At 44.0% G+C, this 144,179-nt stretch overlaps 7 protein-coding genes across 10 annotated transcripts in view; all 7 read left to right on the top strand.

Moving 5' to 3' along the window:
* Positions 1-5,163: 5,163 nt before the first annotated feature.
* On the top strand, positions 5,164-20,058 carry cdipt (CDP-diacylglycerol--inositol 3-phosphatidyltransferase (phosphatidylinositol synthase)). 2 transcript variants are annotated; one of them, XM_055882289.1, is made up of 6 exons: positions 5,164-5,361; positions 7,897-8,031; positions 10,724-10,877; positions 11,520-11,601; positions 17,219-17,300; positions 17,619-20,058. In XM_055882289.1, the coding sequence occupies exons 1-6, from the start codon at positions 5,319-5,321 to the stop codon at positions 17,762-17,764; spliced, it is 642 nt and encodes a 213-aa protein (XP_055738264.1). In that variant the 5' UTR covers positions 5,164-5,318; the 3' UTR covers positions 17,765-20,058. The 2 variants fall into 2 exon arrangements, with proteins under 2 accessions (XP_055738264.1, XP_055738258.1); XM_055882283.1 differs by lacking the exons at positions 17,219-17,300; positions 17,619-20,058 and having other exon boundaries at positions 5,248-5,361; positions 11,520-14,995.
* Positions 20,059-30,144: 10,086 nt separating this feature from the next.
* On the top strand, positions 30,145-44,737 carry LOC129823349 (myc-associated zinc finger protein-like). The gene is made up of 7 exons (XM_055882276.1): positions 30,145-31,250; positions 31,548-31,698; positions 37,790-38,157; positions 38,323-38,591; positions 42,052-42,115; positions 42,751-42,922; positions 43,118-44,737. Exons 1-7 carry the CDS (start codon positions 31,218-31,220, stop codon positions 43,447-43,449), a joined length of 1,389 nt encoding a protein of 462 aa, XP_055738251.1. The 5' UTR covers positions 30,145-31,217; the 3' UTR covers positions 43,450-44,737.
* Positions 44,738-44,807: 70 nt separating this feature from the next.
* Positions 44,808-60,110, top strand: LOC129823341 (serine/threonine-protein kinase NLK2-like). The gene is made up of 11 exons (XM_055882270.1): positions 44,808-46,366; positions 46,552-46,681; positions 47,140-47,195; positions 47,540-47,646; positions 47,921-48,006; positions 49,306-49,515; positions 53,093-53,194; positions 56,567-56,653; positions 56,815-57,013; positions 57,162-57,255; positions 57,373-60,110. Exons 1-11 carry the CDS (start codon positions 46,056-46,058, stop codon positions 57,419-57,421), a joined length of 1,431 nt encoding a protein of 476 aa, XP_055738245.1. The 5' UTR covers positions 44,808-46,055; the 3' UTR covers positions 57,422-60,110.
* A 799-nt stretch (positions 60,111-60,909) lies between these two features.
* On the top strand, positions 60,910-80,569 carry LOC129823330 (ceramide synthase-like). Its single transcript, XM_055882261.1, has 7 exons — positions 60,910-61,578; positions 63,842-64,450; positions 64,627-64,710; positions 68,512-68,737; positions 69,194-69,289; positions 69,656-69,765; positions 76,966-80,569. The coding sequence occupies exons 2-7, from the start codon at positions 64,326-64,328 to the stop codon at positions 77,240-77,242; spliced, it is 918 nt and encodes a 305-aa protein (XP_055738236.1). The 5' UTR covers positions 60,910-61,578; positions 63,842-64,325; the 3' UTR covers positions 77,243-80,569.
* Positions 80,570-85,512: 4,943 nt separating this feature from the next.
* Positions 85,513-104,977, top strand: mvp (major vault protein). 2 transcript variants are annotated; one of them, XM_055941619.1, is made up of 17 exons: positions 85,513-85,876; positions 88,463-88,632; positions 90,576-90,771; positions 91,087-91,210; positions 92,002-92,133; positions 92,274-92,368; positions 92,673-92,909; positions 93,098-93,223; positions 93,449-93,652; positions 100,984-101,219; positions 101,446-101,643; positions 101,773-101,917; positions 102,109-102,320; positions 103,027-103,143; positions 103,508-103,634; positions 103,816-104,004; positions 104,362-104,977. In XM_055941619.1, the coding sequence occupies exons 2-17, from the start codon at positions 88,463-88,465 to the stop codon at positions 104,482-104,484; spliced, it is 2,631 nt and encodes an 876-aa protein (XP_055797594.1). In that variant the 5' UTR covers positions 85,513-85,876; the 3' UTR covers positions 104,485-104,977. The 2 variants fall into 2 exon arrangements, with proteins under 2 accessions (XP_055797594.1, XP_055797585.1); XM_055941610.1 differs by having other exon boundaries at positions 85,514-85,876; positions 93,446-93,652.
* A 1,151-nt stretch (positions 104,978-106,128) lies between these two features.
* Positions 106,129-124,441, top strand: LOC129868315 (trafficking regulator of GLUT4 1). Its single transcript, XM_055942190.1, has 5 exons — positions 106,129-106,449; positions 119,505-119,757; positions 121,710-121,996; positions 122,579-122,711; positions 123,581-124,441. Exons 2-5 carry the CDS (start codon positions 119,589-119,591, stop codon positions 123,595-123,597), a joined length of 606 nt encoding a protein of 201 aa, XP_055798165.1. The 5' UTR covers positions 106,129-106,449; positions 119,505-119,588; the 3' UTR covers positions 123,598-124,441.
* A 9,627-nt stretch (positions 124,442-134,068) lies between these two features.
* Positions 134,069-144,179, top strand: part of LOC129868142 (zinc finger protein 263) — a 12,202-nt gene continuing 2,091 nt past the window's right edge. The window contains exons 1-4 of one of the 2 annotated variants that reach the window (XM_055941835.1): positions 134,069-134,359; positions 134,619-135,522; positions 141,931-142,947; positions 143,276-144,179. The exon at positions 143,276-144,179 is cut by the window's right edge and continues 2,091 nt beyond it. In XM_055941835.1, the coding sequence (XP_055797810.1) occupies positions 134,152-134,359; positions 134,619-135,522; positions 141,931-142,135 (1,317 nt within the window). In that variant the 5' untranslated portion in view covers positions 134,069-134,151 and the 3' untranslated portion in view covers positions 142,136-142,947; positions 143,276-144,179. Of the gene's footprint in view, positions 134,360-134,618; positions 135,523-141,930; positions 142,948-143,275 lie in introns of those variants that run through there. The other variant, XM_055941825.1, reaches the window with a different exon arrangement.

The following is a 144,179-nucleotide window of genomic DNA, read 5'->3' as shown; positions in this document are numbered from 1 at the left end:
GACTGGCCATGACCTGACCGCATCTACCTTCTTGTCTTCCATCCTCACTCGCTGCGTGCTGATTTGGTAGCCTAAGGTGACAGCCTTCTGATGAAATTGGCACTTGCCAGGCTTGACGAACAGGTGCTTAGCCAGGAGGCGTTCCAGGACTGCTCGAACGTAAGTGATGTGATCCTCCAGGGTAGCCTAGCAGACCAGGATGTCACCACCTGGCGTCCGAGCATGTCCCTGAACACCTCGTTAACGAATGCCTGGAACACTGACTGAGCATTGACTAAACCAAAAGGCATCACCAAGTACTCGTAGTGACCAGACATCGTGCTGAACACAGTCTTCCATTCATCCCCCTCTCCGATGCGGATGATATTGTATTTTGGTAGTTTGGTTTGGTAAAGAACCGGAGTTGTTCTTTGGCTGCCAGCACGAACGAGAGAGGATAACGGTACATTGTGGTGATGTCATTGAGTCCTCTGTAATCTGTACATGGATGGAACCCTCCATCCTTCTTGGCCACGAAGAAGAAACCAGCCGAAGCAGGAGAAGTGGACGTGTGGGTGGAACCTTGTTGGAGCGCCTTTTGGATGTAATCATCCATGGCCTGGGTCTTAGCCACCGACAGAGGGTAGATGCATCTGCGCGGAGGAGCAGACCCTGCCAGCAAGTCGATGGCACAGTCCCAGGGGCGATGAGGAGGAAGACAGGTGGCGCGGGTCTTGGAGAATACCTCCCGCAGGCCCTGGTATACCTTCGGGATGTTGAGCTGAAGGGCAACCATAGGACTCTCAACTGACGTGGAACCACAGGGAACGGGGAAGCAGGTCCTCCGGCATTCAGGTAAACAGTCTGTGATTCTCATCCTTGACCATGAGATGGTGGGGTTATGGCGTTGAAGCCAAGGGAGGCCGAGGAACTGGTGCACAGGTGATGAAGAAGGGGATGTTCTCCTGATGAATAGACTCCACGGTGAGGGTGAGTGGTTGGCTGATGTGTGATGGTTCCGGATCCTAATGGCCGACTATCGAGGGCTTGAACCGGGAAAGGAGAGGAGAGCGGATATGAGATGATGTTAAGAAAGGAAGCAAGGGTCTGGTCAAAAAAGTTCCCTGCGGCACCAGAATCCACTAACGCTGTAGACACAGTACATGAGGGACAGTCAACTAGTGTGATAGACACCAAAAAGAGCTTAGCAAAAAGTGAGGAAGATGGAATACTCACTCCTGCCCCAGGAGGAAGAAGATCACGTGACCGTCCCTCTGCTCTTGTGGATCCCGGATTGGGAAGTGCCGGACACCGCTGAAGCTGGTGCCCTCCTTGACCACAATACAGACAGGACCCCAACTGTCTCTGTCGCGGGGAGGCGTGTGATCTCTGGCTCTGATCCAGAGTGTTCACTGAGGGAGGGAGAGAAGCGATGATAGTACCGACGCTCCTGAAATAGGTTATCCAGATGGATGGCCGTCGCAATTAGTGCGTCCAAGGAGAGGTTGTCGCCTCGACAGGCCAGTTCCGTCTGGTCCTCCTCACGCAGACCTCTTCTGAATAGCGTGCGAAGCGCTGGCTCATTCCATCCACTGGATGCTGCTACTGTCCGGAAGGTGAGTGCGTACTCGGCAACCGTCTAGTCTCCCTGCCATAATTGAAGTAAGCACTCACACCCCACTCTGCCCTCTGGGGGATGATCGAAGATGCACTTGAACAGAGCCATGAAACCCTCATATGAATCTAGCTCCTCTCTCCTCTCTTCCAGATAGCCCAGGCCCATTCCAACGCCTGCCTAGTCAGCAGAGAAATAACCGTGGGAACCTTGGACCTCTCGTGGTGGGGGCTCCCATTTAGTGTGTAAAGTAGAGGGAGCAAGTAGGAAGCCACGGAATTTCAATGGGGCACTATCATATATATCTGGGAGGGATAAATGGACATGGCTGACTTGAACGGGTTGCTGAATGGGCTGTTGGGCTGGTGGGTCGACTGGTTGTAGAGTATTATCCGCTAGTTGACGACAACGCCTCCCGGGCATGTTCGAGACGTTGCACACTGTGAAGAGCCTCCTCCATAGCCATCCTCAGTTGTGCCAGCTGGTCATGGTGTTGACGTAGAAGTTATCCCTGCTCGCCGACCGTCTGGGAGATATTCTGTTTCCTGCTGCTTCCATTGTTGGAGTCAGTATTATGTAACGTATACGCTGGGAGTTGGAAAGCAAGTGCAGGTGGTGAGTTTAATAATAAACGGAACATCGAACAATATAACAAACACAAGTAGCGTATAGACATAAAACACAATCAATACTGACTGGGGAAAGAACCTAAGGGAGTGCCAGATATAGGGGAGGTAATAAGTGAAGCAATGGCGTCCAGGTGTGTCTGATGATGACGTGTAGGGCCACGTAATGATTGATCCCAGAACCAGTGGTTAGTAGAGCAGCGACATCGAACACTGGAGGGGAGGAGCAGGAGTAGACGTGACACATGGCTCACATCAACAGCATCATCCCGGATATCCTAGACCAACTCCAATTCGCATACCACCCCAACAGATCCACAGACAACGCCATTTCAATCGCACTCCACACTACCCTTTCCCGCCTGAACAAAATAAACACCTATGTGAGAATGCTGTTCATTGACTACAGCTCAGCGTTCAACACCATAGTGCCCACAAAGCTCATGACTAAGCTAAGGACCCTTCTACTAAACACCTCCCTCTGCAATTGGATCCTGGACTTCCTGACGGGCCAACCCGAGGAAGTAAGGCTATCTGCGACTGGGGCCCCTCAGGGGTGCGTGCTTAGTCCCCTCCTGTACTCCCTGTTCACCCACGACTGCGTGGCCAAACACGACTCTAACACCATCATTAAGTTTGCTGACAACACAACAGTGGTAGGTCTGATTACCGCCTATAGGGACTAGGTCAGAGACCTGGCAGTGTGGTGCCAGGACAACAACCTCTCCCTCAATGTGATCAAGACAAAGGAGCTGATCGTGGACCACAGGAAAAGGCGGGCCGGACAGGCCCCCATTAACATCGACGGGGCTGTAGTGGAGCGGGTCGAGAGTTTCACGTTCCTTGGTGTCCACATCACCAACGAACTATCACGGTCCAAACACACCAAGACAGTCGTGGAGAGGGAACGACAACACCTTTAACCCCTCAGGAGACTGAAAAGATTTGGCATGGGTACCCAAATCCTTAAAAAGTTATACAGATGCACCATCGAGAGCATCCTGACCGGTTGCATCACCACCTGTTATGGCAACTGCTCGGCATCTGACCGTAAGGCGCTACAGAGGGTAGTGCATACGGCCCAGTATACCACTGGGGCCAAGCTTCCTGCCATCCACAACCTATATCCTAAGCGGTGTCAGAGGAAAGCCCAAAAATTTGTCAAAGACTCCAGTCACTCAAGTCATAGACTGTTCTCTCTGCTACCACATGGCAAGTGGTACTGGAGCGCCAAGTCTAGGACCAAAAAGCTCCTTAATAGCTTCTACCTCCAAGCCATAAGACTGCTGAACAATTAATCAAATGGGCACCTAGACTATTTTACACTGACAGCCCCCCGCCTAAGTTGTTTTTACACTGCTCATACTCGCTGTTCATCTATGCATAGTCACTTTACCTCGACTAACCTTTTCCCCCAGACACGGTCCCGACATTTGTTATTTTATTGTTACTTTAAAAAAAAAACTTTTGTTTAACTAAGAATTTGTTCTTAACTGACTTTACCCTTTAATTCAAGGGTGCAGACATCTAGCACTATTGTTTGATTAGAGGTGTTTCTGTAGCACATGAGATGGAGTTTGCAAAATAATTGGCCACTGGATTGGCGCAAATAATCATAATATCACTACTTTGTAGCTAGTTAACATTTAATAGAAAAGTGTTTTTTCTTTCCATCTACCATAAGACTGTTAGGCCTATCATTATCATCGCAATATTTTTCCTGTTCCTTAACTGTTTGAAAGCTGGACGTTTTACTTCATATTATAAGGTATGTCTTACCTTGCTTCAAAGTATCCTATAGCCAAAATCCCACCATAGAAATGTGGAGGCAATTATTTTTTATAAAGACTTATTCATATGCGTTCTCCTGTTCTATTTGTTTTATTTCAACTTTCTTTCATTATCTAGCAGCCAAAGGCATTATCCTAATCATATTAGCAACCCATGATAGTTCTTGCATCTTTAAATCCTCCCTCTGTCTAACGGATATTTCCATCTCTGTCCATGAAACCGCTTGCATTTTAGAACAATGTTTTCCCGCAAATTGCATTTTGGAACATTCACGGGTAGGTCTACTGCCGTGTGTACATTACTGCGCCTAAAATGTGAAGAAATTATAGTTGATCAATTTTTAAGCTAAACATTCCGATCAGTTCCGTCAACCCTATTAATTGATACGCCATATACACCCACTACACTACTTTGATACGTATCAGTGGGGATTAAGAAGTAAGTATACGCAATGCCCACTGAAAAATAGTGGGTATACAGCGTATACCCTCCACTACACTGGGAGTGTGTTTCGGTGACAATAAAACCTATTTTCCCTGACATCCTTTGGCTCTGTTCTTGCCGGACATCTTTGTGGTCCTTCACAAGTCCCTGAGTCAGTACATAGTGTTTAGTAGAGGTCATCCAGATCCGTTCAGTTTTTACAACTAGTACAATAATGATTTCAGTGATTTCACTATTGTACAGGCCACTGACAGATCAAATCATATTCTGGGCCAAGGTTGTAAGGTCACACTTTGTAGAGATTTACAAGAATCTTTTAAGGCCCTGAAATAGCCAATAGTGATAATTGGCTTACTGATTTTGACTGAGAACATGGCCATTGCCAGCTGTTATTTGCAGTGCAAAGTGAGTTTGCAGTCCTTTACCGTATGTACATGGATCATTCATACAGTAACAGCAAGTAGGACACATGCATACGATGTGCATGTGCCCTCATAAGCCCAAAATAGCTTGATTTCTTGTCCCCTGTCCTTGATGATTGAGGCTAAAAAATGTATCAAATGGTACTCTATTCCTTATTTAGTACACTACTTTTGACCAAGCCCTATAGGGCTCTGCTCAAATTTGGTGCACTATATAGGGGAATAGGGTGTAATTTGGGACGACGTTTTACAATTAAAGGGGAGGTGCCTAGCTGTGCGTCTCACCGGAAGTCTGACGTCGCACAGTATTATGTCAAAAATAAAAATCTACATTCGAGGAAGTCAGAAGGGTACTGTAGCTAAAGCTAGAGGAGTGGAATAAGACAAATATTGTCCTTTGTCGAAAATAACCTCTATCGAAAACCCCTGAAGACCACTGCAATGGCCGAGGAAAACATCTTCCTTTTCGTTCCGAATTTGATCGGTGAGTTTCTATTTACATGGATGGTTCCAATCCAATGAAAACTGTCTAAAATGTTTTGCTAGATTGCGTTAGCAAATTAGCAGCTAGCTACAGTAGGTGTAATATATATATAATATATATATATATTACAGTTGATCTGGAAGTATTACGTTTTTTTGGGCGCTAAAATAAGGTCAATTGTATGGCATAATGTTATCTGTCTGTTTGATTTGAGCCGGTTTTGCCATCATGAATCATGGCTATTACAGCGCATTCGGAAACTATTCAAAAAACCCTTGACCTTTTCCACATTTTGTTACGTTACTGTCTTACTCTAAAATTGATTAAATTGTTGTTTTCCCTCATCAATCTACACACACTACCCCATAATGACAAAGCAAAAACAGTTTAGACATTTTGCTAATTTATTAATACTGAAATATCACATTTACATAAGTATTCAGACACTTTACTCAGTGCTTTGTTGAAGCACCTTTTTGGAAGCGATTACAACATCGAATCTTCTTGGGTATGATGCTACAAGCTAGGCACACTTGTATTTCGGGAGTTTCTCCCATTCTTCTCTGCAGATCCTCTCAAGCTTGGTCAGGTTGGATGGGGAGCGTCGCTGCACAGCTATTTTCAGGTCTCTCCAGAGATGCCCATGAACGATTGGGTTCATGTCCGGGCTCTGGCTGGGCCATTCAAAGGACATTCAGAGACTTGTTCCGAAGCCACTCTTGCGTTGTCTTGGCTGTGTGCTTAGGGTTGTTGTTCATTTGGAAGGTGAACCTTTGCCCCATGAGGTCCTGAGCACTCTGGAGCAGGTATTCATCAAGGATCTGCAATTGCTAAATTGTAATTACTTCGCCACTATTGGCCTATTTATTGCCTTACCTCCTTACTTCATTTGCACACACTGTATACATATTTCTCTATTGTGTTATTGACTGTACGTTTGTTTATCCCATGTGTAACTCTGTGTTGTTTTTGTTGCACTGCTTTGCTTTATCTTGGCCAGGTCGCAATTGTAAATGAGAACTTGTTTTTAATTGGCCTACCTGGTTAAATAAAGGTCAAATAAAAAAAATATAAAAATTTCTCTGGACTTTGCTCCATTAATCTTTCCCTCAATCCTGACTAGTCTCTCAGTCTATGTTGCTGAAAAACATCCCCACATTATGATGCTGCCACCACCAGGTTTCCTCCAGATGTGATGCTTGGCGTTCAGGCCAAAGAGTTCAATCTTGGTTTCATCAGACCAGATAATCTTGTTTCTCATGGTCTGAGAGTCCTTTAGGCAAACTCCAAAATTTGGTGGAGTGGTGCAGAGATGGTTGTCTTTCTGGATGGTTCCCCCTTTCCCCACAGAGGTTCTCTGAAGCTCTGTCAGTGACTATCATGTTCTTGGTCACCTCCCTGACCAAGGCCCTTCTCCCCCGTTTGCTCAGTTTGGCCGGGTGGCCAGCTCTAGGAAGAGTCTTGGTGGTTCCAAACTTCTTCCATTTAAGAATGATGGAGATCTTTAATGCTGCGGACATTTTTTTGGTACCCTTCCCCAAATCTGTGCCTCGACACAATACTCTCGGAGCTCTACGGACAATTCCTTCGACCTCATGCCTTTGTTTTCGCTCTGACATGCATTGTGAGCTGTGGGACCTTATATAGACAGGTGTGTGCCTTTCCAAATCATGTCCAGTCAATTTAATTTACCACAGGTGGATTAATCATTTCAAGGATGATCAATGGAAACAGGATGCACCTGAGCTCAATTTCGAGTCTCGTAGCAAAAGGTCTGAATACTTATGTAAATAAGGTATTTCTGTTTTTTATTTGTAATAAATTTGCTAAGATTTCTAAACTTGTTTCCGATTTGTCATTTTGGATTATTGTGTGTAGATTGATGTGGAATTTTAAAGTAAGGCTGTAACGTAACAAAATATGGAAAAATCAAGGGGTCTGAATACTTTCCAAATGCACTGTATATTCACAATACAAGTAGCTATAGAGAGATGGCTAGTAGTGTGAAGGAGCCAGTGCCAGCAACCTGTATCACCATCTAGCTATGTATTGGAAGGAGTGTATTCGGTGCCAATCCTGGGTTGGTTTAAATAATATTTGAATTAATTTCAAGTACTTTATCTGGGCTTGATTGAGCTTGACTGGAAAAATGGAACCAACAGTAGGAAAAGTAGACCCTTCACCCATCTGGCATGCCAGACAAAGGCAAAAAGTATTTTAAAGAGTTCAGATATTCTATTTAAAGGCTATAATTTAAACCTACATATCCGTCCTGTTAGGTTTCTGATGTGTGGCTTCTTAGGCACTGTCTTAGGTTGGGAAAGTTCTCTGTAGAAATTCTTTAAGATTATGTAGCTCACTAGAATGCCTGGAGATTTTCTCTCAGAGAGGGCGAAGGTGTCTGTCTCAGAATGTGTTGTCACATTGGGCTTGCCAAATCCTGTTTTTATCACCACCACCACCTCCCTTCACCCTCCTTACCTCTTTCCTCCTCTCTCGTCCTCCCCTCTCCTCTGATCTTATTCTCTCTGTTAGGCTATGCCCGCATCGTGCTGGCTCTGCTTGCCTTCTACCTGATGCCATGCTGTCCCGTACCAGCTGTGTTCTTCTACCTGCTCAGTGCCCTCCTGGATGCCTTTGATGGGCACGCCGCCCGCGCCCTCAACCAAGGTACCACTATTACAACTATTCATGTCGTTTTTTACCCTGTGGTAAATTCAACCCATGATAGATTTATTCAGACTCTCTGGTCTCAGAGTCGGAGCGATTGAGCGTTGTGCTGAAATCAGAAAGACTTGAACAATGTTCTTTTAAGGCTGCTGTCCACTAAAGATAAATCATGATTAGGTTGGGATGCGCTTCATGTTATCCATATTATTTGTTTGAATAAAAAAAATCGTAATTACAGAAAGTGGAAATGTGTCATCACAGGGAAGATGGATCGTGTGTCGAGCATATTTGTGTCCACAAGCCGCTAATCCCTACCTAGGTCCATATAGAAAAAGTCACCATGACACGAGACAATGCAACACTTTTTTTTTTGCAACAAACTTAGTATTAGGTGGGTACAATGACAGTTCCACGTTGGGTTGTAAAAGCGTCCATATTGTTCTGGATGTCGGCGAAGTACCTCTTTGCCCCCGTCGTTGTTTGTTGAGAAAATTGGCGACAAAACCCTTTTACCTGACAGTACTTCAGATCACGGCTTTGAAAATCAACAGATTTACCAATCTACTTATTCTGCTCTACGTATTGAACCCAGCAGTAAGTACCAATCATAGTCGATTCAACATCCATATGGAGTTTAGATTCCAGGTACTCCCATCAGCTTCTGTGGATCCTGTAGGTAGATGTCTTCTTCGGCCCTGGCTCTGACCGTCTTGTGGCCCTTCTCCAGTCAAGCCTGCTCGATCAGCATCTGGGAGTGGAAGGCAGCTCCATTGACCCGGTGCGTCGTGGAGCGGGAGGACGTCTGGTCGTCTCTTAGCATGGCGTGCCTTAGGCGCGGTCAGGTTAAAGCTGAGCTGACCCTCCACACGCTTGGTGTCCTCAAGGAGGAGTGGCTCGGTCTCCAGATCCATCTGCACGAGCTTCAGATACTCATCCATCCAGTTACGCACCGCCGAGGTCTTCTCCCCGGCAAACACCGGATGCAGCATGTCCCCCATGTCCCAGCGGTACCTCCTTGTTGACTATGAGGATCACCTCTAACACCGTGGAGATGACCAGGGCCACCCCCCCTACGGCCTGGCATACTGGTCAAACCCCCCCCCCCCCCCCCCCCAGAGCAATGCTTAGCCTCTCCACATAGACGGGTCAGCCACGTGCTCCATCATACCGGAGGAGTGGTCCTGGAGGACGGCAGTGGAGCTCAGCCCAGGGTAGTGGGTGCTGTTGATGCCCACGTCCGGTAGATCCTTGTCACTTGGGGCCCTCTTGTGCGGTTTGGACCACATCTCGCCCGGAGTATGACAGTTCCTGCCCCATTCCCACAGCTGTTCCAGTCTAAATCTGCGTCTGGCTTTCAGGCAATCCTGGAGAATAACAGCTCGAATGTGTTTCTCTCTCCTTTGCCGTTTCTCTTCTATTATAAAGTAGCGCCGTGGTCATGAACCGGAGCTCATTAGCTGCACAAATGTCTGATGCTGATGTATCTGTTTTGTGTATTGGCGGAAAAACTTGCTGTTTGCATCTGTAAGGTTTCGTAATACTGCTAATGAATAAGTCCAAAAGGAAAAGCTGCATACTTTATTCACCAACATTTCAACAGCTAAGCTGTCTCAATCAGGGTTTCATGTCAAACACGGCAGGTCACAAGGAGGTTTCCATTGGACACTTGCAGGTGTCTGTAATCACGGCTATGGCAGCAGGTGATAGGCCTGTCGTTGATCCAAATATCAACAATGTATAAAAAAAGAAGAAAAAAAGGTATGAATGGAAATCAACCGATCGGGCGAGTGGTTTAAACGTGCACGAAACAGGAGTACGAATGGGAGACGCGAAGGTATGTCAGAATAGACCGAGCGGAAATGTGAAAGTACACAGTCTGTCTGTGTGTGTCTTTAGTGACCAGTGGGAACCTCCAGTGGTCTGCAGCCGACAGACATAAGGTTGGGCGGTGTCTAGATTTTCATACAGCCATATCGTTTCTGTACCATACCGAGGTTCACGGTATTACCAGAAGTGCACATAAGGGGCAGTATTGAAAACATAAAAAAAATCATCATAATAATAATTACACACAAAACAATTTAGGCAACAGGGACCTTGATTCAGGAGGGGGTTGAATATCTCTGCTGTAACCAAGATGATTGGTCTTGACATTTAGCCACTTAGCTAGAAAGTAAGCAAAACAAATGCATAGCTGGAGCCCTGAGCTGGACATCATTTATTTGACACATCTTAAATTTCTTATAGTTATACTTAACTTATAAGCAGTGGCGTAGCACGCATCCCCCCCCCCCCCCCCCCCCCCTTCATTTTTTTGGTTTACGGTATTGAAAATCAGTGTGTGTTTTTGAAATTCCAGTATACAGTATTAAAGGTATATCACCCAAGCCTAGACAGACATATTGAGTACTGTATCGTGATGACTTTAGGAGTCTATCGATTGGGAGTGAAGAGATTTGTGTTCTCGCTGTCATTGTCACTGCACGGCATCACATTTTCCATACACCGAGTCGTACAGTTTGCAAATGTCTCAGCTATCTGGAGCTTTGCCAGCCAGTGTTTGAAGTTCCTGCACAGCATTCTCTAATTCCTTTTCACATAATTTGCGAAAAAATACATTTGGGTAATCATTTTGTATAAATCAATGTGCTGTACATAAAGAACCTCTCCCTATCTCTCCCCTGTCCTGTAGGCACTAAGTTTGGTGCGATGCTGGACATGTTGACAGACCGCTGTGCCACCATGTGTCTCCTGGTCAACCTAGCTCTGCTTTACCCCTCCTACACCTTCCTCTTCCAGATCAGCATGAGCCTGGACATCGCCAGCCACTGGCTGCACCTGCACAGGTACATAACAAAAGAGCCTCGGAGAACCACGAACTGTACATTATATACGATTTACACAAATAATAATGGATTCGGTGAATGTTTTGTGTCCATTAAGTGTGGGGGGGGGGGGTTGTCGCCGATTTCTTTGAGTTGTATTGGGGCTCCTCGCCCCATCCACAGCCAAGTGTGTGTAGTTTGTTGATCCATCAGATGTATCTAGGTCAATGTGGCTAACATGTTGGTTGCATCTCAATAATCCTCTCCTTCGACTGATTTGAAAGGAATGGACACGTGACAGCAGATTCCCAGTAGTAGACACCCACAATATTGCTTTAGCGTGTGTTTTTTTCCAATTTGGATGAAGGGAAAGGCTGTTTTTAGACTACTGAGATGCACCCAGGGGCATCACATGCATATGTAATGGTGGTGTAATGTCCTTGTACTGAATTAAAGGTTAAACCTCTCTCTCTTTCTTTCTTCCTCTCTCGCTCATCTCTCTCTCGCTCTCATTATGTATCTCTCTCATTCGGGCTCTTTTGCTCTCACGCTCCCTCCCTCTCTCCATCTCGCTCCCCCGCTCTCTCCCTCCCCCGCTCTCTCTGTCTCTCTCGCTCTGTCTCGCTTGCTCTCTCTCTCTGTCGCGCTCTTTCTCTGTCTCAGCTCAATGATGAAGGGATCCACCAGCCACAAGGCCATTGATCTATCTGGAAACCCCATTCTTCGCCTCTACTACACTTCCCGGGTAAGAAATAGTCATACACACACACACACACACACACACACACACACACACACACACACCAACATGGACACACACACACACACACACCAACATGGACACACACACACACCAACATGGACACACACCAACATGGACACACACACACACACACACACCAACATTGACACACACACACACACACACCAACATGGACACACACACACACACACACACACCAACATGGACACACACACACACACACACACACACCAACATGGACACACACACACACACACCAACATGGACACACACACACACACACACAAACATGGACACACACACACACACACACCAACATGGACACACACACACACACACCAACATGGACACACACACACACACACACACCAACATGGACACACACACACACACACACACCAACATGGACACACACACACACACACACACACCAACATGGACACACACACACACACACACACACCAACATGGACACACACACACACACACCAACATGGACACACACACACACACACACACACACCAACATGGACACACACACCAACATGGACACACACACACACACACACACCAACATGGACACACACACACACCAACATGGTCACACACACACACCAACATGGTCACACACACACACCAACATGGTCACACACACACACCAACATGGTCACACACACACACCAACATGGTCACACACACACACCAACATGGTCACACACACACACCAACATGGTCACACACACACACCAACATGGTCACACACACACACACACACCAACATGGTCACACACACACACACACACCAACATGGTCACACACACACACACACACACAAACATGGTCACACACACACACACACACACACACACCAACATGGTCACACACACACACACACACACACACACCAACATGGTCACACACACACACACACACACACACACCAACATGGTCACACACACACACCAACATGGTCACACACACACACACCAACATGGTCACACACACACACACCAACATGGTCACACACACACACCAACATGGTCACACACACACACCAACATGGTCACACACACACACACACACACACCAACATGGTCACACACACACACACACACACACACACACACACACCAACATGGTCACACACACACACACACCAACATGGTCACACACACACACACACCAACATGGTCACACACACACACACACCAACATGGTCACACACACACACACACACCAACATGGTCACACACACACACACACACACCAACATGGTCTCACACACACACACACACACACACACACACACACACACACACACACACACCAACATGGTCACACACACACACACACACACCAACATGGTCACACACACACACACACACACCAACATGGTCACACACACACACACACACACACACACACACACACACACACACACACACACCAACATGGTCACACACACACACACACACACACACACACCAACATGGTCACACACACACACACACACACACACACACACACACCAACATGGTCACACACACACACACACACACACACCAACATGGTCACACACACACACACACACACACACCAACATGGTCACACACACACACACACACACACACACACCAACATGGTCACACACACACACACACACACACACACACACACACACACCAACATGGTCACACACACACACACACACACACACACACCAACATGGTCACACACACACACACACACACCAACATGGTCACACACACCAGCCACAAGGCCATTGATCTATCTGGAAACCCCATTCTTCGCCTCTACTACACTTCCCGGGTAAGAAATAGTCATACACACACACACACACACACACACCAACATGGTCACACACACACACACACACACACACACACCAACATGGTCACACACACACACACACACACCAACATGGACACACACACACACACACACACACACACCAACATGGTCACACACACACACACCAACATGGTCACACACACACACACACACACACACACACACACACACACACCAACATGGACACACACACACACACACACACACACCAACATGGACACACACACACACACACACACACACCAACATGGACACACACACACACACACACACACACCAACATGGACACACACACACACACACACACACACCAACATGGACACACACACACACCAACATGGTCACACACACACACCAACATGGTCACACACACACACCAACATGGTCACACACACACACCAACATGGTCACACACACACACACACACACACCAACATGGTCACACACACACACACACACACACACCAACATGGTCTCACACACACACACACACACACACACACCAACATGGTCACACACACACACACACACACCAACATGGTCACACACACACACACACACACCAACATGGTCACACACACACACACACACACCAACATGGTCACACACACACACACACACCAACATGGTCACACACACACACACACACACACACCAACATGGTCACACACACACACACACACACACACCAACATGGTCACACACACACACACACACACACACCAACATGGTCACACACACACACACACACACACACCAACATGGTCACACACACACACACACACACCAACATGGTCACACACACACACACACACACACCAACATGGTCACACACACACACACACACACACCAACATGGTCACACACACACACACACACACACACCAACATGGTCACACACACACACACACACACACACCAACATGGTCACACACACACACACACACACACCAACATGGTCACACACACACACACACACACCAACATGGTCACACACACACACACACACACACCAACATGGTCACACACACACACACACACACACCAACATGGTCACACACACACACACACACACACCAACATGGTCACACACACACACACACACACACCAACATGGTCACACACACACACACACACACCAACATGGTCACACACACACACACACACACCAACATGGTCACACACACACACACACACACACACACACACACACACACACACACCAACATGGTCACACACACACACACACCAACATGGTCACACACACACACACACACACACACACACCAACATGGTCACACACACACACACACCAACATGGTCACACACACACACACACACACACACACACCAACATGGTCACACACACACACACACACACACCAACATGGTCACACACACACACACACACACACACACACACACACACACACACACACACACACACACACACACACACACACACACCAGCCACAAGGCCATTGATCTATCTGGAAACCCCATTCTTCGCCTCTACTACACTTCCCGGGTAAGAAATAGTCATACACACACACACACACACACACACCAACATGGTCACACACACACACACACACACACACACACACACCAACATGGTCACACACACACACACACACACCAACATGGACACACACACACACACACACACACACACCAACATGGTCACACACACACACACCAACATGGTCACACACACACACACACACACACACACACACACACACACACACACACACACACACACACACACACCAACATGGTCACACACACACACCAACATGGTCACACACACACACCAACATGGTCACACACACACACCAACATGGTCACACACACACACACACACACACCCACCAACATGGTCACACACACACACACACACACACACACACACACACACCAACATGGTCACACACACACACACACCAACATGGTCACACACACACACACACCAACATGGTCACACACACACACACACCAACATGGTCACACACACACACACACCAACATGGTCACACACACACACACACCAACATGGTCACACACACACACACACCAACATGGTCACACACACACACACACCAACATGGTCACACACACACACACACCAACATGGTCACACACACACACACACCAACATGGTCACACACACACACACACCAACATGGTCACACACACACACACACCAACATGGTCACACACACACACACACCAACATGGTCACACACACACACACACCAACATGGTCACACACACACACACACCAACATGGTCACACACACACACACACCAACATGGTCACACACACACACACACACCAACATGGTCACACACACACACACACACCAACATGGTCACACACACACACACACACCAACATGGTCACACACACACACACACACCAACATGGTCACACACACACACACACACCAACATGGTCACACACACACACACACACACACCAACATGGTCACACACACACACACACACACACCAACATGGTCACACACACACACACACACACACCAACATGGTCACACACACACACACACACACACCAACATGGTCACACACACACACACACACACACCAACATGGTCACACACACACACACACACACACCAACATGGTCACACACACACACACACACACACCAACATGGTCACACACACACACACACACACACCAACATGGTCACACACACACACACACACACACCAACATGGTCACACACACACACACACACACACCAACATGGTCACACACACACACACACACACCAACATGGTCACACACACACACACACACACACCAACATGGTCACACACACACACACACACACACCAACATGGTCACACACACACACACACACACACACCAACATGGTCACACACACACACACACACACACACCAACATGGTCACACACACACACACACACACACACCAACATGGTCACACACACACACACACACACACCAACATGGTCACACACACACACACACACACACCAACATGGTCACACACACACACACACACACCAACATGGTCACACACACACACACACACACCAACATGGTCACACACACACACACCAACATGGTCACACACACACACACCAACATGGTCACACACACACACACACACACACACCAACATGGTCACACACACACACACACACACACACACACACACACACACACACACACACACACACACACACCAACATGGTCACACACACACACACCAACATGGTCACACACACACACACACACACACACACACACACATGGTCACACACACACACACCAACATGGTCACACACACACACACCAACATGGTCACACACACACACACCAACATGGTCACACACACACACACCAACATGGTCACACACACCAGCCACAAGGCCATTGATCTATCTGGAAACCCCATTCTTCGCCTCTACTACACTTCCCGGGTAAGAAATAGTCATACACACACACACACACACACACACCAACATGGTCACACACACACACACACACACCAACATGGTCACACACACACACACACACACCAACATGGTCACACACACACACACACCAACATGGTCACACACACACACACACCAACATGGTCACACACACACCAACATGGTCACACACACACACACACACACACACACCAACATGCCAACAGGCTGATCTAACTGCTGTCTTCCATAGCCGGTGCTGTTTGTCATGTGTATGGGGAACGAGCTCTTCTTCTGCCTGCTCTACGTCTCCTACTACATTGAGGAACCCCATGGTGAGTCTCTTCACTCTACTCTCTTTCCCCCCCCCACCTTCTTTTCTTAGTTTCTCCCTCTCCTTTCATATCCCCATTCTCTTTTCTCTCCCTTTGCATATCTTCCAGTCTCCGTTCTCTCCCTCTCTTCAAATCGCTCTCAATCTCCCTCTGTAATATCCCTCCCTTCTTGCCTCTGTCTAAATTCGTTGGCTCATATTCACTCACAGAGGCGTAGTTAATCCTCTGCTAAATAGCTGGTCTGTACACCAGGTCCTACGCATTAGGAAGGGGCAATGTGGGAACAATGGACTTCTTCTCTTCTTTTCTCTTCTCCAGTGTGGCTGCAGTGGCTGCTTGGTGTCTGTGCCGTGGTGTGTGTGCTGAAGTCTGCCATCAGCGTTCTGCACCTGATCACCGCCTCCAGGAACATGGCTGCCATCGACATGTCCGACCGCGAGAGGGAGAGGAGCAAGGCCGAGTGAGAGAAGGAGAGGGGTGGGGGGGGCGCTCTTAATCCCTTGGTCCGTGTGTAGATCTGAGAGGATGGGTGTAACGATTTGGGATCCAATCCACCTTGTCCTCTGATAGGCTAGGTCCGGCTTTTTTCCCTACGTTTTACACCGACCCGATCCTCTCGGATCTACTTGAATGCCTAGGGGCTAGAGGTCGAGTTAGGATAAGGCTAAGAAGAGGGGGGGAGAGAGGGAGGGTGTAGAAGGCTGTAGATGGGTGCTTCTCAATAGTCTAAAGTGGCTTCCTTTCCTCATGTCCTTTCCTTCCATCTGCACTGATCTGAAAACGAGAGATTGGTGAAAATAGTATGGCGGATGCCTACTAGTCAATTCTGCTTACCCATCCAGTTATTTCACATCAGACGAGAGAAAGGATTGGAGATGAGGAGAGGAAGCCACTAGACTATTGAGATGCACCCTGTGTCCCAAAAATCTCAAATAACCCACTTTTCTTAGTCGCCGCTTGAGCACTGATAGGAAAGGGCGTGAAATCATTGGGGGAAAAAACGTTAGTGATATCGAAGGGAAGGAGACAAGAAAATGAAGCAAGGAAATTAGGATATTTGAGAGGATTGGGACACAGACAGAAAGCAGAGAGAGTTGCTGTGTTTCTTGAATAGAGTTGAAGTGTGAGAACAAATATTATTGTGTGACGTAGCAAAGATGGAGGTTAAGCTTAGTCAGGGGACCTTTTTAAAAACCAATCTGATGATTGTTATTTATTTTAGTTAGAAGATTGTAACAACTTAAACCTTCTGTTATTAAGCCTACTTGTATAGTGTTATAAGCCTGACATAATAACTGGTGTCAAAACTTGAAAAAGTCAACAGTAATGCTATATTTTTGTATGCTAGCAAATCATTGCAGGCTTTAATATTGTCTACCCTAACTATCCAACATGAATCACTTTTCACCCGACCTTATTTAGTAGACTTCATAACCAAGGGTTTGAGCGATACGTGTTTATCTTGAAATACTCTTTTAAGTGGTAACGTCCAAGTCACTGTTCCTATTAATATTTAAATTCCTATGGTTGTTTTTATTATTATCTGTCGCCGTCATCAGTAATGATTTGAAATAGTTGCACTAGAGATGTCGTTCACCATCAGTTCACTTGTTATCTTGACAATTGAGTCTTTACAGCTTTACTTTGGTTCCCATTATTTCTTATTTTTTTACTGTGGTAATCAAATCAAATTGTCTTTTTCACGTGGACCAAATACAACCGGTGTACTTACGAGGTAGACGTTGCCCCGGCCACAGATCTGGGATCAGATTACCCAACCACAACTCTTAACCTTGACCATCAGGAGGATAGCATATCTGACCCTGAACCAGTGCAACTTGTACCAACTGGTAATGGTAGGGGTGCAACTTTCACTGGGGACATGTCTCCCCCCCCCCCCCCCCCACCCAAATTATGAAATTTAATTTGCCGCCCCCAGTTTTATCATTGGAATGTGATTCATAAAACGAGGCAATGGTGTGCTTTAGGACCATGCGGACGCCTCCGAGCGGTCGGGTAGGCTGTTTGGAGTGTTTATCCGACTGGATTAAAAAATATATATAATAATTGTCCCCCCCACTTCTAAAACCAAAGTTGCGCCCCTGGGTAGTGGTGACTGTAGAGGTGGTGTTGGACCTTTACGTTGCAGTGAAGATTGGATGGGGAAGACGCACACACTTTCTTAGACGTGTGCGCACACTTTCTTTGCAGACACGTATACATACACACACCCACGCGCTTGCCACACACATACTCACACACTTGCTTACAGACATGCATTCATCTATATTGGGCACATTCCTGAGCTCAAGTGAAGACCACCTGAGTATTATGTTTTGAGTGTTATTATAAATATTATTCTACGAGCTTTTCTATCATCACTATGTGACCGTGTGTACTATATATATACTGTGGCTGATCTGTTTTATTTGTCAACCATTAGAAACTGTGTTTGGAGTGTGGCGACGATGCTATCAGCCAGATGGCGTCAAAGATCTCTAGTTAATTTGAGTTCAACAAGACGTCTGGGAGAATGTGCTGTATACTTTGGATCATTGTGAAGGTGAGAGGGAGGAGCAAAAAAAAACCAAGCCATGTGAGATCTATGATAATATCTTTAACTGCATTGTGGGTGTCAGTGTAAGAAAGGTGTTTTAGGTTTTATTTCCATGCAGTGCCTCCGGCTTGCAGATATTGTGGAGAATGTCTTTGTCAACGGCAATAGATGAAAAGGTAATAAAAGACAACTTTGAACCTACCAGTTTGCTCTCCTATCTTTCGTCGTTATGTGCATGGCTTCTTGTACAGTGTCCTTTTTTCAAAGGACCAATCCCAGTCTCTAGTTGCGCCCCAGAGACCGTTAAGTGCTGGAAAGGCAGAGGAAACGGTGAGGGCGAGCTAAAAGGCAGTGGGGCCGGACTCGAACCCATGCCGACTCTGGCACAAATGCGTGCCAAGGTGAGCGGCTGCGACCGCTGGACCACACGGGGTCCCACCTTGTACAGTGGCCGTTGAGTTTCTAGATAGTGTTGTCAAAGTGGAGGTCCAGAGTCGTTCTAGAAATTCCTTATTTTTTCAGAATCAACCAATAGGAATTTCTAAGCAAAAAACATGCAGACTTTTAGTCTTGAGTTCTGATGCTGCTTTCAAGACAACTCGCGGAATTAGCAACGTCGTCGTTGTCCTCCACGATGAACTCTGGGAGGGGACTGTGTATCTGTCTCCGTGCGTACATGCTTATGTCACACGCGATATCTGACCCCACTGGCCTGATTTTGACGAAACTTTGGCAAAATGAGGCGGCACGCCATTTAGATCCGGCATTTACAAAATTGGCCAGATGGTGGCACTATAACAAGCATTTTAAAAATGCAAACTATGAAAGGTCACACCCTTTTGATCTAAAGTCATGAAATTCGGTACATAGGTCCCTCACAAGGAACTCATTTTCCTCAGGGATCCATAAGGTCCGTCAAGATGTATTTTCCGCCATTTGGGATTTTGTGAAAAACTCAAACGCTACTCTGGCACCAAATGACCAATCTGCACGAAACTTGATGTGTGGCATCTAACTAAGGTCTCTCTGTATTTTCCAGACTATTGACCAATAAACATTCACATGGATGTGGTCTGCCACATAAATATAAGCTTATAAATCAGTCAAGGATACTTGTTTTGTAACAAAGTTTGGTAGACATGCTGCAAACACTGTCCCGAGACTCCACATATGCAAGAACGTTCATATTGTCCACAAGGTGGCGAAATAACAGGCACATGTTTGACTCAGAGTGATGAAATTTGGAAGACATTCTCAGGTATATAAGTCTAGCTAACCCACGCAATATCTCAGATAACACTGCCCCAATTTTGAAAAAACTTGGGTGAATGGATGTCTTGCCATAGAGATCCGCCATTTACTAAATTAAGCATTGGCCCAAGGAGCCTATCGTAATCAACTGTACGTATGTTAGTCACACGGAAGAGGTGCCTCTAATGGTGCCTCTTCCGGTCAAAAACAATACATGACACATTTTTGGAAGTACATAGCGGCAGTATGTGACGATAGTTGCATGCATGGCAGGCATATCTGGTGAGTAACGAACATATTTTGACAGCTGGTGAATAGTAGCTTTGTGGGCAGAGAGAAGTTCTTGTCATATTCATAATCTCCTCTGCTCAGATACTGGTTCAGCCTTTGGCTAGTTAACTACACTGAACAAAAATACAAACGCAACATGTAAAGTGTTGGTTCCATGTTTCATGAGCTCAAGTAAAAAATCTCACATTTTTCAAATGCACAAAAAGCTTATTTCTCTCAAATTTTGTGCACAAATTTGTTTACATCCCTGTTAGTGAGCATTTCTTCTTTGCCAAGATAATCCATCCACCTGACAGGTGTGGCATATCAAGAAGCTTGGGTGTGGCAGGTAGCCTACTGGTTAGAGCATTGGGCCAGTAACCGAAAGAGCTTGCTGGATCGAATTCCCGAGTTGACAAGGTAAAAATCTGTCGTTCTGCCCCTGAACAAGACAGTTAACCCACTGTTCCCCGGTAGGCCGTCATTGTAAATAAGAATTTGTTCTTAACTGACTTGCACTGTTAAATTTTTTAAAAGCTGGTTAAACAGCAGGATCATTACACAGGTGCACCTTGTGCTGGGGACAATAAAAGGCCACTTTAAAATGTGCAGTTTTTCACAAAACATAATGCCACAGATGTCTCAAGTTTTGAGGGAGCATGCAATTGACATGCTGACTGCAGAAATGTCCACCAGAGCTGTTGCCAGATAATTCAATGTTAATTTCTCTGTCAAACAGTGCATTTGAAAAGTATTCAGACCCCTTGATTTTCTCCACATTTTGTTAAATTACAGCCTTATTCTACAATGGATAAAATAAAATAAACATCCTCCTCAATCTACACATAAAAGCCCTTAATGACAGTCAAAACAGGTTTAAAATATATATATATAAAAAACAAATTTACATAACTATTCAGACCCTTTGCTATGAGATCCGAAATTGAACTCAGGTGCATCCTTGAGATGTTTCTACAACTTGATTGAAGTCCACCTGTGGTAAATTCAATTGATTGGATATGATTTGGAAAGGCACATACCTGTCTATATAAGGTCCCACAGTTAAAAGTGCATGTCAGAGCAAAAACCAAGCCATGAGGTCGAATGAATTGTCTGTAGAGCTCCGAGACAGGATTGAATAACTTTTTTGGTACCTCTTGGGAACGGTACCAAAAAAGTTATTCAGCATTTGTATTTATTATGGATCCAGCAACATTTAAGGCAGTTTATAAAATTTTAAAATACATTCACAGATTTCACAACACACTGTGTGCCCTCAGGCCCCTACTCCACCACTACCACATATCTACATTACTAAATCCATGTGTATGTATAGTGCGTATGTTATTGTGTCTGTACCAATGTTTGTGTTGCTTCACAGTCCCCGCTGTTCCATAAGGTGTTTTTTAAATCTGTTTTTAAATCAAATTTTACTGCTTGCGTCAGTTACTTGATGTGGAATAGAGTTCCATGTAGTCATGGCTCTATGTAGTACTGTGTGCCTCCCATAGTCTGTTCTGGACTTGGGGACTGTGAAGAGACCTCTTGTAGAGTATACATGGGTGTCCGAGCTGTCTGCCAGTAGTTTAGACAGACAGCTCGGTGCATTCAACATGTCAATACCTCTCATAAATGAAAGTAGTGATGAAGTCAATCTCTCCACTTTCAGCCAGGAGAGGTTGACATGCAAATTATTAATATAACCTCTCTGTGTACATCCAAGGGCCAACTGTGCTGCCCTGTTCTGAACCAATTGCAATTTTCCTAAGTCCTTTTTGGTGGCACTTGACCACACGACTGAACATTAGTCAAGGTGCGACAAAACTATGGCCTGTAGGACCTGCCTTGTTGATAGTGTTGTTAAGAAGGCAAAGCATTGCTTTATTATAGACAGACTTCTCCCCATCTTAGCTACTACTGCATCAATATGTTTTGACCATGACAGTTTACAATCTAGTGTTACTCCAAGCAGTTTAGTCATCTAAACTTGCTCAATTTCCACATAATTTATTACAAGATTTAGTTGAGGTTTAGGGTTTAGTGAGTGTTTTGTTCCAAATACAATGCTTTTAGTTTTAGTAATATTTAAGACTAACGTATTCCTTGCCACCCACTGTGAAACTAACTGCAGTTCTTTGTTGAGTGTTGCAGTCATTTCAGTCGCTGTAGTATCTGACGTGTATAGTGTTGAGTCAACCGCATACATAGAAACTCTGGCTTTACTCAAAATCAGTGACATGTTGTCAGTAAAAAAAATAAAAAGCTAGGGTCCTAAACAACTTCCCTGGGGAATTCCTTGGTTAGGGAGGTGACCAAGAATCCGATGGTGACTTTTACAGAGCTCCAAAGTTCCTCTGTGGAAATGGGAGAACCTTCCAGAAGGACAACCATCTCTGCAACAATCCACCAATCAGGCCTTTATGGTAGAGTGGCCAGACGGAAGCCACTCAGTAAAATGCACATGACAGCCTGCTTGGAGTTTGACAAAAGGCACCTAAAGAACTCTCAGACCATGAGAAACAAGATTCTCTGGTCTGATGAAACCAAGATCTGGCACCATCCCTACAGTGAAGCATGGTGATGGCAGCATCATGCTGTGGGTATCAGGTTTCAGGTAAGACCCAAGTGCAGACTGTGTTGAAGTAACAATGTTTATTGCAATAACAGGGGCAGACAGACGACAGGTCAAGGCAGGCAGGGGTCGATAATCCAGAATAGTGGGGGCCAAGCTACAGGACGGCAGGCAGGTAGGTCCAGGGTCAGGTCAGGCAGAGGTCGGTAATTCAGAGTAGGGGCAAAGTCACAGGATGGCAGGCAGGCTCAGAGTCAGGACAGGCAAGGGTCAAAACCAGGAGGACTAGAAAAAGAGAGACAGGGGAAAAGCAGGAGCTGAGACAAAACTCTGGTTGACTTGAACAAACAAGATGAACTGGCACAGACAGACAGAAAACACAGGTATAAATACCCAGGGGATAAGTGGGGAAGATGGACAACACCTGGAGGAGGGTAGAGACGAGCACAAGGACAGGTGAAACAGATCAGAGCGTGACAGTGGGGATGGTTTTCAGCGACAGGGACTGGGAGACTAGTCAGGATTGAGGGAAAGATGAACGGAGCAAAGTACAGAGAGATCCTTGATGAAAACCTGCTCCAGAGCGCTCAGGACCTCAGACTGGGCCGAAGGTTCACCTTCCAACAGAACAACAACCCTAAGCACACAACCAAGACAATGCAGGGGTGGCTTCAGGACATGTCTCTGAATGTCCTTGAGTAGCCCAGCCAGAGCCACGACTTCAACCCGATCGAACATCTCTGCAGAGACCTGAAAATAGCTTTGCAGCGATGCTCCCCATTCAACCTGACAGAGTTTGAGATAATCTGCAAAGAAGAATGGTAGAAACTCCCCAAATACAGGTGTGCCAAGCTTGTAGCGTCATACCCAAGAAGAGGCTGTAATTGCTGCCAATTGTGCTTCAACAAAGTACTGAGTAAATGGTCTGAATACTTACGGAAATGTGGTATTTCAGTTTAGTTTTTAATACATTTGCAAACGTTTCTAAAAACCAATCTTTGCTTTGTCATTGTGTTATTGTGTGTAGATTAATGAGGGGAGCATTCAGCTGTAACGTAACAAAATGTGGAAAAAGTCAAGGGGTCTGAATACTTTCCGAATGCACTGTAAGCTGCCTCCAACGTCATTTTAGAGAATTTGGCAGTACATCCAACCGGCCTCACAACAGCAGACCACGTGGAACCACACCAGCCCAGGACCTCCACATCGGGCTTCTTCACCTGTGGGATCGTCTGATGGGTGTGGGGTGCTGAGGAGTATTTCTGTCTTTAATAAAGCCCTTTTGTGGGGAAAAACTCATTCTGATTGGCTGGGTCTGGCTCCCCAACGGGTGGGCCTATGCCCTCCAAGGCCCACCCACGGCTGCACCCCTGCCCAGTCATGTGAAATACATACATTAGAGCCTAATGCATTTACTCCAACACCATCATTAAGTTTGCCGATGACACAGCAGTGGTAGGCATGATCACCGACAATGACGAGACCTGGCCGTGTGGTGCCAGGACAACAACCTCTCCCTCAACGTGATCAAGACAAAGGAGATGATTGTGGCCTACAGGAAAAAGAGGACCCGAGCACGCCCCCATTCTCATTGACGGGGCTGTAGTGGAGCAGGTTGAGCGCTTCAAGTTCCTTGGTGTCCACATCATCAACAAACTCACATGGTCCAAGAACACCAAGACAGTCGCAAAGAGGGCACAACAACGCCTATTCCCCCTAAGGAAACTGAAAAAATGTGGCATGGGCCCTCAGATCCTCAAAAGGTTCTACAGCTGCACCATCGAGAGCATCCTGACTGGTTGCATCACTGCCTGGTATGGCAACTGCTTGGCCTCCGACTGCAAGGCACTACAGAAAGTAATGCGTACCGCCCAGTACATCACTGGGGCCAAGCTTCCTGCCAGCCAGGACCTCTATACCAGGGGGTGTCAGAGGATGTCCCTAAAAATTGTCAGAGACTGCTCTCTCTGCTACTGCACAGCAAGTGGTACCGAAGCGCCAAGTCTAGGTCCAAGAGGCTTCTAAACAGCTTCCACCCCCAAGCCATAAGATTCTTGAGCATCTAATCAAATGGCTAACCAGACTATTTGCACCCCCCCCCCCCCCCCCACCCCTCTTTTACACCACTGCTACTCTCTGTTGTTATCATCTATGCATAGTCACTTTAATAACTCTACCTACATGTACATATTACCTCGACTAACCGGTGCCCTCGCACATTGACTCTGTACCGGTACCCCCCTGTATATAGTCTTGCTATTGTTATTTTACTGCTGCTCTTTAATTACTTGTTACTTTTATTTCTTATTCTTTCTTTTTTAACTGCATTGTTGGTTAGGGGCTCATAAGTAAGCATTTTGTTGTATTCGATGCATGTGACTAATACAATTTGATTTGATTTATTTAAATTGACCTTATATGAACTGGAACTCAGTAAAATCTTTGAAATTATTGCATGTTGCATTTATACTTTTGTTCAGTAGATCTAACATCGGAAACCTTAGCATAGCCAAAGAGTGTTGAATATAAAATAAAATGTCAAGTTTGGTCCCTATTCCGTTTGAAATGTCAAGCAGGCAAAATCTTTCAAAGAAGTTTTACTAAACTAAACGAGCTTCACCGAAATGTTGGTAACCAGTAGTGGAGGCTGCTGATGGGATTACGGCTCATAATAATGGCCGGAATGGAATGGTATCAAACACACCTTTTTGGGGGGGGGGGGGGGGTGTTCATGTGTTTGATATCATTCCATTCCCTCCATTTCATTTCAGCCATTATTATGAGCCGTCCTCCCCTCAGCAGCCTCCACTGGTATCCAGTTTAATGTATTGCTCACTTCAACTAGGCTGGATGTGTCTATTCATAAAATATTATCACAAGTTATACCAATAATTCCAGGAAATGCGTTATAATTGTATAATATAGTTTTATCATTTCATCTTTGGTCTCTGTCTAGACATGGCTTCCTGCTGCAGTCTGCTGTCTGAAGAGCAGTTCCAGTGCTCTATCTATCTGGACGTGTTCACTGAGCCAGTCGCCACTTCATGTGGACACAACTTCTGCAAGACCTGCATCGGAAAGTACTTGAATAGCAATTACGTGTGCCAGTGTCCACTGTGTAAAATTACTTTTGATAGGAGACCAGATCTGTGTCGATACTTTGATTTCTGAGATGGCCGCTCAGTTCAGGAAATCAGTTCAATGGAACGCTACCAGCAGCCCAGGCCAGCACCCTACTAAGTCTAGAGAAGTGGCCTGTGACGTCTGCACTGGGACGAAGCGCAAGGCACTACTTTCCTTCCTGGTGTGTCTAACCTCTTCCTGTGAGACTCACCTGCAGCCTCAGCCCCAGCCATGGAGAGACACAAGCGGATCGACCCCGTGGAGAGCCTGGAAGACAGAATGTGTAAGAAGCATGACAGACTCCTGGAGATGTTCTGTAGGACTGACCAGGCGTATGTGTATCAGTTCTGCACTGAGACACACTACAAGGCTCACCACACCGTCCCTCTAGGAAGAGTATGGAGAAAGGAGGGCTCAGCTGGAAGCACAGGTGCAGAAGATGATTCAGGAGCGACAGCTGAAGGTTGAGGAGTACAAACACTCCGTAGAGCTCAGCAACAGAGACACAGAACTTGACATAGCAGACGGCGTGCAGGTGTTCACTGCTCTCGTGTGCTCCATTGCGAGAAGCCAGGCTAACTACATTTAGAATGTTAACGAGGAGAAGAAAAGTGCAGAGAGGTGGACTGGAGTGTGTATCGGAGAGCTGGAGCAGGAAATCACTGAGCTACAGAGGAGACGCACTGAGCTGGAGCAGCTCTCACACTGGGGACCACCTCCTACAGAACGTGTCATCCCTGCGCCCCCCCACACTCACCCAGGTCCAGGACTTGTCTGAGATCAGTTTTCACAGTGCTCTGTGTGGAAGGGGTGTGAAGAGAGGAGTGAGGAGCTCTTTGTCTCAGCTGGAGGAAAAGGTGAGGGGGGCTTTTTATGAGCTTGAGGAGAAATGTCTTAACTGAATGAGGAAGTTTCCTGATTTGATGATGAAGAAGATGCAGTGTATGTGACTCTGGACCCTGATACAGCAAATCCCAGACTCTTCCTCTTTGAGGACGGCAAAACAAGTGAAAGATTAATTCACAACAAATAAACCTTTACCTTATGAACTACAATATGATCCAGAGGTGGCACCACAGGTTCAAATGTATGTATTTTCTGGGGCCTGGAGTTCTCTTGATCTGGTGACCTGGTCAGGTAAAACTCCTATTCGTTGGCTTTTCTGGAAAATAATTATTTTCAACTTTCATTTAGAACTGAAAATGAACCTGGTTTCAAAGTCCGGAAAGATACCATTTCAACATCCTGGAAAATATGTACTCTGAAAAAAATATATAATCGCAACATGTAAAGTATTGGTCCCATGTTTCATGAGCTGAAATTAAATATACCAGAAATGTTCCATTTGCACAAAAGGCTTATTTCTCTCGAATTTTGTGTGCACATTTTTTTCACATCCCTGTTTGTGCGTGTTTTCCCCTTTGCCAAGATAATCCATCCACCTGACAGGTGTGGCATATCAAGAATCTGGTTAAACAGCATGATCATTACACAGGTGCACCTTGTGCTGGGGACAATAAAAGGCTCTAAAATGTGACGTTTTGTCACACAACATAATACCACAGATGTCTCAAATTTTGAGGGAGTGTGCAATTGGCATGCCGACTGCCACCAGAGCTGTTGCCAGAGAAATGTAATGTTAATTTCTCTACAATAAACCGCCTCCAACGTTGTTTTAGAGAATTTGGCAGTACGTGCAATTTCACTGCACAGAGATACCGTGACGAGATCCTGAGACACATCGCCATCACCTCATGTTTCAGTATGATAATGCACGGCTCCATGTCTCAAGGATCTGTACACAATTCCTGGAATCTGAAGTCGTCCCAGTACTTTCATGGCCTGCATACTCACCAGACATGTTAACAATTGAGCATGTTTGGGATGCTCTGAGTCGACGTGTATGACAGCGTGTTCTAATTCCAGCAACTTCGCACAGCAACCTCCAAGTGACGAAAAGCATTCCACAGGGATGCTGGTCCATGTTGACTCCAATGTTTCCCACAGTTGTGTCAAGTTGGCTGGATGTCCCTTGGATGGTGGACAATTCTTGCATTCTTGATGCACACTGGAAACTGTTGAGTGTGGAAAAACCTAGAAGCGTTGCAGGTTTTGACACAAACCGGTGCACCTGGCACCTACTACCATACCCTGTTCACCATCTAAATGATACACATACACAATCCATGTCTCAAGGCTTAAAAATCCTTCTATAACCTGTCTCCTCCCCTTCCTCTACACTAATTGAACTGGATTTAACAAGTGACATCTATAAGGGATCATAGCTTTCACCTAGATTCACCTGGTCAGTCTATGTCATGGAAAGAACATTGTTCATAATGTTTTGTACACTCAGTGTATTTATCACAGAACAACCAAGAAATGAAGAGTCACATCAAGGCTGTCATTTAGGGCTTTTATGTAGCTCTGCAATGATATTATTTAAAGACAGGACAGGAACACATCAGTCTTCAATGCACAAGTTGTTCTTTCTTGCTCAGTATTTTCAAGGACTGAGAAGAAAGGGGGCTACGAGTAGTACCAGGGTGCTAGCAGTGATGTAAGCACCCAGATGAAATAAAATACATTCAATGAACTAAAAACAGAAGATGGTATCTTCCAGCTACTGTAGCTGCCTCCTAAACATCAATAGGCACTACTAGTAGCGCAACAAATGAAAATATAAACCAAAAGTTCCTGGAGATAATAGCAATCTGATTCCCCCTCCTGTCTGAACTGGGCTTGGGCCACTGACCATTAACCTAGATGTTCTGTTCTGCCTTGTGTACTGTTCCAGTAATTTGAAGTTTGATGGAATAACCATAGTAACTCTCCTACAACAGTCAAATTTGCAGCAGCATTACTTTACAACCAGAGATGCAGATATGAGTAAGAAGTCCAGTATCTCTGGAGCATTAGCCTACCTCACTTCTAGCCTTAACAATCTATCGAAAACAATTTTTTGTTGTCATTTTGATGTATATTCCTATTACTATGAAGCTGTTGCACCTGAAACATGTATATTTACCTTTAAGATGCGTGTGATCTTGTTTTATTGCATTAATACGTTTCTATTGATGTCACCCAGTTGGTTATTCTCAATATTATCTAACTATAAGGATGTTATGATATGTAAGTTTGGAGTTGTGCAATCTTACGCAATTCTATTGCATTACTAGCTATTGATAAAATAGGTATTTATGTCGGCCGAACTCGCGGGGGCAAGAAGACGGACGCACAGGTCTATTGAAAACAGCGCACGCCACGGAGGAGACGGGAACAGAGAGGAGGGTGCATAAGCTACACTAAATACTTTCCCTTTAAACAGGGGACACGGCGGCGGGGGATAGATAGAGAGGGGAGAGGAGAAGAGATTTAAAAAAATAAAAGGAAGAAAGACAGCGAGGGTGGGAGGGAGAGAGAAATAGAAAAAAAAAGAAAGATGTCGTCCTCTCGTTTGAAAAGCCGAGGCGAAGCTTTGGATTGCGGCCGATCGGGAACTCTCTAGTTAGGGACACGATTTTACGCAACACCGAGGCTTTGGAATCCACCACCGCTTTGGCCTCTCGGAGCTATCGAAATAAATGACTCTTCGTCCACGTATTTACAAACAACTGCGGACTTATTATTATTACTTTTTATATATTTTTCGTTATTTGTAATAACCAAATTTTGCATGGATTTGAGAATAGGATTTCTTCTTAGGCTATAATATAAATATACAATGTAAATTGCATTGTAAATGCATCATTAAAAGCATGCATCAACCATTTTGTCGCATTTTAGTTATAATATCATGTTGCATCCTTTCGTTCCACACCATATAACAACATTTTAGTTGAACATTATCATTACTGTGATATAATATTGTCATATGGCTGACAGCCTTTCAAAATTGATCATTCATCTTCAATAATAATTTATGCTATTGAATGCACCGCGATTTAAACTTTCACACAGAGATATTCACCTTTGATATCTGAAACTGCAGAGAGGAATTAGGTAGACTGCAAACATTATAGCAGGTGGAGTGATTCATCAGTTGGCCCCAGCCTATGGTTGGTTGGCCACCAAGTCTCAGGCGGATATATATTTCTAGTTTTGACTCTTGGACTAAAAGTATCTGACATCATCCTGCTTCAAAATGGATTCTTCTTGGAGTAACTTTCTGTTTCAGGTAAGTTTGTGTGTGTGTCTGAGAAAGAAAGATATAAATTGTGTTTATTGTCTCATCAGAGTGCTATGGATGCAGAAGTGAATGCACTTGGGATCCTGGCATCATACACATGCTTATTATGTTTGTGATGTCACATAAGTCTTAAGCTGACAATTTGCCAACTGTGCCCCTTACAGATTTGTTGTAGTATTGATTATGAGAGCTTGTGTGTGTTCTGATTGGGGTCAAAGGTGGCATGATCCCCCAATGATGTGTATTTCAAGCCTCAGCAGCTAATTCCTGCTCTCATTTCCCCAGACTCCGCCCTCACAGACCCAGTCTGAGACAGCCCTCCGATCAGAGCTGCTTCCGGACATGACTGGCTCCGCCCAGAACCCCCCTACAGAGCACATAGCCCCGCCCCCATCCACAGTGGACACAGCCGCCCTGAATGAAGAGCCTTTACCTGGTGAGCATGCAGGTTCTATATCCCAAAAGGCACCCTATTCCTTATATAGTACACTACTTTTGACCAGCAGCCATACGGCTCGGGTCAAAAGTAGCGCACTGTGCATGGAATAGGGTGGCGGTTGCCATTTGAGATACAGCCAGGATCAGGTACAATTTACTCAATTGATCAATTCTACACAGTCTATAATGATAATATTAGGATAATAAAATATGCCATTTATAAGACACTTTTAATCAAAGCGACACACATACATTTTTGTATGCGTGGTCCCAGCTGATATCGAATCCTGGCGTTGCAAGCGTCATGCTCTACTGACTGAGACACGGAGGACCACTATGTTTATTCAATATTATTCTAATTCAATAAACACATATGGAATCCACAATAAACTACTGGATAGGAGGGGAGTGAAGGGGCAGAGAGAGTTTTTCTTGTTGTCAAGAGTCAATGCTGCTGCAGACTCAGCGGAAGCACCTTGATGTCCTCTCTTTACATATCAAAGCTGAAAACACGCACACACAATCTGATATGTCATCAGCCCCACCCTGAACCATGGGATTTCTTACCTCGGGAAATAATGTCCTTTTCACACTCCCTGTGTCTGTTGCATATGTTTGTGACAGACAGAGGGGGGTAGAGAGGGAGGTAGAGAGAGAGAGGGAGAGAGAGAGAAGGACTAAAGAGAGAGGTTGTGAGAGAGATGAAAAGACAAAGAAGAGAGAGAGAGAGAGAGGAGGACTAAAGAGAGAGGTTGTGAGAGAGATGAAAAGACAAAGAAATTTAATAAAAAAATAATGAGTGAATCGTCTACATCTGTGATGGTGAGAGCAGTGCAACAATGCTACATCACAGTTTCTGCCCAGCACGCACTTAATGTTCTGAGAACCATACACTACCGTTTGGGGTCACTTAGAAATGTCCTTGTTTTTTAAATAAAAGTACATTTTTTACCCATTAAAACAACATAAAATTGACCAGAAATACAGTGTAGACATTGTTAATGTTGTAAATGACTATTGTAGCTGGAAACGGCAGATTTGTTAATGGATATCTATATAGGCATACAGAGGCCCATTATCAGCAACCATCACTCCTTTGTTCCAATGGCACGTTGTGTTAGCTAATCCAAGTTCATTATTTTAAAAGGCTAATTGATCATTAGAAAACCCATTTGCAATTATGTTAGCACAGCTGAAAACTGTTGTTCTGATTTAAAGAAGCAATAAAACAGGCTTTCTTTGGACTAGTTGAGTATCTGGAGCATCAGCATTTGTGTGTTTGATTACAGGCTCAAAAATGTCCAGAAACAAAGAACTTTCTTCTGAAACTTGTCAGTCTATTCTTGTTCTGAGAAATTAAGGCTATTCCATGCAATAAATTCCCAAGAAACTGAAGATCTCGTACAACGCTGTGTACTACTCCCTTCACAGAACAACGCAAACTGTCTCTAACCAGAATAGAAAGAGGAGTTGGAGGCCCCGGTGCACAACTGAGCAAGAGGACAAGTACATTAGAGTGTCTAGTTTGAGAAACAGACACCTCACAAGTCCTCAACTGGCAGCGTCATTTAAGTAGTACCCGCAAAACACCAGTCTCAACGTCAACAGTGAAGAGACGACTCCGGGATGCTGGCCTTCTAGGCAGAGTTGCAAAGAAAAAGCCATATCTCAGACTGACCAATACAAATAAAAGATTAAGATGGGCAAAAAAACACAGACACTGGACAGAGGAACTCTGCCTAGAAGGCCAGAATCCCATTCATTATTGGTTTTGGGTGTGTTATATCAAGGCCAGAGTGACAACTAACAGGACGGTTGACCCCCAGGGCCAGGACTGAGCAGTCCAGCACCTAGGGATTGCCTAAATAGGTATCTCCCCTGACGTGGGCATGTTTTCAATACCGACTCCTTTTGTCATACTCTATTCCATATAAGGCATGCAGACCTTATGAAAGTTGCCCAGTATATACCTTTAGTCTTGGATGGCAACAACAACTGCCTGAGTTACACCAGGAATGCACAATCCCTCCATCAGTGCTCAGACTGTCCGCAATAGGCTGAGAGAGGCTGCACTGAGGGCTTGTAGGCCTGTTGTAAGGCAGGTCCTCACCAGACATTACCGGCAACAACGTCGCCTATGGGCACAGACCCACCGTCGCTGGACCAGACAGGACTGGCAGAAAGTGCTCTTCACTGACGAGTCGCGGTTTTGTCTCACCAGGGGTGATGGTCGGATTCGCGTTTATCTTCGAAGGAATGAGCGTTACACAGAGGCCTGTACTCTGGAGCGGGATCGATTTGGAGGTGGAGGGTCCGTCATGGTCTGGGGCGGTGATTCACAGCATCATCAGAATGAGCTTGTTGTCATTGCAGGCAATATCAACGCTGTGTGTTACAGAGAAGACATCCTCCTCCCTCATGTGGTACCTTTCCTGCAGACAATGCCACCAGCCATACTGCTCGTTCTGTGCGTCATTTCCTGCAAGACAGGAATGTCAGTGTTCTGCCATGGCCAGCAAAGAGCCCGGATCTCAATCCCATTGAGCAGATCTGAGACCTGTTTCATCGGAGGGTGAGGGCTAGGGCCATTCCCCCCAGAAATATCCGGGAACTTGCAGGTGCTTTGGTGGAAAAGTGGGGTAACATCTCACAGCAAGAACGGGCAAATCTGGTGCAGTCCATGAGGAGGAGATGCACTGCAGTACTTAATGCAACAGGTGGCCACACCAGATACTGACGGTTACTTTTGATTTTGATCCCCCTTTTTTCATGAACACATTATTATTCAATTTCTGTTAGTCACATGTCTGTGGAACTTGTTCAGTTTATGTGTCAGTTGTTGAATCTTATGTTCATACAAATATTTACACATGTTAAGTTTGCTGAAAATAAACGCAGTTGACAGTGAGAGGATGTTTCTTTTTTTGCTGAGTTTAGTACGTTCTATGGACGGTCTTAAACTGCAGTAATTTATGTCTAAGATTATATGAACATGACTGGGCATTCAATCATATTTGTATCCATGCATGATCATCAATATCTTTTACCAGGTCTTCCTCACATTGTTGTTTTACATGCTTTGTGTCATCGGGAAAAGCCTATTTTAACCCTTGTTACAGTTTGGAAATGAACTTTGGAGGTATGTCAGACTGCCTTAAAATAGTTTCAATCTTTGAAGTATCTGGCTTGTCCATTGTTTGCTGCACAGAGAGAATAAAGTGTATCGGCTAAAATTCACCTCGCTCTGTCACAGACTGGTCTTCCATGGCTGCCTGACCCTGCTGAGACCCATCACCATCTGGTCCTCCTAAAATGAGGCATGACAAAGAATTACCTTGGTGTACATTTATACATTTTATTATCCAAGAATAGGATCAGTGGTTCAATAGTTGAAATGACCATTATTCCCAGATCCCAGACGGTAGCTTTAAGCTTAACATGTTGTGCTGTAGCTACTGTAGGTCTACCCAGCAACTCAAGATGGAAATTCCCTGATATTGTGAATATACTTCAAAATTCACCTGAGCTCCGTAGACTGGTCTATCCTGGCTGTCTGACCCTGCTTTGTGTGTTATGAGGCTCCTGAGTGGCGCCCCCGAGTGGCGCAGCTCTTGCATTTCAGTGCAAGAAGTGTCACTGCAGTCCCTGGTTCAAATCCAGGGTGCGTCACATCCGGCCGTGATTGGGAGTCCCATAGGGCGGCGCACAATTGGCCCAGTGTCGTCAGTGTTTGGCCGGGGTAGGCCGTCATTGTAAATAAGAATATGTTCTTAACTGACTTGCCTAGTTAAATACAAATAAAATTAAACTGTCGCCATCTGATCCTGCTAAGACATGATGATCATAGTGTTGTGTACTGATGGTGCACCATGACAGTGAAGCCTGTAGAGCTGTTTATTACTGTGTCAGTTTTAAAAATAGGGAATTAGTTAGGGAAACTGACAAATCAATAACATTACATTGCTATACTGACTCTAATAAAAAGTCACATTCCACAACAACAAAAAACATCAGAGTTATCAGTCTTCAATCGTTTGGCCGCTGGTTTCATCGTTTGATTCAGGTCTAATGTGAATGAGGCATAAATAATACCTACTTTTGGCCAGCTCTCTCTTTGATGGTACATCAACTGGTGAAAGCTAGCTAAGTTAATTTACTTCTGTTGAAATGGGACAAAAGGGCTACAGAACATTTCCATACAAACAGCTGTTAGCGATATGAGTTGGCATTAATTAATATCTATCTGACAGATAGCTACAGGCTAGAGGTGAACTGACTGTGGTAGCTACTAGCTAACTAATTCATTCACCTCAGTCAAGAGGGTATAAAACATTAGCTAAAGTTACATATCAGTTACACTACTAGCTCAGCACTGGGAACACTCATTTTTTTCTTCTATTAAGTTAAACAGCAGTTACCGTTCCAGCTACATCAGTCAACTAAAGAGTAGCCAGTTTCTGCTTTGCTTGCTTTTACAACTCAGAGAAAGAGCCCAACACATACACACTGAGAGCAGCTGCCTCTGTTCAACTCTCCTGTGCTGGTTCAGCCAGTTTTCAAAAGTGTTGCCTTCACACAGCCTATCCACCCGCTCTCTGGTGTCCGTGTGGTCCTAAATCCAGCTGTCTGAAACCTCCAAACAGCCTACCCGACCGTTCTAAGGCGTCTGCATGGTCCTAAACATACCGACGCCGTTTTTGGTATCACAGTGGAATGATAAAACTAGGGAGGGACAAAAATGCAATTTCTCTCGGTGAAAGTTGTGCCCCTGACTTTAACAGAACGTTTACTAAAAGTTCAAACATAGTTACATTTAATTACAAATTTGGTAATGTTCTCCAACTGGTTTGACTTTGAGAATGTTCTCAAATAGTTCAGAGAAGGTTAAGAAACACATTCTTCTGTGGGAATTTCAGTACTTCAGCATAACGTTTGCTACAGGTTTCCTCATGGTTCTATTTGAAGTCATGTTCTCACATTGTCCCAAGAACGTTAAGAAACAACGTTCTTCTGTGGGAATTTCAGTACTTCAGCATAACGTTTGCTACAGGTTTCCTCATGGTTCTATTTAAAGTAATGTTCTCAAATTGTTCCGAGAATGTTAAGAAAACGTTCCATAAAAAAAACACAAGAAAACTTTAGTAACGTTCAGAGAACGTTCTAAGAATGTTATTTAAAAACATATACGTTCCGTTCTCAGAATAAACAAAACTCTTTCTATCCTCTTATCTTATTGAGTGTGTTGGCCGCACCAACTAATTGGCCACACCTAATCTTAATGAGTGCTTGTTTCCTTTGAAATGGGGTCTGTTTGAAAAGACAAAAATGTGAAAAAAATTGCCGTTCTAGTTCATCCTGGTGGCGCAGTGGACTAATTCTATAGATAGAGAACAGAAGATCATAGGTTTGAACCTCACTGACGTTGTGCCACAATCAAAAATAAATGTGTTTGCATGTTTAATGCCTAAGCAAATTTACTTCCATGTGTCCTATCTATGCTTGGATTTCAAAACAGTTAACCCAAACTAAGTTAGCAGTGTTATTAAAAGTTTTACAGAAACATGTTCTCAGAACGTTATTTAATTACCATCAAATTACCTATAATTTCCCTTCTCAGAACGTTAATAAAATCTTCCAGGAAAACTCTCAGGAAACCATAGTAAAATGTTCTGAGAACCTCCCTGCAATATAAAAATTAACGTTCACAGAACAGGCTAAATGTTCACTTCTGTTCTCAAAACATTTAGAATTTTTTGCGTTTTACCGGTCAGGGGTCAAGAAACGTATGGCTTCATTCCCAGAACCAATGGGAAATCAAAAACGTACATTCCCACAACTTCCAAGGAACCAAATGTGCTAGCTGGGTGGTCATTCACCAGATGCTTTCATCCTAAACAACGTACAGTATACAAATGTAGAGGGACCCAATAAGCTTACTTTTTCAGTATGTGGGGCCCATGTAGGAATCCAACCCACAAACTCTACCCGTAGTTCCCTTTCAGGAGTTACGTTCTCTCACACTTTTGTTTTCCCTCTTTCCCTTTCCCCTCTATCTTTCTCTCTCTCTTTATTTTCCATCTCTCCTTTAGAGAAGGCCGTCTCCAAGCCTGGCCGGCCGACACACATCTGCGCCACATGTAACAAGCAGTTTAAGAACAACTACAACCTCCGGCGCCATCAGTCGGTGCACACTGGCATCAAAATGAAGGACAGAGCAGCCAGAGAGAGGGAGGACGGGAGCAAGGGAGGAGGAGGGGGCCGGCAAACAATCCCTCTCTCCCTCCTCCACCTCTCTCTGCCCTCTCACCCTCCTCCCGCAGAATCCCTCCCCCATCCCTCCCCACATGGAAACCAGGAGGGCCAACCTGTTGCGGTGTCCATCGCCCCAGCGACCGTCACCATGGCTGCGCCCCAGGTGCTCCAAGCTGCAGTTGTGGTTGCCGGGACAATGGTACAGGTTGGTTGGTGCCTGTTTTCTCATAATTATTGAAGAATCATTTGCTGCTCCCTATGCCGTTCTCGCTCTCTCCTCGCCTACTTTATTGTGCAATGTAGCCAGAGTAGCTATACTTAACCAACAGCCAGCAATAGCCAACTGTCACTTTCTTCTCATCCAACGTAGAACCAGAACCAAGGGCCTCAACCCTACCCCAACCCTAGCCCCAACCAGGTGAGGAAGAACCATGCATGTGAGGCCTGTGGGAAGGCCTTCCGAGATGTGTACCACCTGAACCGCCACCGGCTTTCCCACTCGGACGAAAAGCCCTACCACTGCCCTATCTGCCAGCAGCGCTTCAAGAGGAAAGACCGCATGAGCTACCATGTACGCTCACACCAAGGAGGGGTGGAGAAACCTTACGTCTGCCCCCACTGCGCCAAGGGATTCTCACGGTGAGAAGGGGGATGACTGGGGGGGGGGGGGGTTCAATTGTGAAACAAGTATACACACATGCACATACAGTACCAGTCAAAAGTTTGGAAACACCTACTCATTCCAGGATTTTCTTTATTTTTTCTATTTTCTACATTGTAGAATAATAGTGAAGACATCAAAACTATGAAATAACACATATGGAATCATGTAGTCACTAAAAAAGTGTTAAACAATATATTTATATATGAGATTCTTCAAAGTAGCCACCCTCTGCCTTGTTGACAGCTTTGCACACTTGGCATTCTCTCAACCGCTTCATGAGGTAGTCACCTGGAAAGCATTTCAATTAACAGGTGTGCCTCGTTAAAGGTTAATTTGAGCCAATCAGCTGTGTTGTGACAACGTAGGGGTGGTATACAGAAGATAGCCCTATTTGGTAAAAGACCAAGTCCATATTATGGCAGGAAACAACAGTCCATCATTACTTTAAGACAGGTCAATCAATCCGGAAAATTTCAAGAACTTTGAACATTTCTTCAAGTGCAGTCGCAAAAACCATCAAACGCTATGATAAACTGGCACTCATAAGGACCGCCACAGGAAAGGAAGACCCAGAGTTACCTCTGCTGCAGAGAATGAGTTCATTAGAGTTACCAGCGTCAGAAATTGCAGCCCAAATAAATGCTTTACAGAGTTCAAGTAACAGACACATCTCAACATCAACTGTTCAGAGGAGACTGCGTGAATCAGGCTTTCATGGTCGAATTGCTGCAAAGAAAGCACTACTAAAAGACACCAATAAGAAGAAGAGACTTGCTAGCAATGGACATTAGACCAGTGGAAATCTGTAATTTGGTCTGATGAGATTTTTGGTTCCAACCGCCGTGTCTTTGTGAGATGCAGAGTAGGTGAACGGATGATCTCCGCATGTGTGGTTCCCACCGTAAATCAAATCAAATGTATTTATATAGCCCTTCTTACATCAGCTGATATATCAAAGTGCTGTATAGAAACCCAGCCTAAAACCCAAAACAGCAAGCAATGCAGGTGTAGAAGCATGGTGGCTAGGAAAAACTCCCTAGAAAGGCCAAAACCTAGGAAGAAACCTAGAGAGGAACCAGGCTATGAGGGGTGGCCAGTCCTCTTCTGGCTGTGCCGGGTGGAGATTATAACGGAACATGGCCAAGATGTTAAAATGTTCATAAATGACCAGCATGGTCAACTAATAATAATCACAGTAGTTGTCGAGGGTGCAACAAGTCAGCACCTCAGGAGTAAATGTCAGTTGGCTTTTCACAGCCGATCATTGAGAGTATCTCTACCGCTCCTGCTGTCTCTAGAGAGTTGAAAACAGCAGGTCTGGGACAGGTAGCACGTCCGGTGAACAGGTCAGGGTTCCATAGCCGCAGGCAGAACAGTTGAAACTGGAGCAGCAGCATGGCCAGGTGGACTGGGGACAGCAAGGAGTCATCATGCCAGGTAGTCCTGAGGCATGGTCCTAGGGCTCAGGTCCTCCGAGAGAGAAAAAGAGAAAGAGAGAATTAGAGAGAGCATACTTAAATTCACACAGGACACCGGATAAGACAGGAGAAATACTCCAGATATAACAGACTGACCCTAGCCCCCCGACACATAAACTATTGCAGCATAAATACTGGAGGCTGAGACAGGAGGGGTCAGGAGACACTGTGGCCCCATATGATGATACCCCCGGACAGGGCCAAACAGGTAGGATATAACTCCACTCACTTTGCCAAAGCACAGCCCCCACATCACTAGAGGGATATCTTCAACCACCAACTTACCATCCTGAGACAAGGCCGAGTATAGCCCACGAAGATCTCCGCCACGGCACAACCCAAGGGGGGGCGCCAACCCAGACAGGAAGACTACGTCAGTGACTCAACCCACTCAAGTGACGCACCCCTCCTAGGGACGGCATGGAAGAGCACCAGTAAGCCAGTGACTCAGCCCCTGTAATAGGGTTAGAGGCAGAGAATCCCAGTGGAGAGAGGGGAACCGGCCAGGCAGAGACAGCAAGAGCGGTTCGTTGCTCCAGAGCCTTTCCATTCACCTTCACACTCCTCGGCCAGACTACACTCAATCATATGACCTACTGAAGAGATGAGTCTTCAGTAAAGACTTAAAGGTTGAGACCGAGTCTGCGTCTCTCACATGGGTAGGCAGACCATTCCATAAAAATGGAGCTCTATAGGAGAAAGCCCTGCCTCCAGCTGTTTGCTTAGACATTCTAGGGACAATTAGGAGGCCTGCGTCTTGTGACCGTAGCGTACGTGTAGGTATGTACGGCAGGACCAAATCGGAAAGATAGGTAGGAGCAAGCCCATGTATTGCTTTGTAGGTTAGCAGTAAAACCTTGAAATCAGCCCTTGTCTTAACAGGAAGCCAGTGTAGGGAGGCTAGCACTGGAGTAATATGATAAAATTTTGGGGTTCTAGTCAGGATTCTAGCAGCCGTATTTAGCACTAACTGAAGTTTATTTAGTGCCTTATCCGGGTAGCCGGAAAGTAGAGCATTGCAGTAGTCTAACCTAGAAGTAACAAAAGCATGGAATAATTTTTCTGTATCATTTTTGGACAGAAAGTTTCTGATTTTTGCAATATTATGTAGATGGAAAAAAGCTGTCCTTGAAACAGTCTTGATATGTTCGTCAAAAGAGAGACCAGGGTAAAGCATGGAGGAGGAGGTGTGATGGTGTGGGGGTGCTTTGCTGGTGACACTGTCTGTGATTTATTTAGAATTCAAGGCACACTTAACTAGCATGGCTACCACAGCATTCTGCAGCGATACGCCATCCCATCTGGTTTGCGCTTAGTGGGACTATCATTTGTTTTTTAACAGAACCATGACCCAAAACACACCTCCAGGCTGTGTAAGGGCTATTTAACCAAGAAGGAGAGTGATGAAGTGCTGCATCAGATGATCTGGCCTCTACTATCACCTGACCTCAACCCAATTGAGATGGTTTGGGATGAGTTGGACTGCAGAATGAAGGAAAAGCACCCAACAAGTGCTCAGCATATGTGGGAACTCCTTCAAGACTGTTGGAAAAGCCTTCCTGGTGAAGCTGGTTGAGAGAATACTAAGAGTGTGCAAAGCTGTCATTAAGGCAAAGGGTGGCTACTTTGTAGAATCTCATATAAAATATATTTAGATTTTTTGCTTACTACATGATTCCATATGTGTTATTTCATAGTTTTGATGTCTTCACTATTATTCTACTATGTAGAAAATAGTAAAAATAAAGAAAAACCCTTGAATGAGTAGGTGTGTCCAAACTTTTGACTGGTACTGTATATGTACATGCCCACATTTGTGAAATTAGTCTGGAGTTCTAATAGAATTCAGTTCTAACTGACGTCTGTTGTGCAAGGGTAGCTCTATCGACGAGAAATTACCGATAAGACACAGATAAGACACACGTGGGGTTTTAATCCTTTCTCTTGTCTGTTCCAGACCCGACCACCTCAACAGTCACGTCAGACAGGTGCACTCCACTGAGAGACCCTTCAAGTGCCCGGTAATCCTCTTCTTTCTAACTCACTTTAACTCTTTCACTCTGTCTTTTTCTATTCTTTGCATGTATTATTGACCCCCGCAATGAATCTGTCTCGGTCCATTTGTCATAGTTAATAAGTCACTTGCGATATCTCAGATGGGTCTTGCCATAAAGATCAGTCATTTACAAAATTACAATGATTGGCCAGATGGTGGCGCTATAACAAGCGATTAAAACTTTGAAAGGTCATGCCCCTCAACCCGTTTGACCTAAAGTCTTTACATTCGGTACATAGGTCCCGGCTCACAAGGAACACATTTTACTCAGGGACGCATAAGGTCCGTCATGATGGATTTTACGCTATTTTGGATTTTGTGAAAAACACTACTACTCTGGCACTGAATGACCAATCTGCACGAAACTGCATCATTCGTGGGGGACAACATTTTAACTCTTGCCTTGTTCTTTCTCCCTATTTTCAAACTTGTTTCCTGTCGTATGTCCCTTGCTTCTCTGTATACACTGTATGAATTTTTAAGGGGCAATTTAATGACATTGCCTGCCTAGCTTCTAAAATATAATGGCGAAGAAAAATGTCAAAATGTCCAAGATTCAACAATGGTTTGTGTGTGTGTGCGGGCGCGTGTGCTACACAGACCTGCACGTCTGCCTTCGCCACTCGGGACCGTCTCCGTGCCCACCTGATTCGACATGAGGAGAAGGTGCCGTGTCACATCTGTGGCAAGCTCCTCTCTGCCGCCTACATCACCGATCATATGAGGGTCCACAACCAATCACAGCACCACGCCTGCCACCTGTGCAACCGCAGTGAGTGGACTTCCATGTTCTTTTTTACATTTGTGAAAGGAGAGGAGAAAACCTGTGTAACGGAGGTGGTTACACAGGTATCCCTCTCTCATTCCTCATCTCTCATATGTCCTTCTCTTTTGTTCCTCGCCTTTTCTTATTTCTCAATGCTCTCCCTCCCTCTCTCTCCCGCTCTCTTCCTCCCTCTCCCTCCAGGCTTCACCACCCTCACCTATCTGCGCGTCCACGCTCAGAAACACCACGGCCAGGAGTGGAAGGAGAGCGGCGGGACGCGGGGCATGTTCGGCGGGGCCGGTGCCGGCGGGGTGCTGCTGTGTCAACTGTGTGGGGTGCAGTGCAAGACACCCACCCAGCTCCAGGGCCACATGGGCACCCACGCCGTCACCCAGGTCCAGGGCGCCCCCAGCCCCAGCAGTAGCCCCGCGGGGACCGGTACCATGGCTGTAGCCGTGTCTCTGTCAGGCAGCTCAACCGTGGGCCTGCTGGTCACTGACTGCTCCAGCATCTCCACCCAGCCTCTCAGCTAGCAGCCAGGCCCATTGGAGAGAGGGAGGGGGAAGGGGGGGAGGGGATGGAGGTAAAGGGGTGCCGTGGAGACTGCAGTCAGGACAGCTTGAAAGAGGAGTGGATGTGGCTCCGGGGTGAAATTTCTCCTAAGTACAGATGTACTGTAGGATCAGTTTCCCCTCCCCCAATCCTAACCATTAATGGGGAAAATAAAATACTGGCCCCGGATCAGCATATAGGGGCATTCACCCCCCAGGGCCCCATTTGTTTTTTTTACCTTTATTTTACTAGGCAAGTCAGTTATGAACAAATTCTTATTTTACAATGACGGCCTACCCCGGCCAAACCCTAACCCAGGCAACACTGGGCCAATTGTGTGCCGCCCTATGGAACTCCCAATCACAGCTGGTTGTGATACAGCCTAGAATCGAACCAGGGTCAGTAGGACTGAGATGCAGTGTCTTAGACCGCTGCGCCACTTGGGAGCCCTTTGTATTCAATCCTATTTAAGATGTTGCTGTTGTTTACGCAACAGTCACTTTATCAACTGCCATTGGTGGACACGAGAGAGAAGAGGAAAGGAGAGATCGTGGAATCCCCTTTTTAAAAATTAAATTCTACTGAACGAAAGAGAACGTTTTCCGGTTCAATATGCCACTTTTCCATTCACATAGAACCCAAACTCCCATAACGATGTTTGGGATTTTACAAATGCATCACTATTTATTTTCCTTGGAAATATTGATTATACAGTATATGATCACACAGACACAGTATGAGCTGTGGTCCTACATTGGCTTTTTAAGATGAACAGTATCCCAAGAAAGGACTGTTGCCTTTTCAACAGAAACATGTCATCACCATGTAACTTCACCCTTTCACTTATAGACAGATAGCATCAAATGGGTATTTATTTGTCTGTATATTTGGCCACTGAATGCTCGTCTTTCTTTGCTTCCTATGATCTTGTTGTTATTATTCTGGATGCTCTGATTTTTAATTCTCTCAAAGTTGAATTGGTCTGAAAAGTATTTGTACTTTTGTGACACGTTTTTGTGAGATTGCATTCTAGACTGTTCATCTGTTGATTTAGAATCTCCTCTGTTAATGTCACTGTATTAAAGCGGTAGTATGTATAACCTATATGCACTTTATCTGTGAACATGTACAGCATCTGATATCAGAGATGCAGTAGAATAGAAAATTATTATTTCTCTGGAGAAAAATGTAATTCTTATTTAACTTTTTTTTGTTTGTCTCTATATAGATGTAGTTATGATAACCTGAATAGAGATTCTATGAACCGTTGATCTATTGTCCATGGCATTGTTTACACCAGTGGTCTAACCCTCCCCCACCTTTCTCCTGTCCTTTGCTATCCACCCCCCAACTCCTCCTACTCACTATTCCCAACAGCTGATTTCCAAGAAAGAAAGGGATCATTCGGAAGACATGGTTAGCAGATGATATAGAGAAGAGCGATGAAATATATCACACAGTAGCTGGTTTAATCTCTCTTGGCACTTTTCATTTTTATCATTGGGTATGATAGGGCTAGCTTGTTAGCAACTTAGCTAGCTGGCAACCCCGGCTAACGTTATTTAGCTAACGTTAGTGATGTAAAACTGACTTTCGTTGTGTAAAATCAAAAGAGAACTTCCTCGCGCTACGAATTACGCTAGTTGGTTTTTCATTTCGTTTCGTCTACTGAAAGTGTTTTTGGTCAAAGCAAATATATAGGTCACGACAGTCTGCTAGCTAAATACCCGGCTGTCTATATGGGCCATGGAACAGCTGGTTAGCATTCGGGCTAATGCCAGCTAGCTAACGTTCTTCGAATCTGAATTTCATTGACCGACATCTCGAGTTGGAAGAACCGGGCGTTTGCTACCTTTTATTTGGCTACCTCTGCAACTGGTTAGCTATATAATAAGCTAGTGTAATTACTCCGCTAACTATATGCAAACACAGGTGTGTGTACTTTTCGGTTTAGCTAGCTCGTTAGTTAACAACGAGACAAAGGTAGCTATCTGAGCCCGGGCAATAAACTCATGTAGCGCGAGCTGGTAGCCAGGTAATGTAACATAGCATTGTTAGATAAGGGGGGACTTCTTACACATCGTAAAATTAGGCCACAAAACAGAAAGCACAAATGTATTAACAGTGGTAGGCATTGCTTTCCCCAGCCAGACTGATTGATTATGTGATCTCTGGCCAATTAGATTGCGTTTGTGTCGATATAGCTCAGGAATTTCTGGACCCGACAGTGTTTTCGATCACATTGCTGACGTTATATTTTTGGTTTTCTGTCGTGACCTAACGTTACTAAAGCCAATAAGTCACTAAAGCCAATAATGGTGATTCCACGACAATAGTCTAATAGCAAGCTAAATAACACTGCTCCTGTTATTATATAGCTAACAAGATAGCTGCCAACCATATAAGACATGGTTTACATTCTCTGTTGCATGTTCTACAAGCAAGGAACAGAGTCACAATCATGCCTGCATAGAATACTGAAGTCAAGCTCTCGGATCATGTATATGTAATGCATGCAACGCACAAAGCGAGTACATTATTAGTCATAGCTTCAAAACGAACCCTTCTGATAGGGGTTTGAAATAGAATGGCATTCCATGGTACAGGCCTGCAGCAGACAGTATGTGGTAACCTGTTCCCCGGATCTGAGTTGGGGCATAAGTATTTTTGCGTCAACACCTCAACTGGATCCACTTCCACGGGCCTCAGTGCAACACCGAGTCTAACTGGACCCACTGCCCCGGCGGGGACGCCTCGACACCCGACGTCTCTTGGGGGAAGCACCGGTGGCGGGGCCGCTGTACCACAGCCTCATAGTAGTCCTGCCAGTGAAGTGCCAAGCCCTGCTGAGATGGAGCCTGATCGACCTATCGGTTATGGCGCATTTGGTGTGGTCTGGTAAGTTGTGCCATTTCAAATGAGAATGAAGTCTGATTTCCATGTGAGTTTTTGCATGTCTTTTTTCCTTTCCAAAAAGTGTGTGTATCCAACAAGGGAATGAAATAGACATACTGTGTATGGGCATACACGTGCCCTCACAATGGTGACCAGTGCTAACAGACCCCTCCATCTTTCTCCTGCAGGTCAGTGACAGACCCTCGTGACGGGCGTAAGGTAGCCCTGAAGAAGATGCCCAATGTCTTCCAGAACCTAGTCTCCTGTAAGAGGGTCTTCAGAGAGCTGAGGATGCTCTGCTTCTTCAAACACGACAACGTAAGAATGGATAGCAGTACATCTATACACAGGACTGCACAACACACACAGGCTGCGTCCTAAATGGCACCCTATTTCCTATACTCTGGAGTAAGGTGCCATTTTGAGCCATTTTCATACAGTATTGCATCCATAATAGAGGCATAAGACACAGCGATGCGTCTCCCCACTGCTCATTGATATGTTTCCATACAGAGGCTAGCTCTACAAATAGCACTGTGAAGTTAGAGGACGAGAAGTGCCATATCAAATGTCGGCTGTGAACGCTAGATCACTTGCTGAGTGTTGACAAACGGTGGCGATTCAACGTGTACAATCATCAGAAAATGAACACGAAATGACGGCCAACGATAGGAGGGCCACTCACTGCTTTTAACCGTTCGCCTGTCTGTTTTGTCTTTTAGAGCTCTAATCATTAAAACAACGAGAAGGGTGATGATGATGATGTGTGTTTACAGGTGTTGTCAGCGCTGGACATTCTGCAGCCTCCGCAGATCGACTGCTTCGAGGAAATGTATCCTTCACATGCACATTCACGTGCGCACACACACGTGCACACACACACACACACTTGCACACATGACTGTTATGTGTCAGCCATTGTTCACTCGTGCACTTTCTCTGTCTATGTATTATCATGTCCTCCTCCTTTCAAAACAGTCTGAATCTACATAATACATTCTACATCAAGATTAACCTCAACCGAGATGATACCATTAGGGATAGTCTTGTGTTATGAAAGATAGCTACATTTGTAACTTTACTATTGATAGAAAGCTTAATAATCCATCTATGTGCTCCAGCCACACCCTATAGACGTCTGTTGTTTCCTTGACCACGGGCAATGCCTGACTGTAGCTACGTGATCACTGAGCTGATGCAGAGTGACCTCCACAAAGTCATCGTGTCTCCCCAGCCCCTCACCACCGACCACATCAAAGTGTTCCTCTACCAGATCCTCAGAGGTGAGTGGGACAGAGGGAGGAGTAGGGAAAGGCGCAGTGTTGAAAAGGAGTTGGAAGTCAAGGTTAAAGTTTGACTCCTGAGCCCAAAAACAACCCATTTGTGAGTTTACCCCCCTAGCCTTTCTTGGTTTGCAGGTTTAAAGGAGCCAGCTTGTTTTGTGTGATGGAGCCATATTGATGGATTCATGTTGTCATTGACTGCAAACACTGAAGGGGAATTGGCTAGGGGCTATATTTGGACCGTTATGAGTAACAGTGATTCTCCTTCTCTCAGGGCTGAAGTACCTGCATTCTGCTGGCATCCTGCACAGGGACATCAAACCTGGGAACCTGTTAGTCAACAGCAACTGCCTGCTCAAGGTAACTGTGTGTGTGTACACGTTTGTTTAGGCGTGTGTCTGCATGTGTGAATCTGTGTGTGAAAAAGCATGATGCCGGGCACAGAAAAAAATTACTTGGTACAGATCAATGAGTTGAAGAATATAATCTATATACCTTTTGACAAACCTACAAGTGTATTATGCTGTAATTACAGTGGTCAACCTACACTGGGTATACCAAACATTACAAACACCTTCCTAATATTGAGTTGCCCCCCCATACCTTTTGCCCTCAGAACAGACTCAGTTCATCAGGGTATGGACTCTACAAAGTGTTGAATGCATTCCACAACGATGCTGGCCCATGTTGACTCCAATGCTTCCCACAGTTGGCTGGATGTCCTTAGGATGGTCGACCATTCTTGACACACATGGGAAACTGTTCAGTGTGAAAAACCCTTCATCTTAGCAGTTCTTGACACACTGAAACTGTTGCAACTGGCACCTATTACCATACCCTGTTCAAAGGCACTGAAATACACTGCTCAAAAAAATAAAAGGAACACTAAAATAACACATCCTAGATCTGAATGAATGAAATATTCTTATTAAATACTTTTTTCTTTACATAGTTGAATGTGCTGACAAAAAAATCACACACAAATTTATCAACTCATGGAGGTCTGGATTTGGAGTCACACTCAAAATTAAAGTGGAAAACCACACTACAGGCTGATCCAACTTTGATGTAATGTCCTTAAAACAACTCAAAATGAGGCTCAGTAGTGTGTGGCCTCCATGTGCCTGTATGACCTCCCTACAACGCCTGGGCGTGGTCCTGATGAGATGGCGGATGGTCTCCTGAGGCATCTCCTCCCAGACCTGGACTAAAGCATCCGCCAACTCCTGGACAGTCTGTGGTGCAACGTGGCGTTGGTGGATGGAGCGAGACATGATGTCCCAGATGTGCTCAATTGAATTCAGTTCTGGGGAACGGGCGGGCCAGTCCATAGCATCAATGCCTTCCTCTTGCAGGAACAGCTGACAAACTCCAGCCACATGAGGTCTTGCATTGTCTTGCATTAGGAGGAACCCATGGCCAACCGCACCAGCATATGGTCTCACAAGGGGTCTGAGGATCTCATCTCGGTTCTTCTACACTGATTTGAAGTGGATTTAACAAGTCACATCAAAGGTAGTTTTCACCTGGTCAGTCTGTCATGGAAAGAACAGGTGTTCTTAATGTTTTGTATACTCAGTGTATATTATTATCATGTAACTAAATTCCCCCTCTTCCACTCACCTCTCTTTTCTCTCTCCTTCCCTCTCTCTCGCTCAGATCTGTGACTTTGGGCTGGCCCGTGTGGAGGAGCCGGACCAGTCTCGTCACATGACCCAGGAGGTGGTGACTCAGTACTACCGGGCTCCTGAGGTGCTGATGGGCAGCCGCCATTATGGCTCTGCCATAGACGTCTGGTCGGTGGGCTGCATCTTCGCTGAACTACTGGGTCGACGCATCCTGTTCCAGGCCCAGAGCCCCATACAACAGGTAGGGCTGTTGCGGTAACCGTATTACCGACACATCGGCGGTCACGAGTCATGAAGGCAGTCGAATTCCATGTGACCGTTTGGTCACGGGAGTTAGGCTTCTCCAAGCTCTGATGCTGTTGATGGTCATTAGTAGCCTACCAAACTTGCTAACTGCCTGGTACTCAGCACTCTATTGTCCCTCTAATCACTCTGACATCAATGCAAATGTAATTGAAAATCTAATCAAACACTTCATGAGAGCCCATGAGCTCCTGTTGCGCAACATTGATGGCCTCTAATAAAAAGAGGATCCCATCCGCTTTCTATAGGCTAGGCCTACTATATTATTTATTTCTCAACTTTCCTAATATTAAGCCAATTGCTTATCTTTGGCTGCCATGAAAATGAACCATGGGAAAAGTGTCCGCCATTCGCTATTTAAGTGCATAGATGCCATGTATTTCCCCCCCTGCCCCTGTTTCGATACAAACAGTACCAATCAGAAGTTTGCACTCACCTACTCATTCCAGGGTTTTTCTTCTTTTTTTTTTTACTATTTTCTACATTGGAGAATAATAAGACATCAAAACTATGACATAACACGTATGGAATAATGTAGTAACCCAAAAAGTGTTAAACAAATCAAAAATATATTTTAGATTCTTCAAAGTAGCCACCTGGAATCAAACCAGGGTCAGTAAGACTGAGATGCAGTGTCTTCGACCGCTGCGCCACTTGGGAGCCCTTTGTATTCGATCCTATTTAAGATGTTGCTGTTTGCCTTGTTGACAGCTTTGCACACTTGGTATTCTCTCAACCAGCTTCATGGAGAATGCTTCTTATTGGTGTCCTTTCGTAGTGGTTTCTTTGCAGCAATTTGACCATGAAGGCCTGATTCACACAGTTTCCTCTGAACAGTTGTTGAGATGTGGCTGTTACTTGAACTCTGAAGCATTTATTTGCGCTGCAATTTCTGACGCTGGTAACTCCTAATGAACTTATCCTCTGCGGCAGAGGTAACTCTGGGTCTTCCATTTCTGTGGCGGTCCTCAGGAGAGCCAGTTTCATCATAGCGCTTGATAATCATAGCGCTTGGTAGTTTTTACGACTGCACTTGAAGAAACTTTCAAAGTTCTTGACATTTTCTGGATTGACTTATCTTCATGTCTTAAAGTAATGACTACCTCATGAAGCTGGTTGAGAGAATGCCAAGAGTGTGCAAAGCTGTCAAGGCCTAGGGTGGCTACTTTGAAGTATCTCATATATAAAATATATATTTAAACAAATCTCACTTTTTTTGGTTCCTACATGATTCCATGTGTGTTATTTCATAGTTTTGATGTCTTCACTATTATTCTATGATGTAGAAAATAGTAAAAAATAAAGAAACTCTTGAATGAGTAGGTGTCTAAACTTTTGACTGGTACTGTATATTATTTAATATATGTAAAGACAAGATTTAATTAAGAATAGTCTGATGGGTGACAATATTATTATCACTTGTGAATTATATATTATCACTTGTGAATGATGCGACTTTTTCTAATCATAGTCGCACACCTCATGTAGCTTAGCACCTAGGCCTATATGTTTTGATAAGGTTTGTGTCGCAACTAAAGTGGCTAAATAACTTCTTAAAATTAAGCACATTAATTAATTTTACAAGGGGTGTGGAGCCTAACTGGCATACATAAAAGCATTACATGCATAATCGCATTTGCGGTCAGCCACATTGAGTCAAACATGATTATTATTATTTATTTATTTTAAATTTTACCCCCTTTCCCCAATTTGTGGTATCCAATCGCTAGTAATTACTATCTTGTCTCATCGCTACAACTCCCGTACGGGCTCGGGAGAGACGAAGGTCGAAAGCCATGCTTCCTCCGAAGCACAACTCAACCAAGCCGCACTGCTTCTTAACACAGCGTGCCTCCAACCCGGAAGCCAGCCGCACCAATGTGTCGGAGGAAACACCGTGTACCTGGCCCCCTTGGCGCACTGCGCTCGGCCCGCCACAGGAGTCGCTGGAGCGCGATGAGACAAGGATATCCCTACCGGTCAAACCCTCCCTAACCCGGACGACGCTATGCCAATTGTGCGTCGCCCCATGGACCTCCCGGTCGCGGCCGGCTGCGACAGAGCCTGGGCGCGAACCCAGAGACTCTGGTGGCGCAGCTAGCACTGCGATGCAGTGCCCAAGACCACTGCGCCACCCGGGAGGCCCCAAACATGATTATTTGTATGTATTTCTCACACGAATAGAATAGTTTTGTACTATGGGGGTATAGCAGATTTGCATAGGCTAGTGCTTTTGTTGTTCGTTAGGGCTTCTCAACTTATTGGCTGACAAAATAAATGTGGACAGTTCTTCCACTATCTTTAATATGCACTTCGGAATTGGATAAGGACGTGCGCAGTTGCGTCCCCGATGTGTCGGTCTTCACTTGTAGCCTGTGAGAAAGTCCCGATCACGTGATGGAGAGCAATGTGAGTGATGCAATGTGAGGTGCATCGGTGCAAGTAGCACTCAGGGAGAAGGGCACAACGCAGCACTCCGGGCCAAGGGCACAACTTCCACTGGCCACTAAAGGCATGGATTCTTTTAGGGTGTATTACGGCCAAACAAAGGGGATGCCGCTGTGGAATTTTAGGCATTATTAAGTGCTTGTCAAGTTGTGAATGAGAGACTGATGAAGTGTGTATAGCCCGTGGAAAAAACTATGGAGCTCATTCCTTTTTTCTAGCAACTTTTTTCAAATCATCATTATTTGCATCATGCAGCCTTGCAATGTATTAAAAATCTAAATATTTAGCCCAACGTTTTTAGAACAACTAAAGTTACATTTAATAACTCTAAATTAAACATAGGAGTATATTGCTTTGTTAACCGCTCAACACAGAGTAGTTTTAATGTGTGGGTACTCCCTCAAATCGTTTGGAGAAAATATCCTTTCTATTTCATTCAGCTTTGTTCAATTGTATTCATAATATAAAATAATGCCACGGAATTCTAAGCAAATTTTGTCTGCTAAATGAACTAGTGTAGCCTACAGCCATTTGGCATAGCCAGATCAGGACCTAACATAAGGGCAACTCGAGTATGCTATTCTGTTCTTCTGAAATAGACAACGTATCATGCTTCTTTAGACCTGTCTAAAATAAATAATTGATTTCTTGTGAAGGTGTAGGCTATATTACATGGATTTCTAAACCTTTTAAAATGTAGATGCTCCAAAGATCTGCATCAGTGGCTTGTGTGGAAGCCAGGAGATGCGAAATGTGTTTGTTAATTAATGGTCAATTACCGTGAGACCGACAGTTCTTTGCTTGACAGTCACCGGCTGACTACATTTTGTGACCGCCACAGCCCTAGTAGAGGGGTGGGGGGCACAGAACCCGGAAGGAGGGAAAGCCATCTAAAGGTGTAATCTGTCTGGGCAATTTTTAAAAACTTTTATCTAACAATTAATAATCAAGTAATGTATCGAATTTTTGGCACTTGTGGATGGTCGGTTTTTATTTATTTAGGTTTGTTGTCAAATTAAATCTTCTCTCTCTCCCCTCACTCACTATTCTCTCCCTCTATACCTCAGTTGGATCTGATCACTGATCTGCTGGGTACCCCTCCTCTCTCTGCCATGGCATCTGCCTGTGAGGGGGCAAGAGCTCACATCCTGAGAGGACCTCACAAACCGGTACTACCCCCTCACTACTCACTAACTGATCTGACCTTTATTTTGTATTACTATGAGACAGATGTGGTCAAATATTGCCCTACTTGCACTTTACAAATGAAAACACCTTACTTCCAACTAGGGTTGTTACTGTGACCATATCACCACACCTGCGGTCACGAGTCATGACTGCAATCAAATTCCACGTGACTGTTTAGTCACGATAACTAGTCTTCTCCAAAACTGCGCTCTGCTGCCGCTGATGGTCATCAGTAGCCTACCGAACTTGCTAACTGCACTTATTGTTCTTCTAATCACTCTGACGTCAATGCAAATGCACTCAAAAATCAAATCGAACACTTCATGGGAGCACATGAACATTTCTATAGGCTATGCAATTGCGTGAGAAAATAGAGTTTTGAAGGCCTCTATTAAAACGACGAGGGAGGATCCCATCAGATTTCTGTAGGCTAAGTCTACTATTTATTTCTCAACTTTCCTAATATTAAGCACATTGCTTCACTTTACAACAGGACTATGGCCTACCTGGCTGGTATGAAAATGAACTGTGGGAAAAGTGTCCTCCATTTGTTGTTTGTGCATATGAGGACATGTATTATTGATTCCCCCCCCCCGCCTCTGTTCCGACGGGTGCATGATAGTCATAGTCACACACCATGTAGCCTAGTCCATAGGCCTATATGTTTTAAGGTTTGTATCACAACTAAAGTGGCCAAATAACTCCAAACCTAGCCTAGGCATAGGACCCCTGGAACACGGTTGGAGAGCCCATAGCCTACAGAGCCTAGTGAAACGTGTTCTTATAAGCCCGGCCGTTGCGCAATCGCGTGTGTAAAGACTTTTGACTGGCCATTATTTAAAAAGGGTCCCAGCTTACTTGTGATGCTATATTTCTTGCTCACTTCTTAAATTGACGCACATTAATCTGCTTTACAAGCGGTGTAGCCCACCTGGCATACATAGACGGCGTGTGAGTTAACTTAGGGGAAGATCATTTCCCCCATTAAAAATGCACCTTTTATATTAAGAGCATTACATGCATAATCGCATTTGCAGACTTATGTAAGAGAGCCTACTTACTATTATAGTCATAATTTAGGCTAACAATAAAACTCAAATCAGTGTTAGCAAAAAATAATGGTCAATGCATGGCAAATCAATGCTTTAGTATCCTATTTTTTATTGTTTTATTTATTTCTCTATATAATTTTGTCAATTCTATTTACTCTCGGGAAAGCTTAGCTTCCCCTAGTCTTATGGACGCGCCACATATTCTTGCATAATAAAACGTAACGTCCATTTGCTATTCATTTGCAGGCAACAGATTACAAGTATTATATTTTTTTGTGGGCCATTCTAAATCAAAAGTAATTCCACACATACACTATATATATACAAAAGTATGTGGACGCCCTTTCAAAATAGTAGATTCGGCTATTTCAGCCAGCTGTTGCTGACAGGTATATAAAATCAAGCACGCTGCCATGCAATCTCCATAGATAAACATTGGTAATAGAATGGCCTTATTGAAGTGCTCAGTGACTTTCAACGTAGCACCATCATAGGATGCCACCTTTCCAACAAGTCAGTTCGTAAAGATTCTGCCCTACTAGAGCTGCCCCAGTCAACTGTAAGTGCTGTTATTGTGAAGTGGAAACGTCTAGGAGCAACAACGGCTCAGCCGCAAAGTGGTTGGCCACACAAGCTCACAGAACAGTCTGTCCTCAGTTGCAACACTCACTACCGACTTCCAAACTGCCTCTGGAAGCAACGTCAGCACAATAACTGCTCTTCGGGAGCATCGTGAAATGGGTTTCCATGGCTGAGAAGCTGCACACAAGCCTAAGATCACCATGCGCAACGCCAAGCATCGGCTGGTGTGTTGTAAAGCTCACCGCATTGGACTCTGGAGCAGTGGAAATGCGTACTCTGGAGTGATGAATCACGCTTCACCATCTGGCAGTCCGGCGGAATAATCTAGGTTTGGCGGATGCCAGGAGAACGGTACCTGCCCCAATGCAGAGTGCCAACTGTAAAGTTTGGTGGGGGAGGAATAATGGTCTAGGGGTGTTTTTCATGTTTCGGGCTATGTCCCTTAGTTCCAGTGAAGGGAAATCTTAACGCTAGAGCATACAATGACATTCTAGACGATTCTGTGCTTCCAACTCTGTGGCAAAAGTTTGGGGAAGGCCCTTCCCTGTTTCAGCATGACAATGCCCCGTGCACAAAGCGAGGTCTATACAGAAATGATTTGTCGAGATCAGTGTGGAAGAACTTCGACCCCATCAAACTTCTTTGGAATGAATTGGAACGCTGACTGCGATCCAGGCCTAATCGCCCAACATCCGTGCCCGACCTCACTAATGCTCTTGTGGCTGAATGGAAGCAAGTCCCTGCAGCAATGTTCCAACATCTAGTGGAAAGAATTCCCAGAAGAGTGGAGGCTGTTATAGCAGCAAAGGGGGGACCAAAACCCATGGTTTTGGAATTAGATTTTTGACGACCAGGTGTCCACATACTTTTGATCATGTAGTGTATATTAGTAGGCTATATGTAAATACCAGATTTAAATGAAGAATAGTCTGATGGATCATAATATTATGAAGTGCTTGTTACATTGTGAATGAGAGACTGATGAAGTATGTGCAGCCTGCGAAAGGAGCAGAGCTCATGCCTTTTCATGCAACTTTTTTCAAATCATCATTGGTCCCATCATGTAGCCTTAGGCTGTATGTTTAGATTTGTAATATATTCAAAGTTTATCACAACAAAAGTTGCATAAATAACTAAACATATAGGAGCACCCGTTTCTTTAACTGCTCAACACAGAATAGCTGCATGTGTCACTCCCTCTGAAATTGTTTGGGGGGGGGGGGGGGATATGCTTTCTATGATATTCAGCTATGTTCAATTGTATTCTTCATACTTTAAAATAATGCCATGGAATTCTAAGCAAATCTTGTCTGCTAAATGAGCTGGTCTAGCCCATAGCCAGATAAGGACTACTCAGAATATGCTATTCTGTTCTTCTGAGTTATGATGTACGCTATATTAAATAGATTTCTTGTACTTTTTGTACTTGGATTGGAGGCTGTGCGTGCAAGCCAGGAGATGCCGAGCGTGAATGTTAATACCCCCCCCCAAAAAAATATTTTGGAAGAAATAGAGAAACGTGCAAGGGTGCCAGAATATTACTGCTCATGGCCCAGTTTCCCAAAGCATCTTGAAAGACTAAGTTCATTGGTGAACTTAGCCTTAGGATGCTTTTGGGAAACCGGGCCCAGATATGATCTATACCCTACCCACAATCCTTATCTAAAACTAGGTGCAGCAGTTCATGAAGTAAAATCTCCCCCCCCACTTCCCCCTCAGCCGTCACTCTCTGTGTTATACATGCTGTCGGACGGGGCGACCCACGAGGCCGTGCACCTGTTGTGTCGTATGCTGGTGTTTGATCCGGTGAGTACAGACAGAAGTCTATAGAGAACTGTCACTCTAAAGGCTTCCTCTTTTTAATGGGGACATTTAAGCAAGAGCTGAAAAATGTAGTTAGCTACAGTAAGGGAGAAAATACAAGATTAGAGGAGGACCAACTTTCTCTCCATGTGTGTGCGACTCAGGCCAAACGGATCTCTGGCAGCGACGCCCTCTCCCACCCCTACCTGGACGAGGGCCGTCTGCGCTACCACACGTGCATGTGCCAGTGCTGCTACTCGGTGCCCAGCGGGCGTGTGTACACGCGGGACTTTGAACCGCCCGCCGACCGCAACTTCAGCCACAGCTACGATAACAGCCTGCTCTCTGTCTGGCAGGGCAAAGGTAGGAGCTATCTGGTGCTCTTCCCTCTACTCCTCTTTCTCGTCAGTTCTCCTCTGTCTGTCTTTTTTCCAACCCGGCTTGTTATTGAAATTGATGGCCTGTTGCGATCTCATTCTCGCAATCTCTCCTCTCTCTCTCGCTCTATCAGAGCTCATCCATCACTTCATATCAGAGCACCAGCAGGGGAAACGAGTGCCGCTGTGCATCAACCCCCAGAGTGCCGCCTTCAAGACCTTCATCAGGTGAGGAACAGCAAGGGAAGGATGGACCAACACAACTAACATACATGCAGCTTAAAATACTGTTTTGCCATGTACTATCTACATCTCTCTTTGTTTATCTTTCTCGATCTCTCTCAGGTCTACTGCGTGGCATTCCTCCAAAGTCTCCAGGAAGGAGGAGAGATGAAGGGGAGTGTCGTTCATGTACAAGAGGAATCGTGGGAAATTCAGTTTGATAAAAAGAACAAGACTTGCTTTGGTCCATATAATAGAGATAGGCTTGGCTTTCTTTGGATGAAGGGGAGGTGTGAATGAAACCGTACGCCAGCCTCTCCGAGAGAAGAACAGTGTCTGTCAGGGGAAATGCTGACTTACTAAAGACTACATTTCCCTTCAATGAAAACTACAGTTCAACTATGAAAACTACTATTGACACTGGTGAAGACTTGACGACACCAACGCTATAGGCATTTCTGAAAACTAAAATGTGCTGCTGAATTTTAAAAAAAAGAATAAAGAAAGAGCGAAGAGTGGCAGAAGAGGAAAATTATTGGAAACATTTATTACAAGAAGAGTTGTAGTTGGTTGTGTTGTGCTCCAACGTGGTTGATGGCGGAGAGACAAAGGAATAGCTGTTTTACTATTTATGTTGAATAATTGTTCTGCTCTGTTAAGTCATTCCAGCCGCGTGCAATGTGATGAAAAGCAATGTGCTCCTGGCGATACCGTACTCTCTTACCTGTGCGCTCAGTGACTTAGGCATGTTAATGTCACATTGATGACCCTACCTTTTATCATTGATTCTATTGATTTGGTTTGATAGTTTCCCTGTACCCATTCTCAATATCTTCAGTAAACTGGTCTTAGATCTGCGCTACAATGCAACCTCTGGCCTTGAGCGTCGCTCCGTGCTACTTGTGAATCTTCCCTCCCAATCTGCCCTTGTCCATAAGACCAAACCATTTCCAAGACAACAAATTGACCGGGTTCTTTGATTGGGTGGGGCCACAGCAGGGGAGGAGCTTCTGGAACTCGAGGTAGATGGAGCCTCGCCCATGTTTTTAAAATCATATTATTTTATATTTTAATTTATCGTTTGATGTAGCTCCTTTGAGTGGCAGTTTGAGCTTGAGCACATGTCGTGCCCATGTACTGAGTAGTCAGCCATTTCGGTGTGTGTGTGCTCACGTGTGTAGAGTTTAAGGGAATGTGCAGTTTTCTACTTCAATGATCTCATTACCTCAAACAGTTGGCGTCAAAAAGGGAACCCAGAGAGAGTCTATTGGGTAAAGTGTACATAGACCCAACTCTACTACTACGTACTGTAACGTGATGTCATTCCTTTGTACTAAATCTCTGTCCTTAACCTCTCTCTGTCACTCCCCTCCTTTCTCCCTCTTGGAGAGAGAGAGGGATGGAGGATGAGGAACAGATGGCAGGAAGAACAGCTTGTTGAAATGTATTGGTGAAATGCTGCTGTGTTTTGGTTTTCCTTTATTGGTTTATTTCCAGTTGAGTTCACGGCTCAGGTGTTCCATTGCAAATACTGTGGACCCGACCACACAAATACACACAGATATTATTCACCAATAACATTGTGCCTCCATTTTTTTTTTTACCCACAAAGAGGAACCGCAAAGCTCTGTGCGCTGAAGCTCTGACTGGAGCTAGTACTAACTAAAATGAGGCTCCTGAAGACGCTGTACTGTGCTTGTTGGCATTGCTGTCATGGCAGTGGTCAGGCCCTTGTCCCGCCACTTGATGGTGCTATTGGCAGTGTAGGCTAGGGGGTGATGGGGATTGCCAAAATGTTTCACTTAAACCTGCATGTGTGTATTTATGATTAAAAAAAGGAAGAGGATTTGGATACAGTGCAATGGGAGTTGTCGCTATGGACAAACCTTCCTTGTGGTGATGTTAATTAGATTTTAGGAAATATTATTTGTTTTAATGTGTTTTTATTTAGTACTGTTTTGTGATGTGATTCATTTAAAAAAAGTTTTTTGGGTTTCACAAGTTGGCTATTGTCTTTAGTAGAGAGCCCAAGCAGGCTGGGTTTTAGAAGAGATCCCCAGGGTCCGTCTCTCTCTCTCTCCCTTACACCCTCCTTTCTTCTCTCTATCCCCCTCACACTGTCCTCTCGTCTCTGTTTGCCTTTATAGCAGGGTCATATTCACTAGGCACCAAAAAGAAAAGACTAAAACTGTGAGGGACTACTTGAACTTGTCCAATAAGAAACTTGATGCAAAATGTTTTCCTACAGTGTGCACTAAGGAATATGACCCAGCTATGCTTGAGGTAGAAGCCAATAAGGACATCTTCCTCATTGGAGGAGCTTCCTCTGGCAGTTAAATAGTTTAAAGCAGCTTTTCATCCTCTCCTTCTTCCCTTTATTGGCACTGACAGGAGAAGACTGGTTAAAGCAATGTAGTAGAGAGAAGCTCAGTTGGGGAGTTGCTTTCACATGTCCAGTTCTCTTCAGGCCAGATCTAGGATCTGTCCCAAATGGCACCCCATTCCCTTTCTAGTGCACTACTTTTGAGGGTCAAAAGTAGTGCACTATATAGGGAATAGGGTGCTGTTTGGGACGTACACCCTACTGAAGGAAAGGAAGCAAGTCTATCCTTCGTTTGTGCCATCAATAGGCACGGGAGAGAGACTACACCTGGGAATGTAGATGTTAGAAAAGCGGGAGAAAAACTGATACTTGTGTTTTTGATTGTTCTGAATATGAAACTGATGTTTTGAAGAAAATGGAAAAAAAATTGTCATGATATTTTAGGAAACGTCTTGTGTTCCCAACAAATACTTGAATTTCTTAAGAAAACAACTAGAGTATAGTAGTGGATGAATAAATGGATAGTCACTGGATAATATTCCTGTATGGTGTCTGTCCGCTTATCAATGGGGAGGGGGCTCAAAGGGCAACGTTACAGTGTACTGTGTCAGGTTGTTGACTTCAGGGCTGCTGTCTCAAATTACTAGTTATTTTTTTGCCTAGTGTTTTAATTTTTGAGGGTTGTATTTTTCTCGCGTTCAGAAAGGTTGGTTGCAATGTTCATTCTCTATGGCAATATTTCAACAGGTTCAATTTCAACGTGTCTGATATTAACTGCCTATTATGTCTATTGCATTATAGCCCTAATATATGATACTGAGATATAATCCGTTTATACATATGACAAGTGTGTATTATCCTTCAGTAAAGTGTTACCCAATTTATCACATTATTATACAGCTTATCAGTTTGAGGTTGACCCAACTGCAGAGGTTGTGCAAATTTAGATTGCTTCTGTATTTTCTATCCATGTGCTAAACGTAATTTCCAAGATCAGACATGTTTAGGGAGATGTAGGCCTATAGACATATTTAAGCACTGTAGGCTGGTTTGTGTAACGGACCCCACTGTTTGTGGAACTTTTACAGTCTTATCTGATTGAGCATAGCTACTTTCATAGTCAAGTTAATAATTCAACCCATGGTTTGACAACTTGCAGTTTGATGTCTTATAAAACTAAAGGACTTTTTCCTAGCCAGCTTGATCTGAAAATGACACAGGTTATTATTAGTCCGTTGCCCTTGAAAAGCAAAATTCTTTATCCAGGGACAGCTGTGGTCTATCACAACACGGCTAGTCCTAGGAGTCATAGCCAATGAGGCGACCTCATCCGCCAATTACACTTGGATATTAGCCTACCATACCCGGGAGCAAGGGGGAGGAGATAGAGGTGGTAGCGAACGGGCAATGTAGCCGGTTTAATGGCAACACTTTATCCACAGCGTGACTGTATCATGCATACACTAGGATTTTTTTTCCTAGACTGTTTGCTGACATTAGTTGTATGACAGGTCCTAAAATAATCTGCAGCGAAGACTTCACAGTGAATGTATCGAATATTATCCGCCAGGCAATAGGGTCGGTCGATATGGCATAACGGTTCAGATATCAGTAGCCGAGTACTGCGGCCAAAGGCGAGAAGAGCAGTGCCCTTGCAATATAAATCAAAACACTCGAGCGAACCATCGACTTCGAAAGCATTTCGCCTCTCGGAAATAAAATTGCTGAAGCAGCGATCCGACAGCAGCACGTCGGGCGGGAGTCATATTCTGATTCGGACCAAGACAAGAGACCATACGCCAGAAGCGGGGAGGACACACACATCAATTTGTCTTGCTTGACGCACGTTCTCATTTCTTGAAGATATCCCAAATACGGAATAAGACAAAACACAAAGAGAATGTGGAACAATTCTCGATTTGAAGTCTATCACCGGGACCAAACACATTGATTTCCCCTTGATCCGACCGACCGGGCCGCAGAACGGGACGCCGCAACAACCAAATGTAAATTTAGCCTATCCATCTCTTCTTGTTTTACTCTCCCTTTTAGTACCCCCAACACCCAACTCTTCTTCATTCTCACCAACCCTGCTCCGAGGTTAAACAAGAAACACCATGTCTGTAATAAATGTTGTGCCTGTGTGTGTCGCAACGGTCACGTTTTAGCCTATACAGGCCTGAATAATCTGTCATCCATCGCATGTTGGTAAGCAAGCAAGCATGCATTGTCTGTAAAAAAACTGAACCCAGGCTAGACAATTTATCCCTTGCGTGTGTGTGTGTTGTGAATAGACAACCCGCGTGCCACGCAACCTGTTACAAGCTTCAATCACTCTTGTGCATGAAACGACTGTAGGTAAAAATTTATCGAATGCATATCTAGCGAGCTCGCAGTCACACTCATAGTTCAATTGATTTGTCCGGTTTGTAGTCTACACTGGCCTACAATAGCTAGCAAACATGACAAAGGTTAGCCTATGCAGATTTGGAGCCGTGCCAAGACCGGCACAAGTCTCCCATTTTCAAAACAATATGTTGCTTATTGTTGTTGAGTTTACTCGTATTTAGTGCAAAACAGACTTGTCCCGATATTTTTTAATAGAGGACCGTGTTACTTAAGCTACTTACGCGCATTGCGTATTTTGACAATTAAGTCTGAGACACGTTTTTGCACGGGCCTGCCAGCTAGGTTTTGACGCAAACGAGCCAGTGTTTTCTGCCAAATTAGCGATATAGTAACGTCAAGATATGCTTGGGGTTATGGAGGGGGCCAGTGGTTTTATTCCCCCCTCCATGTAAATTGCTGGTAGTCTACTGTCAGAAGGTGCAGCCTATGCACTGCTGTGCAGAACAAAAGAACACAGCTAGCCAAGATAAATCTGAAAGTATTTATATTATGCCCAGATAGGCCTTTATCAAAACCGCATGCAAGTGCACCCATTTGTGTTGGTTATGGGATGAACCTGTTGTGTTGTGATTGTGCATCACCTTCCCCTATTGTCCAACAGCCTAGGATGGAACAATAGGCCCCGCCCCAACATCCTCTTCCACCCAACCCCTCATATCCCTCATCATATCCCATCTGTACTGTAGGTACTCCCCATTGTCAACTGTTCTTCCATCTCCTCTCTCTCTCTCTCTCTAATTCCCTCTCCCAGCTGTAATCTGTCTAAATCTCCTGCTTTTCTAATCCCTTTCTAAATCTATTTTGGTTTCAGCCACCTTTTTTCTTCTCCACCTATTCATCCCGTCTCTCTCCAGTCCCTCTGTGACTACATGCATTTACCTAGAGAGTGTTGACAGTGGAAAACCTAAATTAATTCATTCCCCCCAATGGAGTCAGCGTATAGCTGGTACATCCAGCCGACACATGACGCCTACAGCGTAGTCAATGGATTTGTCAGCATTTGTGAGATTAGAGTGTAGTGAAGGGCTGTCTACACACAAGGTAATTAAGTACGATTTTCATCATGTTTTAAAGGCTGCATGATGACGCTGAATAAATGTGACATTCATAGGAACACTACGCTGACAGTTTTTATATGTGCATATGTAACGATGTTAATCGTACTATCCTTGCATCGTGCTTAATTCATAGAAATCATCCCAGCCAGTGGTCCCAGTTGACCGTTATTTATTATCTGTGATTAAACCTGAAACGGCACGTTAGTTGTGCAGGGCTTAATGATGTTGATGGCTGTCGATGGTCAAATCTGTAGCATGAAAACAACTGTGTTAGCAGTGAACTTATGTGACCTATTACATCAGTGCATGCTGGCTAACGCACTTATATACAGGCAATCATATACCAAAGCACATCCCAAAAAGCCCCTCAATCCTTAACAGGTACCATATACCCACACATGTATAAATCAGGAATGTACACATTGTAAAATAGAATACGGTATTCAGAACATGACCTACCCCTTGCATCACATTTTCATACTAGGGAGACCTGACATTCACGATCTCCCCCTATCTGCAAGCAGGGCCAATAACAACACGCCTTATTGTCATCGGAATTGAACCAACCAATAAGAGTGCTTGAACATTAAATACACATTTCTTTAGAGGCAAGTGGGAACGACCAACCCTGTTATACATACCTGATTTCTTGTACATTTACTGCACTCTTAATCGAGGTGTGTGAAACGGATTTGATTGATTGTCTCTTTTTTTTTCTCCCTCTGTTCCTCACCCCCCCCCCCCCCTCACCATCTCTCTGTCTGTTTGTTCTCTCTCTCTCTCTCTCTCTGTGTGGACCCAGAAGCCACCCAGGCCTCTGCTGGTTATGAGCAGGGGGTTGGGAGGGAGGTGTGGGGAGTTAACAAACATACCACCCACGGCTGTATCGTAGCCCTCTCTTTCTTTCCTTATGTATCTGTTTTATTAACATTGACCGTAACCACTAGCAAGTCCATTTCCATTCCCAAAATATCCCCAGAACTAGCCTACTAAAAACAAATGCAGCATTTGACCACATACCGCATTAGCATAACATTACTACTAGCATAACAGTATTATTAGCATAACATTACTAACATTTTGTGTTCTATTGACAATACTTACATGCTGCCACGCATTTTAATGATATACCTTCCACCATTTAGCAGCAAGTGATAGTTGGAAACTCTGCTACAATAGCTTTGAAAGTACCCTGCATAGATCAGTCATTCAACCTTTCCCAAGTGGTTTGAGGGCAGTAGTGAGGCACCTGTTAACACACACACACACACACACACTCTGGGACCATGCTGAGGATCCTGGCTGCCGGCTCCATCTTCTTCCCGGGCCTGTTCCTGCTGTCTAAGAGATGCCTGAAACAGGCCCCAGGCCTGGGCTTGAGCGAGGGAGATGCCGCCATCGTGTCTGCCAGGTACACACACACACACTTACAAGTCAGATACATGTCAATGTGAGGACTATGCCTACCTATCGTACCTTTTATCTTATGCTATTCTGCTTTGCTGGACATTTTAATACTATTCTGAGTTGTGGGTATAAATATGTCAATTGAAACCCCTCTCTCTCTGACCTCTCTCTCCCCACTAGGCTGGTGTCATCCATCCAAGCAATCATGGCTTCCTCAGCTGGCTACATCATCGCATCCTCCTGTGAGGATATCATCGAGGATCAGTAAGTACAAAATAATGATAATGCATTAGTAGTTGCTGTAAAGTTGTGTTCCAGGTGTGTGTGTGAGCACATGCCTCTTTGCCCTTCCAGTCGCTCAAGTGCCCTTTGTTTTGGATATACAGTTTTTGTCATTGTTGTTTTGAACCCACTGCCCGCATGTCATTGTTAAATAAATGTAATTAAATTAACCATTAAGATGTGGCCATCTATTGCCTTTATGTAACTAAACAATCAGTCATAATTGCTCAACGAGTCATTAACCGCAGTTTACGAATGTTTTTTTTTTTGTGTGTTTTTTTAGCACTTGCCCTGGCCCTGTGTGTGTGTCTGTGTATCAGAGGTGTGACCTCTAAAATATTTGGGTCCTTAACTACACAGCAAATTCTCCAGTGTTAAATCAACACTAGCTAGGTTTCCATCCAAATTGGCGACAGATTTTCATGCGAATATTCTAAAATCTGCATAAAGAAAATATGCATATTTTTGCACCAATAGTGTGTTTCCACCAAATGGACTGGTTGCAGATGAAAGTCAATGTGTGATGACGTAGTGCACACAAAATGTGATTTTTCACTTAAGTTTTCATGTACCGAATAAGTCTAAAGTTCAATGTTTTTCCCTCGTATTTTAAACTCTATGTATAGTTTTGTCACAAAAAAAGACTGGTCTTGGCACGTGCGCTCTAGCCAACAGCTTGCAGATACAGTGGTATGGCTATACAGTGGTAGGCTGGTCTACATGATGAAATGTATTCTTTTATTTGTCAGACGGCCTCATGTCACCAGAATAAGACCCTCGATATTTATTGGGACGGAGCATCAACATAACCATGTACTTTCACCAACCTGTGAAGTGAATTATCATTTATTTAATCTGAAGCTTAATAAACTGCATGGTTTCCCGAGTCATAGTGGGAGGACCACACACCATATCATCGCGTGACTCCAAGTTTACTTTAATATGATGGTTATTATATAAATATTTGTGCGTAAAGCCGTTTCCACCACCATTTCTCACATAATTATTTTTACCAACACAAAAAGATCACACGATGTCCAACGAACAAACACATTTTGTCTGCATTTATAAAATTCGACCTAAACTACCTATTTCCATCGGCATATTCCAATTTTTTTTATACGGTATGACTTTACTCGCATAAACCTGTGGATGGAAACGTGGTTACTGACAGTGTTAAATTTAACACTGGACTAGTGTCTATACGGGTCTACACTTTTCAGTGTTAAATTAATACACTGCTTAGTGCTGACACTGTTACACTTTGTCAGTGTTAGGGAATGAACACTCTTAGTGTTATGCAATAACACCCCCTATAGTATTTTTAACCATTACGCAAGAGGTCCGAATCTCTTGACAAGGTCGCTCGTGTTGGATTAAGGACATAAGTCTTTTAATGCCACATGCTCTTATGTAAGCATTTACAAAGACTTCAGGACTGGTAGCAGACATGCTCAACCTTTAACATAACCGTAGACCAGTTAAACTGGTACAACACTTCTACTCACGGGTGGCCAAAAGCAACAAATTGAAAGCCGCTCCCCCACTTAGCCACTCCTCCAATATAATTTCCCAGTGTGCCTTGCCTTTTCGAGTGAGTTGTAGAGTTACACCCATGACTGTATTTGTTGGTGACAGTGATATGGTGGTTGAATTTGTTAATTTTCAGTCCTGTGGACTTCACCAAATTAGTTCCTACTGTAGACAAATGTTATCATTAAAATTAAGCTTTTTAGGACAATACATTACATATATCACAAGGCCTTAGTTTGATAGCCAAGTTTTACCCTACCACAGTGGCGTTAGAAACCTCCTGGTTTACAGGCCACATCAGGCCTGTAAGTCACATTCTGCTGGCTTGCAAAGTGATATGATTTCTTTTGGAATTCAGCCAGTTAGGACATCCAACAGTTGGACATTTTTATTCACCCGCAGCTGCATTCAGAATGACTGTTAGGGTTAGTGACATTGTGAGGAGACTACCTAAATCAGGGGTTCTCAAACCTTTTGGTCCGTGACCCCATTTTGATATTAAAAATGTTTCACAACCCCACCATGTAAAAAAGTGACGTAATCAGCGACCAATGTTAACTTCTTTAATTGGCGCTATGACAGTCTGTCAAACATTGTTTTAGACTCATTTGTAATAATGTTTCAATTTGAAGTAGGGTTTAAAATGCATCCGAAAGGATTTGGGAAGTTCAGGATTTAGTATGATGTGTATGATTTTCTGTGTAGAAAAGAACCATCATTGATCATGTTATTTTTTTTTCTCACCAGTCTGGTTTACTGCCTGGTCCTGTCCACTCTATTCTGAGGGAAACAGAAGACACGTGTGTTTCTGAAAGTCTTATGTTTTCAGGGGTCATAATATTTTGTAGCTTCAACCATTTAAAAGTTTGAGCAACATTTCTAGGAATAAAACGGAAACTTACAGCCGCCCCCCCCCCCCCCCCCCCCAAGAGTTTCTTTCGCGACCTAACCAGTTTAAGCTGGAACAACCATTTTGGTAAATTGTGCAATAAATCTAACTGATTGGATCAGTTTAGAAGAATGTATGTTATTTGTCTTTGTGTAGCATAAGATTTAATCAGTCAATGTACATGCAAAAAAAATATTAAAAACAATCCTGAAAAGGTTTACCTGCAGTAGAGCATGCTGGGAAATATGATAATGATGGGTGTGGATTGATGGGAATGTTTTACTCTCCTGAGTAAAACTGACACTCTCACACTCAACACTAGTTATAAACCCCCACATTGGAGAGATTTTAAACCACTGAGTGTTAATTTCACTCTTACGGAGTTAATTTAACTCCACAATCAACACTAGAAATGTGACATTGAAAAATCAACATGTTAACTCTGGCCAATTTACTGTGTATGTTTAACTTTCGATCCAAATAAAGTATTCGTGTGTGTGTGTGTGTGCGCGCGTGTAATAATCTGTCATTCTCTCCCTGCTCACCTTGTCCCTGTTAACCGAATTAGTATTTCAACCCAATTAACCTCTATTTGTCCCAAAGCCAGCAGCACTATTTTAGTATCTTTAATGCAGTCACTCAGAAGCTAGAAACCTAGACTGCAGCATGCTGCTATGGAACTGTAGGAGTAGCTACTCAAACATGTCTCCACTGGTTATACAACTGCAACTTTGTTAACAGTGGACTACAGCAAAACTATATGAAATGCACACTGAAAGTGTCATGTTTTTGGTTAGAGGAGGAAGGTTTGTTTTTGGTTGAAGGAAGAGGAGGATTGGAGGAGAGGAAAAGGAGAGTAAGAAAGGAAGATTCTTTAGACTAGTGAGGTGCTGTGATTCTCTGTGAGTCAGACACTGTTGTCCTAAGAACTCACAATGTGACACAGCTGCTCTTCTTAACCCCCTCCCTCCCTCCTCTTCCCCCTCATCTCTCCATCAATTAGGAGGAGGAGGAGGGAGATACTGCCAGTCACCGACTCCCTCCGTCCGACCTCATTTGCCAATCAAAGTCGGGAGGTGCGAGTGCCGGCTCATTTGACTACCAAATCACGAACCCATCCAAATCACGCACGTGCCCATAGCAGTACATCCTGGCCAGTCACCTAACCCCCTGATGTCTAGGCTGGAGCCTCAATGAAATAGGCAATAGTGTATTTACATGGTAGTCACATAGGCAGCTACAGTGTACACGTAGGTACACATTGTTGCATAGAAAATTAAACTGTTGCACCTTCTCTTTCTTTCGCTCTCTCCTTTCTCACTTTCTCTGTCTCTCTCCCCCCTTGCGCCCCACCTTTCCAGACACTGGCTTACCAGTACCTACATCCTGTTTGCGGTGCCCTACTTTGCGTACGACATCTACGCCATGTTCCTGTGCTACTGGCACAAGCTGCAGGTCAAAGGGCACGAGGAGGAGGGCGGCAGGCCTAAGCCAATGGGCTCGGCAGTGGCCAGCTACCTGCGCAGGGAGTTCCTCATGGTGCTGCACCACGTCGTCATGGTGACCATCTGCTTCCCCATCTCCGTGGTAACTATCACTGTAACTAGGGTGGCTTTAGCGGACTATTTTGTTAGTCTACCGTGGCATGGTGTGTCTTGTCTAAAGGGGGAAAAAATAACTAATGGTAAATTATACACATGTACACACACTAACCCTTTAAGTCTTGATGGAAAGAGATGAACCGTTGGTGATTTGGTTTCTAATCGCTAAAATTGTCCCTAACCAGCAGCCATCTACAGACTAGACTCTCTCTTGCTCCAATCCCCATCTGCCTCCCGTTGCTACTGGCAGCGGCATGGGCAGCCAATGTTTAACATCCCTTCTATGGACACGTGTTTTTAAGGGGAGATGAGGTGTGCGTGTTTTGAGTTTTCTTTCAATGGTCTGTCTATAAACTTTATCAGCCATATCATGGCCCTCTATCTCACTCTTCCCCTCTTTCCCCCCCCCCCACTCCCCTCTTTCTCGCTCTCTTTATGTTAGTTCTGGAGGCAGGGAAAGGGGGATTACTTCCAGGGTGTCATGTTCATGGCTGAACTCAGCACTCCGTCCGTCTGCCTGGGGAAAATCCTCATCCAGGTAATACTCACTCACTCCTCTACCTCTCCCCCTCTCTTTTAACACCTGTTCTTTCTTTCGCTCGCTCTTTCTCTTGCTCTCTTTCTCTTTTTCTCTCCTTCACTTGCTCTTTATCTCTTTCTTCCAGCTTTCTCTCTCTGCACCTCTTCTTCCTCGGTCTCTTACTCTCCTTGCAGCAGTCTAAGAACCTTAGAAGTCTCTCTGATTTTGAAGTGCTCACTTACTAGCTTTCATGTTAACATTCTTGTCTCCTGTGATTTTGGGTTAACATTTACCCAAGCTCTTTCTCTGCCCTTCCCCCTGCTCTTGTTTTCCCCCTCCCTTGTTCCTGCCCTCTCTCTTTCTATCTCTCTTTGTCCCCCTCAGTACAAGAAGCAGCACACTCTTCTTCATAAAGTGAATGGCGCTCTCATGCTGGTCACTTTCTTCATCTGTCGAGTTCTGCTCTTCCCCTACCTCTACTACGCCTACAGCAGGTAACATACTGAACTGTCTGCCTGTCTCTGTCTGCCTGTCTCTGTCTCAAATCAAACTTTATTCGTTCACATGCGCAGAATACAACATATCTTTGATAAGATGGCGCCGAAAGAGGATGGCTGACGTTTTACATGCTCCTAACCAAACTGCTATTTTGTATGTTTTTCTTTTGCGTTTAACTTATTTTTTACATAATGTTGCTGCTACCGTCTCTTATGACTGAAAATAACTTCTGGATATCAGAACAGCGATTACTCACCTCGAACTGGAAGAAACGTTTTCCTTTAACTAGTCCGACGAGAAGGATATGCTGCTTTTTCAGAGACAGGCCCAAATCCCTGTCATTTGCGTGAAGACGGAGTAAAAGGGGGCGCAGGTCGGGCTGCCTTCTGAGAATTCGTAGGTCGAGCGAGTCAACTCCCACTGCCATCCGTTCTATTGGCTAACGTGCAATAAAATTGATGACCTACGATTTAAGATTATCCTTCCAATGGGACATTAAACTGTAATATCTTATGTTTCACCGAGTCGTGGCTAAACGACGACGCGGATAATATAGAACAGGTGGGATTTACCATGCACCGGCAGAACAGAGAAGCTACATCTGGTAAGACGAGGGCTGGGGTGTGTGTCTATTTGTCAATAACAGCTGTCGGCTTCATCAATGGATTACAGGCAACATCCACATCGAGCTAAAGGCTAGAGCTGCCGCTTTCAAGGAGTGGGACACTAATCGAGACACTTATAAGAAATCCCTCTATGCCCTCAGACGAACCATCAAACAAGCAAAGCGTCAATACAGGATTAAGATTGAATCCTACACCGGCTCTGACGCTCATCGGATGTGGCAGGGCTTGCAAACTATGACGGACTACAAAGGGAAACCCAGAGGTGAGCTGCCCAGTGAACGAGCCTACCAGACGAGCTAAATGCCTTTTATGCTCGCCTCGAGGCAAGCAACACTGAAGCATGCACGAGAGCACCAGCTGTTCTGGATAACCGTGTCATCGCGCACTCGGTAGCCATTGTGAGGAAAAACATTTTAAATGGGTCAACATTCACAAAGTTGCGGGGCCAGACTGATTACCAGGACGTTTACTCAAAGCATGCGTGGACCAACTGGCAAATGTCTTCTGACAACCTTTCCCTGACCGAGTCTGTAATACCTACATGTTTCAAGCACACCACCATAGTCCCTGTGCTCAAGGAAGCAAAGGTAATCTGCTTAAATGATTACAGCCCCGTAGCACTCACATCGGTAGCACTCACGTCGGTAGCCATGAAGTGCTTTGAAAGGCTGGTCATGGCTCACGTCAACAGCATCCTCTCAGATACCCTAGACCAGGGGTGGGCAACTCCAGGCCTCTGGGGCCTGATTGGTGTCACACTTTTTCTCCATCCCTAGCAAACACAGCTGATTAATCAAATTGCATTCTAAACTGAAGATCGTGATTAGAGTCAGGTGTGCTAGCTGGAGCTGGGGCAAAACTGTGACACCAATCAGGCCCTCGAGGACGGGAATTGCCCACCCCTGCCCTAGACCCACTCCAATTCGCATACCGCCCCAACAGATCCACAGATGACGCAATCTCAATCGCACTCCACACTGCCCTTTCCCACCTGGAGAAAAGGAACACCTGTGAGAATGCTGTTCATTGACTACAGCTCAGCGTTCAAAACCATAGTGCACACGAAGCTCGTCACTAAGCCTGGAACTAAGGACCCTGGGACTAAACACCTCCCTCTGCAACTGGATCCTGGACTTCCTGACGGGCCGCCCCAGGTGGTAAGGGTAGGCAACAACATGTCTGCCACGCTGATTCTCAACACTGGGGCCCGTCAGGGTTGTGTACTTAGTCCCCTCCTGTACTCCCTGTTCACGCACGACTGCGTGGCCAAACACGACTCCAACACCGTTTAAGTTTGCTTAACAATGCTGACAACACAACGTGGCCAGATTGACGACAACGACGAGACAGCCTATAGGGAGGAGGTCAGAGAACTGGCAGTGTGGTGCCATGGAAACAACCTCTCCCTCAATGTGAGCAAGACAAAGGAGCTGATTGTGGACTACAGGAAAAGGCGGGCCGAACAGGCCCCCATTTTAAAACAACGAGACTGTAGTGGAGCAGGTTGAGAGCTTCAAGTTCCTTGGTGTCCACATCACCAACAAACTATCATGGTCCAAACACACCAAGACAGTTGTGAAGAGGGCACGACAAAACCTTTTCCCCCTCAGGAGACTGAAGAGATTTGGCATGGGTCCCCAGATCCTCAAAGTTCTACAGCTGTACCATCCTGACCGGTTACATCACCTCCTTGTACGGCAACTGCTCAACATCTGACCGTAAGGCGCTACAGAGGGTAGTGCGTATGGCCCAGTACATCACTGGGGCCAAGCTTCCTGCCATCCAGGACCTATATACCAGGCGGTGTCAGAGGAAAGCCCATAAAATTGTCAGACTCCAGTCACCCAGAGACTGTTTTCTCTGCTACCGCATGGCAAGCAGTACCGGAGCGCCAAGTCTAGGACCAAAAGGCTCCTTAACAGCTTTTACCCCCAAGCCATAAGACTGCTGAATAATTAATCGAATGGCCACAGGACTATTTACATTGACCCCCCCCTCCATTTGTTTTGTACACTGCTGCTACTCGCTGTTTATCATCTACGCATAGTCACTTCACCCCTACCTACATCTACAAATTACCTCAACTAACCTGTACCCCCACACATTGACTCGGTACCGGTACCCCCTGTAATGGCCTCGTTATTGTTTTATTTTCTACTATTCGGCGCATGTGACTAATAAAGTTTGATTTTAGCTGTCTTTTTCTGTCTGAGTGCTTGTCTGTTCCCAACTGTAAAAACATGTGTTTTTGAACATGAGTCGTTATGTTTCACAGTGCTTTTAACATAGTGTTTTCAACTTACATATTTGACACACTTTGACATACGGAGTGTACAAAACATTAGGAACACCTTCCTAATATCAAGTTGCTCCCCCCTGTTCTGAGGACCAAGGTTTAATTTGCTGGTCCTTGTTGACTCTTGCTCTTTGTCAAGTGGGCTGGATGTCTTTTGGGTGGTGGACCATTCTTGATACACACGGAAAACTGTTGTGTGAAAAACCCAGCAGCATTGCAGTTCTTGACACTCAAACCGGTGCACCTAATACCATACCCCGTTCAAAGGCAATAAAAAAAGATCTTGCCCATTAACCCTCTGAATGGCACACATACACGATCCATGTCTCAATTGTCTGAAGGTTTAAAAATCCTTCTTTAACCTGTCTCCTCCCCTTCATCTACAGTAAGTGAAGTAAATTTAACAAGTGACATCAATAAGAGATCACAGCTTTCCCCTGGTCATTCTGTCATGGAAAGAGCAGGTGTTCCTAATATTTTGTACACTCAGTGTACAGGACTACATTGTGTATGTTTATTGATGTGTTCTAACCTGGGATTTGCACTCTCAACCTCTTGGTTCACGGCATCCCGATCTTTGTGCTACGTCATTACGTCGGTGTCAACTGATTTCACCTGTATTTCTACACTTTGGACATCAAAGTGAATCTCAGCTTTGTTTAAAATACTCAAGAAAACTAATATTTATCCTAGTTATTCAGGAGTAACATTTAAACAGAATATTATGCCACACCAACATTAGACAACTACACAAAAAAAACTCAAATTACTGAAATAAGTCAATGGAATCAATGATGAGAGAATAGTCAGATTAAATGATAACTAAAATAGCAGTGCAGATGGCACTCTTGTTAAGTGCAGAGATGTACTTTATTATAGGTTATTAATGTGTAGGGAAGTGCTACAGACTGTGGTGCAGCAGATAAGTCAGTGTTCCTCAAATCCAGAGGTTGAGTTCAAACCCTAGGTGGGGTCATATTTTAGCTAAACAGCGTACTACCCCTTAATTTAAAACCACTAGAGCTGTCCCCAACTAAAGAAAATCTTAGTCGACCAAGAGTTGTCTGTTCTTTCAACCAATCCTTTGGTGTAAATTTTAAAACGTGTGTTCTTCCAAATGTAGACGCATTCTATGTGTTTTAATCAACTATATTCACTGAGCTTGTCTGATGCTTTAAGCACACTGTTTGATTAAATAATTATTAAATGACTAGAGGGAGTCCGACCAGCAATTGGATTGATTTGTGCCAAGCTCAGACTTGCTGCACTGTGTTAAAAAAAGACAGAGTGACTGTGTGACTAGCAACCGTTGTCTCTCTCTCCTCCCTGCTGCAGTGACCACCACAGTGTTTATCGCGCTGTCCGTGTTGCTGAAGCTGCAACACAGTTACAGCCATTTCTGACTGAAAAGTTCTGTTACAGAAATCCCTCATCCGTCTAGGAGAAACATTCCCTATTACCTCAAAACCTTGGTCTTGTTACGTGGCCAATAGTGCCTGACCTATAGCATACCATAATCACATCAATAAATTGGTTATAACAAACTCTGAACAAGTAATAGCAAAATAGATGCAGAGGATGTGACCAACTCGAAAGGGGGGTATGTTTAGGCTGCTGGTTGCTCAGGCGGTAAAGGGGAAGTCAGATGTGTGGAATAAATGTGACTAGTTGTGGAAAATACTGGAGATTAAGAAAAATAAGGTAAGGAGCCAGCGCTGCATAAATATTATGTTTGCTAAACAGGTGTTAGATTACAATATAATTTTTCTGTCTGGAGCAATGTAAAGAACACTAAATAAATGATAAGCGTATCAGAGTCTACTTTTTTTTTGTTACAGCGAAGACTAAAAACAGTTGCATTCATTTGAAAATGGAATGGTTTATTGTTTAAGCTAATTATTCAAGGGTTGCTTTATTTTATTTGAAAAGTAAAATGCTGGGTTGCATTTCACATCATGAATGTCTCATATGCTGTCTGACATAAACAAATAAATTATTGATTGATACAGTAGGCTACATAAGTATTGAAATATAGGCCTAAGTAAGTGCTGGTGTTAAGACTTAACAGGATGTGCTCTTAGGCCTACAGCTCAATGGTGGTTATACAAGGCTGCTATACTAAGCATACTAATAATCATGACAAAGCAAAGATTAAAAGGAGCTGAATTTGTGAAATTATTGTGAGGCTTGGTGCTCACGTAATCAGTAGGCTATTAAACAAACAAACAGGCCACAGAAGTAGGATCTGTCTTATTTCTGTATATATATATATATATTGTGGATTTATAAGGCACATTTAACAGTTAGGCTATTGATTATAGACTTAAGTTGGGGTTTACTCTCACTTTTCTTAGACAATTAAGGCAAGGTCTGTTTTCTCGTCTTCTAACTCTGCTACTGCCTCCACCGCATTGTTCTCAACACCAATATGTTGGTTAACTTAGCTATTATGCACATAGCAACATGGTCTAGGAAAAGGCACCAATTCAACAGCGCACTGTGTTTTAGAACCGCGGACAGCGACCACTATCCAACGCGGGAGAACGTGCAATAATTTGTATTAGTGTTGCACCATTGTTCTTATGTTATATAACCACATACAATTTCAGTTGTACATGTCAGAGTGATGGACTCGAAGGCCTCCACAATGGATTAGTCCACTCAGATAGGCGCGTGTCAGACGGGTGTCTTGTACACCATGAGATATACGGTTGAAGTCAGAGCAACAGTCCTGAATCTTCTCCATTTGTAGACAATTTTTCTTACCGTGGATTGATGAACGCCAAGGTATTTAGCAATACTTTTGTAACCTTTTCCAGCTTCGTGCATCTCCTATAATGCGTCTTCTAAGGTCCTGTGAAAGTTGCTGGGATCGTGGCATGGTTCACACTAACCAATCTTTCTGGGGAAGAACAGATTTGTCAGTAACCAGGCTTTGTGTGCCTTCATTTAAAGGGCAGGGCGCATGTGCAACCCACAACTGCAAACTCATCTCCTTAATTGAAACACCTGATTCCAAATATCTTTTGGAGAAGTCGTTAAGAGGTTCACTTACTACTTCCAGCCTGCACTGTGAATGATTACTCGATGTCTTCAATAAAAATGTGAGAAATACAACTGTTTGTGTTAGTAGTTTAGTCAGATTGTGTTTGTATATTATTGTGACTTAGATGAAGATCGGACCACATTTTATGAGCAATCAATGCAGAAATCCAGGTAATTCCAAAGGGTTCACAAACTTTTTCTTACAACTGTATGTATATTTTTTGCTACTAAGGAGGCTGTTGGTCTACCGATATCTATCAACCAAACAATAGACCAGTCGACTAAATGGGGTCAGCCCTAAAAAAAAACACCATACCATTTCATTACTTCACTTATAATAGTTGGTGATGGTTTGTGACAATCTGGGACCATCACGCGATGTCCTGACGACTGTTAAAAACAACAAATGCCTTGCAAGCGTCTTAGCATGGTCCCAAAACGACTTGAATTTCACGATCTTATGTGAAGTTAATGTGACAACCTGTAAAGCAACGCGATAACATGAATCTACACGTTACAACGTGAGTACATGTGAAAACACGATCCCGTGGGAAAAATGTGACCCATGGGGATGCAAATATGAAACCACACGTGACATGTCAGCACGTGTGACATCATGATCTCGTGAAGTGTTCCAAAAACATGTTTTCACATGTGAAATTTACATGTGAATTGTTCTAAAAACACGTTTTCCCATGTGAAATGTTGTCAGGTGTAGTTTGATGTTATCACGTGTTGCTTCACATGTTATCACATTAACTTGTGTTTCACAATGTGAAATGCGTGTATTTTTTTCTGTAAGGGAAGCATTCTTCCTTGATTATTTGTATCAAATCAGATTGTTCAGTTTAAAGTCATTAGCCATAAACCAACATCCTTAAAGATAGGGGTGGCAGGTAGCCTAGTTGTTAGAGCGTTGGACTAGTAACCGAAAGCTTGCAAGATCGAATCCCCAAGCTGACATGGTAAAAATCTGTCGTTCTGCACCTTAACAAGGCAGTTAACCCTAGGCCGTCATTGAAAATAAGAATTTGTTCTTAACTGACTTGCCTGGTTAAATAAAGGTAAAAAATAATAATTGCTAGCTTGAAACAAGGTGTCTTGTTTTAGAACTTGTTCAAATGAACAAGTTTGCAATAATTACATTTAAAAATCTTGGTAAGCTTGTTAGCTTGCAACATTTTAAGTGAACATTAACCCTCATTCCTCCCCTCCTCCTTCTGTTGCAGGTATGCCTCCATCCCCCTCTACACAGTGCCCTTTGGGGCTCCCTGGCAGTACAACGTGGGGGCCTTCTGTCTCATGGCTCCACAGATCTACTGGTTCACCCTCATCTGCAGGGGCGCCTTCCGCCTCTTCACAGGGGCCTCACGCTCCCGGCCCCCGGCTGCACTCAACAAGCCAGATGGGGGCTGCTGCCCCAGCCAGGGAGCCCCTTTACCTCCCCCAGCCAACGGCTACAGTCCCGTCCCCCATCAGGCAGACAGAGAGACCGACACGCACTGAGAAAGAGGGAGGCAGAGATGGAGAGGAAGAGAGATCACTGTGGGGACGGGGTCAGCCAGACCAGGCCGGGGGAGAGAAGACCGAGGTCTATCAAGGAAATCTATTGTACTGTATTGCAATGACACTGTAACCTAGGAGAGAGGGAGAGAGAGATTGTTTCTCATCCTCTACCACTCTCTCCCTCCCTCCATTGTCCCTTTAGAGTTACACGGACCTCTGGAGGAAGAGAGCAACAGATTGAAAGAGGAGAGGGTACAGAAAGAAATGAATAAGGGAGCGAGATGGAAGCATAGACAAGAGAAAGACTTGTGAAAGGGCAAGTATTTAAATATTACGTGTCTGTACACACTGATTTCAAACAATGGAGGGGAATTAATGGATTGAAAAGCAAAAGGATGAGAGAACACATTGAAGAGCAATAGTGATAGAGTGATGCAGAGAAGAATACAGGCGGTTTAAGCAAGAGTGATAATCTTATTTGACTGAGTTAAAGGAATAGATAAAAAGTATTCTTCTCTTGAAAGAGAGATTCAACTGCTGTTCTAGATTAGGGAAGGATGCAAAATGAATATCAATGTATAGAAATATGTCGTAAATTATTATTTGGTGACCAGTTGATTTTGGTGACTGCAAAAAAGGGGACAAAGACAATACCAGAATTTCAACTTGTGATCCTGGTACTGTATTATTTGTCCACCAAGATGATCCACTCTGGATCGATTTGAGTGGGTCTTGTCTTTGAAAATGACAGATGGACACGCAACAGCGCCTCTGGTATCGCTTCGTTCAGCCTTCTCTCCCCTCTGAAGTTGTCTTTCTCCCTTTTCTCCTGTTAGAAAACTAATGTGGGCGGAGGGTGAAGAGGGTTTATAATAGTAGATGAGTAAATGTAATTTTAGGTTTTTATATTGCTCTCATTCAAAGCATTTATTTATTTATTCATGTTGATCGTTTTTTTTTATGTATGTTTCGTGATTTCCTCTTGTACTCACTCCCCACTTCAATCAAAAGAGGAGAGGAAGAGAGAGAGAGAGATTGAATGTTGGAGAGATTCATAGAGGGGGAGAGAAGGGGGGAGTAGTAGACTCAAATGGGACAATGATGCAGCTACGCTGTCCCAGTCTGCCTTCCAGCGTTACTTGACTTGGGTGGCTGTCTTCAATACACGACTGGGTGGGTCTGTGCAGCTTACCAGATCTTTGCAATGCCTGGATAGGTGTTTAATGTCTCAGAACCCCCCCCCCCCCCCCCCCCCCCCCCCATCAACATGATATAATGATCAGGGACACTGCTATCATCACCATGGTTCTGTGATGATAGGGAAGGCTGTTGTGGAAAAGGGTCTCCTGCCGGCTAAACAAGGTAACCACATTTTAGAATCGAGATGTGTTCTCCAGGCATTCTACAGTCTGCTGATGTAAGGGATTCCTAGATGATCTGAAGCAGTATTATGAAGGATTTAGAGAAAGTAAGTTGTAGTGTGTTCAACGGTATGGGTGGAATTCGAAGTAGATTGCACTGGCAACTGTGGTACTCTCTTTTATGTATTGAGGGGTTTGTGCGATAGGACCGAAGAAGAAACACATTGACGATGCACTGAGAGAAGGGACTGATAAGGTTGGATGGGGGGGAGGGGTGCAAATACAGGTTCCAAGTTCTCATTTTTCACCACTATTTTGTTTTACTTGGGATTTTATTTCTGTTTTGGTGCCGTTTACTCATGTTGACACAGTGTGCAGCGGCACCAATGTAGCTATCTACTGTATCTAAGGTTGTTTGATAAACGCCATTTGGGACGAAGTCTAAGTCAAGAGGGTTGAAATGTGGTCCTTGAAGCTCAATCCCAAGGTGAACGGACCTTGAACACTTGACCACTGCCTTGGGTTGTGACTTGGGAGTTGGTTGACATTGGGACTCTACTAGCCTGGTCCCAGATCTCTCTACCGGTACATGGAAGAAAAGTGAACAGATAGAGGGACTACTGTATAATACGCTGGACTATACTTATTGCATCAGGCTGTTTTCTGCTGTGTAGCTGCATGATAGGAATGAGAGAATGGCTTTTTGACCATTGGCCGATATTAACCTGGGAACACTGTAACACTTAACTTAGTTACTATTTACAATGGTCAGTTATGGTACTGTTTATAATGGCTTATTGAGGACTTATTAATCTCCGCACCCAGAACCAAATCAGTTACTCGATTTTTAACATTTTGAAATGTTTTATGATGGATATTTTTTAAAATTTTCATTCATGCTTTATAACTGATTTAAAGGCACTGATTTTAAAGGTACATTGGCAAATTGTATGATCAACATTATTTTCCATGCCAAAAAGTAGACCTAAGCGTCCGGCAAGGGGTATAAAACTGTGGAGTTGATCATACAAAGCAAATGTCATAACTCAAATGAATTATGTTCACAAATGTCAGTTGTAACAAAGAGTAGGGTCAAAGTTCAGCTTTACAGCGTGATTGAGATGTAAAGGCAGTGTTCCTCGTCTGACTGAAAGCGGTCGCTGAAACTGCCACTGAGTATCATTTGCACTGGATTGCAAAGTTTAGTTCCAGAAGATACACTTTGAGTGAGTGAGATAGGTGTTGGAGTTAAAAGACAAGATGGTGATGATTTAAACCAAAACCTGTATCTTCTTCTAGTGTCTACTGTTGCAACTAACCCCCTCTAGTCTATTATAAATGATGCCTTCATGTTAAACCCTATGAGCAAAAAAACGTATTTTCACCAATTTTGCTCACTGGGAAGTGTTAACTCCCAAAAGAAAACAACATTCATTTTACCAGTGTACATGTCCTCTGTCATGGAAAGTATTACAAAAACAAATCTTCCATATTGTTTATTTTATTAATTTATTTTAATGTGTCTCTGTTATTTATTGAATGGGTTTGAATGTACATACGAATACATGTATAAATGATATATATCCTGTACGTATGGGTTTGTTGACTGCTGCCTGACTAACTGTGGGCTCTACTGTGTAAACTCCTGTCTATCTGAAATGGCAACCTGTTCCCTACATAGTGCACTACTTTTGACCAGAGCCTTGTTAAAGTAGTACACTACGGTATGTAGGGAACACTGGGGTGCCGTTTTGGACACAGAACTGTTCTGTTGGCTGACATATATACTCTGCTCTCCTCTTCTGCTCTGACTACCAACATGACATCTGGATTCTACCATTCTAGCACCACTGCACTGCTTTTGAAAATAAGCACCAGTCTCATCGTGGTGAAGAACTTTGAGTGAAGTTTTGCTTTACATGCAACAGATTGACCAATAAAATCCTCCCCATTGTTTGTGCATAAAGGAGATTCCTGGAGTCCATTTATTTCATTCAAGAATCACTATACTTTGAACAATGATATCAATTTAAATGGCATTCATTGATCAATTCTCTCAAGACTGCGGTTGGGTGTACTTCCTACTGTCCATGGCCCACATTCATAGAGTAAGTGCTGATCTAGGATCAGGTTCCCCCCCTGTCCATGGAATCGTAATCATTATGATCTCAAAAGCTAAACTGATCAGAGTTCAGCACTTTCTCTGAGACACTATGAATATGTACCCAGGGCTCTGCAATTCTGTTTCTCAAGGGTCAAAGTAGGAATACTGCTGGTTGTTAAATACTGCCAATACTGTCTGAACTGCATGTCATGTCTGTACCTATATTTAGAAAAGAATGATTTAATTTCTATTATAGCTCAATTTGAGGGTAGGCTAGTCTGAAACTTGAGTGGGATTCTATAAATGGAAAATATTCTAGGCTACTGTATTATTTTTTTCTTCATATATTGTATTTTAGTTGAACATAGACTAATTCTTTTTAGCAGATAGAAATATAACATATTAGTTTGTGGAGAATTGTGTACAGTGCCAATAGAAAGTCTACACCCCCTTGAACTTCTTTCTCATTTTGCTGTCTTAAAATCCAATCTAAAAAGGGATTCAATTAGATTTTGTTCTACAATTCTACACAACCTACTCCAGATATTCAAAGTGAAAGAAAGTTTTTGAACATTTTCCAAATTAAGAAAAAATAACTATCCATCCCCCTGAGTTAATACTTGGTGTAAGCACCTATGGCAGCCATTACAGCTGTGAATCATTTTCATTAAGATTTTACCAACTTTGCACCACTCTTAGGGCATTATATATCCATTATCTATCCATATTTTTGGTCAAATTTGCTTAGGCTCAGTACATTTGGTTGGGCATCATTGATGGACTGCTTTATTTAAACCTCTCTGATTTCTTAAGCAGGACTGAGACTAGACCACTCAGGAACACTTAACACCTCTTGGAAAGCAATTCTGGTGTGTATTTGGCATTACATTTTGTGATATTGTCTCGCTTAAAAATAAACCTCTATTCCAGGTTTAGGTTTTCAGAAGACTGAGGCAGTTTTCCTCTAACCTTTTACCTAGCCGTTGCTCCTTTCATATTTATTTTGATCCTGACAAACTCCCCAGTCCCTGCCGATGACAAGCATACCCATAACATGATACTGCCAACACAATACTTGGCTTCTTATATAAATAGTCTGGAAGCTGCTGAAAAGGCCAGATATTTAAACAAACTGGATTAAGTGGGCCTTGAAATGTGTCCCTTTGCTATGGGAGATGCCGACTGGACAAACGATCTGAGTCACCATTATCTCACACATACGGTATTCCAATTATTTATATATGCACTAGATGACAGACAGGGGGAGCTGTTTTGACACCACCGCGCCTCCATCTTTGCACTCCCCCACCGTTGTAAATCAAATATTTTGGAAGCTATCGAAATGCATTTACTAATGTCTACATTAGCTTTTGCAACGTGTATTTTCTTACATTCCAATGCATACTTTTAAATTATATTATGTGAGCTAAATCTTTTTATTCTTCCTTAAAGTATAATTTTTGGAAGTTTTAATTTTACTGTCCCCACTACAACAAAAAATACTTAAATACATGTAATTATCTCCTTGAACCATTAAACATGAAATACTGTATAATTCCATTCATTCCTATGGAGGACTGCTTTTCTGAGGAGTGCCAATATGGCCAATCAATGGCTTCGAAGCATCTCATTGGCCAAAACATAGCATTACACGGAACCCAAACCGGCTGCGCGCGTGCGCTATCGTGCATTCATTTATTTTGCCCCCCCCCCCCCCCACACCAAACGCGATCACGACACGCAGGTTAAAATATCAAAACAAACTCTGAACCAATGACATTAATTTGGGGACAGGTCGAAAAGCATTAAACATGTATGGCAATTTAGCTAGTTAGCTTGCACTTGCTAGCTAACCTTAATTTGTCCTATTTAGCTAGCTTGCTGTGGCTAGCTAATTTGTCCTGGGATATAAACATTGACTTAATATTTTACCTAAAATGCACAAGGACCTCTACTCCGACAATTAATCCACACATACAACGGCCAACCGAATTGTTTCTAGTCATCTCTCCTCCTTCCGGGCTTTTTCATCTTTGAATTTATATGGTGATCGCATCTAAACTTTCATTGTATTACCACGACAACCGGCAACAAAGTTAGTCTTTCAGTCACCCACGTGGGTATAACCAATGAGGAGATGGCACGTGAGTACCTGCTTCTATAAACCAATGAGGAGATGGGAGAGGCAGCACTTTCAGCTCGATCTGCGTCAGAAATAGGAATGACTTCTATTTTAGCCCTTCTATTTTAGCCCGCAGACGCTCGTTGGCGCGCACAAGCAGCATGGGTGCAATAATTGAATAACATGAATTTCTAAATTTATTTTGCGACGCTCGTGCACGCGACGTGTCCGGTCTGGTCAGCATGTTAGCAATCCAGGGTTTATATACATTATTGGTATCATCACACAATTATAAAGTTGCCATGGTCCCGTGTGGCTCAGTTGGTAGAGCATGGCGCTTGCAACGCCAGGGTTGTGGGTTCAATTCCCATGGGGGCACCAGGGTTCAATTCCCACGGGGGCACCAGGATGAATATGTATGAACTTTCCAATTTGTAAGTCGCTCTGGATAAGAGTGTCTGCTAAATGACTTAAATGTAAATGTAATGGCAGCCTAAGCAAAGACCTCCTGTAAATGTGTTGCTACATATTTAGATATTTTTTAGGTGTTTTCAATAATTGTTTTTTATGCAGCTCTTTTGTTTTTGTTAACATTGAGATTTTATTGGATTTTTTATTTATTTAACTAGGCAAGTCAGTTCTTATTTACAATGACGGCCTACATTGGCCAAATCCTAACCCGGATGCTGCCCTATGGGACTTCCAATCACGGTCGGTTGTGATACAGCCTGGAATCAAACCAGGGATTGTAGTGACGCCTCAAGCACTGAGGTGCAGTACCTTAAGCTTCGAACACACCGACTGTGCCATTGCGTTTTGGTACACCAGAAGTACATTCATTTCCAATGGAATGCTGCGTTTGCCTTGCAGCATTGCGTTGGAGAGGCAGTTGCAGGCCGTTCTGTGTGGTGCAGATGCATCAAATTGTACGGTAAACTTGACAGAAAGTAGCAAATTGTGAATGTTGAATTTTGTTGCAAACATATCCAGTAAAAACTGTAATTACATTATAAAAACATTTTGATTGCACCATTTCTTTACATATGCTATTCATTTATTTGCCAAGGTGCATACATATTTTTTATTCGATGACATCTAAAAATGTATTGTGAGAGCCTACAATATAATTCCCCTCAAAATGCATAGTTTTGGAGTAAGATGCAATAATAAATAGTCAAGATAGCAGAGAATAGGCTCTTGATATGATACCAACGTTGAGGAAGGTGGTATTGATCGCGTTGTTGGCCTGGGACCAACCCCGCAGAAAGCACATGTCTGTGTGGGTCCAGAGATGGTTGAAGTCCCGAAAGCATGCAGGTGAGTTCCACCGTCTCATTCAAGAGCTTCGACAATTTCGAGAGGAATGTAGAAGTTACCTTCGTCTGGACCGAAGCGATCACCTGCTCCAGATGGTTGGAGCCAGGATCGCTCGGATGGATACCAACTACCGGGAGTCCATTAGCCCAATTGAACGCCTGGCGATTGTCTCCTGTAAGCTAAATTCCAGTGGATTTTTAAACCCTTTGATACCGTAATTGATTGATATTAGATACCTAGCTAGCTAAAGGGCTCTCTAGTTAATAGACCCTATGTGACATGAGATGTACTTTTATAGAATGTTCATTTGGACTATAACTTTTCCCAAAGTTGGTTTAAAATCCTTATTCGGAGCAAAGTTAGTTTTTGAATGCGCCTTTGGGATTCTGGCAGCCCGGTGGAGAATGTATCGGAGAGTTCTTGGTCTCAGCCACTCAAATGTCGATGCCTGCGTGAAGTTCTCCACAACGACCTGCAGAGGTCATTCCAGGAGCCGCTCCGAATGGAGAAGGTAGGTGGTCACCTACCTGATGTCACCAGGGAGGGGCCAACAACGCCCCCAGACAGGCACTCCAGGTGAGAGAAGCTGACCACCTACTTCTCATCGCCAGCAGGTGAAGTCCCATGGCAGCATCCCGTGGAGTGGAACGGCTCTTTTAAGAGGCCCCTAACGCCAAGGTTATTTTAAGAACCATCCACCATTGTACATAAAATTGTATTTTTGCCCCCAGATTATTTTATGTCTCCTTGTCTTTCTTCATTTGGAAGTTATATTTAAGTGAAATTTGGGAGCAAAGACCACACCTTAACCGTTCCCTCTCCCATTAACATCAGGTGAGCAGGACCTCTAATTAGGTTATACGACATACAGTTAGTATGATAACAATGGGAAAAGGTAACCTAGGGTCCAACCGCATGCGACCGTCTGCAAAAGATACCTGCATCAGTATATTGATATATATATGCATTGATGCAATGTTACAGTCGGTGTGCTGTGTTCGAAGCGACTGATGACGTGAAAGAAACCGAGCGATGGTAGCCTACCACAGGGTTATGCCGCGTTCGTGTACCAGTCGGAACTTGGAAACTCGGATATTTCAGACTTGTTAACCGTTTGAAGTTATACACGTACCGCGTTCACCAGTCGGACATTTCTACGTTTCCTTGTTCCGACTGGCACTTGAACGCAGCATTTGTTATAAAAAACATGTGTCAGTACTGCGTCAATAGGCTCCTAGAGCAAAGGAACTAGATAGTACGAAAGCCATTGTAGTATCAAGCGTATCTAGTACATTTATGAATATCTACATAACAGCAGTCGTCCAGTAAATCACGTTACTCGTAATCGTTCTTCCGGGATTGCTTCCGCATGGTTTCCACTAGATAGCCCAGCCACAAAGTCAAAATGTTCTATATCGTAAAAATTCATGAAAACAAAAAGTACTTTTTGGTCTTAATTTGAGGTTCGTGTTGGGCATGAGGTTGGCAGTGTGGTTAAGGTTAGGTTAAAATCACATTTTAAAGAAGAGAAATTGTAGAAATAGGCTGGGTTCATGACTTTGTGTTTGTGGTAACTAGTGACGACTCTTCTGCATAGCCTAGCCAGGCACGCCCACCAACCCACACAAAAGCGTAATAAAAGCTGTTAAAAAACAGGCGCATTGATCATCTGACTACAGACGTTTGCCAAGCTAGGAGAAGTGAAGAATTTGCTCAGTTAGTCAACAAAGGTAAGAAACTCGCATAGCTACTCTAGATTAGTTAGTAGCCATACTCCCGAGTGGCGCAGCGGTCAAAGGCACTGTATCTCAGTGCTAGAGGTGTTACTACAGACCCAGGTTCGATCCTGGGCTGTATCATAACCGGCCGTGATTGTGAGTCCCATAGGGTCGCGGGGTTAGGGTTTGGCCGGGGTAGGCCGTCATTGTAAATAAGAATTTGTTCTAAACTGACTTGCCTAGTTAAATAAATAAAGTCATGCTCTAGTAGTGGATAAGTAACCTTCTACAATGTGTGTTTGTGAAACAGATTATTCAGATTGCTCTTTCAATTTAAAAAATAACATTTACACCTCAACTTGGTCCAATGCATTAGGCTTACATTCTGCACTTTTGGAATCTGCTCTCAAGACATTTCAAAAGTCGCTAATAAAACGGCTAGAACAGAACTTTTCTTCCAAATGAAAATGCGTCATCCTTCCTTGGAGTTGACTGGTCACCGCAATTTAAGGGATACACAGTGACCGGTTTCCCAACAATATCTTAAGGCTACAGTCACCCTCCCTCTAAACAGCAGAGACGAACGTTATGCTCTTTGACTCATTCTGGATCATTTTATTTACCACTGTGGTGTTCAATGTAGGACAAGCTAACTCTTCTGCCGTTTGGAAGTTGAATGTCAGGCTTAGATTTTACCCAAGTTGAAAAGGGAGATTTATTTTGGAGACACATGCACACTTACATCTGCATTTCTGCCTCTAGAACACAGAGCATTATCAATGTAAAACAAGTTGCTGTGGAGACCATAAGCATGACTGGTCATTGAAATTTGAAATTAGGACGGAATTGGGATTGTTTCTGTGAGATGGTGTGGGTGACGATGTACCTTCACACCTAGTACAGTACACAGCGCACACCTTATAACTACATGAGCTCAATGTACACGCTATATATATAGTACATGAGGTGTGTGTACTGTCCCTCTTGCTTGATAGTTCTTGAGTGGGTGGAGGCACTGGAATGTACAGTGAAATGGCAATAGTTTTGGGCGTGCCAGTTTGAAAGGTGTGTGTCTGTATGACTGATTTGTCATGCGTTTGACACAGATGTGTGTACATGGTGGGAGTGTCCATAGTTTTGTCTTGTATAAAGAGACCTGTACTTACTTTTGTTCTGTCAAGCCCCTCTGTGTAACTATTACCAAGTCCAGCCAGTTTGCGTCAGTTGCTCAGTAGTGTTATTGTCAGGTGTATTTGCTCTCACAATTCAGGAGCGCTCCCACATGTATGAGCATGTTGGAAATAGGACACTGTCCAATGGGACTATTTTTCTCTTGAGTTATAGCATACACTCTAGTAATAAAGAATAAGTCCCTAAATGCAGACAGTGGTGGAAAAAGTACCCAATTGTCATACTTGAGTAAAAATAAAGATACCTTCATAGAAAATTATTCAAGTAAAAGTGAAAATCACCCAGTAAAATACTACTTGAGTAAAAGTTTAAAAGTACTTGGTTTAAAATATACTGAAGTATCAAAAGTAAATGTAATTGCTCAAATATAATTAAGTAAAAGTATAAATAATTTCAAATTGCATATTAAGCAAACCAGACGGCACCATTTTATTTAAATGTTAGTTTTTGGATAGCCATGGGCACACTCCAACATCATTTACAAACAGAGCATGTGTGTTTAGTGAGTCCACCAGATCAGAGGCAGTAGGGATGACCAGGGATGTTCTCTTGATAAGAGTGTGAATTGGACAATTTTCCTGGCATTCCTGGAATGTAGTGAAGTAAAAGTATTATAAAAATGTATACCCCCCCCCCCCCCCACACACACACACACATCTGATAACCCCCAAAACACAACCTTGTATTTTTACTTCAGTACTTTACACCACTTAGCACAGGTAACAGTAAGCCTTGTCCTGGACTGAAAGACACTTTTCTTACACGTGTTTCAAAATACAAAATGGCAGCGCGAGAAGCTGCTTGAGAGGAGAGCTAGATAATGTCCTAATGGGGGATCATCTTTCACCTGGTCAGCACCTTCAGATCAGAACCACTGAAAGAAAAGAGGCAACAAGGGGAGAAACATTTAGACATTTTGGACATTTAACAGACTCATCTAGAGGGACTTGCAGTCAGTGCATTCCACTTACGGTAAGAAGGGTACAGTCAGGGGAGGAGGAGAATGAGACTGAAATCCACACAATGAGTCCGGAGGTCAGTGGGTGTGTTAGACATTGCAGCTGACTTTAAAGGCGGGTCGAGACGGACTGATCTACAAATCACCTTGCATCATAAATAACTACGCAATATTACTTGTAGGTCAGTCTCTCACAATTGACCTATGATACATCGTGGTTTTGATGCTCTCGAACATGGCCAGCGTCACCTTTAGGCAGTAGGGCAGGCTACTTCAGGGGTCTGTTCTGGAGGACATAACATTACTGCACGTTTCAGATAATCATATATTTGTTCTATATCTTGTCTCTGTCAGAATAGGAAATTGTGTCAGCTCTATTCATTATATTTTGGTACGTTTCACATCACTGAATAGACCCCTGTTAACTCTTTCCACTCCGGCCGTTCCAGATGGCATTCAAGAATGGCGGGAGCAGAGGCGGGATGGACTTTATGGGGCTGGTGGATGCGTCAATCATCCGTATTCCGCCCCACCACTACATCCATGTCCTTGACCAAAACACCAATATTGCCCGTGTGGAGATGGGACCACTCACCTACATCAGACAGGACAATGAGAGGTGAGGAGTGTGTTTATCTGATAAGATCTGCATGTAGTTTCCTAATTACTAGTGCGATTGGTTGTTTTCAGTTTCTTCTAAGCCTCCTGATGTCAAACAAGCCGTTTCTCTCTGTGGTTACAGCATCACACACTATTTGACAGCACACTTCGAACGTTACCAAATATCAAGTTTAATGGCACCTTTTAGGTGTTTCTTTACAGGTTTAGATTAGTCAACATATGCCTTGTACAAACACGTTTACACTCCGTTCTGGACGACTGTGTGATCACGCTCTCCGTAGCCGATGAAAGATCTTTAAACAGGTCAACATTCACAAGGCCGCAGGGCCAGACGGATTACCAGGACGTGTACTCTGAGCAGGCGCTGACCAACTGGCAAATGTCTTCACTGACATTTTCAACCTGTCTCTAACTGAGTGTCTAATACACACATGTTTCAAGCAGACCACCATAGTCCCTGTGCCCAAGAACACTAAGGTAACCTGCCTAAATGACTACCGACTCGTAGTACTCACGTCTGTAGTCGTGAAGTGCTTTGAAAGGCTGGTCATGGCTCACATCAACACCATTATCCCAGAAACCCAAGACCCACTCCAATTTGCATACCGCCCCAACAGATCCACAGATGATGCAATCTTTATTGCACTCCACACTGCCCTTTCACACTTGGACAAAAGGAACATCTATGTTCATTGACTACAGCTCAGCGTTCAACATTATAGTACCCTCAAAGCTCATCACTAAGCTATGGACCCTGGGACTAAACACCTTCCTCTGTAACTGGATCCTGGACTTCCTGACGTGCCGCCCCCAGGTGGTAAGGGCAGGTAACAACACATCTGCCACGCTGATCCTCAACAGGGGGGCCTCTCCTTTACCCCCTGTTCACTCATGACTGCACGGCCAGGCACGACTCCATCACCATCATTAAGTTTGCCGATGACGCAACAGTGGTAGGCCTGTTCACCGACAACGATGAGACAGCCTAGAGGGAGGAGGTCAGAGACCTGGCCATGTAGTGCCAGGATAACAACCTCTCCCTCAATGTGATCAAGACAAAGGAGATGATTTTGGACTACAGGAAAAGGAGACCCGAGCACTCCCCCATTCTCATCGATGGGGCTGTAGTGGAGCAGGTTGAGAGCTTCAAATTCCTTGGTGTCCACATCACCAACAAACTGTCATGGTCAAAACACACCAAGAGTCATGAAGAGGGCACGACAAAGCCTATTCCCCCTTAGGAGACTGAAAATATTTGTCATCTGTCATCAAATCCCTAAGTTCTACAGCTGTACCATCAAGAGCATTCTGACTGATTGCATCACTACCTGGTAGTACATCACTGGGGCCAAGCTTCCTGCCATCCAGGACCTCTATACCATTCGGTGTCAGAGGAAGGCCCTAAAAATTGTCAAAGACTCCAGCCCCCCTAGTCATAGACTGTTCTCTCTGCTACCACACGGCAAGCGGTACCGGGGCGCCAAGTCTAGGTCCAAGAGGCTTCTAAACAGCTTCTACCCCCCCAAGCCATAAGACTCCTGAACAGCTAATCAAATGGCTTCCCAGACTATTTGCATCCCCCCCTTTTCCGCTGCTGCTACTCCGTTTATTATCTATACATAGTCACTTTAATTCTACCTACATGTACATATTACCTCAATACCGGTGCCCCCGCACATTAACTCTGTACCGGTGCCCCCTGTATATAGCCTCGCTACTGTTATTTTACTGTTTAATTATTTGTAATTCTTTTACATCTATTTTTTACTTAACACCTATTTTTCTTAAAACATTGTTGATTAAAGGCTCCAAGTAAGCATTTCACTGTATGGTCTACACCTGTTGTATTCGGGTGCATGTAACAAATACAATTTGATGTACAGTATCGGTGTAGATTAGTGTGTCAGTCATTAGGTGACTGTATTGTCCCCTCCTTCCCAGAGTGCTGTTCTCCCCCACGCGAATGACCATGGTCCCTCCTCGCCACTACTGCGTGGTGCTCAACCCCGTCGCTCGCGACGACAACGGACAGGTGCTCTTCGACCAATCGGGACAAGCCAAGCTTCGCCATGCTGACCTGGAGATCCGGCTCACCCAGGACCCTTTCCCCCTCTACCCCGGCGAGGAGATCCAGCAGGTACTGTCTGTCTGTTAGACGTCAGCGCTAAAGCCTAGGTGTTAGCAGTGCAGGGTGCTAATGCAAGTCTTCAGGTGTCCGAGCAGAGGTTGCTCAGTGTGGTTCACTGAAACCCCTCCATTATGATCACATTTAGCTAAAGCTTAGGCATTCACTTGGATAGATAATATAACTGTCTGGGACCTGGGTGCTAGCCCTGTTCTCCTGCATGCCACAACTGTGTTAGCCTGCAGAGTTAAAGCCTAGGCATTAGAAGTTTGGAGAGTTAAAGCAATTTTTTTATTCATTTTTATCTCTATCCCCACCCACACCCAGAACGTGACAGCACTGCAGATCGTCTACCCAGACACTGCTCTGCGCCTGCAGGCTTTGCTGGACTTTGAGGACGTGGGAGGAGAGAAGAGGGTTGCCGGAGATGAGTGGCTGTTTGAAGGGCCAGGTGAGTTCTCTGGGTTCAACTCCTAACACTTCCATTACAATTTTCCTTGGGTCCTTACATACATTCATATTGATATTTATAAATGCATTTTTTTTGGGACCAAATCAGAGCATCGTTTTAACGAGATAGCTAGTGCTCTTTCAATTTGTTTGTGATTTGACTGGCTGAAGTCAAATCCAATTTTATTCATCACGTGCACAGTTTACAGCAGGTATAAAAGGTGCAGTGAAATACTTTATTGCAAGCTCCCTCGACAGTGCAGTATAAATATCAATATAATCAAAGTCAAGTAAAAAATAACAAGTAGTATGCAAGAAACGTAGTACATTCCAAACAGTATGTAGTACCCGATTCCAAACACAGCCTGGTTGTAAGAGGTGTGTGACTGGTTGCAGGGAAGTCATATGCAGGAGAGCAGAACTGGGAAATAACCGGAGCAGTTTAATATGCAAGACCAACGGCATCCAGAACAACAAAATAGGGGTTCAAAGAACCCGTCGCAAACCAGTCAGAAGTGCACAATCACGTAACAACAAACAATTCCACACACAGACATGGGGGGAACAGAGGGTTATATACAAGACAAGTAATGAGGGAATGTAAACCAGGTGTGGGAAGACAAAACAAATGGAAAATGAAAGGTGGATCGGCGATGGCTAGAAGACCGGTGACGTCGAACGCCGGCCGAACAAGGAGAGGAACCGACTTCGGCGGAAGTCGTGACACTGGTTGCCTAATAATGCTTCTTTAACCCCTTACCTCTAACCCCCCCCCCCCCCCCCCCCCCATAGGGACGTACATCCCCAGGAAGGAGGTGGCGGTGCTGGAAACCATCAAGGCCACGGTGATCAGAGAGAACCAGGCCATTCGCCTCCGAGCGCGCAAGGAGGGAGTGGACAGGAGCGGAGTCCGCAGGGTCACTGGTGAGACACTTGTACTGTATTTTATATTTTTATTGTACATATAATGTATGTACACAAGTAGCAGATGTTGTATCGCTATCATACACAGACGTGCGCACACACCTACCTAGCTGAGTGATTCCCTGTGTGTGTGTGTCCAGGTGAGGAGTGGCAGGTGAGAAAGGTGGGGGCGTATCTACCAGGGGCTCATGAGGAGGTCCTCGACATCGTCAACGCTTTCATCCTCACTGACAAGGTAACTCCTCTCTCGCCCTCACTTTATCCAGAACTCCCCACCTCCCTCCTTCTCTCTTACACTTTACCTATCACTTACTCACTCACTTCTCTCTACCTTTCCCTCCCCTCCCTCCTTCACTCTCTCCCTCTCTTTACCAAGCACTCCTCCTCTCTCTCGTCACCATTTACTTCCCCACCCACCCTCCTTCTCTCTCCCTCTCTTTGACCTATCACTCACCTTCCTTATCTCTCCTATATCTCTTAACAGTCTTATGATGTTTCTTAGGACCTGCCTAAACAAATGTGGGTTTTTTTTCACTCAGAAAGCACTGCACGTGCGAGCAATACGGCCATTCCGTGACGCCGGGGGGCGGGACCGACGCACTGGGGAAGAGTGGCTCGTTACCATGGCGGAGCGGGAGGCACACATCCCGTCTGTTGCCGAGGAAGTGGTGGGAGTGGTCAACGTGACCACGCTGAGCAGCCGTCAGTACTGTGTGATCCTGGACCCGGTGGGACCAGACGGTAAACCACAGCTGGGTCAGAAGAGGGTGGTCAAGGTGAGACTGAAAGAGAGCTCTGTGTTTCACTCCTTTGTTTGGTCAATTGTTTGTTGAGTCACTCATTCGTGTTTTACACACTGGTGAGGAAGTTCGGTGACTTCTGTTTGTTCATTCATTCGCCTTTGTAGCTTTTAGTCACTTCCCCAATGAGCTTTAATTTAACACTGCTCTCTCTCCTCTCTCAGGGTGAGCGTTCGTTCTTCCTGCAGCCCGGGGAGCACTTAGAGGAGGGCATCCAGGACGTCTATATTCTCTCTGAGGAGGAGGGCCTGGTGCTGAGGGCCGTAGAGGCCTTCAACGATACACAGGAGGTGAGGTGAGGGGAGAGGAAAGGCTGGAAGAATTTAAATGCAGATGGGAGGGGAAACAAATGGACCTTAGTCAAATACAACGACAATCCTAAACAGGACTGTTTGGCTGGTACACAATCCATTCAATGTACATTTGGTCCTTTCACACTGTCTCACTCTTTCTCTCTCTCTCACTTTCCCTCCCTCTCCTTATCTCTCTGTCCCTCCTCTCCTCTCTGCTAGCAGGAGGAAGAGGAGGATGAGGGGGAGGAGGAGAGGGCCAAGCTCTCCCGGAGGGGTGGAGTCCAACGTCGCCCCGGTGACCGCTGGATGCTACGCGGACCAATCGAGTACGTCCCCCCGGCGGCCGTGGAGGTGATGCTACGGCGACAGGCCATCCCATTGGACGAGAATGAAGGGATCTATGTCCGAGACATCAAAACAGGAAAGGTGAGTTTTTACCCAGCAGAATAGTTGAAGACAGGGGCTATGTCCCAAATGGCAACTTGACTGTTAAGTTTAGGCAATCATTTTGCCTGATAAGGTTTGGGATAGGGTTAAACTGAACATGACAGTACGTTTTTCACATTAATTCCGACTGGTTAAGGTTTGAGATGTGCCTACCACTGGGATTGAACCGACCATCTTCAGAGCCGTTGCTCACAGTTTAACTTCTTATGGCTGCAGGGGCAGTATTGAGTAGCTTGGATGAAAGGTGCACAGAGGTGCCCATAGTAAACTGCCTGCTCCTCAGTCCCAGTTGCTAATATATGCATATTATTCGTATTTGATAGAAAACACTCTGAAGTTTCTAAAACTGTTTGAATGATGTCTGTGAGTATAACATAATTCATATGGCAGGCAAAAACCTGAGAAAAAAACCCAAACAGGAAGTGGGATTTCTGAGGTTGGTCAATTTTCAACACAGCCCCTATTGAACACACAGTGGGATATGGATGAGTTTGCACTTCCTACAGCTTCCACTAGATGTCAACAGTCTGTAGAACCTTGTCTGATGCCTCTACTGTGAAGTGGGGCCGAAGGAGACAGGAAATAGTCAGGTCTACCATGACCTGGCCATGCTCTGACCATGCGCGTTCACATGAGGGAGCTCTGTTCCATCGCACATCCGAAGTCAATGTAATTCTACGGTTGGAACTTTATTGAAGATTTATGTTAAAAACATTCTATAGATTGATTCAATACATCGTTTGACATGTTTCTACTGACTGTTACGGAACGTTTTGACATTTCGTCTGCTTTTAGTGAACGCGCTTCCTGACTTGTTTGTTTACCAAACACGCTAACAAAAATAGCTATTTGGACATAAATGATGGACATTACCGAACAAAACAAACATTTCTTGTGGGAGTCCTGGGAGTGCATTCTGACGAAGATCAGCAAAGGTAAGTGAAGATTTATAATGCTTTTTAGGAGTTTTGTTGACTGCACAATTTGGCGGGTAACTGTATGGCTTCCTTTTGTGGCTGAATGCTGTTCTCAGATTATTGAATATTGTGCATTTGCCGTAAAGCTATTTGAAATCTGACAGCGGTTGCATTAAGAACAAGTGTATTTTTAATTCTATGTAAAACATGTATCTTTCATCAAAGTTTATGATGAGTATTTATGTTATTTGACGTGGCTCTCTGCAATTTCTCCGGATATTTTGGAGGCATTTCTGAACATGGCGCCAATGTAAACTGAGGTTTTTGGATATAAATATGAGCTTTATTGAACAAAACATATATGTATTGTGTAACATGAGGTCCTATGAGTGTCATCTTATGAAGATCATCAAAGGTTAGTGATTAATTTTATCTCTATTTCTGCTTTTTGTGACTCCTGTCTTTGGCTGTAAAAATGACTGTTTTTCTGTGATTTTGCGGTGACCTAACATAATCGTTTGTGGTGCTTTCGCTGTAAAGCCTATTTGAAATCGGACACTTTGGTGGAATTAACAACAAGATTACCTTTAAAATGGTATAAGATACATGTATGTTTGAGGAATTTTAATTATGAGATTTCTGTTTGAATTTGGCGCCCTGCACTTTCACTGGCTGTTGTCATATCATCCCGTTAACGGGATTGCAGCCATAAGAAGATTAACTAGATGGTATTTGGCGCTCACATTGCCCCTAGTGGACAGTATCCCTCCATGTCTTGGGGACCAGGGGCCTCATTTATAAACTGTGTGTACGTACAAAATACACCCCGACATGTGCGTGCTCCAATTTTCACGCATAATTTGGCATTTCAAAATCTTGATGTGAGACTGTGCTCACCTTCCTGCATACTTTAGACCATGCTTATGCACATCTGCTAGTGGTTGAAATATTGTATTGCAAGTGAGTAGGCTATTTTGTGCAAATGTGGGATATGATAAAAATTAAAAGCAGGAAAGCACAAACAAGAATTCAGCCATTTGCCGTTAGTAAGAAGAGCAACAACAAAAAATTGTATTTTTTAAAAATCTAAAATAATTAAGACCTAGCACTCATTTTATCTTCAGAACCATTGCAGAATAAATTACTCATATTTTCTGGCTGTGCTGAGTTCATATTACCGACGTAGCCATACAACAAATGACCATGTGCATTTCTCACTTAATTGGACCTAGTAACTTAGATATAGCCTATATGTTTATCAAGTTTTGGAATCCCATAGGCACCACGGTTTATAATATAGAGTCAAATTGAACAGGTAAACCGCTTATATTTTGCATTGAAGTAGGCCTACTGTATGCTTCTGTAATTGCATTTTTGTTTTAGTAGCCAGGTGTAGACAACGTTTCAGAATTTGCGGGCAGTCCATGTTTTAGGTTGGGGAAAAGTCGATGCGAAACATTGTTGAATTCAAACGTTCTGCTGACAGGTCCACAACAATTTTGACACTGTCCTTTGCCAGATACAGTGTAAATTACACAGGTTGACATTTTGTAATGAGTCTGGCCCTGGAAGCAGAACTGAGTAGTTTGTGCTAGATGGGTCAGCTGCATAATCAAAATTGACTATTGTTCAAATTCATTAAAACAAAAATGTACTTTTTGGTCTTTAAGATATTGGGGTTAGCAGTGTGGTTAAGGTTAGAGTTAGGTTTAAAATCAGATTTTATGACTGGCTTTGCCAGCTAGTGACCATTCTGCAGGGCTGCTTCCAGTCCAACTCAAAAAATGCCAATGTACAGTTGAAGTCGAAGTTTACATAGACTTAGGTTGGAGTCATTAACTTGTTTTTCAACCACTCCACAAATTTCTTGTTAACAAACTATAGTTTTGGCAAGTCGGTTAGGACATCTACTTTGTCCATGACACAAGTCATTTTTCCAACAATTGTTTACAGACAGATTATTTCACTTATAATTCACTGTATCACAATTCCAGTGGGTCAGAAGTTTACATACACTAAATTGACTGTGCCTTTAAACAACTTGAAAAGTTCCAGAAAATTGTCATGGCTTTAGAAGCTTCTGATCGGCTAATTGACATAATTTGAGTCAATTGGAGGTGTACCTGTGGGTGTATTTCAAGGCCTACCTTCAAACTCAGTGCCTCTGCTTGACATCATGGGAAAATCAAACGAAATCAGCCAAGACCTCAGAGAAAAAATTGTAGACCTCCACAAGTCTGGTTTATCCTTGGGAGCAATTTACAAATGCTTGAAGGTACCACGTTCGTCTGTACAAACAATAGTACGCAAGTATAAGCACCATGGGACCACGCAGCCGTCATACCGCTCAGGAAGAAGATGCGTTCTCTCTCCTAGAGATGAACGTACTTTGGTGTGAAAAGTGCAAATCAATCCCAGAACAACAGCAAAAGACCCTGTGAAGATGCTGGAGGAAACCGGTAGAAAAGTATCTATATCCACATTAAAACGAGTCCTATATCAACATAACCTGAAAGGCCGCTCAGCAAGGAAGAATTCACTTCTCCAAAGCCACCATTAAAAAAAAAAGCCAGACTACGGTTTGCAACTGCACATGCGGACCAAGATACAAGATACTTTTTGGAGAAATGTCTTCTGGACTGATGAAACAAAAATAGAACTGTTTGCCCTTAAGGACCATCGTTATGTTTGGAGGAAAAAGGGGGAGGCTTGCGAGCCAAAGAACACCATCCCAACCGTGAAGCTCGGTGGTGACAGCATTATGTTGTGGGGGTGCTTTGCTGCAGGAGGGACTGGTGCACTTCACAAAGCCCTGACCTCAATCCTATAGAAAATGTGGGCAGAACTGAAAAAGCGTGTGCGAGCAAGGACCTGACTCAGTTACACCAGCTCTGTCAGGAGGAATTGGCCAAAATTCACCCAACTTATTGTGGGAAGCTTGTGGATGGCTTCCCAAAACGTTTGACCCAAGTTAAACAATTTAAAGGCAATGCTACCAAATACTAATTGAGTGTATATAAACTTCTGACCCACTGGGAATGTGATGAAAGAAATAAAATATGAAATAAATCATTCCTTCTACTATTATTCTGACATTTCACATTCTTAAAATAAAGTGGTGATCCTAACTGAGCTAAAACAGGGAATTTTTACTAGGATTAAATGTCAGGAATTGTGAAACTCAGTTTAAATCTATTTTGCTAAGGTGTATGTACATTTCCGACTTCAACCGTATATAAATTACTGCAAAATATTAACTTTCTGCCAACACAGTAAATATACCGGTAACTTATGTAAAATATGACAGTATGCCTATGGATAGGCTATTGCTGTGCTATATGAGCACGGCATCGTTTCCTATTAATCTCAGATCCTATACCATGGCAGGACCTAGAAACATAATCATTTATTGGTCATCAAGTGTTTTGCGTTTAGCGTACTTTTAAATTGTTATATATATACAATCAATCTTGCTGAATGCACAGACAGGCACTCGCCATGGGCAGCATGCATGTTTAATTTGAAAAAGTCTGCAAAATATCAAAACTTTCTGCCCACATCGCTACAGAAATGTGACCCTAGTTGCCATTGCTCTTTTAGAAACTGCCCTGGCTTAATTCCAATTAATACTGTAAATAACAGCCGTTATTTTCAACATTTAAAGGTTGAACGGAGGGTGTTTTTCCAGGCTGAGTTTTAATGCTTGTTCACGCACGCAGAGTTTTACGACCGGTCTGATTTTATAACGAGAAACATGCATATTTATAGTATGGTGTACGCCAAGTACAAAATTTTTGTATGTGCGCCGATTTAATAAAATAAATAAATGTATTTTTTATTTGTTTTCAGAAATGGCACACACAAATTGTGACATTTTAAGCAACGATTATAAATGAGGCCCCTGGACAAACGTCTAATACTGCAGTGGATCTGGTGTGACCTGGCTGATTCTCTATAGTGCTTGGGCACCTGACTGTCAAACTTTTTATTTTTTATTTTTTTTTACCATTTCCTGCAATTCCACACTGTTTCTTCAAAAGGGGAATCCATATGAACAGAATACAACTATTTATTAGGTTCTGCCACAAGAAATTATATTGAACTCGAGTACTCAAATTATTTGAATTTATTTTTAAACACAAGGCCAGAAAAAAAAGTGTGCATATGCCAACAGTGCGCAACAATGGTTAATTTATCATAACATTACAGATAACTAATCCTAATGGCTAAATTGCCCCATATACAGTATTGTCAATAAAAAAAATAAAAAATGCCATTTTAAGATGAATTTATTGAAACCGTAATATATCAACTGGTTATATTAAATTTTGGAACACAATCTTCAAAAGGCAGTAGCCTCAGCAGTTGCGCTTGCTTGTAGAAGCCTGTGGCTGTTCAATGGCATAGCCTTTTTTTTGTTAATTTAGCAGACAAAGATGCTCTTATTTCCCGAGCCCTTATCACAGTCAAGACGCACCTATTTTATAGTAGTTTAACAGAATAAAATGGAACAACGCCACCGCATAGAATCTCATTCTAGATGATTCTGGGCTTCCAACTCTGTGGCAACAGTTTAGGGAATGCCCTTTCCTGTTTCAGCATGACAATGCCCCGTCCCCAAAGCGAGGTCCATACATAAATGGTTTGTCGAGATCGGTGTGGAAGAACTTGACTGACCTCAAATCCACCGAACACCTTTGGGATAAATAGGAACGCCGACTGCGAGCCAGGCCTAATCGCCCAACATCAGTGCCTGACCTCAATAATGCTCGTGGCTGAATGGAAGCAAGTCCCCGCAGCAATGTTTCAACATCTAGTGGAAAGCCTTCCCAGAAGAGTGGAGGCTGTTATAACAGCAAACGGGGGACCGACTCCATATTAATGCCCATGATTTTGCAATGAGATGTTCAACTAGCAGGTGTCCACATACTTTTGGTCATGTAGTGTATTTGATGCAATGAGGGTAGAAATTGTTTATTTGGATGATTATTCCATACAAAGCAAAGCAGAACTGTTTCATCGAGCTACAAAAATCCTGTGCTTTTTTCCATTTTGCGCGTACAGACAGCTTGGCCACAACTGCGAAGCGGCTGCGGTCCGTTCGCATATGGGGCTCAGTCAGGGCTGTTAATGTTGTTTTCATTCAGTTACAAAAGTAACTGATTTTAATGTTGGGAAAATATATGGTGCAAATGCAGAATGGTGTTAAATGCCTCTAAACAGCTTGGAGAAATTATTTCAGATTTAATCATGTAATATTAGGCTTACTGATTATTTCTCAGTATCTTCTTGGAAACTGCTCATTGCGAGCCACCGGACATGCAGTTTTCTGCAAAGGTGCAATCATTTTTCAGGCTGGTGGAAGGTTACTTTGAGTCAGTGGGAGAATCTCAATTGCATACGCCTTGCGTCCTCTCTCCGTCTCAAAACCCATTGGATGAGAAAGCCAGCGAAGCCTAATCAGACATGCCTGTGCTCACCATGGTTCTTACAGGCAACATGAACTGGTGCACACCTCTCAAATGATATGTAACAACACTGACTGAGTGCATCGGACATGAAACGATGATACATTTGTAACGGCACAATGAAATAGATACATTTTATTTTGCAGGTGCCTTTTTTTCATTTTAAACACCAGTGGTGCAACTAGTGCTTTCTGACCGCACTGAACCAAAACTTTCCAGTGGGCAAAACATTCATCTTGAGGTGATGTGGAGCGTGTGCAAAATGCAATCTGTTAAAGGTGCAATATGTAGAAATCGCTCCATTGGTTGCTAAAATCCTAATAGGTCTCCTAATTTTTGTTTGGCAAAACAAGCGTTATTGTACCATCTAAACCACTGTGAAATATCTTTTCAGTAACCAAAAATATTTTATTTTTCTGTTTTTGAAGCTGTTTAACAAAACCGAAAGTCAAAGATGCAAAAATTAAACTTATCAGGAAGCGTAGAAATAGCACACAGAACAGATTTACGCTTCTTAGACTTGCTTTCAGTAAGAATGACCGATCTATCTAACTCCCACTTTTGCCGGGTCGCCCAAAAAGTTACATATTGCAGCTTTAATTATTATATAAAACAGACATGTATTTTAATAGACTAGCTAAAAAACATGACTAATCATTGAAAATTATACCAGAAAAGTATCCATGTAAAAGTGGGATTGCACCTGCTCCATTGCTCAGGCGCCTATGATATAGTGCACGATTTACCAGGGCCCACAGGACTCTGGTCAAAAGTAGTGCACCATGTACTGTAGTGGGGCCATTTGGGACATACGCTAAAACACCTGATTCAAATGATCCAGGGAATCCATTCACCTGTTATTTAACAACCTTAAATCCCACCCACCTCTCACCCTCCCTCTCCCCCATTGGCTACCTGGCTCTAGGTCCGTGCTGTGATTGGCCACACTTACATGCTGACGCAGGATGAGGAGCTGTGGGCGAAGAATCTGCCTCAGAATGTTGAGACCCTCCTGACCTCCACAAAGGAACCGCTGGCTGACCGCTCTGACCGCAGAAAGGAAGTGGAGATGAAGGCCCGGGACAAGACCGAGGTGGTGTCCTACAGGGTTCCCCACAACGCTGCTGTGCAGGTCTACGACTACAGGGAGAAAAGGGCCAGGTAAATATGGCTGACAGGCAGACGGACGTGGAGGGACAATGACACTGGCCCTGTCCAGAAACAACCCATAAAACTAGCCTGCTTTCCAAATGGCACCCTATTCCCTATATAGTGCACTCTTTTCACCAGAGCAACATTGAGCCCCTAGTGTAAACTTTTCCCTTTCGCCCTCCCTCTCTCTTCGCATCCCCTCTCCTCTCTTGCCCTCTCTCCTCCCCTCTCTCAGGGTGGTGTTTGGGCCAGAGATGGTAATGCTGGGTCCTGATGAGCAGTTCACCGTGCTTTCCCTGTCGGGGGACAAGCCCAAGAGGACCAATGTCATCAAGGCCGTGTGTCTGCTGTTGGGGCCGGACTTCTTCACTGACATCATCACCATAGAGACGGCCGACCACGCACGCCTGCAGCTGCAGCTCAGCTACAACTGGTAGGGTTTGTGGGTGGGGCGTATGTGTGTGTGCTTGAGAATCCTCTGCGATTTGGTCTGTTTCTCTGTCTCCCTAGTCTAGTCTGTAGGCCAGCTGATGTATTTCATATCGCGCGCTCTCTCTCTCAGGCACTTTGACCTGAAGTCTCCTGCGGACCCGTCCCAGGCTGCGGCTCTGTTCTCTGTGCCAGACTTTGTGGGGGATGCCTGTAAAGCCATCGCCTCCCGTGTCAGAGGAGCCGTCGCCTCCGTGCAGTTTGACGACTTTCACAAGGTCCTTCCCACACCTCAGTCATCTAAATCTGCACTGTTCTGCCTTTTCAACGCACTTTTTAATTCTACATGGCCTCCAGCCCTTAGCGTTTGTAGTTTAGGTAGGCCTATGGAAAACGTAAGCCAATTGATTCAAAGACAACAATAACACCCCATGCGTTAACCTCTTCTTTAACCCCCTCCACTCTACAGAACTCCAACCGGATCATCTGCTCCTCTGTGTTTGGCTTTGATGACAAGCTGGCAGTGCGTCCAAGCCTGCGGTTCCACCAGAACAGTCTGGTCATCAGCAGTGTTGACATCCAGTCAGTGGAGCCGGTGGACCAGAGGACCAGAGACTCCCTGCAGAAGAGTGTCCAGCTGGCCATCGAGATCACCACCAACTCCCAGGAGGCTGCCGCACGGTAGGACACAAGACGCGCACACACACGGGGGGGGAGATTTCCCCCTCTGAAGCCATCGAAGTTCAAGGCCGACCGTGGTACTGCAGGAATTATTAGCATAAAACAGGACCCCCCCCCCATTATAGTGAATGGGAAAATGTCTATCTCTGTATACAAATGTTGTATACAATCATGACTTCTAATACACTAGATATATTTACTTGAACTGATTTCTTTTAAAATCTCATTATAAGAATAATTTGTTTGCTAATGGCAGCCTGCAGTATACCTATCTGCCTTCAACTTTAGTTATTTAACGAAAGTTGGCACCACTGAGCTAGCCTGCAACTCACTTCTTGGAGTAGCTCAAGCTGCACATGTTATGTCTCCATGAGACGCCATCTTAAGACTTCATTTGGCTTCAATGCGCCTTCACACAGGAGTGTCACGTGATCAATGGCTTTGTCCATATGTCATTGACAAACACGCATGTGCACACACACTTACAGGAGCAATTAGTGTTAAGTGCCTTGCTTAAGGGCACATTGACAGATTTTTCACCTAGTTCGGCTAAGGGATTTGAACTAGTGACCTTTTGATTACTGGCCAACCCACTCAATTTCTAGGCTACCTGCCACCAGACAGACACACACTGTTCATTTTCAGATTGGGTTGTTTTTGCCTGTTTGTGTAAGCGTTAACTTCTCTCTACCCTCCCTCCCTGCAGCCATGAGGCAGAGCGTCTCGAGCAGGAGGCACGTGGTCGTCTGGAGAGGCAGAGGATCACAGACCAGGCGGAGGCAGAGAAGACCAGGAAAGGGCTGTTGGAGCTGGAGGCCCTCAGGTGACCATTAATGCTGTGCCGCTAACACTAACGAATGTTAGCATCGCTTATGGGAAATGTAATGGCAGGGGGATAGCATTAGCATAACGCTAACACATGTTAGCATCGCTGATGGGAAAATGTTATGACAAGAGACTAGAATTAGCATGGCTAGCGTTAGCGTCATGCTGTTCTTAGTAGTGTGACTGTGAAGTTGTACCGAATAAGATTTTAGATCAGAGATCCTAACATAATGCTAATGTGAGTTGTGTAAATGCAGAGGTTAGATATGTGGTGCTGGGGTGAAGAAGTTTCCCCAAGGTACAGCTCTAGGATCAGTTTTCCCAACCGTAACCAGCTAACAGTGTGTCGTTGTGTGTTGCAGTGCGGCGGTGGAGAGTACAGGGGCAGCCAAGGCAGAGGCCCAGGCCAGAGCAGAGGCAGCCCATATCCAGGGAGAGGCAGCAGTCAATGAGGCTAAACTGAAGGCTGAGGCCCAGAGGATTGAGGCTGTACGTATCCTCTTGCTGTGTGTTCTACATTGTGTAATTCTGAAACAACCAGTAGTTCACCTGTAATTGCTGACCTGTGTGGGTCTGTTTTGTTTGATAAATGTTTGAAGGTGTTCTACATTGTGTAATGCTGAAAGGTTCACATACTACGTGTAGCTGACCTGTAATTGTGTGTGTGTAGGAGGGCGAGCTGAACCGTCTGTCCAAGGCGAGAGAGCAAGAGCTAAACTATAAGTCAGAGATGGATCGTTTGGAAGTGGAGAAACAGCAGAAGCTGGCTGAGATAGAGAGCAACCGCTTTAAACAGCTGGTGGACAGTATCGGCGCCGACACCCTGCAGGAGATGGCCAGAGCCGGCCCCGAGCTACAGGTACATAACTCCTGACATACCATAACACCGTCATATTTGTGCTACACAATACATTTTGTCTGAACAAAAATGGCACCTGGAGAATCCTTAAGCTCTTGCTCTGGTCAGAATCGTTCTGTAATGTTTTACTTTACTGTAACGTTTCACAGAGCAGGTCTGTCTTTCTCCCACACAATCTCAATTTAAATAAATTAGCTATATTAGCGTGACAAGACATTATCAGGATGTATAAGATACCGTTTAAGATATTGGAACTGGAACACGGGATCTTATTCAAGCAGTTATAACGGAAAGGAACAATTATCATAGTAAATGTATCATCTCTCTCGCTGTCTGTCCTTCCCTACCCTCCCCCAGGTCAAGCTGCTCCAGTCTCTGGGTTTGAAGTCCACCCTGATCACAGACGGCTCTTCTCCCATCAACCTCTTCAGCACAGCCAACGGCCTTCTGGGAGCTCTATCTAAGAGCCCGGGCCAGTGAGAGGAGGAAGAGAATATGAAGAGGAGGAGAATGTCCAGTCTGAAAACATCCCCTACAGATGTAGGATTTCTGATTGTTTATCTATTTTGTCTGATGTAGTAACTGACAATTTAAGGATATGATATGGATGACGTGTGTGTGCACATAGCTGTGTGTCTGACTAAAGACGTCCAAGTGAACATTCCCTTGGTTTACATGCCTTTTTTTTACCCATCTGTTTGGTGTCGTTGATGCCCTATAAAGTGCTGTCCAACTCATGTGTTGCATATCTCTACTAACCGGAATGCAGGATAGTAAGGAATCTTTCCTTGTCTGAGTTTCATGCAAATTTCTTTCATTCATTTGTTGGTCCATTTTATCAAAGAAATTAAAGCATGAGTTTTCCCCAAAACAATGAGTGACAATTCTTCCATTTGTATCCATGTTCTTTCTGTACACACAATGGATAATGTGTCTCAATCTATTTTAATAAATCATATTTTTGCAATTACCACCATGCATCGAACTCTTCATCTACAGCTTATGTGTTTAGCTTATTCAGTAGTAACTAATAAAAACAACATTTAAGCTACATGCTTTGGCCTGACTTATTTATTACAGAGCTTGAAAAATCTATTGACTCAAATTGTATCATATCATTAATTGAAATGACCATTGGACAACATTCAAAATCTTACTGATTGCACCTTTAATCAATGATTTGACACTGATTACGTTATTAGAAGACCACTGGATATTTTAGCAATTTTTTTCCCCCTCAACTTGATAGCCTATTTTCGACAATCCCAATCCATATTTGACCATGTAAAATACGAAGAACAAAGTGTGGTTTAGCTAATGATCAAATGTTTTGTTTTTCCAAAGAGCAAACAGACCCACTATAACTTGGCCTACACTCCCGAGTGGCGCATCGGTCTAAGGCACTGCATCAGTGTTAGAGGCGTCACTACAGACCCTGGTTCGGCAATGATCAATAGTCCCATAGGGTTGCGCACAATTGGCCCAGCGTCTCCCGGGTTAGAGGGTTTGGCCGTGGTAGGCCGTCATTGTAAATAACAATTTGTTATTAACCGACTTGCCGGGTTAAAGGTTAAATAACATTAAAATAAACATGAGGTAGGTCCCTTGTGTAACTCTATTGTATTTTTTCTGTTTAGGCTGTGTGTGTGTTTGCAATTTCTGTCCACGGGACGTCGCTAGCATACAACACCAAAGTATCCCTCATGGCTCGGCCTGGCTGGTATCTCCACTTCAGGTGCGATGAGCAAAGTTGGGCCAGACATGGCCAAATAATAGCCAAGCATGCACTGTATTTTCAATTGCTGATGAATACTGTCAACAATATTGACCACATGATTATAGGAATAAATATAGGATAACATAAGTCGGTCAGTGCACCAGCGACAAAGGACCGCTGGAGGGGGTATGACTAGCTAAATTGGTATGTGGACGGCGCAAGTGGCGCGTTGGTATACTATTTGCCCCATCAGCGAAATAGAGCATGAGAGAAAAAAAATAAAGGAAAGCAGGGCGAGAGAGATAAGCGAGCGAAAGCATCCTATTGCATGTGCTGCGTCGACTTCTCCCTCTCTCCCCTCCTTTCTACCCGCCTCCGGGCACAGGAGTTTCCTGCCTCCCCTTCCCAGACTCCCCCTCCCTCTCCTCAATCTTGCAGCGCCGTTGAACAAAAGAGAGAGAGAGATGAGGTAGCAACATAGCAAGCACAAGAGCGCAATTTGACATCACACGGCGTGGTCTGTAGCCTAATTTTACTGTTACAGTTTACCATAGCTTGTATCAAAAGAAAAAGACAATTCGGCGAATTCTGGGTGGAGATTTTAATCGTAGTTTATTGAACTTGTGTTCTCTTTTTTACTACACGTTGCATTTTCTGTAATATTTGGAATTGTGATCAAGAAAAGCAAAATGTTAAGGATAATGTTTCATGTCACTCAATAAGATCAGGTAGGCCTAGGTGGATAGCATGCGGTTTCTATGTGATTTTGTTCATATTTTGCTATCTGTAGTGTACAGTATGCACTGCATGTGCGGTTTAAAGTGGGTGTGTCATCATTGTGTGTGCATGCAGACTATGGTGCGCGCGCGTGTGTCTGAGAGAATGCACCAGTCATTTGTTCATTCTACAATTTACTCCTGTACATGAGAGAAAGCGCGAGGCAGGGCGGGGAGAGGGTGCATGTGTATTTATGCCTCTCTTTCTCTCTCTCTCTGTGTGTGTGTGTGTGTGTGTGTGTGTGTGTGTGTGTGTGTGTGTGTGTGTGTGTGTGTGTGTGTGTGTGTGTGTGTGTGTGTGTGTGTGTGTGTGTGTGTGTGTGTGTAAGACAGGCAGGCATGCATGTATCTGTGTCTGTAGGCATCTTTATTATGCATTCAGTGGTTTTCCAAACATATATGTCTGCAAAAGTCATTGTTCATCTTTACATAGAATTTACAGTGTTCCTGCTTTTTTGATGAATTACATGTGCAATCCACCGCAAGTCCTTCTCCACCCCCCCCCCCACCACCACACACACACGTCTAGGTGGGCTAAGATCACATTTTCCATGATGTGCTCATTCCCCTTTCCTCCCCTCCCTTCTCTCCTCCATCCCCTCTTCATTCTACCAACATCTCCTCTAGTATGTCAGTCTCACTCCCTACATTAATTGCAGATAATTATTCTATGTAAATGTCATCATAATGTACAATATTTATTATAATACCCATTACATTTCCCATATATGTTTCACAACATTCATCTTTGTGAAGCGGGTTTGGGTGGTACTTAGATTTGATTTTATGACTCAACAACGCCTCTTAGCGAAGCCGAACACTTCTTATAAATGACATGTACATCCTTAATTCGTTTTTACAGCCAAACAGCAGACCAGCCAATTGTTTTTTCGATAAAGTTGAGGGATGGAGCTGGAGAAATGTAACCGCTCTCAGATTCATAGATGGAGCTATGTTGAGCCCGAATGGATACACACAGTATACTCTAACAACCCTGTAAATGGAATGAAAGTATTTACAGGACAGAGAATATACAGATGTCAAGTTGTTGAGGAAGTAAGGCCGGGAGTCAGTCAAAGGCACCTTATCGGCAAACGCATTGCAACTGACTTTTAAAGGTAAATTACGTTAGATAGCAGTGTTCCCCTTTTGTTGGGCTTTCGAGATCAAGTGCGCTTATATGTGGTGTCGCAATTAAATAGCCTGTAGGCTATATGCATGGGGGGAAAAGACCGAGGCAGTTGTCTTTCCAATGACATTAACTTCCGAAGTATGACAGGCGATAGTTTCGGTTCCTACATTGACTAGATATTAAGTATTGATGACGCATTTATTTGTCTGCCTGCTAAAAGTATTGCAAAACGTAGTTCAAGTGAAGTGCACGTGTCTACTCTCCTATTCTATTTCAACCCAACTCTGGCTCTCTTTCAAACTACGTCTAGCCTATTGGCTGATATAGCCCAATAATACTTATAGCCTAAGCAATTAACCGAAATGATGATTATTAAACAACTAATTGACCAACTTCGGTTAAATGACTTAGTTCCTTTTTTTATGAGCTCAACGCGCTGTTTCTCTAGAGATAAATCCTATCAAGCACGAAAGACATCAAATCAAAAACGCTGCAGGGAATTTCGTTTTCAATAGACAAATATTAAACCTTGTAATTTGGTAATTCACTACAATGACCAGAATTCATTGCGCATATTCTTCCCGGCAGACCGCTTGAGAGAGGAATGTACTCAACACAGCAATGAGAGGGATAGAGAAAGTTTGGGAGGCATAGTTATACTACCCGATTTATAGTTGAAAGTATGCCATATCTACTTTGAAGAACTACTAAAATTGTGATTTCGTCAGCTCTTCAACGTGGGCAGATGTGGCAACCCAATGATCACGTATAGCCTTTTCGCTAGCCAAGGAGAACTTGGCTCGTTGGGGAGAACAGAAATAACATTAGATGGTTCTCTGGCTGTTGCTGCCTGAGCAGAGATGAGATGATGGAATTAAATAATAGAGTAATGTACACAACTGAAATATTTTATTTAAATAAAAGAATGTGAATAAATGATTGTTAATAATAAGTGATAAGCAGTAATGGGCCGTCACTACTATTATGGGGCTCTTATGAATTGCTTTATTCTGAGTTGTTAGAGACAATGGAATCTTTTTTATGTTTTGGCAATTGAATGTTCTCAATATGTGGCTTTGCATTTAATGAAAAAAAAGAATATATATATCGAAACAGAAAACAGTTTATATATAAAAAATTTAAAAAACGAACTGACCTCAAAAAAGGACTAATCGCTCAGCACTAGGCCCAAAATCAATGGTACTTTATCCTCATATTTCTTAGGCTATTTTCGCGCATTTTGATCTTGCCTAGGTCGGCAAAATTGCTGGGATCTGTGTAACACACACCTAAAATAACATTGCAGACTGTTGTCAGGTTCGGGACCAGTTCTTGCAGGAGCGGGTGGGAGTCAAACAAGAAGCCAGTGGGAGCGGGCAAAAGCAGCAGGAGTGGGATGAAGAAATCAGTCCTGCGCAAACCTCTTATTTAATTTTAAACCAAAAATCCACAGTGTTTACAATGAATGTGATCTTCACAAGCGTCGGGAACATTTTCTTTGAGGGGTGCATTGTCGACAGTGCAATGCGCTGGTCTACAACGCACCTTTAATCCATTTACTGCAGTGGGCAAAATTGGCCACACAGTGTTTCTTGGTAGTCTTAAACAAATCTACGTTGAAAAAAAACTATATACCTCACACAAATGGTTATGAGCTTAATAAAAAGAAGATACCTGTAACATGTCAGATATAGAGTTTAAATGTATTCAATTGGAGTTTGCATTCCAATATTACACTTTATATACTGTACATCACAGAAGACTGCCGTTTGACATAGAAACACCAGATTTTCGGTGTAAAAAAATAAATAATGTTTATTAATTATTAAATTATTAAAATATTAATAACATTCCACCTATGAGGCCACTCTGTCATTTGATTGCAGGAAAGGGCAACTTAAATCCCTGCTTAAGTAAGGAAGTGAGGGAAGGGGTGTAAGTTTGTCTTATAGACAATATGTAAGAGCCAGGTTAGGTTGATTGCTTGGGGAATTCAAACCGTCCCTACCCTAAACCATGTTTATAATAATTATAATTTCATTAACACTTTGGACTCAATTCAATAAAACCCGCATTGCAGTATTTATGCAGTAGCTCTTTTTCCAATGGTCAAATTGTCTAACCAACTACTACCAGCTCACTGGACACAGACGTCAATTTAATGTCTATTCCATGTTGGTTCAACATAATTGAATTGAAATGACATGGAAACAACATTCATTCAACATTGATTCAACCAGTGGGAGCCAGGCCCAGCCAATCAGAATGAGTTTTTCCCAACAAAAGGGCTTTATTACACACAGAAATACTCCTCAGTTTCATCAGCTGTCCCGGTGGCTGGTCTCAGATGATCCCACAGGGGAAGAAGCTGGATGTGGAGGTCCTTGGCTGGCGTGGTTACACGTGGTCTGTGGTTGTGAGGCCGGTTGGACGCGGCTTATGGTAGAGAAAGGAATATTAAATTCTCTGGCAACAGCTCTGGTGGACATTCCTGCAGTCAGCATGCCAATTGCTCGCTCCCTCAAAACTTGAGACATCTGTGGCATTGTGTTGTGTGACAAAATTGCACATTTTAGTGTCCCCCAGCACAAGGTGCACCTGTGTAATGATCCTTCTGTTTAATCGGCTTCTTGATATGCCACACCTGTCAGATGGATGGATTATCTTGAAAACGAATAAATCCTCACTAATATGGATGTTAACACATTTGTGCACAAAATTTGAGAGAAATAAGCTTTTTGTGCGTATGGAACATTTCTGGGATCTTTTATTTCAGCTCATGAAACATGGGACCAACACTTTACATGTTCTGTTTATATTTTTGTTCAATATATACTATTGATCGATTGACTATGACTTTTCAAATCACCTAGCAGTGCTATTTGCAAAGTTAGCTCCAAGTAAATGTTCAAATTCTTCAGCCATTCCTGAACCTGCGACCAAAAACCAAAACAAGTGATCCAATGATTCTGTCTCTATGGCAGGTTTGAATGTATCCCAGCCTTACTATTCGATACGGACTAATCCTTATTACCTCTAATCCTCACTCTAACTCTTATTCAAAATGATAAGAGGGTTGATAGAATTGTCTTATGTCAGATTTGGTCGGTCAAGTGACTGTGATATGTGGTTGTCTAACTTAGCTAACTTAGGTTGTGTAACTTATGTAAGGGAATAGCGCCACGTAAGTGTGACGTCACCTGTCGGAAGACTTTGGTCGCATACCAGGTCAACTACATTGCTGACTTTACGTTTCACCAACCAATGGTTGAGTGCCACATCATCGACTGCGGAGTCTGGCATCAGATTGTTCTATCATATGATGTGGTTAGCAGACATTTAAAACACCTATCAAGGTGTTGTGAGATCTGTCAGGCATCTGAAATGTAGTCAGCCTGGAACACGACCAAAGGCTGAGAGAGGTGTGCAGATAGGAGGGGTGTGGCATAAAGGTTAGAAGGGTGGGGTTTGATGGGTGTGGCTTATCTTAAGGAGGAGTCAGATACAGCTCAGCGTTCAACACCATAGTGCCCACAAAATTCATCACTAAGCTAAGGACCCTGGGACTAAACACCTCCGTCTGCAACTGGATCCTGGACTTTCTGACGGGCCGCCCCCAGGTGGTAAGGGTAGGTAACAATACGTCTGCCACGCTGATCCTCAACACTGGGGCCCCTCAGGGGTGCGTGCTTAGTCCCCTCCTGTACTCCATGTTCATCCACGACTGCATGGCCAAACACGACTCCAACACCATCATTAAGTTTGCTGACGACACAACAGTGGTAGGCCTGATTACCCACAACGATGAGACAGTCTATAGGGAGGAGGTCAGAGACTGCCAGGACAACAACCTCTCCCTCAATGTGATGTGAGCAAGACAAAGGAGCTGATCGTGTACTACAGGAAAAGGCGGGCTGAACAGGCCCACATTAACATCGACAGGGCTGTAGTGGAGCGTGTCGAGAGTTTCAAGTTCCTTGGTGTCCACATCACCAACGAACTATAATGTTCCAAACACACCAAGACAGTCGTGAAGAGGGCACGACAACACCTTTCCCCCTCAGGAGACTGAAAAGATTTGGAAATGGGTCCCCAGATCTTCAAAAAGTTCTACAGCTGCACCATCGAGAGCATCCTGACCGGTTGCATCACCGCCTGCTATGGCAACTGCTCGGCATCTGATCGTAAGGTGCTACAGAGTGTAGTGCATACGGCCTAGTACATCACTGGGGCCAAGCTTCCTGTCATCCAGGACCTATATACTAGGCAGTGTCAGAGGAAAGCCCCAAAAATTGTCAAAGACTCCAGTCACCCAAGTCATAGACTGTTCTCTCTGCTACCGCACGGCAAGCGGTTCCGGAGCGCCAAGTCTAGGACCAAAAGGCTCCTTAACACCTTCTACCCCCAAGCCATGAGACTGTTTATTATCTATGCATAGTCACTTTACCAATATCTACTTGTACAAATTACCTCGACTAACCTGTACTCCCGCACATTGACTCGGTACCAGTACCCCCTGTATATAGCCTTGTTATTGTTATTTTATTCTGTTACTTTTTATTACTTTTTACTTTAGTTTATTTGGTAAATATTTTCTTAACTCTTTCTTGAACTGCATTGTTGGTTAAGGGCTTGTAAGTAAGCATTTCACTGTAAGGTCTACACCTGTTGTATTTGGCGCATGTAACAAATAAAGTTTGATTTGATTTGATACTTCATGACATCCTACAAGGGAACCGATATTGGTCAACAGCTAGATATTAAAGCATAACCAGGGGTTGGAACCATTTTTCCCCCGAATCGTTTAGTTCTGAACAGAACCATAATTTTTTTGCTTCCGTTCGAATGTTCTGACCAGCAAAATAAAGTTCTGAACCAGTTCGAACACAAAAAAAGTATGGGTTTATATCGCTCCTTTCTGTTCCCTTTTAAACCTCAGGAATATATACAGTACCAGTCCAAAGTTTGGACACACCTACTCATTAAAGGGTTTTTCTTAATTTTTACTATTTTCTACATCGTAGAATAATAGTGAAGACAACAAAACAATGAAATAACATATGGAATCATGTAGTAACCAAAAAAGTGTTCAACAAATTAAAATTGATTTTATATTTGAGATACTTCAAAGTAGCCACCCTTTACCTCGATGACAGCTTTGCTGAGTCTTGGCATTCTCTCAACCAGCTTCTTCATGAGGTATTCACCTGAAATGCATTTCAATTAACAGGCGTGTCTTGTTAAAAGTACATTTTTTGAATTTCTATCCTTCTTAATGCGTTTGAGCCAATCAGTTGTGTTGTGACAAGGTAGGGGTGGTATACAGAAGATAGCCCTATTTGGTAAAAGACCAAGTCCATTTATGGCAAGAACAGCTGAAATATGCAAAGAGAAACAACAGTCCATCATTACTTTAAGACATGAAGGTCAGTTAATCCGGAACATTTCAAGAACTTTGAAAGTTTCTTCAAGTGCAGTCGCTATGATGAAACTGGCTCCCATGAGAACTGCCACAACAAAGGAAGATCCAGTGTTACCTCTGCTGCGGAGGATAAGTTCATTAGAGTTACCAGCCTCAGATTGCAGCCCAAATATATGTTTCACAGAGTTAAAGTAACAGACACATCTCAACATCAACTGTTCAGAGGAGACTGTGTGAATCAGGCCTTCATGGTCGGAATTCTGCAAAGAAACCACCACTAAAGGACACCAATAAGAATAAGAGACTTGCTTGGGCCAAGAAACATGAGCAATGGACATTAGACCGGTGGAAATCTGCCCTTTGGTCTGATGAGTCCAAATGTGAGATTTTTGTTTCCAACTGCCGGGTCTTTGTGAGACGCAGAGTAGGTGAGCGGATGATCTTCTCATGTGTGGTTCCCACCATGAAACATGGAGGAGAAGGTGTGATGGTGTGTGGGTGCTTTGCTGGTGACACTGTCAGTGATATTATTTAGAATTCAAGGCACACCTAACCAGCATGGCTACCACAGCTTTCTGCAGTGATACGCCATCCCATCTGGTTTGCGCTTAGTGGGACTATCATTTGTTTTTCAACAGGACAATGATCCAACACACCTCCAGGTTGTGTAAGGGCTATTTAACCAAGAAGGAGAGTGATGAAATGCTGCATCAGATGATCTGGCCTCTACTATCTGTCACGGTAGTCTTCTTGAATGACAGTGGACCAAGGCGCAGCGTATGCAAAATACATCTCTTTATTTTGTAAGAGAGGGAAAAAACATGAAACAAACACTATACACAAACTAACCAAAACAACAAACGACCGTGAAGCTACAAACGTTAGTGCACAAACAAGCAACAAACGTTCAACATACTGACATAGACAATTACCCACAAAACACATGATGCCCATGGCTGCCTTAAATATGGCTCCCAATTAGAGACAATAAACCACAGCTGTCTCTAATTGAGAACCAATCTAGGCAGCCATCGACATACAAACACCTAGAACAGACATTACCCCATTAAACCTACAAACACCCTAGACAATACAAAAACACACCAACTTCCCCATGTCACACCCTGACCTAACTAAAATAATAATGAAAACAAAGATAACTAAGGCCAGGGTGTGACATAACCCCCCCCCTTAAGGTGCAAACTCCGGGCGCACCAGCATAAAGTCTAGGGGAGGGTCTGGGTGGGCGTCTGTCCACGGTGGCGGCTCTGGCACTGGTCGTGGTCCCCACCCCACCATAGTCACTACCCGCTTTCGTAGCCTCCTCCAAATAGCCACCCTCCACATTAACCCCACTGGATTAAGGGGCAGCACCGGACTAAGGGGCAGCTCCGGACTGAGGGACGGCAGCTCCGGACTGAGGGACGGCAGCTCCGGACTGAGGGACGGATCCTGGCTGGATGACGGATCCTGGCTGGATGACGGATCCTGGCTGGATGACGGCTCTGGCGGATCCTGGCTGGATGACGGCTCTGGCGGATCCTGGCTGGATGACGGCTCTGGCGGATCCTGGCTGGATGACTGCTCTGGCGGATCCTGGCTGGATGACGGCTCTGGCGGATCCTGGCTGGATGACGGCTCTGGCGGATCCTGGCTGGATGACGGCTCTGGCGGATCCTGGCTGGATGGCTCATGGCTGGCTGACGGATCCTGGCTGGATGGCTCATGGCTGGCTGACAGATCCTGGCTGGATGGCTCATGGCTGGCTGACGGATCCTGGCTGGATGGCTCATGGCTGGCTGACGGATCCTGGCTGGATGGCTCATGGCTGGCTGACGGATCTGGCTGCTCATGGCTGGCTGACGGATCTGACTGCTCATGGCTGGCTGACGGATATGGCTGCTCATGGCTGGCTGACGGATCTGGCTGCTCATGGCTGGCTGACGGATCTGGCTGCTCATGGCTGGCTGACGGATCTGGCAGATCCTGTCTGGTTGGAGGCTCATGCAGATCCTGTCTGGTTGGCGGCTCATGCAGATCCTGTCTGGTTGGCGGCTCTGGCAGATCCTGTCTGGTTGGCGGCTCTGGCAGATCCTGACTGACGAATGGCTCTAGCGGCTCCTGACTGACGAACGGCTCTGACGGCTCGGGACTGACGAACGGCTCTGACGGCTCGGGACAGACGGGCGGCTCTAATGGCTCGGGGCAGACGGATGGCTCAGATGGCGCTGGGTAGACGGATGGCTCAGATGGCGCTGGGCAGACGGATGGCTCAGATGGCGCTGGGCAGACGGATGGCTCAGATGGCGCTGGGCAGACGGATGGCTCAGATGGCGCTGGGTAGACTGATGGCTCAGATGGCGCTTGGCAGACGGGCAGTTCAGGCACCGCTGTGCAGACGGCAGACTCTGGCCGGCTGAGGCGCACTGTAGGCCTGGTGCGTGGTGCCGGAACTGGTGTTACCGGGCTGGGGACACGCACCTTCAGGCTAGTGCGGGGAGAAGGAACAGGGCATACTGGACCCTGGAGACGCACATTAGGCCTAGTGCGTGGTGCCGGAACTGGTGGTACCAGGCTGGGGACACGCATCTCAGGGCTAGTGCGGGGAGCAGCAACAGGACGCACAGGACTCTGGGGACACACAGGAGGCTTGGTGCGTGGTGTAGGCACTGGTGGTAATGGGCTGGAGACATGCACCACAGGGTTAGTGCGTGGAGGAGGAACAGGGCTCTGTTGACACACAGGAAGCTTGGTGCGTGGTACCGGACTGGAGACATGCACCATAGGGCTAGTACGTGGAGGAGGAACAGGGCACACTGGACTCTGGAGGCGCACTATAGGCCTGGTGCGTGGTACCGGTACTGGTGGTACCGGGCTGAGGGCACGCACCTCAGGAAGAGTGCGGGGAGAAGGAACAGTGCGTACAGGGCTCAGGAGACGCACAGGAGGCTTCCCAACCTTACCTGGTTGTATACTCCCCCATATCAACATCTCTCTCTCGTCGCTCTCCTCCAATAACACCAACAACTCCTCAAATGTCTCATAATCTCCCATCCTTTCACTTTCCTCCAATCTGTCCAATAACTCCTCCACATTCTCCGACTCATACATTAGTTTAGCCAACTGCTCCTGATGGTAAGCACGGGGAACTAGCTCAATTCTCCCACTTGACCCAGCCACACTCCCCGTGTGCCCTCCCCCAAGAAATTTTTGGGGGAGCCTCTCGGGCTTCCAGCCACTCTGCCTTGTCTGCCTTGATTTACGCTGCTTGGTCCGATGTTGGTGGGTAATTCTGTCACGGTAGTCTTCTTGAATGACAGTGGACCAAGGCGCAGCGTATGCAAAATACATCTCTTTATTTTGTAAGAGAGGGAAAAAACATGAAACAAACACTATACATAAACTAACCAAAACAACAAACGACCGTGAAGCTACAAACGTTAGTGCACAAACAAGCAACAAACGTTCAACATACTGACATAGACAATTACCCACAAAACACATGATGCCCATGGCTGCCTTAAAAATGGCTCCCAATAAGAGACAATAAACCACAGCTGTCTCTAATTGAGAACCAATCTAGGCAGCCATCGACATACAAACACCTAGAACAGACATTACCCCATTAAACCTACAAACACCCTAGACAATACAAAAACACACCAACTTCCCCATGTCACACCCTGACCTAACTAAAATAATAATGAAAACAAAGATAACTAAGGCCAGGGTGTGACACTATCACCTGACCTCAACCCAATTGAGATGGTTTGGGATGAGTTGGACTTCAGAATGAAGGAAAAGCACCCAACAAGTGCTCAGCATATGTGGGTACTCATTCAAGACTGTTGGAAAAGCATTCCAGGTGAAGCTGGTTGAGAGAATGCCAAGAGTGTGCAAAGTTGTCATCAAGGCAAAGGGTGGCTACTTTGAAGAATCTCAAATATAAAACATTTTGATTTGTTTAACACTTTTTAGTTAATACATGATTCCATATGTATTATTTTATAGTTTTGATGTCTCCATTATTATTCTACAATATAAAAAATATAAAAAATAGTGAAAATAAAGAAAAACCCTTGAATGAGTAGGTGTATCCAAACTTTTGAATGGTACTTTATGTATTTTACATTTTAGCTCAACACTAAATTACTTTACCGGATAGAGCAGCTTTTCTGGAGTGGGTAAATCATTTAATCTGTATAGGAAAGTCGTTAAAAGCAAACTTTATTTTGCCGTAAAAGCATGGTTTAATCATAATGAAAGACAAACACACACACTGTGCTACCTGCCACAATGTAGGGCGAGATGCAACTGCAATTTTGAGAGTGAGAGAGGATGGAGGCTTGCCTCGAAGCGCTGTGTATCTAGTTATGACATGCATAATCTTAATTAGTTCCACAGAATCATACCTACGAAGGAGCGGCTTCTCTGTCCCAGCCAACCATACTTCATTGTGGATGTGGCGGAGCCGGTTCCTGTGACTGAAAGATTTTTCGCCGGAGTAGTTGTCACAAGCCGTACCACCCTCTCAAGCCCTAGAGCATGAGAAGGGAGATTTGGAGATTTGAAGGAAGGAAGAAGTAGGAGTTTTGTTTTGTTTTTGTCAATGTACTATTTTTTTTGGGGGGGGGGGGTGGATCAAGTTAGTTTTCCCTATCATGTATGGATTTTCTTTTTACCCAGTTTTTTCAACCCGTCCAGTTGGTGGCAGCAATACACCTGGAATACGTTTCTGAGTGACAGAGTGAGGGCTTTGTATAGGCAGTTTGTTGCGATTTTTGTGGGACTGGGAAAAAAAATCCCGGAGCCTAATATAACGTTATTAACCGTTTACCATGCATTTAAAAGAACGGTTCTGTTTCGGAACAGAATAGATCACTTTCGTTTTTGGTTTGGGTTCTGTTCCTCAAATAATTTCCTTTATTTTACGGTTTTCGGTTCTGTTCCCTGAACCAGTTCTAACTAGTTATAAGAGAAGTGCCTTTTCCTCTGCCATTTACTCTGTCTAACATTGCAGGTCTTTAGTCATAGCCTACTCCTTGCTGTTTTATGGCTTTATTGTATTGCATAGTTGTAAAAAACATTTTATTTTCCAAACATTTCCTCTCTTTGAAGAACATCTGGTACATTCCCAGAGGCTTCATACCTATGTGGAAAGATATTCTCATTGGTCAGTCAGTCGGTTGCTACTGGCAACAGTGCATTATTAACAGAGCAGGTACAATGTTTATTGGCAGTAGTCTCAAATAGCACCCTATGTCCCAAATAGCACCCTATTCCCAACAGTATATGCCTTCAGAAAGTATTCATACCCCTTGACTTATTACACATTTTGTTGTGTTACAGCCTGAATTTAAAATGTATCCATCTACACACAATACCTGTGTGAATACTCATTAACATAAGTATTCACACCCCTGAGTCAATACTTTGTAGATGCACCTTTTGCAGCAATTACATCTGTGAGTCTTTCTGGGTAAGTCTCTAAGAGCTTTCCACACCTGGATTGTTCAAGCTCTGTCAAATTGGTTGTTGATCATTGCCATAGATTTTCTAGTAGATTTAAGTCAAAACTGTAACTCAGCCACTCAGGAACATTCACTGTCTTCTTGGTAAGCAACCAGTGTAGATTTGGCCTTGTGATTTAGGTTATTGTCCTGCTGACATGTGAATTCCTCTCTCAGTGTCTAGTGGAAAGCAGATTAAACCAGGTTTTCCTCTAGGATTTTGCCTGTGCTTAGCTCCATTCCGTCATTTTTTTATCCTGAAAAACTCCCCAGTACTTAACAATTACAAGCATACCCATAACATGATGCAGCCACCACTATGCTTGAAAGTATGGAGAGTGGTACTCTGCAATGTGTTACATTGGATTTGCCCCAAACATAACACTTTGTCTTCAGGCCAAAAAGTGAATTGCTTTGCCAAATTGTTGTAGTATTGCTTAAGTGCCTTGTTACAAACAGTATGCATGTTTTGGAATATTTGTATTCTGTACAGTCTTCCATCTTTTCACTCTGTCAATTAGGTTAGTACTGTGGAGTAAATACAATGTTGATCCATCCTCAGTTTTCCTTTATCACAGCCAATAAACTCTGTAACTATTTTAAAGTCAACATTGGCCTCATGGTGAAATCCCTGAGTAGTTTCCTTCCTATATGGTCCCCGGATGTTGCTTACCCGCTCCTCAGATGGTTAGCGGACTACGATTTGGTAAAATGTCAAGTTTAATCTATGCAGTCCCAATGAAGAAAGACATTGCTTGCTGGCTGGTCCCTGGTATACCTGTATAAAATGTTTAGAAACACTAGACTATAGTATACTGTATGGTTGATCAGAACATTGCAGGAGCTCTAAGACTTCCATGCTAACAAACTGGTAATTCGATAACACCACAATGCAAGTAACTGTCAAATTAATTATGTTCTCTATTTCCCCTGTTAATTTCAGTTGAAGAAGATCAAAAGTCCAATCAAGACCAATCACCAAACAGGCCCAAACTACCAGTGAAAACAACATCGTCCGCATTCTGCCATGGCTTCCAACACCAATGCTGCCCCCAGTGGAGCGGAGGGAGAACAGCAGCCGGAGCAGACTATCACCTCCCAGCCAACCAGCGCTGAGCACCAAGAGACAGCCCATGACTCCAGCCAATCGGAATCCAAAGACCACTTGGCAGTAATCAGCGAGAAGATGGAGACCAGTAAATAAATATTCCACAACCCCCCCCCCCTATCCTCCTCCACCCTTACCCACCCCAACTTCAAATTAACACCCCTCTCAACACTTTGAGCTCATCTCTGTTGTTGTGATCTACGACTCTACGAATGTTTGTGTTCTAGAGATGTCCCTTCACTTCCTCTTCTCATTACCCTGAGTGTCTGGCAATATCCATCCGGGAATCACTTAAGACAGATGCATGATTTACAGATAGCAACCTTCTCTTCTCTTCAGCACCCTTTCTTTTTTCAATGACTCAATCCCCCCTTCCCTTCACTAGTCTTTCAATTAAACCCTTTCTTTTTATCCCTTTCCAAACAAAAAGTAAATGTAGATTATTGGCTTGACCAGACCATACGTCAATCCCTTGTGCCCTTCCAAACAAAATATTGAAAGTTTTGAAACTGCAGTAAAAGGGCAGTATATTGCAATCAACTGTGGTACTTTGGATGCAGTTTTTGCATCATATAGCAATTATACTGCACTCTGAATGCAATATTTTTTCAGAAGGGGTTTCAGAGCCATTTGAGAATTGTACAAATATATTGATGTGAACCACAAAAAAATGCCTCTGTCTAGGCCTACATGCACTCACCTGCTCTATCTAGACTGCCTCATGAATTACTGTTGTTGTCAGCTTGTGCAGCATAATTCAACAAGTGTGTCAATAACAGGATACACCCGGATTAAAAATCAACACGCTCTAGAACAGTTTTGAACAAATTAATTTCTTCCAAAATGAAGGAGAAGCAAGAGCGAGAGCTCTAGATTACACCTATCTATACATCAGTGGTGGTCGGTGTCATTTAAGATGAGGGAGGACGATTTTTCATGAGCATGGCCTTATTTCTATTACATTCTATTGTCATTCATATTCCATTCACCCAGTTCAATGTAACATCGATAGGTTTAGGCTACTACATGATACTCAAATTTCCCCTATACCCATCATGAGGTTGCTATAACCTAGCCTATGAATGAAAGTTTACAATGTAGGTGCACACAGGTTGAGAGAAAAATTTGAGGAGTCAGACAGAGACACATTCACATGGACAGACAGTGACACATTCAATACAGCCTTGCACACTCTTTCCTGCATCTAGCTGATATCGGGTGTAATCATTAGTCCAACAGTTGCAAACAAAAGTTTCTATTGGACAAATTCAGGTATGTTTGTCCCCATTTTGTTCCGTTTGCTTCCATTTAAGAAACGTTTTTCAACAGAATTTGCGGAATGAATATATCCCTGATCACGAGTAAACACAGTTCACTTTCATAGCAGCCTCGTTCTATTCCTTCTCACATCTATTCACTCCTCACACCTTTTTCCTTTGCTTGTGGACTTCAATGCACAACACATCAGCTGTATGTGACCAGGCGAAAAAACCTTTCCAAGCCGAACCATAACCGCTACACACAGTCTACATCGTTGTCACCATATTAGCTAAAGTAACATCATAGTCAACATAGCTAATAGAACTAACGCGTTAGTAAACCTGCTACAATCATGCAGTAACGTTACAGTGTACAGTCAGTAAGCAGTTACGCCGGCAGGCCCCGGTGGCAATACATTTGTAAAACCAAAAGCTTACCTTGACTTGGAAGAGTTCCAGTGTTGTGTTGGATAGTCATAGCCAGCTAGCTAACATAGCATCCCTCTGTTTGAGCAGGGTGTTTGAGTAGGCTAAACTAGCTAGCACATCGGCTTCTTGTCATTGTTGCTAGTTATCTGGCTGTTCAGAATCATAACACACACCTTCCGGCCACATTTATACACGCGCATAGTTTTCGTGACGTTGTCAGCCGACCCGTCTATAGATGTTGAATCATGTCTGGATTCCCGATTTTGGTGACAAAAATATGAGGACATTCTCTCGTTCCTTCTTTGTCCCTCCTTTTCACCCTCCTTGCCTCCCTCTACCCACCCTACTACAGGTAATGGAATGTGTGCTGCCGACTCCTCGCCCACATCTTCCATCTCGTCCCCCAAGCGACTGCAACACGCAAGACCAACCAACGGCCGTGCCCGGAAAGGAAGCCGCTCTGGGTCCCTGCTGGGTCATGGGGCAGGGTCTCCCAGGCCTTCAATCAGCCGTCAGCCCAGCACCGTGACAGAGGAGGACAACGGCAAGCCCCCTAGAGACTACCTGATCCTGGCCATCCTGTCCTGCTTCTGCCCCTTGTGGCCCATCAACATCGTGGCTCTCGTCTTCTCTGTTATGGCGAGTGGAACTTTTAAGTATTTGACATGTGGTTTGTAAGTGTTGTCTGTGAAGGAATGTGTGTGTGTGCATGAGTGCGTGTGATATCTAAGAAACACCACAAAGATGAACAGCTAAAAGCAGTGGGAGGCCGCGATGTGTTAGTGATCACCTGCTGGGAAATGAACAGAAAATGATGGCCAATGTTCTGGTCAGAAGAGATAGGACTGCCACCCACTGCTTTTAACCTTTTGTCTTCACAGTGAGTTTTGCCTGTGTGTCTGTCTCTCCGTCTGTCTGTCTGCCTGCCTCCATGCATGGTTATATTTGTGTGTGTATGTTGAAGCAGGGTTATGTGAATGAATTACTGTGTGTATTTATTTACGTGTCATATCTGTGTTCTTCATGATTTATATACACCAACTAGGGTCCCAAAATTCCCAGGTTTTCTAGAAATCCCAGATTATGGATTCCTGGTTTTCCTGCTTAATTCCCTCCTGATTCTAGGAATCTTACAACCAGGATTTCTGAACAACCTGGTAATTTTGGTAAACTTACTAGCATTTTGTAACCTAATCAATAACATGTCTCCCTATTCTCCAGTCGAGGAACAGCCTGCAGCTGGGGAACATTGACGGGGCGCGGCGTCTGGGCCGGAACGCAATGGTGCTGTCCATCGTCTCGTTAGTTGGCGGGGTCATCATCATCATCGCAGCCATCGTCTTAAACTGGGGAAGTGAGTGGCCAAAGTGGCGGAGCTCTCGAGTTCTCGTTGCGGTGCTGTTTTGTGTCTGTCGTTACGTGCAGCTTTTGTTTGTTTGTTTGTGTGTGTTCTATCCTGCTTTGGTCATGTCTGTGTTTGAGTTTGTGCAAGATTTTCAGTGCTGGGTTAGGTTAGGGCCCGTTGTTGTACCTTTTTGTTTGTTTTTTCCCCTATCTTGGCCAGGATTCAATCTGATTGCGTTGTCAACAATGCGCCATTTAAAGGTAATTTCCTAATAAGTCGACATGTGCAGCGTTTACCGTGAATGCGAACGCGGGATCATTGCCTTTAAAAGTTGCTTTGTCTACGAACACGATCAGATTGAATCATGGACTTTGTAGCTCCGTTAACGTCGGTTTTTGATTTTCTGTTTGTTGTGTAGGTTGAGGTTTATTGGGAGGAATCTTGTCCTGGAGGCAGAGCTGAGCGGTTTCCGCTAGATGGGTCAGCCGCAAAGTCAGAATTGTCTATATCGTAAAAAAGTAATGACATTTTTTTAGGCATGTGGTTAAGGTTAGGGTTGAGGTTAGGGCAGGGCCAGCTTACAGAATGGGCACACAGTGCACGTGCCCCGGGGCACCCAACCTCCAGGGTTGGGAGGGGTGCCCTGGAGTTTGGTGCCCAGGGGCCACTTTGTGGCTTGGCCAGCTAGTGACCACCCTGCAGAGCTGCCTCCAGGACAAGATTCATCCCAATAAATGCCAACCTGCGTTTGATGTGTCTGGTTCTTTATTTGCGTCCATCTGTGGCTGGTTTGAGTCAGACCGTTTTCAGTGTTTGTACTTTATAACATTATTGATGACATCTTTACAAACACCCTTGTGTTTTCTCTTTATTATTAGGTATAATAAAATCCTGAGGGTCACCATGGAAACCAAGAGCAAGATCGCAAGACAGCACACAAACAACCATCCCAACCAGACTTTTCCCCTTTCCTACGATCAAAACACTATTCTACAAAAGCACCTGCAACCTACAGTATAGTCCCTCGTCCCCGTTTTTTTGCTGCACGAGCATGTATGGCCTGTAATATGTTCTCTGAAACAGATAGACAAGTCCCTCATCTCTACCTCCTACACCACGGACCCCAACGCTGCCACCAGTGGTGTAGTGCAGGGTAAACGTATGTAAACGCCGGAAACGCACGTTTTTAATTTTGCTCGAGTGTTTACCCACCTTTTGCAGACAAATGCATTATTGACCGTGAACAGTGATAAAGAGTTACCCACCTATTTTTTGGACCACTCGTCACTGGCTGCCGCCATCACTCAGAAAGTCGAAGGCGTCACGCAGAACAACACTGAGGTAGGATAGACAAGAGACAGCCAGACTGGTTCCTCTGAATGAGAGAGACACGTCTAACAAGTCTAACTCTGGTCAACGAGGCCATGATCCCCTGCAATGGTTGCATGAGTCTCTCAGACTGTATTTAAAGTCTCTGCATAGTATTCCAGGACCAGGCTGCTCCTCCCGAGCGGCTCCGAACGTGACAAAACACGGTGTCGCCGAAAGGACATCTGCTTTTCTCTGTAATGGGATTATGTTCTTCCACTGTACCATTAATCTCCAGTCTGTCCACACCACTGTAACACAACCAAGGGATCCTTTTAACTGTGACGTCAAAACCATCTCACACTATAGGAGCATGTTAAAGAAGTCAAAGGAAGAGTTAGGGAGGGAGGGAGGGAGGTGACAGGGATTGGAATTGATCTTTGATCAATGTGAGGATGTTGATGGGGGGGGGGGGGGGGGTTGTTCTGAATTTGTTCCATATTGTTCTTTTCTGTGAAGGGAGGGAGGAGTTAGAGACAGATGGGACCATCTGTAGTTTGATTTAGGGAAAAACCTGGGGTATCCATCTATCTTTGCTTCATCGTCTTCGTTTAAACATACCTGGAATCTGGGGAGAATGAGTCACCCTGGGTTGGGGATTGAGGCAGGGCTGGTAACTCGCATGCACTCAGGGCTGGTAACTCGCATACCCCCCCCCGCCCCCCCCCCCCCCCGCACACACGCCCATACACACAGAGTGTGAGAGAAGACAGATGTACGCAGTTACACACAACAGACACAGGCAGGCACACCCATACGGCGGAATGACATTCTCATTGGCTGAGAGAAGGAGGGAGATAAAGAACAGGAGAGGAGAGGAGGGAGGGGAGGATTGGGGATAGCTGCATGGGCTTCAGTCCTTTGTTTGGCACAGATAGAGGCAAAGAGGATGTGTGTGTGTGCGTGTGCATATGTGTGTGTGTGTGTGTGTGTGTGTGTGTGTGTGTGTGTGTGTGTGTGTGTGTGTGTGTGTGTGTGTGTGTGTGTGTGTGTGTGTGTGTGTGTGTGTGTGTGTGTGTGTGTGTGTGTGTGTGTGTGTGTGTGTGTGAGAGAGAGAGAGAGACAGAGAGAGACAGAGAGAGACAGAGAGAGACAGAGAGGGGAAGAGAAAGAGAGATGGTGTGGTGCTTGATACTGATGCAGGATAAAACGTCTGAGAATATACTAGACTCTAGAATAAACACAAAAGACAAGCAGTAATTTTTCTTTTTACTCTTCATTTTCCCCGCTTCTGTCCTTAATATACCTCCATATCATCTATTCCTTATTGGTAACTTATTTATTCATTTTACCTTTACTTTAACATGGTGTCCTATTGAGACCAGGGTCTCTTTTGCAAGGGAGCCATGCATCTTCCAATTCCACAACAACAATGTTATGACAGTCTGCTTGACAATATTTACACAATTCTAAACATAGTCTACCATCTCTGGTCAGTTTGAATTCATTCCTCTCACTTCATTATTGCAAATGTATTGCCCACTTTACCTCACACCTCTCTAAGTATGCATTCATTATCTTTGATGGTTGCCTCTTTTGTTCAAATTCTATACAAATGCCTCACTGGGGTGTTTGGTCAGTTGTTACTCTCTCTCCTCCCTGGTCAGTATCAGCTCCTATGTGCTTAGTGTTTGCCCTTGTCTGGTTGTTATTCACAGAGCAGAATGACCTCTTCTCCCTCTGGGAGTCAGTCAGTGTGTCACTGTGTGCCAAAGCCTGGAATGTGAGCCAAGCCACATACAGTAGGGGCAAGGCAGTATTTTGCTTGACTCCGGCTAAGTGCTCTGTTGGTGTGTGTGTCTGTGTGTGTGTGTGAGAGAGAGAGAGAGAGAGAGAGAGAGAGAGAGAGAGAGAGAGAGAGAGAGAGAGAGAGAGAGAGAGAGAGAGAGAGAGAGAGAGAGAGAGAGAGAGAGAGAGAGAGAGAGAGAGAGAGAGAGAGAGAGAGAGAAATGCAGTGTAACACTGTGTGTGTGTGTGTGTGTGTGTGTGTGTGTGTGTGTGTGTGTGTGTGTGTGTGTGTGTGTGTGTGTGTGTGTGTGTGTGTGTGTGTGTGTGTGTGTGTGTGTAAGACAGTCTTTAAGAGTGTGCGTGTGTGTGTGTCTGCCCCCGGATGCTGTTTTTAGGGAGAAGCAGTTGAGTCAGTCCCCTACCACTCAGTTTAAAGGTGTCATATTCTACTTGGCACCCACACTCCCTTCACTTCCTGAGCCCAGTCCCCTGTGCATGTTTACAGTATCGTTTACAGTGCGTTTATACTTAAGAGTTTTTAATGGAGGCTGGGTTAACTCTAATGCTTTTACACCAAGGACATCTTTATGTAGCTGAGAGGCTCGTTGACCCGTACAGCGCGTTGTAAATAAATCACATGCATATTTATTTGTCATGACGACACATGATATTCACGTCCAAAGTTGACTTTGTCCACTGCGATTTGTTTGGTAGTCCAGAATAATCTATGCTAATTTGTTATTTGGAGACTGCTCCACCTGACCGTTTGGAGCACTTCCTCAGAACCACCCTTGAGGTCTACGCTAGCTACCATAGAAAGGCTACAATATGGTTGAAAACCAAAGGAGAAGGTTTCCCATGAGTGAGAATGTTCCACTCTGACAGTGTCAGAGTTTGATGTTTGGAAGGTTAGTGAGGGGGTGTGTCCCAATAATATATCCTTTCTACTGAAGTGTACACTCGTTCACTACTTCCCACAAATCTAAAAGCATTGGATTAGTGGAGGCATGCAGGATGGGAAATTCAGTTTTTAGTCCACCAGCCGTGGATGCCCACATTTGACCAGCCACAAAAAAATGAAGATAAATCACAGAAAACGCATGCACAAATATGTTTATATCCCTAAATATTTTTTACATGTGGGCTTTGGATTGAACAAAAATAAAACTGCTCCCAAATGCTCTGTGTGATCACCCGCCAATGTGGCTGGTAAGAATAGACATTCTACCAGCCAATGGCAAAGTCTACCAGCATTTGGCTGGTGGCTGGTTTTCATTTCCCACCCTGGAGGCATTGGCTAGAGGGAGTTTCTACAATACGTATTGTACCAGTTATTTTATTTTCAAATCAGTGAAGGGAAGTTAACAAGTGCACACTTTGGGAAGAAGGAGAGATAATTAGAACATTGCCCAAGTCTCCTGTAACCCCATTCACGCCAAAGTGTAGCATGTCAGTTCGTACTAACCACATAAGCAAAAATATTTTCAGCTGAAAGTGAATGCTGAATTTTTGGCTTCTTTTATTTCCATTTCTCAATGGTTGTGCGCAACTATGGATATTTAACCTGCTTGCACTATATTGTAGATGTATGTATATATATTTATTTATATACCTGATTATGCCTTTGGTTTGATATTGACTGTTATTGAGCTATTAGTGCTATTATTTGTATTATTCCATTATTATCATCACTAGTAGTACTATTGTCATTATTATGGTTACTATTTCACTGTTATTTCTACTAGAGTTGTTGCTCTCTTTATGACAACAGAACAACACAACACAAAGAAAACAACATTCTACAATGGCCTTCGCTGTTATTCAACTGGTTGTTTCTGAGCTTCCTTGACAAGAAAACGGCGCAACAAAAAAAAGCATGTTTACAGTTAGTTACACAATTCATATGCTTCGAAGATAGATACCTTATGTGGTGACAACGATGATGACCAACCAGTTCATGAGATAATTTATACACACACACACACACACACATAAATGTCTTGAGTAATCCATATTTTCTTCATGTCTTCTTAGTAATTTCCTATTAAGCTCTCAGGTCTTTCTTTCTCCCACCAATTCATTAATTCCTTAATTCAGAACAGAATTGTTCCCAACTAACTCATGTTCTTCTTCTCCTTCTATTTTCTATAGTTCATTATTATATGCTATTTAGCATATGTTTTTGTCCAAAGCGACCTGCATACAATGTGCATACATTTTTACATATGGTTGGTCGTGGGAATCGAACCCACATTCCTGGCATTGCAAGCGCCATACTGAGCCATACAGGATCACTTCACAATTATCTATTTGATCCCCTTTCCTGTTTGTTATAAACTACATCCTGTCCAATATAATCTATATATCCTGTTTGATATATTATCTCTTTGGAGGAGAGCTCTTGGTTGACTCCCAAATGAAACCCTACTCCCTTTCTAGTCCCATAGGGCTCTGGTCAAAAGTAGTGCACTATATAGGGAATATGGTGCCATTTGGGAGGTAGCCACAGATTGCAGCACCGGTGGTACCAGACCCTCGGCCCACTTAGTTAATCAGTGTTGTTGTTCTTATTGTCGTTGATTACAGATCTATACTATAATCCTGAATCAGACATCTGTGCAGACTTGCCTGACTGTGCATGCCTTAATTGACTGCTTTATAAACATACAGTATGAGTATGTATGTACACTACTATGTTAATCCAATATATTGATAAAGCACTCTGTATTGATCTTGATCCTGTTTGATTATTAATGATTATTGATCAAGTTTGAAAGGAACCTTGTGAATAAACCCTAGTTGAGTACGAGCTCTGTTTCACATGGTACATTGCTACACTAAACAAAAATGTAAACGCAACATGCCACAATTTCTACGATTGTACAGTTCATATAAGGAAATCAATCAATTTAAATTAATTCATTAGGCACTAATCTATGGATTTCACATGACTGGGAATACAGATCAGCATCTGTTAGTCACAGATACCTAAAAAAAAAGGCAGGGTGGATCAGAAAACCAATCAGTATCTGGTGCGACCACCATTTGCCTCATGCGGTGCAACACATCTCCTTTGCATAGAGTTGGATGGCGGCGGATGAATGGCACGACAATGGGCCTCAGGATTGCGTCACGGTATCTCTGTGCATTCAAATGAACATTGATAAAACGCAACTGTGTTCATTGTCCGTAGCTTATGCCTGCCCATACCATAACCCCACCACCTCCATGTTGCATTCTGTTTACAATATTGACAGCAGCAAACTGCTCGCCCACACGACGTCATCTGCCATCTGCCCGGTACAGTTGAAACCGGGATTAATCCGTGAAGAGCACTCTTTTTCAGCGTGCCAGTGGCCATCGAAGGTGAGCATTTGCCCACTGAAGTTGGTTACGACACCAAACTGCAGGCAGGTCAAGACCCTGGTGAGGATGACGAGCACGCAGATGAGCTTCCCTGAGATGGTTTTTGACAGTTTGTGCAGAAATTCTTCGGTTGTGCAAACCCACAGTTTCATCAGCTGTCCAGGTGGCTGGTCTCAGACGATCCCGCAGGTGAAGAAACCGGATGCGGAGGTCCTTGGCTGGCGTGGTCTGCGGTTGTCTGCGGCCAAATTCTCTAAAACAACGTTTGATGCGGGTAATGGTAAAGAAAGGAACATTAAATTATCTGGCAACAGCTCTGGTGGACACTCCTGCAGTCAGCATGCCAATTGCATGCTCCCTCAAAACTTGAGACATCTGTGGCATTGTGTTGTGTGACAAAACTGCACATTTTAGAGTGGCCTTTTATTGCCCCCAGCACAAGGTGCACCTATGTAATAATCATGCTGTTTAATCATCATCTTGGTATGCCACACCTGTCGGGTGAATGGATTATCTTGTCAAAGGCAAAATGCTCACTAACTGGTAAACAGGTAAATTCGTGCACAGAATCTGAGAGAAATAAGCTTTTTGTGCGTATAGAACATTTCTGGGACCTTTTATTTCATCTCATGAAACGTGGGACCAACAATTTACATGGTGCGTTTATATTTATGTTCAATAATACATCTCGCTACATGTTAGTCCTGAACTGCGTCAGACTTGCTCTCCTTCCATCGTTTTCCCTACCTTAAGAATGTGCTTGAGATAGGGTATCCGAGAAACCCACTCTTGTCTTGTGTGTGTGAATTTCTGTTACGTGTTTCCAGGATGTTGTGGTTGTCAAGGCAACAGTTGGCAGGGAGGGAGAGCAACCGGAGAAGCGGGGATGGAGCAGGGAGGGAGTGAGGTCTGACTTCTCAGTGTTAATAAAAATTCTATCTCATTTACATTTGAAATCCATATGAATTATTAAAAGCTTCTGCCTCTGTGGCTGGAAATAAGGAGAGAGAAAACATGATAGGGGAAAGAGAGGGGGCTGCAGAGAAAGAGGGATAGGCTGGATAGAGAAAGAGCGGTGTGAGGAGTAGAGAGAAAGAAAAGGAAGGGAGGGAGAAAGGGGTAGAGGGGGGAGCACGACGGTTTGGGGAGAACAGCTACTGGAGATGGCAGTAGAGAGAAAGGAAAGGTGATGGAGGTAAACTAAAATAAATGGGGTAGCTACAAATAACGGGAAAAAACAAGGCATTATCAGACAGATAATGAGATGGATAGACTTGTTCTGTTTGTAAGGAGTGGTGGGGAGGCAGAGAGCAGAGTGGGAGTACAGATGGCGAGAGAGAGATAGAAAGAGGGAGATAAATAAAATAAAAACAGGTGGAAGGACACAAAAGCAGAAAAGGAAGGAACTAGAGAGACAGGTAGAGGTAAAGATAAAGGTAGACATATCGAGCAAGGGAGAGAAAAAAAAAAATCTGGAATATCACAATGCAGTTGAACGCAGAGAGGAAAGGGGGAGAGGGAGGGGTCTGAACCAAAGGTTAAAGAAAAAGAGAGCTGTAAAAGAAGGAGAGAATGAGAGAGGGAAACTAAACAAGACATAGTGTACTGTATGTGCTGTGCCTCTTAGGAGAGTTCAAAGGAGGGTGTGTGTATGTAGGGCACAGGATCCGAGCAGCAGTAAGAAGGGATTGGTGTGTCTACAGACTAAACTCTGTGAGGAGATAGATTCTGACTTGCCGGTTTTAGCAGATGGAGAGAAAGAACGCAGTGCGCTGCAGAGGACAGGGGAAAGGAAGGGAGAGGAGATCTCTTGGGAGACACCCTTTGGGACTGTTACACCGGCCGCTACACTCCATATTCTCTAAGAGGATTTTCCCCCCATTGGATGCAACGCTTTATCGAAATCCTACCCCCCTTGAATGTAACACAGACCATCCCTGTACAACCCGGGATTCCATCCCACTTCAACAACACTGTGCTCCAGAAGCTAGCGTGCTAACTTCCCAATGTACATTGTCAAATGTTAAAGGGTCCAAATCCAAATGATTCCAGGTAAATAACTATTTCAAAATTGTTCTGAAATGACTGATTCAAAGAGTCTTTCAGTTCAGGCTGATAACGCAGTACGCAGTCTTTTAACCTCCTAGGAGAATCAGTATTCAATTCATTGCAGATAGTGGCCTTCCAGAAAGTCATATATTTCATATTTTAAAAGTGCGTTTGATTTGTACAGCAGCTTGACCTTGGATAGAGGGAGTCAATTCGATCCCATTCAATTCAAAACACTTAATTTATGCAACAGGGGCCAATAATGTTAACGGTAGTGTAGATACGTAAAACCCAGATAACATTAACATACGACATGATCACAGCAACAACAACACCACCAAAAGGACATGGAAAGGGGCAGACCTGCGGTGGCCTGACCCGTTCAGCTCTGATGACCACCATATCTTTAACCTTTCTATATAGAGTGTCGACTCTCTTCATCACCCAGGACACATTGCTGTGCGAAATAAATGCACTTCTGAGAGGGCGCCATAGATCCGGAAATCCACTATTTGCAATCTGACTCCTGGTGTTGTATCGTTTTTTTACTCCCTAACATTTTCTTCCGACTTTTTCTACTGTTCATGCTCTTTACATGAACATGCTTGTGCATTATTGCTTACAAATGCAATGAAAAGACAATAAACATTCTGCATCTTGCTTATTTCACAGTTTCCTACTTGGGGGGGTTCTGTCAGTACAATATGCAGTAATATCTTTTCTACCCTTAATATATTTTCCTGGTTCACCAATAAGAGAAGGAAACAGAGAGGAAGCGAGAGAGAGACTATGGGAAGATCTCAATTGCATACTCCTCACGTCTTCTCTCCTCATCTCCTTCTCAAAACCAATTGGAGGAGAAAGCAAAATGTCCCGCCCCTCTGATCTTCTCCTCCAATTGGGTTTGAGAAGGAGACGAGGAGAGAGGACGTGAGGAGTATGCAATTGAGATCTTCCCAGAGAGTAGGAGAGAAGTAGAGGGAAAGAGTGACAGAGAGAGGGAAGTCAAGAGAGAGGGAGAGAGTTAAAGAGAGTAAAGGAGACATTTAGAGAAGGTTACAGTTAACCTTCAGGGATTTCATTTGCTTCTCTGACTGAATTATCTCATCGATAAATCTGACTGAATTATCTAATCAATAAATCCGATTAAGGGACTGCAGCCTCTCCCACACAATCTGCATCTCCTCTCCTGCATGGAGGATGGCAGTGGGCAGTCCAGCCCAGAGGGTCACGCATCTCTTCGTCTCCCGATAAAGCCCTGACGTTGATACCACAGGAAGATTAGAGGCAGACCTGGGATGCGTCCCAAATGGCACCCTATTCCCTATATAGTGCCGTTGGGCCCTGGTCAAAAGCAGTGAATATGGAATAGGGTAGCATTTGGGATGCAAACCCAGACGACCAATCCCAGTCCCAAGGGGTTTGGTGGAGGACCTGGGCTGGCAGTGGCTCACTCTGTCCAGTTACCAGTGTCTGAATTCTCTTGGGTGTTTTACTTAAAATGTAGCTACTGTTATTAACCTTTCTTAGACACTCAGGTTACACTAGACACTTTCTTTTGTACTTACCTGCATTTTCCCAGGAGAGCCACCGCCTGTAATGACCCGGGGAAGAGTTGCAGAGGAGTAGAGTTGATGTCGATATAGCCCCCTGCTACGTGGCAAAGATAAGGAGTTATATTTGAAGAAAGGAAATATTCTGTACGTTTAAATGTCTTATATTTCAGCAGCAGTGATCAAAACAAATGGATGCGTTTCTTTCTTCCAGTATAAGTCTTTGGAACCCAGCACTCAAATCATTTTTTGGACTACAAAACATTTGAGCTGAGCACGCCAATTTCTCTTTCAAAGAGTTTCATTAAATATGCCTACTACGCCAGTGTGATGAGTAACCGTTCCTGAGACCTGAAGCCTTTACTTACAAGCGCTTAACCAACAATGCAGTTTTAAGAAAATAAGTTAGGAAAATATTTACAAAAAAATAAAACAAAAGTAAAGCAATAAAATAACAATAACAAGGCTATATACAAGGGGTAGAGTCAATGTGCGGGGTTAGAGGTCAGTCGAGGTAATTTATACATGTAGGTAGGGGTAAAGTGACAATGCATAGATAATAAACAGCGAGTTGCAGGAGTGTAAAAACAAGGGGGGGGGGGGTCAATGCAAATAGTCTGGGTCGTCATTTAATTAAATTGTTCAGCAGTCTTATGGCTTGGGGGTAGAAGCTGTTAAGGAACCTTTTGGACCTAGACTTGGCGCTTCGGTACCGCTTGCCGTACGGTAGCAGAGAGAACAGTCTATGACTTGGGTGACTGAAGTCTTTGAATTTTTTGGGGGCCTTCCTGTTGACCTGTATAAAGGTCTTGATCAGCTATAGCCTTTAGCTCAGTGCAAATGTTGCCTGTAATCCATGGCTTCTGGTTGGGATATGTACGTACAGTCACTGTTGGGACGATGTCGTTTATGCACTTATTGATAAAGCCGGTGACTGAGGTGGTATACTCCTCAATGCCATTGGATGAATCCCAGAACACATTCCAGTCTGTGCTGGCAAAACAGTCCTGTAGCGTATCTGCTGGCTTCACTAGGTCTGTCTGTTTAGTCTTATTTGTGTTTGGGCTCCTGTTCATAGACCTACCTTTTTGATTAAGGGCTGAATGATAAGTTAGTTGACTAGTTGAATCAGATGTTGTTGGGATGGACCAGGATTGAGGGATCATGTTATAAAACTACTGATTCAGATGAAATTATAAATGGTTGCACTTCCCCCTTGTGGCTCAACATAAACAAGACAGACATTTCACTTCCCAAACAGCAGATGGCGATAAAACAACATACACACTTCCTAGTCACCCAACTACCAACAAACGAAGAGTAAAATCACAACATCAGCTGAGAGAGAGACGAGACATTATTCTGCACTATTTTACGTCTTTAAAATGACCAAACTGCAGCTGTTGAATGCTTACCTGACAGAACGTTTAACGGTAGTGGTGCGGGAGATTCTGGACGTGGTCGGGGACACAGTGGCCGAGTACCGAGAAGAGACGGCTAGGACGAAGAGAGAGAATGAAAGCGCGAGGAGACAAAATGAAAGCCTGCGGCGACAGCTTCGGGACATCCTACTCTTGGCGGAGACAGACTGGCGTAAGAACATTTTGTTGGATAATGCTAATTTAATGGTCATGCCAAAAAATGAATTGGCAACCTGCTAACTAGTTAGTTACTTTGGGTGACGTCTGTCTGTTGACGATTGACAGTAACGTTACGTTGGCTCGCGAGAAGTGCCCGAATTCCAAATATCCCTCGCAGCAAAAATTTCCTAATAGTAGTGCATGATTAATTACAATGTCATAACTATTTACTAAAAGACAGCACTTTGTCTTTGCACCCTCTTTCTATGCAGGATCCACTAGCCTTTCTCTCTCTGGGCAGCAGCAGCTCTGTGAGCAAGAGTGGAGCTCCAGTCAGGAACATGACCCAGAGCCCCTGCAGCAGACCCAGGTCAACAGACGAGGGCTACAGACACAGAGCCAGGATGGGGGTCTCACAGAACCAAACCAGGGACACACTGAAACAGTCAGAGTAGAAGAGAAGCCCAGTTCAGGGGAGGCAATCCCAAAGACCGAGCACAACTCAGACCCAGAACCAAAGGGTTTGGGAAACACCTCGTCCTTGGCCCCATCTCCGTTCTCCTCCAATGCCCACTGTGCCACAACAACTGGAGCAGCCAACGCTGAAATGCCCGTCCTTAGGACAAATGGAAAGACGTCCTCTCCCATCGACCCAATCCAGGGACGGATCAAAATGGAACCCAAGGAATGTGATGTCACACTGAACCTCACCAACCATGAACCTCAATCCAGTTCAGACTACACAGGTCGTCCTATAACACTCCTACCCCACAACCATGAACTCTCAGGCGAGACTGGCTTCAAAGACCTTCCAGATATGAACATCTCAGAGCTCCATAACACACCTGTACATGACCAGCAAACATATGCAACAGAGCCTGGGCCCAAGGACAGGGTGTTGCCATACAACGAGAGTAACAACTTCACCCCCGCCGACCACCAGGAGGGACGCCCACACCGCTGCACCCGATGTGGGGAGAGTTTCAGCCAGGCGGCCAGCCTCCACCTCCACCTCCAGTACAAGAAGCCCTACGCCTGTGACTGGTGCTGTAAGTCCTTCGCCCAGTCGGCTGACCTGCGGCGCCACCACCGCATCCACACGGGGGAGAGGCCCCACCGCTGCGCCTGGTGCTCCAAAAGCTTTACCCAGAGAGGCAACCTGAGACGGCACCTGAGGTTGGCATACATTGTTATGTTGTGTTATCATACAGTGAGCTCCAAAGGTATTGGGACAGTGACACATTTAGTTGTTTTGGCTCTGTACTGCAGCACTTTGGATTTGAAGTGATAGAATCACTATGATGTTAAACTGTCAGCAGACTGTCAGCTTTAATTGGGTGAACCATTTAGAAATTACAGCACTTTTTGTACATAGTCCCCATTTTTAGGGGACCAAAAGTATTGGGACAAATTCACTTATGTGTATTAAAGGAGTCAAAAGCTTAGTATTTAGTCCCATATTTCTAGCAGGCAATGATCACATCAAGCTTGTGACTCTACAAACGTGTTGGATGCATTTGCTGTTTGTTTTCATGTTTGTTTCAAATGATTTTGTGTCCAATAGAAATGAATGGAAAATAATGTATTGGAGTTAATACATTTTTGGGTCAATAAGAATATAATATGTTTCTAAACAGCCGTCAATCTTTACAGAAAAGCTAAGTACTGACATTGTGGCTGGGTTATGGGCCTGGGCATTGGGCAAGTATGGTATTATGGGCTATATAGGTTGGAGCCCAGTGACAACTTGTCTTCCATTGAATGTTGATTAGCTGGTTCATCCTTATCACCAGGGCCGGCTCCAAGCATAAGCACCATAAGCACCGCAGTTGTGGTCTCAACTTACTATTGAGAGTTAGAATAGTAGAACACACAAGTTGCAAGTTTGAAATTTGGATGTGCGTCAGCAATTTTTCTCTTGTTATGTCATCACTGACAGTCACTCAATTAGCCATGTCGGCTAGCTGTTTTAAATGAGTCTAGCATGCTATCTAGACTTGTAGTAATCATGGCCGACTACTGACCACGTGCCCAGGGGTCCTGACCTCCAGGTGTCCCCCATTTGATTTGGTAAGTCACTCTCACTCAGATATCATTAACATTGCATAAGTCACGGCAAAATGTGTAGAATTGCAGGAAATGCACTTTAAAACTGAAAACAATTATCTCCATCACATGGCAAAAAGGGTAGAATTGAAGAAAATGAGCTGTAAAATTATAAACTGTTTTCTCTTTGCCCCATGGCAAAAGGAGTAGAAGTAATGTGAATGTTACCATGACTACGGATAGTCCTGAGTGATGATGACGATATTTATGCATCTGTAACTTTCTCACTCATCACTATTCACGAATAATTCAGGACTATCCGTGGTCATGGTAGCATCCGCATTAATGTAGAAGTGTTTAGAAACCTATTCGATTCTTATTTACAATAAAAGTGACTCCAAAACAACACATTACATTACCATTCATTTCTATTGGGCACAAAATAATCTGAAACACAACCAAAACAAACAGCAAATGCATCCAACAAGTTTGTAAAGTCACAAGCTTGCTGTAATGATTGCATGCTAGGAATAGGGGCACACATACTAAACTTTTAACTACTTTAATACTCATATAAGTGAATTAGTCCCAATACTTTTGGTCCCCTAAAATGGGGGGGGGGGGTACTATGTACAAAAAGTGCTGTAATTTCTGAACGGTTCACCCGATTATGGACGAAAATACCCTCTAATTAAAAGCGGACAGTCTACACTTTAACCTCAGTCATTGTATCATTTCAAATCAAATCAAATTTTATTGGTCACATACACATGGTTAGCAGGTGTTAATGCGAGTTTAGTGAAATGCTTGTGCTTCTAGTTCCAACAGTGCAGTAATACCTAACAAGTAATCTTAACAATTCCCCAACAACTACCTAATACACACAAATCTAAAGGGGTGATTGAGAATATGTACATATGAGTATATGGATGAGCTGTGTCCGAGCAGCGTAGGCAAGATGCAGTAGATGGTATAAAATACAGTATATACAGTGTTGAGACCCAATCACTGGACACTTTAATAAATGGATCACTAGTCACTTTAAACAATTCCACTATTTACATATCTTACATTACTCATATCACATGTATATACTGTATTTTATATGTGATATGAGTAATGTAAGATATGTAAACATTATTTAAAGTGGCATTGTTTAAAATGACTAGTGATCCATTTATTAAAGTGTCCAGTGATTGGGTCTCAATATAGGCAGCAGCCTCTCTGAGTTAGTGATTGCTGTTTAGCAGTCTGGCCCTGAGATAGAAGCTGCTTCTCAATCTCACGGCCCCAGCTTTGATGCACCTGTACTGACCTCGCCTTCTGGATGATAGCGGTGTGAACAGGCAGTGGCTCGGGTGGTTGTTGTCCTTGACGATCTTTTTGGCCTTCCTGTGACATCGGGTGCTGTAGGTGTCATGGAGGGCAGGTTGATGCGTTGTGCAGACCGCACCACCCTCTGGAGAGCCTTGCGGTTGAGGGCGGTGCAGTTGCCGTACCAGGCTGTGATACACCGCAACAGGATGCTCTCGATTGTGGATCTGTAAAAGTTTATCAGGGTTTTGGGTTGCAAGCCAAATTTCTTCAGCCCCCTGAGGTTGAAGAGGCGCTGTTGCACCTTCTTCACCACACTGTCTGTGATGTGTACACCCAGGAACTTAAAACTTTCCACCTTCTCCACTGCTGTCCCTTCGATGTGGATAGGGGCTCCCTCTGCTGTTTCCTGAAGTCCACGATCATCTCCTTTGTTTTGTTGACGTTGAGATTGTTTTCCTGACACCACACTTCGAGTGCCCTCACCTCCTCCCTGTAGGCTGTCTCGTCGTTGTTGGTGATCAAGCCCACTACTGTTGTGTCGTCTTCAAACTTGATGATTGAGTTGGAGGCGTGCATGGCCACGCAGTCGTGGGTGAACAGGGAGTACTGGAGAGGGCTGAGCACACACCCTTGTAGGGCCCCAGTGTTGAGCGTCAGCGAAGTGATGTTGCTTCCTACCTTCACCACCTGGGGGTGACCCGTCAGAAAGTCAATGACCCAGATACACAGGGAGGGGTTGAGACTAAAGGTCGACCGATTATGATTTTTCAACACCGATAACGATTATTTGAGGACCAAAAAAGCCGATACCGATTGATAAAAAAATAAATGTATTTGTAATAATGACAATTCCAACAATACTGAATGAATACTTATTTTAACTTAATATAATACATCAATAAAAATCAATTTAGCCTCAAATAAATAATGAAACATGTTCCATTTGGTTTAAATAATGCAAAAACAAAGTGTTGGAGAAGAAAGTAAAAGTGCAATATGTGCAATTTAAAAAAGCTAACGTTTAAGTTCCTTGCTCAGAACATGAGAACATATGAAAGCTGGTGGTTCCTTTTAACATGTGACTTCAATATTCTAAGGTAAGAGCTTTTAGGTTGTAGTTAATATAGTATTTATAGGACTATTTCTCTCTATACCATTTGCATTCCATATACCTTTGACTATTGGATGTTCTTATAGGCACTTTAGTATTGCCAGTGTAACAGTATAGCTTCCGCCCCTGTCCTCGCTCCTACCTGGGCTCGAACGAGGAACACATCGACAACAGCCACCCTCGAAGCAGCGTTACCCATGCAGAGCAAGGGGAACAACTACTACAAGTCTCAGAGCAAGTGACGTTTGAAACGCTATTAACGCACACCCCGCTAACTAGCTAGCCATTTCACATCAGTTACACCAGCCTAATCTCGGGAGTTGATAGGCTTGAAGTCATAAACAGCGCAATGCTTGAAGCACAGTGAAGAGCTGCTGGCAAAACGCACGAAAGTGCTGTTTGAATGAATGCTTACGAGCGTGCTGGTGCCTACCATCGCTCAGTCAGACTAGTCTATCAAATATCAAATCATAGACTTAATTATAACATAACACACAGAAATACGAGCCTTTGGTCATTAATATGGTCGAATCCGGAAACTATCATTTCGAAAACAAAACGCTTATTATTATCGCATATACCCTGACTCTGCGTGCAATGAACGCAAGAAAAGTGACACAATTTCACCTGGTTAATATTGCCTGCTAACCTGGATTTCTTTTAGTTAAATATGCAGGTTTAAAAATATATACTTCTGTGTATTGATTTTAAGAAAGGCATTGATGTTTATGGTTAGGTACACGTTGGAGCAACGACAGTCCTTTTTCCGTGAATGCTCACCGCATCGATTATATGCAACGCAGGACACGCTAGATAAACTAGTAATATCATCAACCATGTGTAGTTAACTAGTGATTATGATTGATTGATTGTTTTTTATAAGATAAGTTTAATGCTAGTGTCATGACGTTGCCTGCTTGGGTATTGCAAACCCCATCCCCCCCTCCCTGCCTCTCCCTTTCCTCCTTCAACCCATGCTGTGATCACAGAGAGACGTCGTAAAATCCTGAGAATCTCCTCATGGCTAAACAGTATTAGAGAGAGGGTAAACTTTCAGGAAAGAGGTTTCTTCCACCTCACAGAACTTGAGGTACGAACAGATTTCATGTTCCAGAAAAAGTATTAAAGATCGGTGGAGAGTCCAGCTATTAACATGCCCGTTCGTCCCCATGTGGGAAACTCATGAGAGACTGTGGGACTACATTACCATACCGCTGTTTATATAATAACCTCAGATATGAGATTTACATCTGTTTGTTGTATAAAATGAATTAGTGAGTATGATACTGTTTGTATATTTGTGTAATATGATTTTGGACTGTTTAATGAAGAAAAATACAAATCCCTTTAAGATTTGAACTAAACCCGAGGACCCGCCCCTGAGCCAGTTGGGTCAGACATCCAAGGACAGCCCCTTCGTGCTATCTGAATAAAAGCCAACTCTGAGAAATTACCATTAGACCATGTTTTCTCCAGATGGGGAGAACGAAGGTTAAGTACCATTGCTGAATCTTTAACCATACCACATGGTTAAACTCTTAGACGAATAAGAACAAGTCGTTGATATTGACTACTAGTCTGCAGCTAGGAATTCGGTATCATTGAACGCGAAGAAAGACAACCGCCGAAACATCCATTCTATAACGAATGTCACTCTGAACTATCCACAATAACCGAGACAGAAGGAAGACGACACACAATGAGCGTAAATATATATATATTGATTGCAATTGTTCCCGAATGAGTGAGCGTTCATGTGTAAAGGATTAGCATGTCAATTGTTATAATTATGAACTCTGTAGTGACTTCTTGATCGAACGCCAATTTTTCCTTTGTCTAACAAGCCGCCATGCCGGTTCAGCCCACTAGGGCATATTTCTCCCATCATTTCATGTAACTATTTTTAAGTTTGTTTGTTTGTTTTATGCATTTCTGTGAATTGATTAGTTAGTAATAAATAAACGATTTAAGACAATTGATGTATGGATGACTCATAGTGAAGACTGGGTTCGTGCAGATAACCAACAATTTACGACGTTTGGAATGAGACTAACGTGAGGTAAAATAAATAAATCATTAATCAGAAGACTATTGATCAGATATGAAAACATCTGAAAGGTTATATTGGGAAATTATAACTTTGTAATCTGACTACTTTCCCTGGTGCCCTCGAATTCATAGTTAATTAGTTACGTTACAACTCAGTTGATCGCGTAATCCCTAATTACAGGAATCTTTGATAAAAGTCTTCAATTTAATGATAGCAAAGACACGACACTAGCAACTTACCTTGGCTTCTTACTGCATTCTTGTAACAGGCAGGCTCCTCGTGGAGTGCAATGAGAGGCAGGCGGTTAGAGCGTTGGACTAGTTAACTGTAAGGTTGCAAGATTGAATCCCCGAGCTGACAAGGTAAAAATCTGTCGTTCTCCCCTGAACAAGGCAGTTAACCCACCGTTCCTAGGCCGTCATTGAAAATAAGAACGTGTTCTTAACTGACTTGCCTAGTTAAATAAAGGTGTAAAAAAAAAAAAAAAAATCTGCCAAATCGGTGTCCAAAAATACCGATTTCCGATTGTTATGAAAACTTGAAATCGGCCCTAATTAATCGGCCATTCCGATTAATCGGTCGACCTCTAGTTGAGACCCAGGGCCTCCAGCTTGATGATGAGCTTGGAGGGTACTATGGTGTTGAATGCTGAGCTGTAGTCAATGAACAGCATTCTTACATAGGTATTGTTTATGTCCAGATGGGATAGGGCAGTGTGATGGCTATTGCGTCATCTGTGGACCTGTTGGGGCGGTATGCAAACTGAAGTGGGTCTAGGGTGGCCGGTAAGGTGGCGGTGATTTCAAATACCAAGTGCTAGAGTTCAAAGCCAAAACAACAAATAATGTGTTACTGTCCCAATAGTTTTGTAGCTCACTGTATATTGTAGCGAATCTAGGCGGTAGCTCTGACCAGCGACTGTCAATCCAACACCTTTGCCGTTACGCCCAAAAATCCAAACCTCTTGACGAGGTTGCTAGGTGTTGGGTTCAAGTCTCTTCACTCCATTTATATACTATTATTTTTATATATATTTTTTATACTTATTTATATATTATAGGATCCACACCGGTGAGAAACCCTACAGCTGCCCCTACTGCCACAGGACCTTCAGCGACGGAGACACCATGAAGAAGCACAAACGGACTCACTCTGGGGAGAAACCCTATCGCTGTGTCCAGTGTCCCAAGAGCTTCACTGTGGCCAGCGGCCTGCGGGTACACCTGAACACACACCTGACAGATGCAGGGCAGCTCATCACATGAGGAGGTCAATGTGCTAACTAATCAGCTACTACTGAATCGACTGCACCATTTCAAACACAGGACGACATGAAGGGTTTGTGAAACGTTGAAGTGTTTTAGCCATAGAAATATTTCCTAAATGTATTTATTGGGATTAATAAAAACAGTGCAGTAGAAATCTAATGGATAATGTCATCGTGGCTGATGTTTCCAGCTTGATTGAAGAGTGTGTGTCTGTGAAAATGAATTAAATCAGTCCATCATTTAATTATTTCTAATCACATTTCTAATTCTGTATTTCTTTTGTATTAAAGTTGAACCCTCTTTCAGGTTGTTTATTTCCAAAAGGAAGATGCCAGATGCTTGACTCACGTTACCTTCACTCAATGTATTTATTATAATACTCGGTAATAAGGGTGCAAACCCAACATATTTAAGTGGAAAATCCCTTTAATTTAATCTCTTGCCTCCCCCTTTTCATGAATTACGGTAGCGTTTTTATCACATGACCAAGGAGAGTCAAATAACCCGGAAGTGAATGCTTTCGCGGATATTTTTACAAACAGTATAGCTTGGGTCGTTATTAGTAGGCTTTAAGTGGATTTTAACAAATATTTTGGGCAGGCAAAATTTCTAGAAAATGGCTAAACTACAGCTTTTGAATGCTTACCTCACCGAGCGGTTAATGGTGGCTGTAGATGAGATACTGGAGGTGGTCGGGGGGACAGTGTCAGAATTCGAGGAGGAGACTGCCCGGACGAAGAGAGAGAATGAAGTCCTAAAACGAAGGTTACGAGAAGTTGGACTCGACACGGGAACGGAATGTTTAGCAGGTGATGATACCAATGGCTCTTTGTCTATTGTCTGCACTCATCTGAGACCAAGTGAAAGCCAGCTGACCTCTGTTGCCCACACTGTTTTCATCTGTCAATTATTTCACTGAGTGTAGATAAAGGGGAGAGGATGCAGGTTTTTCTAGAATATTATGATATGGGGCATTTGGACAGTCTCAAGCCCAGTAGATCACCACATTACCCAAAACAAGCTCATCCTACAGAATGCCTGTAAACTCATGTTTGGATCGTTGCTTCTGTAGTTGTGTGAATGTAAACAAGCTAATTTCTCTCTCTTTTCTGTCTGTTTGTTGGTCGGTCCATCCAGTCTCGACCAGGCCTGTTTCTCTCTCTGTGTCTGGGCAGCACCAGTGGAGTTCCGACCAGGGTCCAGACCTTGAGTCTACACAGACCCAGAACCACATGGTAATGAGCCAGGATGAGATGCCTGCCACACATAGCCAGCTACCCACAGACTGCACCGAGTGGAAGAGTCTGTGTAACTCTCCACGTACCATGTCCTCACAACAGACCGATACATCAACTACCACCCCAGTAGTAGCTCCATTGACTTCAGCGTCTGTGAAAAGGGACTTGGATGAAGAAGACGACCAGCTTCTACTTCCCTCTGCAAATCCCTTCAGCAGCACATCATGCCCCGTGGACAGAGTGGTTTTACACTATAACTCTGAGAGCATCAAAACAGAGCCTAGTGATACTAGCCCTACTGACTTGGGCTCAGTATCTGCTCAGTGTGGTGAACTAAACCCCAGTTCGGACCCTGGACCAGCCACTGTTGAAACCAGGTACATTGTTTCAGACCTGAGCGCTGACCTGGAATCAGTGGTTGCAGACAGCAGCAGGTATGGTGCCTCCACTGCCTCGGGCGTCCCAACTGACCTGGTATCAGCTAGTGCGGCCATGATCCCAGACGGCTTTTTCCGTCAGATTGGCAGCGATGGTTGTGTAACAACAGGGCCAGAACTAGACTTCGGGGACACCACCACCACCAGTACCGTAGGTCCCTTGACCTCCCTGTTCTATCCGGGTCAAACCAGACGTCAACAACAAACAAATAGATCAACAAATAGGGGTCATCAACAAGTAAACAGGTCCACAAACAACAGGGGTCAACAACCAACAAACAACAGGGGGGATCAGAAGTCCCACCCGTGCCCTCAGTGCGGTAAGATATTCAGTCACGTGTCACGCCTCAAGATCCACCTCCGCAT

The sequence above is a fragment of the Salvelinus fontinalis genome, chromosome 2 (genome assembly GCF_029448725.1).
Source record: "Salvelinus fontinalis isolate EN_2023a chromosome 2, ASM2944872v1, whole genome shotgun sequence".
Taxonomy (NCBI): domain Eukaryota; kingdom Metazoa; phylum Chordata; class Actinopteri; order Salmoniformes; family Salmonidae; genus Salvelinus; species Salvelinus fontinalis.
This window is presented reverse-complemented; position numbering and strand designations above follow the sequence as displayed.

Coding starts and splice junctions, on each gene's coding strand:
- cdipt (XM_055882283.1), top strand. CDS start 5,319: ATGGCCGAGGAAAACATCTTCCTTTTCGTTCCGAATTTGATCG. Junction 5,362..7,896: donor TTTCGTTCCGAATTTGATCG/GTGAGTTTCTAT, acceptor TCTCTCTGTTAG/GCTATGCCCGCATCGTGCTG. Junction 8,032..10,723: donor CGCCCGCGCCCTCAACCAAG/GTACCACTATTA, acceptor CCTGTCCTGTAG/GCACTAAGTTTGGTGCGATG.
- LOC129823330 (XM_055882261.1), top strand. CDS start 64,326: ATGCTGAGGATCCTGGCTGCCGGCTCCATCTTCTTCCCGGGCCTGTTC. Junction 68,738..69,193: donor TCTGCTTCCCCATCTCCGTG/GTAACTATCACT, acceptor TCTTTATGTTAG/TTCTGGAGGCAGGGAAAGGG. Junction 69,290..69,655: donor TGGGGAAAATCCTCATCCAG/GTAATACTCACT, acceptor TGTCCCCCTCAG/TACAAGAAGCAGCACACTCT.
- LOC129823349 (XM_055882276.1), top strand. CDS start 31,218: ATGGATTCTTCTTGGAGTAACTTTCTGTTTCAG. Junction 38,158..38,322: donor TTGCCGGGACAATGGTACAG/GTTGGTTGGTGC, acceptor CATCCAACGTAG/AACCAGAACCAAGGGCCTCA. Junction 38,592..42,051: donor TGCGCCAAGGGATTCTCACG/GTGAGAAGGGGG, acceptor TGTCTGTTCCAG/ACCCGACCACCTCAACAGTC.
- LOC129823341 (XM_055882270.1), top strand. CDS start 46,056: ATGGCATTCCATGGTACAGGCCTGCAGCAGACAGTATGTGGTAACCTG. Junction 48,007..49,305: donor ACAGCAACTGCCTGCTCAAG/GTAACTGTGTGT, acceptor TCTCTCGCTCAG/ATCTGTGACTTTGGGCTGGC. Junction 57,256..57,372: donor GCCTTCAAGACCTTCATCAG/GTGAGGAACAGC, acceptor GATCTCTCTCAG/GTCTACTGCGTGGCATTCCT.
- mvp (XM_055941610.1), top strand. CDS start 88,463: ATGGCATTCAAGAATGGCGGGAGCAGAGGCGGGATGGACTTTATGGGG. Junction 88,633..90,575: donor ATCAGACAGGACAATGAGAG/GTGAGGAGTGTG, acceptor CCTCCTTCCCAG/AGTGCTGTTCTCCCCCACGC. Junction 93,653..100,983: donor GAGACATCAAAACAGGAAAG/GTGAGTTTTTAC, acceptor ACCTGGCTCTAG/GTCCGTGCTGTGATTGGCCA.
- LOC129868315 (XM_055942190.1), top strand. CDS start 119,589: ATGGCTTCCAACACCAATGCTGCCCCCAGTGGAGCGGAGGGAGAACAG. Junction 119,758..121,709: donor CAGCGAGAAGATGGAGACCA/GTAAATAAATAT, acceptor ACCCTACTACAG/GTAATGGAATGTGTGCTGCC. Junction 121,997..122,578: donor CTCTCGTCTTCTCTGTTATG/GCGAGTGGAACT, acceptor CCTATTCTCCAG/TCGAGGAACAGCCTGCAGCT.